Here is a 144,179-nt window from a genome sequence, read left to right as displayed (position 1 = left end):
ACATGAAAAGATGCTCACTATCACTCATTATTAGAGAATGAAAATCAAAACCACAATGAGGTATCAACTCACACCAGTCAGAATGTCTGTCATCAAAAAGTCTACAAACAATAAATGTTGGAAAGGGTGTGGAGAAAAGGAACCTTCTTACACTGTTGGTGGGAATGAAAACTGGTACAGTCACTATGGAGAATAGTGCAGAGTTTCCTCAAAAAACTGGGAATAGAACTGCCAGACAATGCAGCAATTCTATTACTGGGGATATACCCTGAGGAAAACAGAACTGAAAAAGACACATGTACCCCAATGTTCACTGCAGCACTATTTAAAATAACTTGGACATGGAAGCAACCTAGATGTCCATCAGTAGATAAATGGATAAGAAAGTTGTGGCACATATACATAATGGAATATTACTCAGCTATAAAAAGGAACACATTTGAGCCAGTTCTGAAGAAGTGGTTGAACCTAGAACCTATTACACACAATGAAGTTAAGTCAGAAAGAGAAAAACAAATACTGTATATCAACATATATGTATGGAATCTAGAAAGATGATGTTGACAAGCCTATGTACAGGGCAACAAAGGAGACACAGAAGTAAAGAACAGACTTTTGGACTCAGTGGGAGGAGAGGGTGGGGTGATTTGCGAGAATAGCATTGAAACATACATATTACCATATGTAAAACAATAACCAGTGAGAGTTTGATGCATGAAGCAGGGCAAACAAAGCTGGTGCTCTGTGACAACCTAGAAGAATAGGGTGGGGTGGGAAGTGAGGGTGTTCAAAATGGAGGGGACACATGTATATCTAAGAATGATTCATGTTGATATACGGGAAAACAATCACAAAATTGCAAAATAATTATCCTCCAATTAAAACAAATAAATTAAAAACAAGAAACAAATATGTGAGTTCGGAGGGGAAGGAATATATTATTCCATAAAGTGAAGTGAAAGTGAAGTTGCTCAGTTGTGTCTGACTGTTTGCTACCCCATGGACTGCAGCCCACCAGGCTCCTCTGTCCATGGGATTTTCCAGGGCAGAATACTGGAGTGGGTTGCCATTTCCTTCTCTAGGGGATTTTCCCAACCCAGAGTTCAAACCCAGCTCTCTCGCATTGCAGGCAGATGCTTTAACCTCTGAGCCACCAGGGAACCCGCTCCAGTATTCCTGGGCTTCCCTGTGGCTCCGCTGGTTAAGAATCTGCCAGCAATGCAGGAGACCTGGGTTTGATCCCTGGGTTGGGAAGATCCCCTGGAGAAGGGAAAGGCTGGCTACCCACTCCAGTATTCTGGCCTAGAGAATTATTCCATAAGTCACATCTAAATGATTGCTTTTCAAATTGTTAAAAAAATTAGCACACCCATTATTTCATATATTACATCAAAACAATCTTCAAATAAATTGAAAGTGAAACTCACTCAGTCATGTCTGAGTCTTTGCAACCCCATGGACTATAGAGTCCACGGAATCCTCCAGGTCAGAATACTGGAGTGGGTAGCCTTTCCCTTCTCCAGGGGATTTTCCCAACCCAAGGACTGAACCCAGGTCTCCCATATGGCACACAGATTCTTTACCAGCTGTGCCACAAGGGAAGACCAAGAATACTGGAGTTGGTAGCCTATACCTTCTGCAGATCTTCCCAAACCAGGAATCAAACCAGGGTCTCCTGCATTGCAGGTGGATTTTTTTTTTAATTATTTATTTTTTTATTGAAGGATAATTGCTTTACAAAATTTTGTTGTTTTCTGTCAAACCTCAACATGAATTAGCAATAGGTATATATATATCCCCTTCCTTTTTAAAAACTTCCTCCCATCTCCCTCCCCAACCCAGCCCTCTAGTTTGATACAGAGCCCCTGTTTGAGTTTCCTGAGCCATACAGCAAATCCCCGTTGGCTATGTATTTTACGTATGGTAATATAAGTTTCCATGTTACTCTTTTGATATATCTCACCCTCTCCTCCCATCTCCCCATGTCCATAAGTCTATTCTCTATGTCTGTTTCTTCACTGCTGCTCTGCAAATAATTTCTTCAGAAAACTTTTTCTAGATTTCCTTATATATGCATTCAGTTCAGTTCAGTCACTCAGTCGTGTCTGACTCTTTGCGACCCCATGAATCGCAGCATGCCAGGCCTCCCTGTCCATCATCAACTCCCGGAGTTTACTCAAACTCATGTTCATCGAATTGGTGATGCCATCCATCCATCTCATCCTCTGTCGTCCCTTTCTCCTCCTGCCCCCAATCCCTCCCAGCATCAGAGTCTTTTCCAATGAGTCAACTCTTCGCATGAGGTGGCCAAAGTATTTAGACTACAATATTTATCTTTCTCTTTCAGACTCACTTCACTCTGTCTAATATGTTCTAGGTTCATCCACCTCATTAGAACAGACTCAAATGCATTCCTTTTCATGGCTGAGCAATGCTCTTTTGTGTATATGTACCACAACTTCTTTATCTATTTATCTGTCAGTGGTCATCTAGGTTGATTCCATGTTTCAGTTATTGTAAACAGTGTTGCAATGAACAGTGGGATACATGTGTCTCTTTCAATTTTGGTTTCCTCAGGGTAAATGCCTAGGAGTGGGATTGCTGGGTCATATGGTGGTTTTATTCCTAGTTTTTTTTTTTTTTTAATGAATCTCCATACCATCTTCCATAGTGACTGTATCAATTTACATTCCCACCTAAAGTGCAAGAGTGTTCCCTTTTCTCCACACCTTCTCCATCATTTATTGTTTGTAGACGTTATGATGATGGCCATACTGACCAGTGTAAATTGATACCTCATTGTGGTTTTGATTTGCATTTCTCTAATAATGAGTGATGGTGAGCATCTTTTCATGTGTTTGTTAGTCATCTGTATGCCTTCTTTGGAGAAAGGTCTGTTTAGGTCTTTTTCCCACTTTTTAATTTGGTTGTTTGTTTTTCTGGCATTGAGTTGTATAAGCTGCTTGTATATTTTGGAAATTAATCCTTTGTCAGTTTTTAATTTGCTATAATTTTCTCCCATTCTGAGGGTTGTCTTTTTCATCTTGCTTATAGCTTCCTTTGCTGTGCAAAAGCTTTTAAGTTTAACTAGGCCCCACTTGTTTACTTTTGCTTTTATTTCCATTACTCTAGGAGGTGGCACATAGAAGATCTTGCTTTGATTAATTAATGTCATCGATTGTTCTGCCTATGTTTTCCTCTAAGAGTTTTACAGTTTTTGGTCTTACGTTTAGGTATTTAATCCATTTTGAGTTTATCTTTGTGTATGATGTTAGGAAGGGTTCTAATCTCATTCTTTTACATGTAGCTGTCCAATTTTCCCAGCACCATTTATTCAAGAGGCTGTCATTGCCCCATTGTATATTCTTGCCTCCTTTGTCAGAAATAAAGTACTCCTAGGTGCATAGATTTATTTGGGGGCTTTTAATCTTGTTCCATTAATCTATATTTCTGTTTTTGTGCCAGTACCATATTGTCTTGATGACTGTAGCTTTGTAGTATATTCTGAAGTCAGGAAGGTTGATTCCTCAAGTTCCATTCTTCGTTCTCAAGACTGCTTTGGCTATTCGGGGTCTTTTGTGTTTCCATATGAATTGTGAAGTTTTTTTTCTAGTTCTGTGGAAAATGCTATTGGTAATTTGATAGGGATCTCATTGAATCTGTAGATTGTATTTGGTAGTATAGTCATTTTCACAATATCAATTCTTCCTACTCAGGAACATGGACTACCTCTCCATCTGTGTTTATGCCCACTTTGATTTCTTTCATCAGTGTCTTATAATTTTCTGTGTACAGTTCTTTTGGGTTAGTTTATTCTTAGATACATAATCCTTTTTGTTGATTGATTGGTGAATGGGATTGATTCCTTAATTTTTCTTTCTGATTTTTCATTGTTAGTATATAGAAATGCAAGTGTATTAATTTTGTATTCTGCAACTTTGCTAAATTCACTGATTAGCTCTAGTAATTTTCTGATACTATCTTTAGGGTTTTCTATATACAGTATTATGTCATCTGCAAATGGTGAGAGCATTACTTCTTCTTATCCAATCTGGATTCTTTTTACTTCCTTTTCTTCTCTGATTGCTGAAACTAGGACTTCCAGAACTATGTTGAATAATAGTTGTGAGAGTGGACACCCTTGTCTTGTTCCTGATCTTAGGGGGAATGCTTTCAGTGTTTAACTACTAAGAATAATGTTTGCTGTAGGCTTATCATATATGGTCTTTACTATGTTTTTATCTTTCAATTTGTTAATATGGTGAATCACATTGATTGATTTGCATATATTATAGAATCTTTGCATCCCTGGAATAAACCCAACTTGATCATGGTGTATGAGGTTTTTGATGTGTTGTTGAATTCTGTTAGCTAAAATTTTGTTGAAGGTTTTTGCATCTATGTTCATCAGTGATATTGACCTGTAGTTTTCTATTTTGGTGCTGTTTTTGTCTGGTTTTGGATTCAGGGTGATAGTGGCTTCATAGAATGAGTTTGGAAGTGTTCCTTCCTCTGCAATTTCTTGAAAGAATTTTAGAAGGACAGGCATTAGGCCTTCTCTAAATGTTTGATAGAATTCTCCTGTGAAGCCATCTGGTCCTGGGTTTTGCTTTCTGGGAGGTTTTTGATCACAGCTTCAATATCAGTGCTTGTAATTGAGTTGTTCATAATTTCAATTTCTTCCTGGTTCAGTCTTGGAAGACTGAACTCTTCTAAGAATCTGTCCATTTCTTCCAGGTTATCCATTTTATGCCATATAGTTGTTCATAATAGTCTCTTACAATCCGTTGTATTTCTACAATGTCTGTTGTACCCTCTCCTTTTTCATTTCTAATTTTGTTGATTTTATTCTCTTTTTTTCTTGATGTATCTGGCTAAATGTTTGTCAATTTTATTTATCTTTTCAAAGAACCAACTTTTAGTTTTATTAATCTTTACTATTGTTTCTTTCACTTCTTTTTCATTTTTTTCTGCTCGGATCTTTATAATTTTTTTCCTTCTACTAATTTGCGGAGGTTTCGTTCTTCTTTTCCCAGTTGTTTTAGGTGTAAAGTTAGGTTGTATATTCAGTGTTTTTCCTGTTTCTTGAGGTAGAGTTGTATTGCTATAAACTTCCCTCTTAGAACTGCTTTTGCTGCATTCTGTAGGTTTTGAGTTGCCGTGTTCTCATCTTCATTTGTTTCTAGAAATTTTTTGATTTCCCTTGTGATTTCTTAAGTAATCTGTTGGTTATTTAGAAACATGTTTAATCTCCATGTGTTTGTGTTTCTTACAGTTTTTTTTTTTCTTGTAATTGATATCTAGTCTCATAGCATTGTGGTCGGAAAAGATGCTTGATATGATTTCAATTTTCTTAAATTTACTGAGGTTTGATTTGTGACCCAAGAAGTGGTCTATCCTGGAGAATGTTCAATGCACACTTGAGAAAAATGTGTATTCTTCTGCATTTGAATGAAATGTCCTGAAGGTTATCAATGAGATGCATCTCATCTAATGTATTATTTAAGACTTGTGTTTCCTTATTAATTTTCTGTTTTGATGATCTGTTCATTGGTGTGAGTGGGGTGTTAAAGTCTCCTACTATTATTGTGTTACTGTCAATTTCTCCTTTTAGGTCTGTTAGTGTTTGTCTTCGGAGAAGGAAATGGCACCCCACTCCAGTACTCCTGCCTGGAAAATCCCATGGATGGAGGAGCCTGGAAGGCTGCAGTCCATGGGGTCGCTGAGGGTCGGACACGACTGAGAGACTTCCTTTTCACTTTTCACTTTCATGCATTGGAGAAGGAAATGGCAACCCACTCCAGTGTTCTTGCCTGGAGAATCCCAAGGAAGGGGGATCCTGGTGGGCTGTCGTCTCTGGGGTCACACAGAGTCAGACAGGACTGAAATGACTTAGCAGCAGCAGCAGCAGCAGTGTTTGTCTTATGTATTGAGGTGCGCCTATGTTGGGTACATAGCTATTTACAACTGTTACATCTTCCTCTTGGATTGATCCCTAGATCATTATGTAGTGTCCTTCCTTATCACTTGTAATCTTCTTTATTTTAAGGTCCATTTTGTCTCATGAGGATTGCTACTCCAGCTTTCTTTTGCTTTCCATTTGCATGAAATGTTTTTCCATCCTCTCACTTTCAGTCTATATGTGTCTTTAGGTTTGAAGTGGGTTTCTTGTAGACAGTATATATATATATATATATATATATATATATATATATATATATATATATATATATATATATGTCTTGTTTTTGTATCCATTCCGCCAGTTTGTGTCTTTTGGTTGGAGCATTTAATCCATTTACATTTAAAGTAATTATTGATATATATGTTCCTATTGTCATTTTATTAATTATTTGGGGTTGATTTTGTCGATTTTTTTTCTTCTGTTGTATTTCTTGACTATTAAAGTCCCTTTAAAATTTGCTGTAAAACTGGTTTGGTGGTACTGAACTCTCTTAACTTTTGCTTGTCTGAAAAGCTTTTTATCAGTTTTGAATGAGATCCTTGCCAGGTACAGTGATCTTGGTTTTAGATTTTTCTTTCAGTACTTTAAAACTATAAATATATCCTTCTATTCCCTTCTGGCCTGCAGAGTTTTTGCTGTAAGATCAGCTGTTAAGCCTATGGAGTTTCCCTTATATGTTACTTGTTGCTTTTCTCTTGCTGCTTTTAATATTATTTCTTTGTGTTTAGTCTTTGTTAGTTTGATTAGTATGTGTCTTGGCATGTTTCTCCTTGGGTTTATCCCGTATGGGACTCTTAGCGACTCTTAGACTTGATTGACTATTTCCTTTTCCATGTTGGGAAACTTTTCACCCATAATCTCTTCAAAAATTTTCTCATACACTTTCTTTTTCTCTTCTTCTTCTGGGACACCTACAATTTGAATGTTGGTGTATTTGATATTGTCCCAGAGGTCTCTGAGACTATCCTCAGTTCTTTTCATTCTTTTGTCTTTATATTGCTCTTCAGATGTTATTTCCACTATTGTATCTTCCAGCTCACTGACTCATTCTTCTGCTTCAGATATTTTGCTATTGGTTCCTTCTAAAATATTTTAAATTTCACTAATTGTGTTTCCTGTCTCCATATGTTTATTCTTTAATTCTTCTAGTTCTTCACTGATTCATTATTGCATTTTCTCCATTGTGTTTTCAAGGCTTTTGATCATCTTTGCTATCATTATTCTGAATTCTTTTTCAGAGAGTTTGCCTATTTCCTCTTCATCTTTTTGGACTTCTCAGTTTCTAGTTTATTCTTTCACTTGTCTAGTGTTTCTCTGCCTTTTCATTTTTTTTTTAACTTATTTTGTTTGAGGTCTCCTTTTCCCAGGCTTCAGAGTTAAATTATTTCTTCTTTTTGGTTTCTGCCCTCCTAAGGTTGGTCCAGTGGTTTGTGTAAGCTTCATATAAGGTGAGATTTGTGCCAAGTTTTTGTTTGTTTTTCCTCTGATGGGCAAGGCTGAGTTAGGTAGCAATCCTGTCTGCTGATGATTGAGTTTGTATTTTTATTTTGTTTGTTGTGTAGATATAGTAATCAGGGTGCTATTGGTCTTTGGGTGGTTGTATTCAAGTGGTTTCCTTTGTGTGAGTTCTCACTATTTGATACTTCCTAGGGTTAGTTCTCTGGTAGTCTAGGGTCTTGGAGTCAGTTCTCCCACTGCAAAGGCTCAGGGTTTGATCTCTGATCAGGAATGAAGGCTCCACAAGTGGTTTGTTTTGGCATTAAGTGATAGTAAAACAAATATTCAAAAATGAGAAACCAAAGATGAACCATGGCAGTTACAAAATTAGGCAAATAATAATTAAAATAATAGAATATACTCAAATACTGCTACAATCATGAGGAAAGTCAAAACAGTCCAACAAAAATAAAGTACAATAGATTGACCTGGCAAACAAAGGAAATCAAATATTATATTTACCAATTAAAAACAAAACTAACTAAAGCACAAAGTGGAAAACAAAACTAAAACAAGATGCCAAATGGGGAATAAAACAATGAAAATAAAACAAATATGTTGAGAGGAAATGAAGGAAAGAAAGTATAGACATGTAAAGTTAAATATAAGTAGATCAAGAAGATTTATATATATTAAAGATTAACTGCAAGGGTAAAAGAACAGTAGGAAAAGCAAAGGAATAAATGTAGAAAGATAATAATGTTTAAAAAATTAAAAATTAAAATTAGAAAAAGAGGGAAAAAAACAGAAGAAGAAAGAAAAGAGGGAAAAAAAGGGAAAACTCTGCAGAACTGCAACAGTCTAATGTAGAGGCAGAGATTTATAACAATATAGAGTGTAGCTGAATATACACATATACTTATACATCCATAAGCAAAATCAAAGCGGTCCAACAAAAATAAAGCACAATAGGTTGATCCAGCAAACAAAGGAAACCAAAAATCATGTCTACCAGAACAAAACTAACTAAAGCACAAACTGGAAAAGAAAACTAAAGCAAGGTGCCAAGTGGAGAATAAAGCCATGAAAATTAAACTAACAAATATGTTGAAAGGAAAGGAAAAAAAAAAGAAAGAATAGATATGCAAAGTTAAATAGAAGGCGATAAGGAAGATTTATATACATTAAAGATTAACTGCAAGGGGAAAAGAACAGTAGGAAAAGCAAAGAAATAAATTTAGATAAAATAATAATAAGTTAAAAAATTAAAATTAAAAGAGAAAAAAAACAAAGGAGGGGGGGAACTCCCCAGAACTGCAAAAGCCCAACGTGGAGGCAGAGGTTTATAGCAACAATAAAATATGTGAGTGTTGGAAAAAAAAAAAAAGAGAAAGAAAGAAAAAATGTTACAAAGCTTAATTAGATTTCATAGTGAAAATAAAATCTACAACTAAAACAGCATGGGGGTGGGTGAAAAAATCCAAGAGAATCTACAGAACAGGTCAAAACATAAGAATAATAAATGCTTTTCTTCAGTCACTGCTGTCAGAGTCCTTTCCCTTTCTGGGAGTCACAGACAACCTCACCTCCCTAGGATGCCCTCCAACGCTGTGCTGATCTCTGGACCTGTTGTGGAGGCAGCTCAGATTCTAATCTTGTCCTACTTCTGTGCATTCTTGCCTCCAATGTCCACAGCTCTCAGAACTAGAGCATTTTCTTTTGTGAGAGCTCTCAATGACCTTTTATATATTCCATAGACACAGAGTCTGCCTAGTTGATTGTGTGGATTTAACCTGCAGCTTGTACAGCTGGTGGGGAGGTTTAGGGTCTTCTTTAGTCACACTGCCCCTGGGTCTCAATTGTGGTTTTATTTCCATCTCTGCATGTACGTTGTCCACTGAAGTTTGCTCCTGAGGCTGCCTTGAAAGACTTGGGTTTGCCCTCTGTAAGGGCCAGGTATGGAGGTGGAGCAGCTGTTTGTGTTGCAGGGGTTCTGGCAGCACCAGGTACTCAGGGGTGTTGGCAGCTAGGGCAGCAGGAAATATAGTGCTCTAAAAGAGTATGGCAACCAGTATTGGCCAATACACTCCAGTATTCTCGCCTGGAGAACTCCCCATCCTCACAGAGAGGCCTGGTAGGCCACAGTCTACAGGGTCGCAAAGAGTCAGACACAACTGAAGTGGCTTTGCATGCATAGACACAAGACTTTTTTGCCTGTGGCAGCTCTGCCCCAGTGAGAGTGGAGCATGAAGGTGGTGCAGCTCCTTGGCTTGCAGGGACCCTCGCGGCACCAAGTGTGCAGGGACACCGACTACCTCTTCCACAAAAGTTATGGCCCTATCATAGTCTTTTTTCGAGCCTCTTATAGCTGGCAATCAGAAAGCATCTTTGCAATTTTTTAAGGAATCTCCACACTGTTCTCCATAGTGGCTGTACTAGTTTGCATTCCCACCAACAGTGTAGGAGGGTTCCCATAGAACTACCTTATGACCCAGCAATCCCACTGCTGGGCATACACACCGAGGAAACCAGAACTGAAAGAGACACATGTACCCCAATGTTCATCGCAGCACTGTTTATAATAGCCAGGACATGGAAACAACCTAGATGTCCATCAGCAGATGAATGGATAAGAAAGCTGTGGTACATATACACAATGGAGTATTACTCAGCGGTTAAAAAGAATTCATTTGAATCAGTTCTGATGAGATGGATGAAACTGGAGCCGATTATACAGAGTGAAGTAAGCCAGAAAGAAAAACACCAATACAGTATACTAACACATATATATGGAATTTAGGAAGATGGCAATGACGACCCTGTATGCAAGACAGAAAAAAAGACACAGAGGTGTATAATGGACTTTTGGACTCAGAGGGAGAGGGAGAGGGTGGGATGATTTGGGAGAATGGCATTGAAACATGTATACTATCATGTAAGAATCAAATCGCCAGTCTATGTCCGACGCAGGATACAGCATGCTTGGGCTGGTGCATGGTGATGACCCAGAGACATGTTATGGGGAGGGAGGTGGGAGGGGGGTTCATGTTTGGGAATGCATGTACACCCGTGGTGGATTCATGTCAATGTATGGCAAAACCAATACAGTATTGTAAAGTAAAATAAAGTAAAAATAAAAATTAAAAAAAAAATCATCTTTGGCCAATCTTTCTCTGTAGCTCCATCTGTTCAGGCACTTAGCGGACTCCCTTGCTTGAGGTCCTTACCTGTTGTTCAGTGCATCAGGCAAGTAGAGGGGCCACCCTGACTGGGGTCCTTCTCTGTAAATTGGCACATTAGGCACTTAAGGGGCACCCTGGGTGGGGTCCTACTCTGTAGTTCAGTTCATCAGGCCTTTGATCAGCCAGCCTCTCTGTTGTTCAGCTTCCAATGCCAGCATTTGGGTGGAGAGAGGTTTTGGTTCCATCCCCTAAGTGTTACTCAGCAGTGTTGCCTTGCTTCCATGGCTGCCTGGCTTTCCTCCACAGGCATTTCCCACCACCATCTCCTCCCTCACATCCCCTGGATCTGTCTCTCCACAGTCAACAGTAGTCCTTGCCCTGGGATTGCTGCACAATCCTAAACTCCAGCTCCCAGCCATTGCACCTTCCAGGAGATCTATGTCCCTGACCGGGGTATGTATGGCTACAGCAAGGACTGTCTGATTCTCATTCCAGTTAGGCTGCCACAGATCAGCTGTTTCACTCCCAGCCTTAAATGTTTCTCCTCTGACTTAGACAATTGCCCCGATGTGGGGATTGGACCCCATGCTGCAGTTCTCCCACCCACCGAGGGCAGGTCCAGTCCAACTAACACCTCTGTTTTTTCCCTAGTTGCTTCATCCTACCGAGTTTTGCAACGGTCTATATATTCTTTCCCTCTGGTCAGGTACTCCTGTCTGCTCTCAGCTGGTGTTCTGCATGCACTGCTGTGTCTGAAGGTGTATTCCCGTTCTATCCATTGAGAGAGATGTACTCCACATCTACCTACTCTTCCACCATCTTTTTCTTTCCATTGCAGGTGGATTTTTTACCAACTGAGCTATCAGGGAAGCCTATTCAAGTACACTGAATATTTATATATTTATAAAAACAGAAGAAAATTAAATGAATATCTTTTAATCTGGGTGCGTTTGATGGGAAGCAATTTTCTAAATTTAGAAACAATGAGGTAAAATGCAAAAAAAAGTTGACAAATATAAGCACATTCTATGTTTTTAATATGAAGAAAAATTAGTATGTTTTAAAGCCATTTGCTGCAATATAAAGTAGATAATTAAAAATTAAATCATAACTTTATGTGCAACACTAAAACTTCAAAATGTAAACGGTAAAAAATGTCAATAGTCATCATAAATAATATCTAACTTAAAAAATCTAATACTTATTAGGAAGTAAAGAAATGCCAATTTAACCATGAATGAAACATCCATTTCAATTTCAGTTCAGTTCAGTTCAGTTGCTCAGTCGTGTTCAACTCTTTGCGACCCCATGAATCACAGCACACCAGGCCTCCCTGTCCATCACCAACTCCTGGAGTTCACTCAGACTCACATCCATCGAGTCAGTGATGCCATCCAGCCATCTTATCCTCTGTCGTCCCCTTCTCCTCCTGCCCCCAATTCCTCCCAGCATCAGAGTCTTTTCCATTGAGTCAACTCTTCGCATGAGGTGGCCAGAGTACTGGAGTTTCAGCTTTAGCATCATTCCTTCCAAAGAAATCCCAGGGCTGATCTCCTTCAGAATGGACTGGTTGGATCTCCTTGCAGTCCAAGGGACTCTCAAGAGTCTTCTCCAACACCACAGTTCAAAAGCATCAATTCTTCGGCACTCAGCCTTCTTCACAGTCCAACTCTCACATCCATACATGACCATTGGAAAAACTATAGCCTTGACTAGACGGACCTTAGTCAGCAAAGTAATGTCTCTGCTTTTGAATATGCTATCTAGTTTGGTCATAACTTTTCTTCCAAGGAGAAAGCGTCTTTTAATTTCATGGCTGCAGTCACCATCTGCAATGATTTTGGAGCCCCCAAAAATAAAGTCTGACTCTGTTTCCACTGTTTCCCCATCTATTTCCCATGAAGTGATGGGACCGGAAGCCATGATCTTCGTTTTCTGAATGTTGAGCTTTAGGCCAACTTTTCCCCTCTCCTCTTTCACTTTCATCAAGAGGTTTTTTAGTTCCTCTTCACTTTCTGCCATAAAGGTGGTGTCATCTGCATATCTGAGGTTATTGGTATTTCTCCCGGCAATCTTGATTCCAGCTTGTGTTTCTTCCAGCTCAGGGTTTCTCATGATGTATTCTGCATATGAGTTAAATAAGCAGGGTGACAATATCCAGCCTTGACGTACTCCTTTTCCTATTTGGAACCAGTCTGTTGTTCCATGTCCAGTTCTATCTGTTGCTTCCTGACCTGTATACACAATTCTCAAGAGGCAGGTCAGGTGGTCTGGTATTCCCATCTCTTTCAGAATTGTCCACAGTTTATTGTGATCCACACAGACAAAGGCTTTGGCATAGTCAATAAAGCAGAAATAGATGTTTTTCTGGAACTCTCTTGCTGTTTCCATGATTAAGAAACACTTTGGAGAAGGCAATGGCACCCCACTCCACACTTGCCTGGAAAGTCTCATGGACGGAGGAGCCTGGTAGGCTGCAGTCCATGGGGTCGCTAAGAGTGGGACACTACTGAGCGGAGTGGGACACTACTGAGCGACTTCACTTTCACTTTTCACTTTCATGCATTGGAAAAGGAAATGGCAACCTACTCCCGTGTTCTTGCCTGGAGAATCCCAAGGATGGGGGAGCCTGGTGGGCTGCCGTCTATGGGGTCACACAGAGTCGGACATGACTGAAGCAACTTAGCAGCAGCAGTAGCAATAGCAGCAGCAGCAGCAGCAAGAAACACTTTATGTTAGTAAAAGAGAAGTAAATGTGCATATTTTAACTTCACTTGTAGAAGTGCAATTTATATAACTAATTTTAAAAGTAATTTTGTAATATATGCTAAACAACATAAGCAAATTCCATTTCTTTAATTCTAACATAAGGAAATTACATGAGGGTGGTAGAAGGGTGGAGAGGTGGAAAGTACTAAGCAAAATTTATTTAGTGAGGCATTATTCATGATATTTAATTTTAGAAATGACTTTAATATCATATAATTGGGAATGTTTGTAAACAGTGTAATATTTATTCAATACAATTCAGCTATTAAAATTATATGTTTAAAGAACAATAGGATCATCTACATTTTCATTTCCCTTTATAATTTGAAGAAATCTAGTTCAATGCAACGGAGAAGGCAATGGCACCCCGCTCCCGTACTCTTGCCTGGAAAATCCTATGGATGGAGGAGCCTGGTAGGCTGCAGTCCATAGGGTCGCTAAGAGTCGGATACGACTGAGCGACTTCCCTTTCACTTTTCACTTTCATGCATTAGAAGGAAATGGCAACCCACTCCAGTGGTCTTGCCTGATGAATCCCAGGGACGGGGTCACTCTGGGGTCACTCAGAGTCGGACACGACTGAAGTGACTTAGCAGCAGCAGCAGTTCAATGCAAAATAAGATTGGTTCACTAAGATTTTTCTAGGAAAATGAATTGCCCTGTTATTCAAAGAAATTGAGAGAAAATTTTAAGAAATCATAATTTTAGTTGTTTAAACGCTGATATGTAGTCCCACTTACCCATGTGGGTAAATTATTTTAGCATAACTCAAAATCTCTTGGATTGTGCTGCTACTTGCAAGTGTAGGAATTCAGTTTCCACAGCTCACCCTGGCACACAATCCATTGCCAAGATTTCAAGAACTCTGGAGAGTTTTCTGGCTTCTACGCGTGCTTATGACAAATCCTACTTTCTTTGGGGCAACAGCTTCTTCTCTGCTAGAGCCATTTTCTGTTTCTAAGAGTTGGTATTTGTGTATATTGCACAGATTACCAGGACTAGCCATCTCTAGTGGGATCAACATGATTTTTACCATTGTGTTAGATTTAGCTGCTCCACCCCCCCCCCCCCCCCCCCCCCCCCCCACCCCCCCTCCTCGCCCCGGAGCACACTTCTACTCCACTGAACGTTGCAGTTTCTACTGCTCTTTTATGTGTCCTCAAAGTTGCCATGATTAAGCCTGCTTCATCCTGCTTTCCATGGCGTTCACATCCCCTTGGAAATCCCTGATGCACTGCCAAAAATTTAACTTCTATATCAAACAACTCAAAGTTTTTCACCAGTTACAGGGATGTTTACACCGTTTTCCCAAGTATATCCTTCTGTGTTCCATGCCCCTGATTCTGTCTCTCACTTGTTCCAGCCACCAAACATTAATGGTTCCAAAATAGTATGACAACTATATCAAAAGGGATATAACAAGGAAGAAATCTTTTTTTCCCCATAATACCACTTCCCACTAGAGGGTCTCAAGGCAGTGCTGCTTGAGATCCAAGCTTTACAAAGTGAGATTACCATTTTCTCCCCTTCACATTCATTTTCATTTCAAAGACCTAAATTCAAGTGACAGACACCCAGCTGTATTCATAATAGCTAGTCTTTTTTTTTTTTTGATGATTAAAATCTTTTTTACTAGATTAGATTCTCACATCTGGCTTTATGCCTTCCACATCTTCCTAGTAATCCAGCTGTCCACTTCCCATCTTCCTTACCAAGCTACTTTTTTGAACAGAATCTCCCCTTTCCTGTACATCCCAATGGGAAGCATACACACACGCTCTCCCTGGGGAAACTCTTGAGTTCAGGCTAAATCTGAGGCGGCAACAACATCTCCTGTAGGTCATCATGAGAATACTCACTCAGTTCCATTGCTCACATTTTAGATTTTGCATCCAGGATTCAGGTGAAAGATTTGAGAATTAGACAAATGGCTCTCAGAACTCACTTTGGGAATATAAGTTTTTATCTCTCCTCATAGTTCTATCTACTGTATTAGGGTCTCAGCAGAACCTCTCTTTTAATACAAAGTTACATATTCTGAGTGTTTGTCAACACAATCACAACCCTAAAATTCAATCAAATGACCAGTCTTATGCATGCAAAAGTAATAACCAATTTGGTGAGCTTTATTTTTGTTTGTATTTTAACAGAGCAGATTATATTATTGGGGCTGTATCTACATGGTATCTAAATAATCAATATATGTTTTCCCTTTGACACTTTCACAGCTGGCCCCTGATACACTGCCAAACACACATGTTGATTTAGGACAAGCTGTAGATTAGACAATTGAACTTCAAAGTTTCATAAAAATGTTGCTTGCAAGACACAAAGTTACTAGATTTCTCAAAAAGAAAAATAAAAAAATTATCACAGTATTGAAAGTAAGCTCAAATTCAGGACGGTTCAGATTATTTTTCCTTGAATATAATTTTTATACTTCCCTTGGATTTGTAATTAGGGTCCTTCTTAAATAATAATAAGAAATGCTAATATTACATAAAGAATGTTTCTGTTGGCAACCTATTATATAAAAGTCATTATGAAAAGACTTCCCTGGTGGCTCAGATGGCTAAAGCATCTGCCTGCAATACGGGAGACCCAGGTTCGACCCCTGGGTTGGGAAGATCTCCTGGAGAAGAAAATGGCAACCCCCTCCAGTATTCCTGCTTGGAAAATCCCAGGGATGGAGGAGCCTGGTAGGCTATAGTCCATGGGGTGGCAAAGAGTCGGGCACGACTGAGCCACTTCACTTCATGAAAAGTCTTAATCAAAGTGATACCGAGGTACTGCTGAACTTCTGAAAATAGCTATAAAATAAATCAAATCTCCATCAAATCTCCAATTAAATCCCCCTTGAAAATAAGCATATTGATTTGTCTTTCACATAATATAATTTTAGATGTCTAAAACAAGATGCTTGAAGAACAATTTCATGTTTCATCCCTAATAATTTTAAAGGCGATGGGCTATGAATTTCCATGCTTCCCTGGTGGCTCAGATGGTAAAGAGTCTATCTACAATGCAAGGGACCCAGGTTCAAATCCCTGGGTGGGGAGGATCATCTGGAGAAATAAATGGCAACCCACCCTCATATTCTTGCTTGGAAAATCCCATGGAAAGAGGAGCCTGGCAGGCTACAGTCCATGGGGTTGCAGAGTCAGACACAACTGAGCAAGTAAAACTTTCATGTCCATGAATTTCTATTTAATCTTCATATATATCTATCTATATATATATAGATATACATATATATGTGTGTGTATATAAAATCACAGATATATGGAACACATGTATACATAGAATATGCATATGTTTATGTCCATATAGAATATATATTTTATATATGGAATACTAAATGCATATATAAATGAACATGTATATAAATATAAATACAAGAAAACACATAACAAAATTATATTAAATGTTTAACCATCCCTAAATTTCTGTCTATTGGATTCTTACCTAATTATTCTTTAGTTTCATACCTGCATTCCTTAAAATGGTAAGTAAATTTCTGTTGCTATGGTTTAGAACTTTGAACAGAAGACTGACAATTATATGATTCAAAGTAGATGACAGTTTGCCTTTTGGAGGTAGTATTTATAGTCTAAAATAATAATTATCTGTAAGATTGTCAAGGGGTTACAAAGTTATTACAATTATTAAACACTTTTATTCATCATAGTAATTTGGAATGCAGCTTTAAATGGTTAGTATCTACCTTTGTAGTAGAAATTATAGATTTTTATATAGTGAGTGAAGAAAAAGATTGAAAAGAGAAAATCTAGGTAAGTTAGACATTGATAACTAGTCATAATAATAGATTCTTTAGTGTAAAAGACTTGCCATACTAATCAGGCCAATGGTCCATCCTTCTCATGATTCAATTTCTTGGAAAAATTTCCCAGAACACTTTATATAATAGTAAAGTCAAGATGTTACCATAAATATACTCAATGATCTGTTTTTGGCTATCCAATAGGAATTTAATTTAACCCTTTATTCTGAGTAATATTTGATGGTGAGGAAATCTATATGTTCTCCGATCTACGGGTAAAAGAATCTTTCAAAAGACTTATTTTTAAATGACCTCTTTCATAATTTATAAGAAAAATAGTTGTTAGAGATTTCTGCTATTTATAAATAATAATGTCAATATCCTTTGCAATTCTATAAACTTAACCCATCTATTAATTCTACCTTCATTTTTTAAAAATAAAAATATTCTATGCTATGTCTTGGAGAAGGCAATGGCACCCCACTCCAGCACTCTTGCCTGGAAAATCCCATGGATGGAGGAGCCTGGTGGGCCGCAGTCCATGGAGTTGCTAAGAGCCGGACATGACTGAGCAACTTACACTTTTCACTTTCATGCATTGGAGAAGGAAATGGCACCCCACTCCAGTGTTCTTGCCTGGAGAATCCCAGGGACGGGGGAGCCTCATGGGCTGCCGTCTATGGGGTCGCACAGAGTCAGACACGACTGAAGCGACTTAGCAGCAGCAGCAGCAGCAGCATGTTATGTCTAATAGCAGAATTTAATCTGTTCCCTTGATTTTCTTGGTCTTATAAATTCCTTTCCTTTCTCTGCTTTTCTTTTTAACTTGTGTTTTAATAACTGGTAATCGAAAAGTGTATTTAAATATTCCTATTTGAAGGGTGCAGTATGGGAAAAGCCTCAGTCAGTGTGGTATAGTGAAAAAAAAAAAAACTGTTCAGGAGTGTTTAAGTTCATGATCAAAATCTCAGCTCCCCTAATTACAAGGCATCAGTTCAGTTTAGTCACTCTGTTGTGTCCGACTCTTTGCGACCCCATGAACTGCAGCACCCCAAGCCTCCCTGTCCATCACCAACTCCTGGAGTTCACACAAACTCAAGTCCATTGAGTCGGTAATGCCATCCAACAATCTCATCCTCTGTCATCCCCTTCTCCTCCTGCCCCTAATCCCTCCCAGCATCGGAGTCTTTTCAAATGAGTCAGTTATTTGCATCAGGTGGCCAAAGCTTCAACATCAGTCCTTCCAGTGAACACTCAAGACTGCTCTCCTTTAGAATGGACTGGTTGGATCTCCTTGGAGTCCAAGGGACTCTCAAGAATCTTCTCCAACACCACAGCTCAAAGGCATCAATTCTTCAGCACTCGGCTTTCCTTATAGTCCAGCTCTCACATCCATACATGACTACTGGAAAAACCATAGCTTTGACAAGATGGACCTTTGTTGGCAAGAAATGTCTCTGCTTTTTAATATGCTCCCTAGGTTGGTGAAGAAAGCTGAGTGCCGAAGAATTGATGCTTTTGAACTGTAGTGTTGGAGAAGACTCTTGAAAGTCCCTTGGATTGCAAGAAGATCCAACCAGTTCATCCTAAAGGAGATCAGTCCTGGGTGTTCATTGGAAGGACTGATGTTGAAGCTGAAACTCTAATACTTTGGCCATCTCATGCAAAGAATTGGCTCATTGGAAAAGACCCTAATTCTGGGAAGGGTTGGGGGCAGGAGGAAAAAAGGACAACAGAGGATGAGATAGCTAGATGGCGTCACCGATTTGATGGACATGGGTTTGGATAGACTCCGGGAGTTGGTGATGGACAAGGAGGCCTGGCCTGCTGCGATTCATGGGGTCTCAAAGAGTTAGACACAACTGAGCAACTGAACTGAATTGAACTGAGGTTGGTCATTACTTTTCTTCCAAAGAGCAAGCGTCTTTTAATTTCATGGCTTCAGTCACCATCTGCAGGGATTTAGGAGCCCAACAAAATAGTCTGTCACGGTTTCCACTGTTTCCATCTATTTCCCATGAAGTGTTGGGACCAGATGCCACGGTCTTAATTTTCTGAATGTTGAGTTTCAAGCCAACCTTTTCACTCTCCTCTTTCACTTTCATCAAGAGGCTCTTTAGTTCTTCTTGGCTTTCTGTCATAAGGGTGCTGTCATCTGCATGCCTGTGGTTATTGATATTTCTCCCGACAATCTTGATTCCAGCTTGTGCTTCTTCCAGCCCAGAGTTTCTCATGATGTACTCTGCATAGAAGTTAAATAAGCAGGGTGACAATATCCAGCCTTGACGTACTCCTTTTCCTATTTGAAACCAGTCTGTTTTTCCATGTTCAGTTCTAACTGTTGCTTCCTGACCTGCATATAGATTTCTCAAGAGGCAGATCAGGTGATCTGGTATCCCCAAGTCTTTCAGAATTTTCCACAGTCTGTTGTGATCCATTTAGTCAAAGGCTTTGGCATAGTCAATAAAGCAGAAATAGATGTTTCTCTGGAACTCTCTTGCTTTTCTGATGATCCAATGATGTTGTCAATTTGATCTCTTGTTCCTTTGCCTTTTCTAAATCTAGCTTGAGCATCTGAAAGTTCACAATTCATGTATTGTTGAAGCCTGGCTTAGAAAATTTTTAGCATTCCTTTACTAGCATGTGAGGTGAGTGCAATTGTGTGGTAGTTTGAGCATTCTTTGACATTGGCTTTCTTTGGAATTGGAATGAAAACTGACCTTGTCCAGTCCTGTGGCCACTGCTGAGTTTTCCAAATTTGCTGGCATATTGAGTGCAGCACTTTCACAGCATCATCCATCTCAACTGGAATTCCATCACCTCCACTAGCTTTGTTCATAGTTATGCTTTATAAGGCCCACTCAACTTCACATTCTAGGATGTCTGGCTCTAGGTGAGTGATCACACCATCATGATTATCTGGGTTGTGAAGATATTTTTGTACAGCTCTTCTGTGTATTCTTGCCACCTCTTCTTAATATCTTCAGGACCAGACCATTTTTATCCTGTATTGAGCCCATCTTTACATGAAATATTCCCTTGGTATCTCTTATTTTCTTGAAGATATCTCTAGTCTTTACCATTCTATTGTTTTCCTCTATTTCTTGGTTCTGATCAGTTGATGAAGGCTTACATTTCTCTCCTCGCTATTTTTCAGAACTATGCATTCAAATGGGTATACCTTTCTTTTTCTCCTTTGCCTTTCCTTTCTCTTCTTTTCAGAGTTATTTGTAAGCACACCTCAGACGACCATTTTGCATTTTTGCATTTTTTTTTCCCTTGGTGATGTTCTATATCCCTCTCTCCTGTACAATGTCAGGAACCTCTGCCCATAGTCCATCAGGCACTCTGTCTATAAGATCTAATCTCTTGAATGTATTTCTCACTTCCCCTGTGTAATCGTAAGGCATTTGATTTAGGTCATATCTGAATGGTCTAGTGTTTTTCCTATTTTCTTCAATTTAAGTCTGAATTTGTCGATAAGGAGTTCATGATCTGAGCCACAGTCAGCTCCCAGTCTTGTTTTTGCTGACTCTATACAGCTTCTCCATCTTTGGCTGCAAAGAATATAATCAATCTGATTTTGGTATTCACCATCTGATGTTGTCCATGTGTAGAGTCTTCTCTTGTGTTGTTGGAAGAGGGTGTTTTCTATGACCAGTGTGTTCTCTTGGAAAAACTCTACTAGTCTTTGCCCTGCTTCATTCTGTATTCCAAGGCCAAATTTGCTTGTTACTCCACGTATTTCTTGACTCCTTACTTTTGCATTCCAGCCCCCTATAATGAAAATGACATATTTTGAGGGTGTTAGTTCTAGAAGATCTTGTAAGTCTTCATAGAATCATTCAGCTTCAGCTTCTTCTGCATTACTGGTGGGGGCATAGACTTGGATTACACTGATATTGAATGGTTTCCCTTGGAAACGAACAGAGATCATTCTGTCATTTTTGAGATTGCATCCAAGCACTGCATTTTGGAATCTTCTGTTGACTATGATGGCTCCTACATTTCTTCTAAGGGATTCTTGCCCACAGTAGTAGATATAATGGTCATCTGAGTTAAATTCACCCAATTCAGTCCATTACAGTTCACTGATTCCTAAAATGTTGACATTCATTCTTGCCATTTCCTGTTTGATCACTTCCAATTTGCCTTGATTCATAGATCTAACATCCAGATTCCTATGAAATATAGGTCTTTACAGCATCCAACTTTGCTTCTATAATCAGTCACAACCTCAACTGGGCATTTTTGTTTGTTTGTTTGTTTGTTTTTTGCTTTGGCTCTGTCTCTTCTTCCTTTCTGGAGTTATTTCTTCACTGATCTCCAGTAGCATATTGGGTACCTACTGACCCGGGGAGTTCATCTTTCAGTGTCCTATCTTTTGCTTTTTCATACTGTTCATGGGGCTCTCAAGGCAAGAATACTGAAGTGGTCTGCCATTCCATTCTCTAGTGGACCACGTTTTGTCAGAACTCTCCACCATGACCTGTCCATCTTAGGTGGCCCTACATGGCATGGCTCATAGTTTCATTGAGTTAGACAAGGATGTGGGCCATGTGACCAGATTGGCTAGTTTTCTGTGATGGTGGTTTTCAGTCTGTCTATCCTCTAATGGAGAATGGTAAGAGGCTTAGGGAAATTTCCTGATGGGAGAGACCAACTGAGGGGTAAACTGGGTCTGCTTCTGATGGGTGGAGCCATGCTCAGTAAATCTTTAATCTAATTTTCTGTTGATGGGTGGAGCTGTGTTCCTCTCTGATTCTTACCTGGGGCCAAACTATGGCGGTTTGCCTTAGAAACGAACAGAGATCATTCTGTCGTTTTTGAGATTGCATCCAAGTACTGCATTTCAGACTCTTTTGTTGACCATGATGGCTACTCCATTTCTTCTAAGGGATTCCTGCCCACAGTAGTAGATATAATGATCATCTGAGTTAAATTCACCCATTCCAGTTCATCTTAGTTTGCTGATTCCTAGAATGTTGACGTTCACTCTTGCCATCTGCTGTTTGCCTACTTCCAATTTGCCTTGATCATGGACCTAACATTCCAGGTTCCTATGCAATATTGCTCTTTACAGCATTGGACCTTGCTTCTATCACCAGTAACATCCACAACTGGGTCTTGTTTTTGCTTTGGCTCCATCTCTTCATTCTTTCTGGAGTTATTTCTCCACTGATCTCCAGTAGCATATTCGGCACCTACCGACCTAGGGAATTCCTCTTTCAGTATCCTATATTTTGCCTCTTCATACTGTGCATGGGGTTCTCAAGGCAAGAATACTGAAGTGGTTTCCCATTCCCTTCTCCAGTGGACCACATTCTGTCAGACCTCTCCACCATGCCCTGCCCGTCTTGGGTGGCCCCACACGGCACGGCTTAGTTTCATTGAGTTAGGCAAGGCTGTGGTCCATGTGACAAGATTGACTAGTTTTCTGTGATTATGGTTTGTGTGTCTGCCCTTTGAGGCCTCTTGCAACACCTACTGTCTTTCTGGGGTTTTTCTTACCTTGGACGTGGGATATCTCTTCACGGCTGCTCCAGCAAAGTGCAGCCACTGCTCCTTACCTTGAACGATGGGTATCTCCTCATAGACACCCCTTCTGACCTTGAATGTGGAGTAGCTCCTCTCGGCACTCCTGTGCCCATGCAGCCACCACTCATTGGACATACCATTCAATATCACAGTAATCCAGGTCTATGCCCCAACTAGTAACACTGAAGAAGCTGAAGTTGGATGGTTCTATGAAGACTTCAAGACCTTTCAGAACTAACACCCAAAAAGTATGTCCTTTTCATTACAGGGGACTGGAATGCAAAAGTAGGAAGTTAAGAAACACCTGGGGTAACAGGTAAATTTAGCCTTGGAATATGGAATGAAGCAGGGCAAAGGCTAATACAGTTTTACCAAGAGAATGCACTGGTCATAGCAAACACCCTCTTCCAACAACACAAGAGAAGACTCTACACATGGACAGCATCAGATGGTCAATACCAAAATCAGATTGATTATTTTCTTTGCAGCCAAAAATGGAGATGCTCTATACAGTCAGCAAAAACAAGATTGGGAGCTGACTGTGGCTCAGATCATGAACTCCTTATTGCCAAATTCAGACTTAAATTGAAGAAAGTAGGGACAACCAGTAAACCATTTAGGTATGACCTCAATCAAATTCCTTATTTTAATACAGTGGAAGTGAGAAATAGATTTAAGGGCCTAGATCTGATAGATAGAGTGCCTGATGAACTACGGACGGAGGTTTGTGATATTCTACAGGAGACAGGGATCAAGACCATCCCCATGGAAAAGAAATGCAAAAAAGCAAAATGGCTGTCTGAGGAGGCCTTACAAATAGCTGTGGAAAGAAGAGAAGCAAAAAGCAAAGGAGAAAAGAAAAGATATAAGCATCTGAATGCAGAGTTCCAAAGACTACTAGGAGAGATAAGAAACCCTTCCTCAGCGATCAATGCAAAGAAATAGAAGAAAACAACAGAATGGGAAAGACTAGAGATCTCTTCAAGAAAATTAGAGATACCAAGGGAACATTCCATGCAAAGATGGGCTCAATAAAGGACAAAAATAGTATGGACCTAACAGAAGCAGAAGATATTAAGAAGAGGTGGCAAGAATACACAAAAGAACTGTACAAATAAAGGTCTTCACGACCCAGATAATCATGATGATGTGATCACTCACCTAGAGCCAGACATCCTAGAATGTGAAGTTAAGTGGGCTTTAGAAAGCATCACTACGAACAAAGCTAGTGGAAGTGATGGAATTCCAGTGGAGCTATTTCAAATCCTGAAAGAAGATGCTGTGAAAGTGCTCCACTCAATATGCCAGCATATTTGGAAAACTCAGCAGTGGTCACAGGACTGGAAAAGGTCAGTTTTCATTCCAATTCCAAAGAAAGGCAATGCCAAAGAATGATCAAACTACCGCACAATTGCACTCACCTCACATGCTAGTAAAGTAATGCTCAAAATTCTCCAAGCCAGGCTTCAGCAATATGTGAACCATGAACTTCCAGATGTTCAAGCTGGTTTTAGAAAAGGCAGAGGAACCAGAGATCAAATTGCCAACATCCACTGGATCATCTAAAAAGCAAGAGAGTTCCAGAAAAATATCTATATCTCTTTTATTGACTATACCAAAGCCTTTGACTGTGTGGATCACAATAAACTGTGGAATATTCTTAAAGAGATAGGAATACAGACCACCTGACCTGCCTCTTGAGAAACCTATATGCAGGTCAGGAAGCTCTGGTATTGTCACCCTGCTTATTTAACTTCTATGCAGAGTACATCATGAGAAATGCTGGGCTGGAAGAAGCACAAGCTGGAATCAAGATTGCCGGGAGAAATATCAATAACCTCAGATATGCAGATGACACCACCCTTATGGCAGAAAGTGAAGAGGAGCTCAAAAGCCTCTTGATGAAAGTGAAAGAGGAGTGCGAAAAAGTTGGTTTAAAGCTCAACATTCAGAAAACGAAGATCATGGCATCTGGTCCCATCACTTCATGGGAAATAGATGGGGAAATAGTGCAAACAGCATCAGACTTAATTTTGGGGGGCTCCAAAATCATTGCAGATGGTGATTGCAGCCATGAAATTAAAAGATGCTTACTCCTTGGAAGGAAAGTTATGACCAACCTAGATAGCATATTCAAAGAGACATTACTTTGCCAACCAAGGTCCATCTAGTCAATGCTATGGTTTTTCCATTGGTCATGTATGGATGTAAGAGTTGGACTGTGAAGAAAGCTGAGTGCCGAAGAATTAATGCTTTTGAACTGTGGTGTTGGAGAAGACTCTTAAGAGTTCCTTGGACTGCAAGGAGATCCAGCCAGTCCATTCTGAAGGAGATCAGCCCTGGGTATTCATTGGAAGGACTGATGCTATAGCTGAAACTCCAATATTGTGTCCACTTCATGCAAAAAGTTGACTCATTGGAAAAGACTCTGATGCTGGGAGGGATTGGAGTCAGGAGCAGAAGGGGACTACAGAAGAGGATGTGACTGGATGGCATCACTGGAGCGATAGACATGAGTTTGGGTGAACTCTAAGCGTTGGTGATGGACAGGGAGGACTGGCGTGCTGCAGTTCATGGGGTCACAAAGAGTCAGACATGACTGAGTGACTGAAGCAAACTGAGCTGAAACTATGGTGCTAGTAATGAAGATCATGGTGACTTCCTTGAAAAGGTCCCATGCTTATACTGCTACACACAGTAGCAATCCTGCAGCAGGCCACCACTGCCTTATGCCTCTGCCAGAGACTCCTGAACGCTTATGGGCAAATCTGGGTCAATCTCTTGTGAGGTTACTGCTCCTTTCTCTTGAGTCCTGGTATGCACAAGTTTCTGTTTGTGCCCTCCAAGAGTCTATTTTTCCAGTCCTGTGTAAGTTCTGGTAGCTCCCTGTTGGGGTTAATGGCAACCTCCTCCAAGAGGGCTTATGCCATTATCAAGTCTGCTCTACCCAGAGCCCTTGCCTCTGCAGCAGTTCATTGTTGGCCTGTACTTCCACAGAAAACACCCAAACACTGTTCTGTCTCAGTCTATGGGATCTCTGGGTCCTGGTGCACACAAGATTTGTTTGAGCCTTCTGAGCGTGTCTGCTGTGCATGGGGTTTGATTCTAAATGCAATTTCACCCCTCTTATCATCTTTCTGGGGTTTCTCCTTTGCCCTTGGACATGGGATGGCACCTCAAAGTCTCTCCAGTGCTGCACAGCCACCACTCCAGCAACTACGATCTTGCTCGGGCTTCTTTGCCCTTGGGCAAGGGGTATCTCTTCACAATCACTCCAGCACCATGCAGCCACCACTGTAGTGCCACAGTACAGCTGCTGCACCCTACTGGGGCTTAGAGAAACTTAAGTTCCTTGCCCAAGCAGTGGCAGGTATCCGAAACTTGAGAGAACAGAAAAGTTTAAAGTCAGAATAACTGGATGAAGCCTCAGTCTCTTTTTGGTTGTGGAACCCAGACACACCTGCCATGCTAAGAAATACCTGATGACAGCAGCTGAGAGGGCATCTAGCTACTTGAAAAGAAATCAGCATGTCCCAGGGTCACAGGGAAGAATGTTGTCACTCCACTCAGTCCCTGGGCTGTTGCAATGTTGTCAGGGATACATCCATCACGGGGACCACACCTCCTTCCCAGGGTCCTGCCCTCAGCTGACTGAAAGCCGACGTGCACCTGCCATGATCCATGAACTGTCAGACCCATTACCAGGCATGACCTCATGAAATTAATTTTGGCTCTGACTCTTTCTTTTGCTACTTATGGAATATAATAAAACTTCCTCATTGAATTTTTATGACATATAAATAAGATAGTGTCTTATTTAGATCAGTGTCTGTCATGGCATGTTGCATAGAAATTCAGTGAACAACAACCTTTATTATTAGACTCGATAAAGCATAGATGCCCAACTCTCTGACTCCAGGAGTGTACAATATTCCCTGTTGACCTTTCTGGCCATCTTTGTTCTTAAGTAGAAATGCTGATACAGATAATTCAAGAGCCAGCACCATAATCCTAGATGTGTTCATTATTTCTGGAAACCCATTTCTTAGGATGTTCATATTTCTTCCACTCGTGAATCTTGGGTAACTAACTGCTCATTTGGAAGATAACTACTGGACCAACATTTCACTAATTCTTAGGGAAAGCTTCTTCTGTTCTTACACATGAGGATATGCTTTTCTTTGGACTGACTTTCTCTTACTACCCAAATTTTAGAATAGATGTAGACTAGGAAAAAGTGGAAATGGGGTTTTTGTTTTTAACCTAGACAAAAGAATGTCTAATCAATCTAGCTTAACAAAAGATCACATTGTACTTTGGTGGCCAAGTGTAATAGTCAAAAAAATATATATAGATTTGGTCTTGGGTGCTGCATACATATTTCTTTGAAGAGCCTTAAAATGACTTGATTATAATAGAACAAGATTGCATTTTTACATGACATTAAAAATCCATGGTCAAATATTTAATAGAGTCCATATGATATAGAATTGGTTCAGTTAGTTCAGTCGATCAGTCTTGTCTGACTCTTTGTGACCCCATGAAGCATGCCAGGCCTCCCTGTCCATCACCAACTCCCAGAGTTCACCCAAACCCATGTCCATTGAGTCGGTGATGCCATCCAACCATCTCATCCTCTGTCGTCCCCTTCTCATCCTGCCCTCAATCTTTCCTAGCATCAGAGCCTTTTCAAATGAGTCATCTCTTCACATCAGGTGGCAAAATTATTGGAGTTTCAGATTCAGCATCATTCCTTCCAAAGAAATCCCAGGGCTGATCTCCTTCAGAATGTACTGGTTGGATCTCCTTGCAGTCCAAGGGACTCTCAAGAGTCTTTTCCAACACCACAGTTCAAAAGCATCAACTCTTTGGCACTCAGCTTTGTTTATAGTCCAACTCTCACAACCATACATGACCACTGGAATAATTGTTATTTTTTCCTTTATGACTCTGACCTAGGTTGACCAATTCTCAGATAGCATGTTTGATCAGTGGTTAGTAAAAATACATGTAGATTTATTTCTAGCATTTACTCTCACTTTTTCCTTCTTTCCATTATCATCTTCTCTAAGTTGCATTTGTTTCAGTGACTGGATTTGTATTCCTTTGCTTTGATCTTTGATACACACCCTAGAGTATAACTTTCATTTAGTTTTATAAACAAACAAAAGTTACAGTATGATTAAAAGTTTGACCTTCTGGGTAACCACTGTCAGATCTCTGGTCTATGACTACCTTGGTAAATGGTCCAGATGGACATAGAGTGGACCCCCTCAAGGAAATATCTAAATTCGATTGCATTTTAAAACCCATCTTATTGTTAAAGTATAACATGCATATATAAAAGTATTCAAATAAAAATTTGAGCTTTTATCATAAAATGAACACATTGATTGACTTAGAGGAAGATACAGAATATAGATATCACCTTTGAAGTTTCCTTTCTGTCCTCTCCCAGCCCCTCTCATCTGTTCTTCCAAAGATAACCAATATCTTGGCTTTTATGATAATCCTTTATATGATATTCTTGAGGTTATTGTTACGTAATTATGTGATGTTAAATATTAGAGTCAAGCCCCCCAGTCTTTTAAATTTTAAACGAAACAAAAAATATGTAAGTTTTAAAAACTGAGTTTCTTTTACTAAATATTTTGTAAGTCATGTATTCTTATTGTGTAGAGTTTGTTGATTATTCATACAATGTGTGAATATTTCACGTTTTAAGTATTCATTATAGTTTGTTGGGCATTTAAGTTGTTTGTTAGTATTTACTAATATGAAACTCACTGCTCTAAGCATTTCTATTCCTCTGTACTTTCACACATATAATTACACAGTTTTTCTGGATATAATTCTAGACGTGAGTTTGCTGGATCATAGGGTAAAAGTATGTTCAACTTTATTGCTGCTGCTAAGTCGCTTCAGTCTTGTTCGACTCTGTGAGACCCCATAGATGGCAGCCCACCAGGCTCCCCGTCCCTGGGATTCTCCAGGTAAGAACTTTACTAGATTGTGTTAAAACATATTCCAAAGGATTATACTAATTTGCATTCCAACCAGCAATGTCTGAGATTTCCCTTAACTCTACATCTTCTTCAATTCTTGTAATTTACTGACCATTTAATGTTAGCCATTTTGGTGTATATAAAAAAAAACTAACTTTAGTTTTAATTCACATTTCCCTGATAATTAACAACATTGTAAATCTTTTCAAATATTTATTGGCCATGTGAAACTGTCCTATTTTGTGAAATGCTTTTTCAAGTGTTTTGTCCATATCTTCCCTATTGGATTCTTTCTGTTTTTCTAATATTAGGAGTTCGTACATACTTTGGATATGAAGATTTTCTCAGTTACATACATATATGTGTATATATATATGTATGCCAAGTATCTCCTCCCTGTATGTGATCTGTGTTTTCACTTTCTTAGACATCGTTTCAATGAATACAAAGTTCTTAATCTTAACTATATAGCTATGTATTTGTATAATGGTTGTTCTTTTTAAAACTTTGTTACATAACTTGAGTAAATGTAAAAACTGTATGCATTCTATTACACACAGTCAAGAGAGTTAAGTTATATGCCCAGTAGAGAATGTTTTTTAAGTAATGGTTGAACAATGACAACTGAATATTGTATCATGATGTCTCATCATGAAAACATTTCACTATTGAGAATTTTCAGCCTTATTATAAGTTGTGAATGCTTTCCTTGTCTTTTACACTAAAGAATAAGAGTGGCTTTAATATAGCATTCAATATTCATTTTTTAAAACTCCTATTATTGTTTATTCAAGCTCTGAATCAATGAAAGAAATAGTATCCTCAAACTATGTGGTAAGTTGTTTAAAAACAGAAACTTACTACTGGTAATTATTTACCTATGTAAGTGAAATTTTTCTCTGTATTTTGCAAAACAAAAACAAAAACAAAAACAAAATAACTGATCAAATGATAGACAAAAAAGCTAGAAAATGAATTAAAGTTTATCTTCAGATTAAAAGGTAGATATTTAAAAATAAAATACTTGGAGTATCAAAAGCTTTGATTATAGAATTTTGGTCTCATCAAAGCATTCTCATGGATTAACTTAATTATAAAGAAATACAAACATTTTAACTTAAACATATATCAATAAAATATTTTTATCATAATTTATGGATATAATTTATATTTAACCATTGAATCAAGCAAGCACAGAATGCCATTGTAACAAAATATGAAAGTGAATGATTCAAAAAAATCAAACAAACAAAAGCCGTATTAGTTCATGGGGCTAATCTAAGCTTTTTTAGATTGATGCTAAAAATGCTACTTTCTCTGTAAGATACAAAGTTTATGAATATGGAATATCTTTTAAAACCAGGCCTGTTAGTTTCTGGATCATGGAATCTGAAGGAATCCTCAGAATGGCTTCATATTGTTTCTGGGTTCCCTGAAAATTTCTGCATAATCTTCTATCTGTATTTTGAGGGATGGAAGAAGAGTATCCAAAGCTTTAATTTCATTTCCACTCTAGGTATCCTAAATGACAGTATACTGAAGAATCAAAGAAACTATTCACCCCCAGCCTCAAGCAAAAGAGAACAAGAGAAACTATGACTTTTTTAACTTTATAGGGTCTGTGTGGGTTACAGTGATACTTCATATTTGTTCAAGCGTTCTTTATTTTTTTTTTTTTTAATTTTGATCCCTTTAGTGTCATTGAATGAGTCTGATTTGTCAATCCATTTCTCCTGGTTTTGATGATTCATTCATATTCAGAAAGTTACTGATACTATCAATTTATTAGTAACTTTTAGTATCTCATGCCAAATACTTTGAGGAAATATTCCTAAATAGCCAGAAGCTGTTTATCAAATCAACAAATTAACTAACTAAAACCTAACATTTTCCCTAATTTAAAAAGCATCTTTTAATTGGCAGATTTTATCTGTGTTAATCATTCAGTTGGGATGATTAGAATAAGTGAAATCAGAATTATAACTATTTTAGAGAAGAATAACCAAACTTAAAGGATGTGCATCTTAAGTCGTTTAACAAATTGAAAAATTTAGCAATGGATATTACCACTTCTCTGTGTCTATTTAGTATACTGCGATAAATCTTAAAAACTGGATTTGTAAGATTCTATGTTGTGTTGAGAAATGAGCCATGTTTATACTTAATGTACATCATTGTTGAAATTCCAACATTGAAATTTACAACTGTGATCTAGCTTGCAATCTAATTTTAACAATAAAACCTTACACATATTTTGCTAAAAGAAGAAAAAAAAATAACACTTCCTATTAATTCTATCTCTCTTAAAGTAGTTTGCTGTTTTTAACATTTCTCTTTAATCTTGGGATGGAAGTGAAGGGTTTTTGTCCCTTCATTTCAATTTGTCTTCTATTCTTTTTATGAAATATTCTCAAGGCATTAGTGAAATTGAATAACTCAGAAACAAAATTACTAAAAGTCATTTTGTAAGATGAACAACAAACAACATACCACAGCACTGATATCTCACGAAGACTTTCAAAAATATTCTCACTAAATCACTATTTCTTCTAATCATCAGAGCATATAATAGTTAAATTATTTAAAAATTAAGGACATTTTCAAAAACTGTACTTATAATGTTTTTAAGGAGTAGAAATTTTTAAGAAGTAGAAATTTTTTAAGGAGTAGATCCCAGAGAAATTAAGCAGATAAAACTTCACAAGAACATTCTTTTTGTTGTTAAAGGCAACTATCAGTGATAATGTTGGCAGCTAATTGCATAACAGTGAAGATTTGACATAGACCTCTGACAGCACATTTTAGCTTCCATTTATTATGGAGACATTCACCAACAAAAATAGGAAGGGATAGTTGCCCTTCCCATCCCTACTTTGGTGTGTTACAGCAAAAGAAAATTGATTTAAGTGACAAAGTCTCAAATATCACTGTTCTTTTCACACACTATTTAATGGATTCTAAATCTGTGCAGAGAATCATATTCAGACAGTGCCTAATTCTAAATAGCATCCTAACCATAAAAATGGGACTCCCCTGTCAGCACAACGCAGATCTCCTATGGAAGATTTTAAAAGAGCCATGCACAGAGCTGCAAATATTTCATTTTAACTTCCATACCATCTCATGCTGTGATGTTTTCCTTGTTCCTTATGTGCAGGTCAGTCTGCATATTTCCCACAGAATTCCCGCAGAGGACCTTTGACACTTACATGAAGTTATAAAAACATTTGGTTGAGCCAGGCTGAGAAATATGGAGACATATTCCAAAATTTTACCCACTATAATCCTATAAAAATAACTTACAAAGGAAAAGCTAATTAACCTGAGTGAGAAGTTGCCTTTATTCGATATCTTTACTGTAAATTTTAAGATGTTGTTTCCACAGATATCAGTGGAAACTACAGTCAGTAACTAAAATTGAAATAGACATATTTAAACATATTTTCTTTGCCTGCTTTGGTGGCATGAAGATGATAACAAAGGAAAGACAATGCTACTTTTTTTGTTTGTTTGTTTGTTTTGGGAGATCTTTGATGTCAAGAATAGTACTATATCATCTAAATACACTCTATGGCTATTTGGTTTATAATATTGAAACCATCATCTTGTGAAGATACAAAAGGTAAGCCAATACCACAGTTATAATACATGTATATGCAAGGACACATAAAATATGGTACAACTGGAAGTTGTTTAACAAAACAGATCCTTGATTGAAAATAATATATTTGGATTACAACTGATTCTGTTAATCTTCAGTTTCATCTCTTAAACAAAATATTATTTGTAGACCATGTTAGTGATATATTTCATCTATTTTTATGTTGAATATAAATATTAAAAAAATAATTTTTGCTTTTCAAAAGGTTTAACTTTACAAAAATTTAAAAAGATATTTCTCATATACCCAACACCCACTTTCTGCTGCATTTTACATCTTACATTAGTATGGTACATGCATTACTATTAACTAACCAATATTGATGCAGTATTTTAAATTAAAAATCCATACTTTATTCAGATACAAAAGCTATTTTTAGTGGAGAAAAATTGGAGGACTTATGGAAAATGAAGAAATCTGTAGTTTTACAGACCTGAGCTTTGATTCACTTCTGTTATTAATATGTTTGATGTCCTTACTCACTTTCTAGCTTCATGTTCTTCATCTGTAAAGTTGTAAGATTGAATATTGTAAACTCTGCTTCTTCACTCTGAATTATCTGATTATATTAGTCATAAGAAAATTATGCAATAGACATTTAATAATATATTACTTAAACTATAAGTACAATAGATAAAGCTTTCCTTATTTAGTCTTTTATAAAATGCTTATTTATAAAAATCTGATAAAATTAAGAGGAAGAGATACTATATGTGATAAATGTTTATATTTTTAATTAAAAAGAGCAAATGTATATGTATATATTAAATTTTATTTTTTTTCCTAGTGAAGGAAATCTAGTTGAATAATATGACTCCCAGATTGAATAAGACATTTTATCTTTCCACCAATAATGACCTACATTTGCCTCTCCCTGAAACTTAAACATGGTAGACATAAATGAAACTATTCCAAAAATGTTTATCCCAAAAAGCACTGAAAAAACTGCAATTGTTCTGATAATCAGAGTCCCAGTATTCAAGATTTAATAAATATCCTTGATTTTTTGAAGCTCTATCAAATGTAAATAGTGATTATGAACCAGTAGTTGTTTATTAAATACTACCAGTACTCCTTCTCCTTCAGTAATATATTTTTCTGGCCATATATATATACATTTTTTTTCCAGGTAACCTAAATCATGTAGTCAAACAAATATTGACAACTTCTTTGAATGTTGAAATTCCCAGGTGGCGCTAGTGGCTCAGGAGATGTAAACAAATCCCTGGGTTCGATCCCTGGGTTGGGAAGATCCCTTGGAGGAGGGGATGGCAAACCACTCCAGTATTCTTGCCTGGAGAATCTCATGGACAGAGGAGCCTGACAAGCTATGGTCCAAGTAAGTCCAAGCTATGGTCCATCATATCACTTGCTTATAAGATAATTGGTTTGCAAAATGAGATAGCATGAGAGCCAGACCCAGAAGAATGTTTCAGAACCCAACAGGGGGAGACCAATGGAAAGGGAAATGTTATAAACAAAGGTAAAGCCGTGGAAACATTTGTTCAGCAACAAGACAACCCTTGGTAGGAGAGATGTTGAATGCAGAGCTAAATCAATAGACTTGAGAATTAGAAGAACTGGAATTTCAAAATTATGTATTTCTACATAGTTCAGTACAGTAAGCAATGAGGAATAATAAAATAATTCTTGTGAATTTGAAAGTGAGCTCCCTTTTAAAAAATACTATACAATGACCTTAGATACTGTTTTAAACTTAGAAATAGGGGATTTATATCACAGGGGTTAATGTGAGTAAAAATATCTCATCTTTCATATGAGAGAATCAATAGATACTATCTTGAGCAGATGAATCAAGAGAAAATACCAAAATATTTAGAATTATGGAGGTAATTACCAGAACAAAAAATAGAAACATAAAGAGGTCATCCCATGGAAATAAGACTAGAGAGGAAGGTGTGGGATTGGATTCTCTCACTTCACGCTTCACCATTTCTTATCTAGAGGAGGGTAATAAGGATATAAATGACTCTCACATATCACTAGCACAAACATTTCCACTGAGGTACAGACTCACATATCACTTGCTTATAAGAATATTAGCTTAAATGTCTCTCAATCTCAATTGAAATCCATTTTAATGGAAAAAGTGCAGTTATTTGGGTGATGATGACAAAGCACAAAGTCAAAGCTAACTAAATACGTTAGACCTCTTAGGTAGTATAATATTCTTGGCTCACTTGAAATATGAAATCTTTTCAATAAGTGCCTGAAAAATCGTGGGAGTTTTTAACATAAGGGCAAACTAGCAGAATGCTACACAGTAGATATTTTAGGTACATTTTGGGTGTCACTTAAATCTTATCAGTGAAGTAATTTTCTGTTTCCATATAAACTAGGCCTTCCCATGATGTCAAAACTGTGTAGTGGAAGAGTGAACATGAAAAGTATTAACTAGATAATTCATACATCAAAATAAAGATTGGTTTTGGAACATAAATTTCAACCTATCATTTTCATGAATATTATTTTTTTTATAAATTAACAGTAATATTTTAATACACTGCTTGCTTATATCAACTGTCACTGTTAAAAACTCAAACAAAATATTTACCTGTATAGGTGATGCCTGAAACATGTGTGACTAGGGTTGGGGTGAGGAAGGAAATGGGGTGTGAACATTTACTATTCAGACTTGATTACCTAAAAGCTTGAATCCACACTTCAATTCTCAGGAAGCAAAATATTAAAAATATTTGTTTAGTCCAAATCAGGTTATATTCTCTCTTTAGATTAATTTTCTCCCATCAATTTATATCATCCCTGCTGATATTTTAATAAGTATTTTGACTGCAAAGAAGCTTAAGAATAGCTGGTTAACAATTCTTAAAATCTCCACTTGTATACTTCAAGGCAGTTATGAACTCACTCTTCACATCTCTTTTATAATCAAACATTTCAAAGAATGCTATTACTTCTTTAAAATTCCAAATTTCTAATCACATAATCTTACTTTTATATTTTGGGCCATATATAAATTCCCCAGATTTCAGTTGTCCAAAATTTGATACACTGAGTTTTAAACTAATGAATGTAAAATGTAGATGAACTTTTATCTTCAGAATTTTTCATCAGAATAACTTTCTTATAGCATATTTCAGTATTATGTGTTGAAGCCTCTAGAATAATTCTGTTGAGCTGAATTATGTTCAATTCATGTCCCCTGTGATCTCTAGGTTCTTTTCTGCTACAATAATGCCTAATTAGTCATTCCCTGTCTTATACTTATCATGTTTCTCCTTACAATAGTTCCTGCTTTATACCTGACCTCAGGATTTTCATTATTTCCAACTACTGTTCAAACTGGTCAAAATCAATTTGAGTTATAATCTTCTCCTTGAAAGGGCTAGCCAACCCACTCTTTTATTCTTCTAAGTCACTGATAAAATTTAAAAAACGGTATACAATTCATAACCTATGGAATACACCTTAATACTTCAATACAGTAGGTATTAATAGTGCAGTGTTAATTAGAAACATGTCTCTGTAGTACCTGACTAGGTGAAGAATGCCAAGGTTGTAACTGATCTTATACCAAAGCATTGGCTTTCCTATATTTCATAATCATAGACCCTACTTCTGACCTTTCCCACAAGTGATATACAGATTCCCCATGAACATATAAAGGTTCAACATTCAAAAGATAAACTGAATGTCAAGAACATTAAATATCATAATGCTACTTAAAAGATATAGCCTATTATAAGAAGTTGATACACCTACCAGTATCAATATACTGACTAAAAATGAAGGCAAAGGTAGACTATCAAGATCAGTAACTAAACTAATAGGCCACCCAATCCTAAGTAAGAGAAATTACAGTAAGAAACATAGGTTGAATAATTAAAAGGAAGAGATGATGTGATAATTTATTCATTTCTTCAGCCTTATGACTGTCACCGTATATAGTGATCTCAATGAAGCTATGTTGAAGTTTTATCTTGACTCCTTTAATGAAATGAATTTATGAACCAAGTGATTTTGAAAATACAAGTAATACATATTATAAGAAGCAGCTTTTCTCCTTGCTATAATTCTAGATAACATTTTGTATGCATAGAGTATAAATCCAAACTCTAACTAGAAATTTTTATACAAAGATTATTCATACATATGTTGAGTTGCCATTTTCCTTGACATATAAAAATTGCTTGTAAAAGAATAAACTTTTCTTTCAGATCAACACAGCCTGTGGATCTTTTTTACTTTCTATTAATCTTAATTTTCATGAACTTATGCTTATCTCATGTATTTATGTCATATATGTAAAACGCACCACACAGAGGAGTTAAAGTAAAATTTCCTTTAACTCCTCTCTAACCACAACTCTTACTGTTCATTATTTTCTCCTGTTCTTTTAAAAAAATAAAATATTGGAGTACAGTTGATTTATAGTGTTGTGTTAGTTTGTTGTGCAGCAAAGTGAATCAGTTATACATATATATAAAAAATCCACTCATTTATTTACTTATTATTTTTGGCTGTGCTATGTTTTTGCTACTGTGTGGGCTTTTATCTAGTTGCTGTGAGCAGGGGCTACTCTCTAGTTGCAGTGTGAGAGTTTCTCATTGCAGTGGCTTCTCTTGTTGTGCCTCATGGGCCCTAGGGTGTGTAGGCCTCTGTAGTTGTGGCTCCCAGGCTCTTGAGCACAGGCTCAGTAGTTATGGTTCATGGGCTTAGTTGCTCTGCAGCATGTGAGATCTTCCTGGACCAGGGATTGAACTCATGTCTCCTGCATTAGCAGGAGGGTTTTCTACCACTGAGCCACCAGATAAGCCAAGATTTTTTCCCCATATAGGTCATTTCGGAGTACTGAGTAGAGTTCCCAGCCTACTATTCATTGTATCCCACGCCATTCACAATGGCTTCCTTACAATTTTTCAAATACTCAGTCATACATGTACCTTAGGACATTTATACTGGTTTTTCTCTTGATCCAGGACTCTGTACTCTAGACAAGAACATGCTCACTGTCCCTTTTTAAATAATTTATTCCAATGTCATGTGAATAGAGACATCTTTCCTAATTACCTAATTTAAAATTCCAAGTTTCTCTATCATTTCTCAGTCAGAACCCCCTATATCTCTTACCTATTTTATTTAAATGACATTAATAGTTGAAATAATACATATTTTTTATAAATAATTTTGACTTCCTTTACTTGACCAAACTGTTGATTGTTTTAATCAGTTTTGTTTGGTTTTAGATTTCTAATGCTTAGAGTGGTACCTGACATATAATCGCTTTCAATAAATATGACTACAAAACAGGTATTAGGATTATGTATCAGTATATGAAAAATGTAAAGTGGTTAAAATATATGCTCTTAAATCAAACAGCATAATGCTAGAGTCTACCTTCATCATTTTCTATTGTAATTGTGTAACTTGGAGCAAGTTATTAATACCACAGGGCTTTGGTTTCCTTGTCTTTAAATTGAATAATAACAATTGCTACGTGTATTACTAATAGTTTCCCGTATTAGCTGTAACAAATCACCACACATTGGGTGGCTTAAAACAAATCTTTTACATTCTCACATTGTAGGTGCTCAAAGTCTCATGTCTGCAGGACTATGCTCCTTCTCCAGACTCTGGGGGAGAATTTTCCAAGCCTTCCTCCTAAATCTTGGTGCCTGCCATCAATCCCATTTTAATCTTTGTCTCCACTGCCAGATGCCCTCCTCCCCTGTGCCTCTCTGTTTCCAATATTTATAAGTCTGTTAGCCATTGGCTTTAGGACCTGCTCACCCTAATCCAGTATGATATCATTTTAACTAGACTGTACTGCCAGAGACATTTCCAAATAAGGTCATATCCAGGTTACTGCAATATAAATGATAATGATGAGAAAAATAGTGTTAAAATAGTTATCTCATACTACATATGAGACATGCTATGTGCTATTCTATAATTTGCATGAGTTAAGTTTTTCAATTAAAAAAAAAAAGTGTCAGACTTTATTTTTTTGGGCTCCAAAATCACTGCAGATGGTGACTGCAGCCATGAAATTAAAAGACACTTACTCCTTGGGAGAAAAGTTATGACCAACCTAGACAGCATATTCAAAAGCAGAGACATTATTTTGCCAACAAAGGTCCATCTAGTCAAGGCCATGGTTTTTCCATTGGTCATGTATAGACGTGAGAGTTAGACTGTGAAGAGGGCTGAGCACCAAAGAATTGATGCTTTTGAACTATGGTGTTGGAGAAGACTCTTGAGAGTCCCTTGGACTGCAAGGAGATCCAACCAGTCCATTCTGAAGGAGATCAGCCCTGGGCTTTCTTTGGAAGGAATGATGCTGAAGCTGAAACTCCAGTACTTTGGCCACCTCATGTGAAGAGTTGACTCATTGGAAAAGACTCTGATGCTGGGAGGGATTGGGGGCAAGAGGAGAAGGGGACAGCAGAGGATGAGATGGCTGGATGGCATCACTGACTCGATGGACGTGAGTCTGAGTGAACTCTGGGAGTTGGTGATGGACAGGGAGGCCTGGCGTGCTGCGATTCATGGGGTCACAGAGAATCGGACACGACTGAGTGACTGAACTGAACTGAAGTTCTTCAAATCAAAACTCAGTTGGTTAGTGTGATTACTTTCTCTTGATTACTGGCTGAAAATGGAGACACAGATTAAATGAATTGTGTGGTCACACAGTTAATTAGTCATAGAGTTGAGATAGAGTACAGCATATCTGGAGCTCGAGGTTTGGTTTTTATTCATGATCTTCCACTCCATCTTAGTAATATAATCCCCTTTCATTTTCTACATTTCTCTCTAAACTGTCAAAGCAAGTGTCTGTTCTCTTGTTTACCACTATGTACCACAATCTGGCACACTTCCTGCATTAAATAGGTGCTTTAAATTGTTACTAAATGACTGGCCTGTGGGTCAGGTATAAGTTTATACACTTTATGATTATAAATAAATACTGAGCAGAAACTTTGATCCTAATTTCTCTCTAAATTAGAAAAGAATAAGCTTGAAAACAGTAGTCCTTGTCTGAATATTGTAGATGAATCATTAATTGGTCAACTCTGAAAACCATGTAAGTCATAATCAACAATCCATTTAGTAATAGGTGTGAAAACATTTCTCAAATAATGATTTCAGAAGAATTGCCATCACAAATGTAATATTCCTATTTGATCATATCTCCTCTCCTAAGATATCTCATTTTCCTTAATTTTAGTATTCCTTTATAGCAGGAATAATTATGTTTCTAATCACTGGTTAGTTTAAATTGTTCAAATCTTTTAGGAGATTTTCAAATAAAAAATGCAGAGTATTCACTTGCTATGCACTGTAAGCAAAACTCTCATTCATTTTGCCATAGTGTATCTTCTTTGATTTTACATCTAAGAGAGTAAATATATGCAGAATATCTTCAGATTAAAGATCTCTCAAATTATTAGAGCATTACCTCTAAATACGAACTAAGTTGTTTGTTAAGAATATTAGGTTGATAATTTATAATATTATAGTATTACAAGTAGTAAAGTATTACACATGTATATGCAGATAAGTTTATATACAAATATACTCTATGTCAACAAAATAACAAGTGAAAATATTCAAGATTTAATAGAAGCCAGTACATACATATGGGAAGAGGAAAATATATATGTCAATATTTGTAGAATGCATGAGTATAAAAGTGTAAAAATACAGACAAATTGGACAAAATAAAGAGCTGAGAAACAAACCCTCATATATATGGAAAATAGAATGACAGAGATAGAAAAATCTCAGAGGAGAAAAGATAGATTCTTCAGCAACTGTCCTTCAACAAGATTTGACTATGAGAAAATAGAACCACTGTCATATATTAAAATTTATTACATATAAATGAAATAATTAAATATAACAATTAAAATAATGAAAAATCTTAGCTGTTAAATGTGGATATAAAATATTAGACTTTAAAACAAAGCAGTGACAGATTTTTGAAACAGGATATGAAAACACAAACTATTAGAACTAAGTTTCATTTAACTGCATTAAAATAAAAAACTGCATATAACAGAATGTACCATACACAAAATTATAAATCATGCTAAGGAGTGCCTAGGAGCATTTATAACACATGTGTTTACAATGCAAGTAATAGCAAAAGAATAGCACCTTGACACACAAGTAAGTCTTTACTTCATTTATTTTTTTAAAACTTAAGTAGTACCTGTTTTATGTCAAGCACAGTTGTAAGCTCTGGAGATATAGTGATGAACAACAGAAAAAGAGATATCAATCTTTTGAGAGTTTACATTTCAGTTAAGAGAGATTAGAGATAATAAATAAGTGTCATATGGGGGGAGGAAACAAACTATTAATGAGAATTGGTAGTATGGAGACTGGAAGATGAATTGCAATTTTAGGTCTAATGGTCAGGGTAAGAAGCCTTTTTGAAATCCTTCTGAGTGAAGACTTAAATTTGAAGTTAGCTTTTCACATATCCACTGTTGAGACATACAGAAGAAATGTTGCAAAAGCTCCAATGCTGGAGATATGAATGGTGTTTTAAAGGAATACAGTTTCAAAATAATAAAGATATTACAAATGACACGATTGTAAAGTGAGAAAAGGACATAAATGGGCAATTAAAAATAGAAAAGCAGGTCATTTTATACACATATGAAATATGCTCAAACTCACTGGCATACATATTAAAAAATATTCTATAGTCATACAAATGATAAAATTTTGAAGTCTGATCATACCATATGTTGGTGATAATGGGTTTTCTTGTACACTTATTATGGGAGTACAAATTAGTACACATATTTTGGGAAATCAATGTGAAACCAAGTAGTCTTTCATCTTCTTAGTCTTTCATTTCCTCGACTAAGTTCATCCTTAAGTATTTTATTCTTTTATTAATGCTGTCATAAATAGAATTGTTTTCTTGATTTCCTTTTTAGATGAATTGTTGTTGACATAAAGAAATACAGCTAATAAAGACTTTGCATCCTGCAACTTTACTGAATTCATTCATTAATTCTAACAGTTTTAGTGGTGTCTTTAGGATTGTCTACACACAGGATCATGCCATCTATAAACAGGTATAATTTTACTTCCTTTCTGATTTGGAGTCTTTTTATTTCTTTTTCTTGCCTGATTGCTCTTTCTAATCATTCTAGTACTGTGTTGAATAAAAGTGGTAGTAGTGGGATTCTTGCCTTGTACCATATCTTAAAGGAAAAACTTTCTGTTTTCCCTATTAATTATGATGTTCAGTTCAGTTCAGTTCAGTCACTGTGTCGTGTCCAACTCTTTGCGATCCCATGAATCACAGTACACCAGGCCTCCCTGTCCATCACCAACTCCTGGAGTTCACTCAGACTCGGGTCCATCGAGTCAGTAATGCCATCCAGCCATCTCATCCTCTGCCGTCCCCTTCTCCTCCTGCCCCCAATCCCTCCCAGCATCAGAGTCTTTTCCAATGAGTCAACTCTTCACATGAGGTGGCCAAAGTACTGGAGTTTCAGCTTTAGCATCATTCCTTCCAAAGAAATCCCAGGGCTGATCTCCTTCAGAATGGACTGGTTGGATCTCCTTGCAGTCCAAGGGACTCTCAAGAGTATTCTCCACCACCACAGCTGAAAAGCATCAATTCTTCAGCACTCAGCTTATCTTAGCTGTGGGGTTTTCATAAATTGCCTTTATTTTTTTGAGAAGATTTTCTTTTGTAGGCGTTTCTATCTATTTTGTTGAGAGAGTTTATCATGAATAAATGGTAAGTTTTGCTAAATGCCTTTTCTGCATCTATTGAGATGATCATGTAGGTTTTATCTTTCTTTCTGGTAATGTAGTATATCACACTGATTGATTTGTATATGTTAAATTCACTTTGGAATGTAGTTTCTTAATGTGTTATTCAATTTTGTAAGTATTTTATTAAGTTTTGTGCATCTATATTCAAGAGGGATTTGACCTTGGTTTTCTTTTCCTGTAGTATTTTTGTATGTCTTGTGTATCAGGGGGATGCTGGTCTCATGAGTTTGGTATTAAACTCTCTATTTCCATTTTTTGAAAGAATTCAAGAAAAATCAGTATTAATTCCTCTCTGAATGTTTGGTAGAACTCAGCCTTGAAGTCATCTGGTCCTGGCCTTTTCATCCTTGGGAAATTCTGATGACTACTTTAATCTCCTTATTTATTACTGTTCAATTGAGATTTTCTAATTCTTCTTGATTCAGTCTTGATAGGTTGTATGTTTCTACCGATTTATCAACTTCTAAATTACCCACTTTATTTGCATATTATTGTTTGTAATTGCTCCTTATTATCATTTTTATTTCTGAGAAATGTGCTTAATATCTCCTTTCCTATATCTGATTTTATTTGAGTTTCCTTTTTTCACTTAGTATTTTGTTGATTTTATTTCCTCAAAAAAAAAAAAGCTAACTTAGCTTTTCTAGTTTTTTTAAAATTGTTTTTCTATTCTGTATTTATTTCTGCTCTACCTATATTGTTTCTTTGCCTTTATTAACTTTGGTTTAATTTCTTCTTCTTTGTCTATGTCCTTGAAGTGTAAAGTCAGATTGTTTATTGGAGATCTTTATTGTTAACATAAACATTTATTACTATAAAGCTGGTTCTTAATGCTGCATTCCATAAGTATAGTAAGTTGTGCTTTCATTTTCATATTTTGAGATATTTAAAAAATATTCTTTTGATTTCTTCTGCAATCCAGTGGTTTAAGAGTGTGTTCAGTTCAGTTCAGTCGCTCAGTCATGTCCGACTCTTTGCGACCCCATGAATCGCAGCTTACCAGGCCTCCCTGTCCATCACCAACTCCCGGACTTCACTCAAACTCCTGTCCATTGAGTCAGTGATGCCATGCAGCCATCTCATCCTCTGTTGTCCCCTTCTCTTCCTGCCCCTAGTCCCTCCCAACATCAGAGTCTTTTCCAATGAGTCAGCTTTTTGCATGAGATGGCCAAAGTATTGGAGTTTCAGCTTCAGCATCAGTCCTTCCAATGAACACCCAGAACTGATCTCCTTTAGAATGGACTGGTTGGATCTTCTTGCAGTCCAGGGGACTCTCAAGAGTCTTCTCCAACACCATAGTTCAAAAGCATCAATTCTTAGGTGCTCAGCTTTCTTCACAGTCTAACTAACTCTTATATCCGTACATGACCACTGGATAAACCATAGAACTTTGTTGACAAAGTAATGTCTCTGCTTTTGAATATGCTATCTAGGTTGGTCATAACTTTCTTTCCAAGGAGTAAATGTCTTTTAATTTCATTGCTGCAATCACCATCTGCAGTGATTTTGGAGCCCCCAAAATAAAAGTCAGCCACTGTTTCTGCTGTTTCCTTGTCTATTTCCCATGAAGTGATGGGATCAGATGCCATGTTCTTCATTTTCTGAATGGTGATCTTTAAGCCAACTTTTTCACTCTCCTCTTTCACTTTCATCAAGAGGCTCTTTAGTTCCTCTTCACCTTCATATCATATGGTGTCCTCTGCGTATCTGAGGTTATTGATATTTCTCCTGGCAATCTTGATTTCAGCTTGTGCTTCTTCTAGCCCAGTGTTTCTCATGATGTACTGTGCATATAAGTTAAATAAGTAGGGTGATAATATACAGCCTGGATGTACTCTTCTTCCTATTTGGAACCAGTCTGTTGTTCCATGTCCAGTTCTAACTGTTGCTTCCTGACCTGCATATAGGTTCCTCAAGAGGGAGGTGAGGTATGTTAGTTTCCTATTATTTGTGAATTTTCCTGTTTTCTTGATTGTATCAATTACTGGTTTCATTATATTGTGCTTACAGAAGATCTCTGGCATAATCTTGGTCTTTTTAAGCTTATCGAGACTTGTTTTGTGATCTAACATTTGTTCTATAATGGGTTATGATCTGTGTACATTTCAGAGTAGTATGTATATTCTACTATTTGGTGTATGTTTTAAACAGCATATGGCAGGACTTTTTTGCTCCATGGTATTTAAAATATGCTTTCCCCCCTGTATCTTAATATACATGTTGTAACAAATGTCCTTTTACTCTATATGTTAAAATAAATATTAACTAGAGGGCTTCCCTGATAGCTCAGTTGATAAAGAATCCACCTACAATGCAGAAGACCCCAATTTGATTATTGCATTGGGCAGATCCCATGGAGCAGGGAACGGCTACCCATTCCAGTATTCTGGCCTAGAGAATTCCATGGGCTGTATATTACATGGGGTCGCAAAGAGTTGGACATGACTGAGCAACTTTCACTTCACTTCATGATTTCAGGACACTTCCAATTCTTTCTCTTTATGAAAATACTATATCAAATATAAAAAATTAAAGAACACTGAAATACAGAAGGAAAAATGAAGTACTTATAAGCTTATAAGACAGTGATGATAGCTATCATCTTTTTTTGTATCAATTTGTGATAATTTATACCAATATTTTCCTTGTTTCTATAACCTTCAACAACATGTGGCATTTGAATTTGGATTTTATAAGTAAAATCTGACTGAAATCTTTACTAATAAAGTCTTACAAAATCCTTTAACACATATTTTTAGATATTCAGTTAAGGTCTGTTCATATCTCAGTTCTTATACATATCGCAAATTGTTCTTTGAAAAGTATTCATTTATTCCCACTTCAAATATATGAAAGGGCTCATTTAAAGCCCTCATTTTCCAACACTGAATCTTATATTTCATTCTCTTACCAACTTATGGATCATAAAAATAGCATTTCATTGATTTCATCTGAATATACGTAAAAATTAAACTATCTTTGAATATGCTTCATGAGCATTTCAACTTTCTTTTTACAGTTTCTTTTAGTTTATTTTATCCAATTTGTCTCTGCATTATTGTAACTAAAATAGTCTTCAATAAAATAATCAGTGCAACTCATTTTATTTTCAATTGATTTTATGCCTACTTACTTCATTATTTCACTTTCAGTCTTATCCCCAATTAGACTAGGATATTGCCACCTTTCTTTCTTCCGCTCTTTGACAAAAAAGATATATAAACTTCCCTTGTACCCCTAGCTGCTAATTATATTCTTTATTAACATAGATTCTTCATTAATTCATTTAATCTTCATGAAAGAAACATATGGATTCTGGCATAAAAAGTGAGGACTAGAGTACACTTTCATTTCCTACATTTTGTTTCTACTTAGAAATATCATGACATGGAGTTGTTACTTCTAAATTTTGTAATACAGTTTTGATGCTGATCTTATCTCCTTCTAATTGACTTTTCAGATATTTTTAATACATCTGTCATCCTAATATATGAGGATCTCCACTATTTTTTTATATAAAAACTCTCAATAAATTAGCTTCTTTTTTTTCTTATATCCTTTCTCCTCCACCTTAATATCCTAATTTAATTACTTCAACATTCTTGCAACACACAGATTTTACTGACCCTCTCCCTTTGTTGCCTCAACAAATTTAACCCTAGATGAACTCAATTATCAGTTTTGTTTCAATATTCATTTTGGCTTGTATCAAGGGAAGTCAAATCTATTGAATAAAGTCACACAAAAAGGATGCATACACTAGAACCATACAAAGTCTCTGATCACTCTCAGCTCATCACTAGGAATTGCTATGATTCATATATTTACCATCAACCATAAACACTTCAAACCAACTCGAATTCCCTCAAACATCTGAACAACTGCCAGCATTTCCTTTCATCTTGCCTTATACTTCTCAATAACAGTAGTAGCCATCAGATCTATCAACATGAAAACTTACCCACATCTATCTACACCCATCCTGTTCTTCTTTCCTACTAAAATGAAGGAACTCTCTCTTCCCATATTGAGGATCAATTTCTCATTTGGAATTTACCCTTCTACTGCTTACTCTCAAACAGATCTTTGTCACTGACTTTTAAACTAGTTCAACCTTTTTCACTAGAAAAACCTCTCATCCCTCTTTTTATAGATATTACCTGGTTTCTTTACCTTGCATAAAACCTGTCTTTATTTCCCTACTGCTCATTGTGTCTTCACTTCCTCGAATTTATTAACTCCAAGGTCACCAATAATCTCTTTGTTGCTAAGCACACTGGTGTGTGAATACATGCTCAGTCATGTCTGACTCTTTGCGACCCAATGGGCTGTAGCCCACCAGTCTCCACCATCCATGGAATTTTTCTGGCAAGAATACTGGAGTAGTTGCTGTTTTCTCCTCCTAGGGATCTTCCTGACCCAGGCATAGAACCTGATCTCCTGTGTCTCCTGCACTGGCAAGCAGATTCTTTACCACTGTGCCACCCGAGACAGTTATTTATTGTTATACTGAAATCTTCTCTTCATCTGCTCATAATTTTTAGCTACTTCTGGCCAAAGTATCCCTATTTATGGTAAAGATTTTGGCAACAGGGTTTACTTGGATTGATGTTATCCTCAAAATCCTAATTATCAGTGGGCTTACCAAATCAGAATACTTTTTCAGTGTTGCTTAACTATTGGGAAAAGAACAAGCACAGGATTAAGGCAAAGTTAATCATAAAAATGTGAAATGCTAGGCTGGATGAAGTACAAACTGGATTTAAGATTGCTGGGAGAAATATAAATGACCTCAGATATGCAGATGACACCACCCTTATGGGAGAAAGCAAAGAAGAGCTAAAGAGCTCCTTGATGAAAGTGAAAGAGGAGAATCATAAAAGTTGACTTAAAATTCAACATTAAAAAACTAAGATCATGGCATCTGGTCCCATTACTTCATGGCAAATAAATGGGGAAACAATGGAAATAGTGACAGACTATTTTTGGGGGCTCCAAAATCACTTCATATGGTGACTGCAGCCATGGAATTAAAAGATGCTTGCTCCTTGGAAGAAAAACTATGACCAACCTAGATAGCATATTAAAAAACAGAGACATTACTTTGCCAATAAAGGTCTGTCTAGTCAAAGCTACGGTTTTTCCAGTGGTCACGTATGGATGTGAGATTTGGACAATAAAGAAAGCTAAGAGTCAAAGAATTGATGCTTTTGAGCTGTGATGTTGGAGAAGATTTTTCTCCTAAGCCTCCCTTAGGCTGCAAGGAGATAAAACCAGTCAATCCTAAAGGAAATCAGTCCTGAATATTCATTGGAAGGACTGATGCTGAAGCTGAAACTCCAATGTTTTCGTCACCTGATGCGAAGAACTGACTCTTAGGAAAAGCTCCTGATGCTGGGAAAGATTGAAGGCAGGAGGAGATGGAGATGACAGAAGATGAGATGGTTGGTTGGCATCACCAACTTTATGGACATGAGTTTCAGCAAGCTCTAGGAGTTAGTGATGGACAGGGAAGCCTGCGTGCTGCAGTCCCTGGGGTCGCAGAGTCAGACATGACTGAGTGGCTGAACTGAACTGAATCATAAAAAATATGCCAAACACATTTGAGAGATTATTTCCCTCATCACTTCTTAGGAAAATTATACAAGCAATATTACCAAGTATATTAATAGCTTTTGCTCCTGAACTTGGTTGTTGAACAGTTTTACTCCTCTCTTTCATGGAAAGAATTAGATATATAATCTACATATTCTTTACATTGACATAGCTTTCATTTTTTTCTTTTTGTCACACTGTTTTATAAACTTTACGTTAGCCATAACTTTATGGGTTCACTTTTTCTCTATTTATTGGGTATAATAAAGTTAATCCTTGGTTCTAGTAATATGATTATCTATTAGACTTTATTCCATTTAATTGAGACTCTTACTTTTGTTTATCTTTATATGTTTTTGAACAGGAGCAGACCTCAGACTTTGTTAGCTATCTGCCATTTCAGCTTATTTTTCTCTATGATTTTTTTATCATTGCTACTAAAAGTTACTATTACTATTATTATCCTGAATTGACTCCCAAACATGAGTCAAATCTCACATGCTAGTAAAGTAAGGCGCAAAATTCTCCAAGCCAGGCTTCAGCAATATGTGAACCGTGAACTTCCAGATGTTCAAGCTGGTTTTAGGAAAGGCAGAGGGACCAGAGGTCATATTGTCAACATCCACTCAATCATTGAAAAAGCAAGAGAGTTCCATATAACATCTATTTCTGCTTTATTGACTATGCCAAAGCCTTTGACTGTGCGGATCACAATAAACTGTGGACAATTCTGAAAGAGATGGCAATACGAGACCACCTGATCTGCCTCTTGGAAACCTATATGTAGGTCAGGAAGCAACAGTTAGAACTAGACATGGAACAACAGACTGGTTCCAAATAGGAAAAGGAGTATGTCAAGGCTGTATATTGTCACGCTGCTTGTTTTACTTATATGCAGAGAACATCATGACAAACACTGGGCTGGAAGAAGCACAAACTGGAATCAAGATTGTTGAGAGAAAAATCAATAACCTCAGACATGCAGATGACACCACCCTTATGGCAGAAAAGGAAGAGGAACTAAAGAGCCTCTTGATGAGAGTGAAAAGGTTGGCTTAAAGCTCAACATTCAGAAAACAAAGATCATGGCATCTGGTCCCATCACTTCATGGTAAATAGATGGAGATACAGTGGAAACAGTGTCAGATTTTATTTTGAGGGGCTCCAAAATCACCGCAGATGGTGACTGCAACCATGAAATTAAAAGACGTTTACTCCTTGGAAGGAAAGTTATGACCAAACTAGATAGCATGTTGAAAAGCAGAGACATTACTTTGCCAACAAAGGTCCATCTAGTCAAGGCTATGGTTTTCCCAGTGATCATGTATGGATGTGAGAGTTGGACTGTGAAGAAAGCTGAGAGCCGAAGAATTGATGCTTTTGAATTGTGGTGTTGGAGAAGACTCTTGAGGGTCCCTTGGACTGCAAGGAGATCCAACCAGTCCATTCTGAAGGAGATCAGCCCTGGGATTTCTTTGGAGGGAATGATGCTAAAGCAGAAACTCCAGTACTTTCTTGCGAAGAGTTGACTCATTGGAAAAGACTCTGATGCTGGGAGGGATTGGGGGCACGAGGAGAAGGGGACGACAGAGGATGTAATGGCTGGAAGGCATCACTGACTCCATGAACGTGAGTCTGAGTGAACTCCGGGAGTTGGTGATGGACAGGGAGGCCTGGTGTGCTGCGATTCATGTGGTCACAGCGAGTTGGACAGGACTGAGGGACTGAACTGAACTGAAGCACTTTATATGTACTCTTTATTTCATTCTTCTATTAATCCTTTTAGGTTATAATTATGTCCATTTTACTAATAAAGAAACTCACTTTCAGCTATGTTACTTGAATGATAATGAGCACAGAGCTGTTTAGGAATGAAAAGGGATTTGAAGTCAGAGTCTCTTATCTAATATTTTTGTAAAGCACTTTAACACATATACTTGGTGTATGTATGTCTTTTTAGAACTTAATTTTTGACAAATCACTTCATATTATTATTTATAGATAACAGCATGAAAAATAAACAAATCACTAGAGGTAAGTCCATAGTACAAAAGAGTAATATGGTACCTACATTTTGTTGATAAATTTAAAAATTGCCATTTTGCTTCATTTAAATAGGTTTTATTTTACATTTTATTTATTATATTTATTTGTTTTCTACTCACTTTCCATAACAGAAATACAAAAATTGTCTCTATTAGTTTTAAATAATTGCAGTAGTTATTTGCATATTAATGTATTTTCTCTCACAGTTAAATTTATTAATATCAATTAATTTTTATCTGGGCATTTTTGATTTTTCATGAAGTAAGTTTTTTTAATATACCATATTTTAATCCCAGAAATAACAACTGGAACTTAGTTAATTTCCTGGGAGATAGATTCATGTTGCATTAGTAGTGAATGAATAAGATATTTGATTACAAAGTGACAAGTGACATTTTGGAAACAGTAGTTAATATTAACCTGATGTGGTTACTAAGGCAAACGGAGGAGGAGAAATTTAGTGTAAAGATCTTCTTTTTATAATGATCAAATATATACAGGCATTGTTAGGAGTAATATATTTTAATTCCAGAACTGAAATTACTTACATATAAAAATCAATCAAATTCATTTAAAATAAGTGTTATATGTTCCTTTTTATTGTATAAGTTGTTAAATTAATTGTCCACCCAAATAAAAACACAGTAAGAGGTAATGGCTTTTCACAAAATTTGTTTATATTAGAAAGAACCAGAGAGATGAGATCTATAGCACCTGGAATTTAAATACAAGCTTGTATTCCTTCAATTAATTGAATCTTGGGATAAGTGGAGAATTAGTTGAAAAAAACTTTGGGATACATATTTGAAAATAATACCTCATTCAGTTCTCTTTAATGTATATATAATTTGATGTTTATTTATTTGCTTATTTTTAAAAAGATTTCAGGTAGAAAAATTGCTAACTAAAAATAGAGGGAAAAAGTGATATCTTGAAGACAAGTGTCTTTCCCAGGTATGTAAAGCCAATTATAATAGCTTCACTTAAATTTAGAAGGAAAGAAAATAAAAACATAAAAAATGAGGCTGGTGGGAATTATGTTAGGCAATCATTAAAAGAAGCTCAAAATGCGGGTGGAGATTTGAATAGGGAGTCATACCATCATTCTTATTTTATAATCTAATCTCTGGGAATTTGCAAAGAGAATGTTTAATTGCTTTTCTGTATCAAAACTATGTGAAATATAGACATAATTATATAATATCTTATATCTTAGTAAAATAAAAAAGAACAAAGGCATGGTTTCAATGGTCAGTGTTAACTCCAGGTTAACTGCCTTTTTAAAAATTTCAGATCATAAAGTAAATTTTAGGTCAAAGAGATTGAAGTTAGATATTAGTACTTGAAAATCAATATAAAACCTAAAGTACCTACATGGATTTGACTAATATGTTTGTTAACTTGTATATATCAAGTTTAATCATGCCATTTAGGATAAGTGAAGTCTGGGTAAAATTTAGTTTGAACTAGATAGATGCAATTATCCCTGAACTTTTGCTGCCAGGAAGATGTTTAATGATGTGGTACCGGAAGTATCAAGTCACTTCCCAATATAGTGTCAACTTTCTTGGAAATGAGATGAGAAATTGCTTTCCCCAACAAAGGAAGCAGACAATGCACCCCTGCCTGTCACTGAAATATAGGAAATAATGTTGACTACAATTCAGGGCAAAGATTCCCTGAAGAGTCCTTCAATAGAGAAGAGGTGCTATTTGCAAAAACAAAATGAGACAAAACAAAATAAGACAGATCTTCACAAAGCATAAATGAAGAAGAGCTTTATTAAATTAAGATGTTAAAATGTTCTTTAAAGTTAACTCTGAAATCCATTATAAATGTATTAGCAGCACCAATGATACAAAATAGCCACTAACACAAGGTAAAAACTGTGGAGCAAGGAACTTTGTCAGAGACTGACAGAACAACAGCAAAACTTGGGGAGTAAAGAAAAACAATGGCACCCCACTCCAGTACTCTTGCCTGGAAAATCCCATGGACAGAGGAGCCTGGAAGGCTGCAATCCATGGGGTCGCTGAGGGTCTGACACGACTGAGCGACTTCACTTTCACTTTTCACTTTCATGCATTGGAGAAGGAAATGGCAACGCACTCCAGTGTTCTTGCCTGGAGAATCCCAGGGATGGGGGATCCTGGTGGGCTGCTGTCTATGGGGTCACACAGAGTCGGACACGACTGAAGCGACTTAGCAAAGAAAAACAGGTCAACTAGACCACAAAGAGGAAAACTCAATCACTGGAAATTGCTGGTTCTCATTATAACAATAAACAAAGTTGTATACTTTTCATGGTAAAATATTGGCTTAAGTTTTTTCCAGAAATCATATTTTTTTCTTTAAATATCTCGCTATTTATCCCAAGTATTAATACCCATAGATCATTCGACAGGGGGAATGAAGATTAAATAGTAAAAGGAAAATTCCAGATGTTGGTGATTATGTGAAGAAACTGGCACTCTCATTGCTAGAAATAACATGACTACATGTAGAAAACATTTAAGTTTTTAGATTCAAGGACAGAACAATTTCTCTCCTGGAATTGATCCTAGGGAATAATAAGTAAGAATAAATATTCCTATATTAAAATATTCATTTTAATTTTCAATTAAAAATGGGTATGATGGTTAATTTTATATCAACTTGATTAGACCATAGGGTGCCAGATATTTTGCTGAACATTATTTAGGGTGTGTCCATGAGGGTATTTAATAAATTTAAGTCAGTGGATGTGAGTAAATCATATTGTTCTCCCTATTGAGGGTGGGCTTCATATAGTTAGCTGAAGGTCTGCACAGAATAGAAGTCTGAGTAAGGACAATTCACTCTCCCTGCCTGTCTTTGAACTGGGCTAGTAGTGAGCCCCTCCCTGCCTTTGGACACAGACTCAGACAGGTACTACACCATCAGTTCTCCTGGGTCTCCAACTTGGTGACTGCAGATCTTGGTATTTCTCAGCCTCCATGATTGTTTGAGCTAATTCTTTATAAATACTCTCCTCATTTATTTTCTATAATTATACATACATGCCTATTGGTTCTATTTCTCTGGAGAACCCTTAGTAGTACAAGGGGTAATCTAATTCTTCAAAAACAGATAATGGGTTAAAAATTTACACTGATGAGTACAAACACAGAAAACCTGGAATTAAACAGACTCTCAAATGCTCTATACTATTTTCAGAATCTTACTGTTAAAATAGAGTTTTATGCACAATCCTCTGCATATTAAATCAAGTAAGCTTTTACTTTCCTCTCTAAGGTATTGCCTGGATTGGTTGCTTGATGCATTCCTTACCAACTATAGCGGATTAAAGATGGCCAAAGTGTTGTCACTCCCTCCTGAGAAGTGCACTGTAATTCATCATCTCACTGACTCTAGACTTCACATGTATCTTCTGTGACCAACAGAATATTATGGAAATCATAATGTGCCAGTTCTGGGTATTCTTTAAGGAACTTTTATTTTCTGTCTTTTGTAATATAGTCAACATGCATTCACATGGAAAGGTTCTCATGGCAGACTACTGCAGTCTCCTTTTAAGCAAACCTCCTAATCTCTAAGATAAAACTAGAATCAAGTTTCTAGCCAAAAGAGCAAGTCATCTTCAAGCTGACCCACCAGTTTCAGTTGAGCCCCCTGAGCTGAGGTTACATAGAACAAGGGTGAACTATCTCCTGAGATCTGTGTAAGTTTGTTGTTGTTTAGTTGGTAGGTTGTGTTTGACTTTTTTACAATCCCATGGACTGTAGCTCACTAGGCTCTTCTGTCCCTGGTATTTCCCAGAGAAGAACACTAGAATGGTGCACCATTTCCATTTCCAGGAGACTCTTCCTGACCCAGGAATCAAAGCCATGTCTTCTGCATTTCAGGCAAATTCTTTACCACTGAGCCAAATCATAAGCATATTAGTGACAGTTATTTCAATATAAACCTGTGGTTTCCAAACAGATATCAGGGTGCTGTAGTGAACCCCCAAAGGTTCCACAGACATTTCAAATTTTCAGGAAAAAACACAATATATGAAAACCATCAGATATTGTATGATTCATTACTTTCATGTAGTTGTTAGTTTCAAAATTAGAATGGATCACAATTTTTCAAAGCCAACATATCTTCACAAAGCTGGGTTTTTGGCAGTCCCAGGTACAAAATAAAATACTATGTGAAAATTATTTCAAAATACAGTTTCCAAGGCTTGAGGAGTTAAGCAGTGCCCAACAGGTACAGACATCTCATTTGTAAGTAGTTATAGTTATTTAACCGAGAGGAGCTAAACCACCCCTGAGGTCAGGGGTAGCGGCCGAGAGGAGCTACCCCATGTCCAAGGAGCAGCGGCTGCATGGGCGCAGGAGGGCTGAGAGGAGCTACTCCATGTTCAAGGTCAAGAGGGGTGACCTCAGCCAAGGTAAGGAGCAGCGGCTGCGCTTTGCTGGAGCAGCTGTGAAGAGATACCCCACGTGCAAGGTAAGAGAAACCCAAGTAAGATGGTAGGTGTTGCAAGACAGCATCAGAGGGCAGACACACTGAAACCATAATCACAGAAAACTAGCCAATCTGATAACATGGACCACAGCCTTGTCTAATTCAATGAAACTAAGCCATGTTGTGTGGCCCATGTCACCCAAAACAGACGGGTCATGGTGGAGAGATCTGAAAGAACGTGGTCCACTGGAGAAAGGAATGGCAAACCACTTCAGTATTCTTGCCTTGAGAACCCCATGAACAGTAAGAAAAGGCAAAATGATAGGATACTGAAAGAGGAACTCCCCAGGTCAGTAGGTGCCCAATATGCTACAGGAGATCAGTGGAGAAATAACTCCAGAAAGAATGAAGGGATGGAGCCAAAGAAAAAACAATACCCAGTTGTGGATGTGACTGGTGATTGAAGCAAGATCCAATGCTGTAAAGAGCAATATTGCATAAGAACCTGGAATGTTAGGTCCATGATCAAGGCAAATTGGAAGTAGGCAAACAGCAGATGGCAAGAGTGAATGTCAACATTCTAGGAATCAGTGAACTAAGATGAACTGGAATGGGTGAATTTAACTCAGATGACCCTTATATCTACTACTGTGGGCAGGAATCCCTTAGAAGAAATGGAGGAGCCATCATGGTCAACAAAAGAGTTCAAAATGCAGAACTTGGATGCAATCTCAAAAACAACAGAATGATCTCTATTAGTTTCCAAGGCAAAGCATGTAATATCACAGTGATCCAAGCCTATGCCCCAATCAGTAATGCTGAAGAAGCTGAAGTTGAACAGTTCTATGAAGATCTACAAGACCTTTTAGAACTAACACCCAAAAAAGATGTCTTTTTCATTATAGGGGACTGGAATGCAAAAGTAGGAAGTCAAGAGACACCTGAGGTAATAGGCAAATTTGGCCTTGGAATACGGAATGAAGCAGGGCAAAGGGTAATAGCGAGTTTTGCCAAGAGAACACACTGGTCATAGCAAACACCCTCTTCCAAAAACACAAGAGAAGACTCTACACATGGACAGCATCAGATGGTCAGTGCCGAAATCAGATTGATTATATTCTTTGCAGCCAAAGATGGAGAAGCTCTATAGAGTCAGCAAAAACAAGATTGGGAGCTGACTGCAGCTCAGATCATGAACTCCTTATTGCCAAATTCAGACTTAAATTGAAGAAAGTAGGGAAAACCACTAGACCATTCAGGTATGACCTAAATCAAATCCCTTATGATGATACAGTGAAAGTGAGAAATAGATATAAGGGCCTAGATCTGATAGACAGAGTGCCTAATGAACTATGGATGGAGGTTCGTGACATTGTAGAGGAGACAGGGATCAAGACTATCCCCATGGAAAAGAAATGCAGAAAAGCAAAATGGCTGTCTGCAAAGGCCTTAAAAATAGCTATGAAAAGAAGATAAGTGAAAAACAAAGGAGAAAAGGACAGATATTCCCATTGGAATGCAGAGTTCCAAAGAATAGCAGGGAGAGATAAGAAAGCCTTCCTCAGCTATCAATGCAAAGGAATAGAGGAAAACAACAGAATGGGAAAGACTAGAGATCTCCTCAAGAATATTAGAGATACCAAGGGAATATTTCATGCAAAGATGGGATTGATAAAGGACAGAAATAGTATGGACCTAACAGAAGCAGAAAATATTAAGAAGAGGTGGCAAGAATACATAGAAGAATTGTACAAAAAAGATCTTCATGATCCAGATAATCATGATGGTGTGATCACTCACCTAGAGCCAGACATCCTGGAATGTGAAGTCAAGTGGGCCTTAGAAAGCATCATTAAGAACAAAGTTAGTGGAGATGATGGAATTCCAATTGAGCTATTTCAAATTCTGAAAGATGATGCTGTGAAAGTGCTCCACTCAATATGCCAACAAATTTGGAAAACTCAGCAGTGGCCACAGGACTGGAAAAGGTCAGTTTTCATTCCAATCCCAAAGAAAGGCAATGCCAAAGAATCCTCAAACTACTGCACAATTGCACTCATCTCACACACTAGTACAGTAATGCTCAAAATTATCCAAGCCAGGCCTCAGCAATATGTGAACCGTGAACTTCCAGATGTTCAAGCTGGTTTTAGAAAAGGCAGAGGAACAAGAGATCTAATTGCCACCATCTGCTGGATAATCAACAAAGCAAGAGAGTTCAAGAAAAACATCTATTTCTGGTTTATTGACTATGCCAAAACCTTTGACTGTGTGGATCACAATAAACTGTGGAAAATGAAAAAGATGGGAATACCAGACCACCTACCTGCCTCTCGAGAAAACCATATGCAGGTCAGGAAGCACATGTTAGAACTGGACATGGAAAAACAGACTGGTTCCAAGTAGGAAAAGGAGTATGTCAAGGCTGTATATTGTCACCCTGCTTATTTAACTTCTATGCAGAGTACACCATGGGAAACGTTGAACTGGAAGAAACACAAGCTGGAATCAAGATTGCTGGGAGAAATATCAATAACCTCAGATATGCAGATGACACCACCCTTGTGGCAGAAAATTCAGAAGAACTAAAGAGTCTCTTGATGAAAGTGAAAGAGGAGAGTGAAAAAGTTGGCTTAAAGCTCGACATTCAGAAAACAAAGATCATGGCATCTGGTCCCATCATTTCATGGTAAATAGATGGGGAAACAGTGGAAACAGTGTCAGAGTTTATTTTTTGGGGTTCCAAAATCACTGCAGATGGTGATTGCAGCCATGAAATTAAAGGAAGTTATGACCAACCTAGATAGCATATTAAAAAGCAGAGACATCACTTTGTCAACAAAGGTCCGTCTAATCAAGGCTATAGTTTTTCCAGTGGTCATGGATCGATGTTAGAGTTGGATTGTGAAGAAAGCTGAGCATCGAAGAATTGATGCTTTTGAACTGTGGTCCTGGCTGGCGAGTCCCTTGGACAGCAAGGAGATCCAACCAGTCCATCCTAAAAGAGACCAGTCCTGGGTGTTCATTGGAAGGACTGATGCTTAGGCTGAAACTCCAATACTTTGTCCTCCTTATGCAAAGAGTTGACCCTTTGGAAAAGACCTTGATTCTGGTAGGGATTGGGGACAGGAGGAGAAGGGGATGACAGAGGATGAGATGGCTGGATGGCATCACTTACTCAATGCACATGAGTTTGGTTGAACTCCGGGAATTGGTGATGGACAGGGAGGCTTGGGGTGCTGCAGTTCATGAGGTTGCAAAGAGTCAGACATGACTAAGCTACTGAACTGAACTGAATTGAAGTGATAGCTATTTAGGAATTAACTGTTTTCCTCTATTTTATGTGCATTTATTTTTCAAATGGTATTAGGCTATTGCTCTATCAACACTTATTAAGCTGTTTATCCCACTTCTTAACAAATAAAACATTTTTTGTTAGAAGTACTGTGAAAGAAATATTGAGACACAGAGAGCCCCATAAACAGAGAATCTGGGGAATTCTGCTACAAATCCTTACAGAATGATATTTGTTCCATAAAATAAACATTCAATTCATTATAAAAATGTTTATAATAAAATGACTATGTTAAAATAATATGCAAAATAATTTATATAACATACAGTATTTTAGTATGGTCTGAATTCTCTAAGAACTTAATGTAGATATACTTTTTTTTAGATAAAGGATTAAAATATATATTTATTTCTGGCTAATGAATTATGCAATGTAAAAAACAAAGCCTCAGGCTCTAAGGACAGCCTCTTCCTCTAAATTTGATAATTTACTACTGGTGCATGGATGTGTGCTCAGTTGCTGCAGTCATGTCCTACTCTGCCACCCTACGGACTGTAGCCTGCCAGGCTCCTCTGTCCATGGGATTCTTCAGGCAAGAATACTGGAGTGGGTTGCCATGCCCTTCTCCAGGGGAATCTTCCCTATCCAGGGATCAAACGTGTGTTTCCTTTGTCTCCTACACTGCAGGTAGATTCTTTACCCATTGAACCACCTGGGAAGCCCAAAATTGATATAACTATAGAACCAAATTCATGGTGTTCTTATGGAAATTAGTTGTTAAAATTGTTAATAATAAGTAGCATACAATTCAATACATGTTTGCAATGATTATTAGTATGCTTTGTTGTTGTTTAGTTTCTAAGTGTGTCCAACTCTTTTGACACCATGGACTGTAGCCCGCCACCTCTTCTGTCCATGGGATTTCCCAAGCAAGAATACTGGAATGTGTTGACATTTCCTTCTCCAATTAGGGTGCTTACTTATTTCTAATTCTTTCTTTACTCTTCATGAAATGAACTACTTTGTAATGCTAAATATTATTAGAAATGTTATTAATATTAAGGCAGAGTCATTCATGTTACTCCTCTATGGCCCGTATTTAAATGCTTTTTCCAGTTTCCTCCCTTTCTCTTTTTCTTCCCCGTTCTCCTGAATTCTGATCTTGCTTAAGGAATGTGATGGAAATACAGCAATGGGTATCATACACTGGACCCTACTGAAACTGCATATTCTAAAAGGAACACTGGAAGAAGAGTGCCTTATATTTTAGCAAGGGGTTTTCTATGATAATAAAAGAAGAAATAAATTGAATAAAGATCTGAAATTGAGCCTTGAATTTAGCTAGGAACAGTTCCAACTGTAGATGGGAAGATTTAGGTGGAGAGGTTCAAAGTAAGAAAAGATGTGGTGCTACAAATGAGTCTTGACAAGTGGTGAGGAGTGAGAGTGACTGGAGAGTAGGCTCCGATGTCCGGTTCACATTTGTGCCATTTCTGTTTAGGAATGTATGTATGTTGGGGAAGCCCCCTGGTGGCTCAGCAGTAAAGAATCTGCCTGCCAGTGAAGGAGACTCAGATTCGAATCTTGGGTTTGGAAGATCCCTGGAGAAGGAAATGGAAATCCACTCCAGTTTTCTTGCCTGAGAAATTTCATGGAGAGAGGAGCCTGGTGAGCTATGGTCCATGGGGTTGACAAGAGTTGAACTTGACTTAGCGACTAAACATGCACACACACACACATATGTATGTGTATATATATGTACGTACATAAGTGTGGGTTTGTGTGTATGTGTGTGTGGTGTAGGGAACACCTAGTTTAAATACAGTTGGGAAACTCTTCCTTTTAATGCTTGTCATTATCATATGGGATTATTGTACCTGTAAATAAGTGTAAATGTAACTCACGATTATAAGGTTAATGGGTTTGAGGAAACATGTTTTAATATTGATCAGGGAAAACAAAATGTCCTCCTGCCTTATTGGAGCCTAAGTGTAAAGATTTCCAAAGTATGGCCTGTGAGTTTACTTCACATTCTAAATATTGAACAAGTCTATTCTAAAATTCATGATATATAAAGATATTAGAAAAATATAAAATATTTGCTTACTGCAAAATGATACTGAAATGTCATCTATAATAATGATGTAAATTTTATTTTATTATTTATTTAAGCAAAAATATGACTTACAACTATATGGAATGCTTAAATGTGACATGAATCATGAAGCTGATATATGGCTAAAGTTTGTGAAACACTGCATTAAAAAAATGGATTTGACAAATTAGAGGAACAAGAGCATGAAAGTGATGAATAATACTGTGTCCTGAATATTTTGATGGAGGGATTAAATAGCTTTGTTCTCCCTGTAACTTCACTTTCCTAGTTTACTGAAAATACCTACAGTTCCTTGCCTTTGATGTGTGATATTGTTCATGTGTCACAGCAAAGGCCAGTGTTTGACTGGTGATTTTTTCCAGATGACTAGCAAGGGCATTAGGGGTTCCACCCCAGCTTGCATCAGTCACCCAAGAGGGCACACCTTCCTGCCACTCATCTCATCTGATTAATACTCCACAGGCTGATAAATATGCTCCCTTTCATAGAATTCTTAATTTTCATAAGAAGGGCATATCTCAATGCACATAATATCTGTCATTATAGAGCAAGACTTACACAGTAAAAAATTTGAGTTCTTCCCAATTCTAGTCAATTTCAGTAAGTACTTGTTCTATCATTCTTGACAAAGATAAAACATATTTTTGAAGCAGGAAATTAGTTAATGCATAACTAAAAGCCCTGAGTTTTATACAAGTAAAGGAAATAGTGAAACTTAGAGATGTTAATATAAATATTGTGGATATGCTTGAAAACTGGAAATATTTCCTAAAACAGGTTGTGACATTCTAATGTCACAATATTAAACATTTCTAATTTTTCTAATATTTATTGCCACTTCAAATTCCATTACTTCTCAAGCAGCATTAACATCTGACTGGGTGGGAGGGGGATTCAATAGGAGGGGACGTATGTATAGTTATGGCTGATTCACATTGTAGTATGGCAGAAGTCAACACAATACTGTAAAGCAATTACATCCAATTAAAAACAAGTTTTTAAAAAAAGCAAATTTCAAGATAATTGGAAAACTGTATCTTATACATTTTTAAAATAAATATGAAACTTTAAGGAAATGCAAAGCTATAACTCATAAGTTCTAAGTCTATTCTGGTCAATATAGCGTAAAATATGCCATGCTTCTTTAGACGTCTCTTAATAACATGTTAATTTCCACAAGGGGAATGACTCTAGTAAATGTTGTCCATGATGTACACTTATCTTCTCTTAATCTTCTATATAAAGTCTTTATGTTAATAAGAGGGAAAATGTATTCCAATAGTAACCATCCATTATCATCTTTCCCTCTCTTCTACCCAATAAGAGTAAGAAGCTTGTTAAGAAGAACAGATAAACATTATGGCAGTGAACACAACTTCTCCTCCTTATTATTTTATGATAATTATAAAATATTTTATGTTATCTGTGAAGGCTTAAAGATATAAAAATAAAATTATGTATTTATTAATAATTTCCCTAATAATTGTTTTAGCAATTCCCAATAATTGTTTTCTTTTTGGAAAACATTTATACTAACATAAATACTTTTAAGTTAACTCAAAAGTGTAATTATTTTTTGTTGTCTCATCAATAAAATGGACACTGTCTACAATAACAATTTTGCATAAGCTCAGTTAATATATTTAAATTGCTTTACCAAGCAATTTTGAAGTATCAGGAAATCATATATGTTCTTAAAAAAATGTACTTCTGTATCAGAAATACTCATAGTAGAATTAGGAGAAATTTAGTAAAGACTAAAGCAGAATTAGCATTCCCCTGTGTGACAGAAAAATTATTTTAAATATAGAGACACTGTTATCAGTTTGTACAATTTTAAGCTCCACCTCCCACTCTACCCAGTGCTACTGGTTTCTTCAAAGGAATGAAATGCTTTATCTTTTTGACAGAACAAATTGACTGGAAAATTACATACACCCTTCAGCAGATGTTCTTTCCACTTTGTTTGGAAATATGTACTGCTGTACAGTGTTTCCAAGACCCATGTGGAGATAGGTTTGGAGGATGCAATCAACGTAGACTGCATCCACTTCAATGTAGGCAAAGGTTACTCCTAGTTATTCTTTGGTTGGACACTCAAAGACAATTTGAGGTACAAAATAATACTATTTCTTACTTTTAAAAAATTATTAAACATCCAAAGAATTTAAGCTGTTCAAATTAACCCTAAAAACTTAAGCATTTCCCTACTCATGTGAAATGTCAAGGTCCGAATTACTAGAAATGCATTTGCCATAATGAATGAGTTGAAGTTAAGATTGTCAGAAAGTGAAGAATAGGAAAAAGAAACCAATTGTGACTTGCAATCAACTGCATCATGTCTTTATTGATGTGGCATACTGATCAGTGGAAATCAGATGGCATCTTAAGTATTACAGTGCATACCATTGAGTTAAGCATCTGTATAACAGTCTGAGGAGAAGGGAATGGCAACTCACTCTAGTACTCTTGCCTGGAAAATCCCATGGATGGAGGAGCCTGGTGGGCTGCAGTTCATGGAGTCTCAAAGAGTTGGACACGACTGAGCACCTTCACTTTCACTTTTCACTTTCATGCATTCAGTTCAGTTCAATCACTCAGTCGTGTCTGACTCTTTGCGACCCCACGGATCACAGCACGCCAGGCCTCCTGTCCATCACCATCTCCCAGAGTTTACACAAACTCACGTTCATCAAGTCGGTGAGGACATCCAGCCATCTCATCCTCTGTCGTCCCCTTTTCCTCCTGCCCCCAATCCCTCCCAGCATCAGAGTCTTTTCCAATGAGTCAACTTTTCGCATGTGGTGGCCAAAGTATTGGAGTTTCATGCATTAGAGAAGGAAATGGCAACCCATTCCAGTATTCTTGCCTGGAGAATCCCAGGGACAGAGGAGCCTGGTGGGCTGCCGTTTATGGGATCGCACAGAATCAGCCAGGACTGAAGCGACTTAGCAGCAGCAGCATAAAAGTCTGAATTGTCATCCAGCTCTCTGTACACTGAAACTTAGTGTCATTAAGTTCAGTTCGGTCACCCAGTAGTGTCTGACTCTTTGTGATCTCATGAACTGCAGCAGGCCAGGCCTCCCTGTCCATCACCAACTCCTGGAGCCCACCCAAACCCATGTCCATTGAGTCGGTGATGCCATCCAATCATCACATCCTCTGTCGTCCCATCTCCTCCTGCCCTCAATCTTTCCCAGCATCAGGGTCTTTTCCAATGAGTCATCTCTTTGCATCAAATGGACAAAGTATTGGAGTTTCAGCTTCAACATCAGTCCTTCCAACGAATACTTAGGACTGATCTCCTTTAGGATGGACTGGTTGGATCTCCTTGCAGTCCAAGGGACTCTCAAGAGTCTCTCCAACACCACAGTTCAAAAGCATCAGTTCTTCGGTGCTCAGCTTTCTCTATAGTCCACCTCTCACATCCATACATGACCACTGGAAGGAAAGTCACTTAATGCTAAATGGCATTCATCTACATAGTCTGCTTCTCTGTCTAGCATGGTAAACTTGTAATTGTATTTCATTTTGCTATTTTTAAGGCTTTGCAAAAGTGTATTTTGCCATGCAGTTAAAACCAAGAAAAAGTAACATAACCAGCTCTCAGTAAAATGCTATCAATCTATATAAAGAAATTCCATATAAAAAAATCTCAAAGGAGGTGTTCATATCCCCAACACATTGCAAATTCTTAGCAACTCTATGGAATGCATTGGTATTTTCAGATAAAGAGATCATTTTTAGAAAAGGGGAGTGAGACACCCTAGAAGTAGAATAAATGTTTTAATGGTAGTTCCAATAGTTATAGTAAGTCAGAAAAATATCAAAATAATATTGGTGTAAACTAAAATAATGATTGCCACAGTAACATGATTCATAGACAGGCCCTGTTCTATACATGAGCTTTAATTATGTAAGCTGGGTTTCTACTGAGCTGTTGATTATGAATCATAAAATTAACAGTTCTTGGAAATTATCACCTTCTAAAAGGAAATACTCAGAATGATAGTTCAATCTGAATAGACTTTCTAATAAATAATTAAGAGTTTATTTGTGTGATTTCTTCCTTTTGCTTTATCTTAAGCCCAGGAATAAAAGAGCAATTTTTTTCACCATTTTTTCTTGAGTCAGGGTTTTGTACTGATAAAGAGCTAGACTTGCCTCCAAAATACTTAAGGTCTACTTCATGCTTTTCCAGTAATTAAAAGTGATTCATTATTCAAGTCATTCTTTGCATGCTATGCTTCCCAACTGTAAAATTATGGAGTTCCTAGATTCTCCCTAAGATCCACTAGGCACAATGCAACAGAAGTTCAGAGACACCAGCAGAAGGGAATCTTTGGGAAGGCTATCAAGTAATATGGATTTCATTCTCTAGGTGAGGGGCCTCTTAACACGTTTCAACCACAGAGGCAACATCAATTATCAGTTCCTCAAAGCTACAGGTTTGAAGAAAGCTCAACAAAGTAAAACTGACTTATGAAAGTTATGACTACTAAGTAATAATTGATAGAAAAAACATTTTGTATGATGTTATTAAATAGGTAGAATGAAAAGAAAAATCAGCTGGGAAAAATATGTAGAAAGTGAATTTTTTCCCTTTGATTTCTGCTTCATTTCCCATGATGGTAAAGATTTTCTTGAAATATCCTATATATTTTTTTCCTTAAGGAGCAAATAGGTTCTTTTGAGATGTGATTTGGTTTTATCTGCTTTCATATGCCACAATTTAAAAAAGCCTTTTGTTTTTTTGTATAATTATCTGTGTATCATCATTTAAATATATATTAAATTGTTCTTTTTCTTATATAAAAAAGAAACAGTTGAATCTGGTGAATTTATGAGAGTATTCTGTTATAATTATATCAGTACTAAATTAAGTATTCTCAGTTTAGTAAAGCCTCTGAGACTCACTACAAAATTAGAATGTCTTTCTCTAGATCAGTGGCTAAACTATGCTAATAGCCTAATCCTCTTCTTTTTTTAAGCACACCGTTTTTAAAAGCTTTAAAAAAAAGCTTTAAATGTTTTAAAAAACCTTTTTTTTAAGCTCACCCTTGTGTCTCAGCTGGTAGAGAAACTGCCTGCCATCTGGGAGACCTAGGTTCGATCCTTGGGTTGGGAAGATCCCCTGGAGAAGGGAAAGGCTACCCACTCCAGTATTCTGGCCTGGAGAATTCCATGGACTGTATAATCCATGGGGTTACAAAGAGTCGGACACGACAGAGTGACTTTCACACTACCAGCAAAATAAATATAGAATATAACTTTTGAGTAATAAGGACATCTGGTAGGACTATCTTTATTATTTTTCCTTTGAATACTCTGAAAACTTAGGCAGTGTAAACAGAAAGCTCTAACTAATGTTAAACGTACTAAAATCTGCATTATTATTTATCACTACAAGTGCTTCACACGTTACACTTTAAACCACACACGGTTGTGATGAGATTTCAAACTTATCATTGTTCTGGAAAATATGTGGACAAAGCAAATACAAGTGAAAAAACAATGGCCCTCAAAGCAATAACAGCATTGTTTCAAAATGATAATACCACACCACAAAAGACTTTTTACCATATCTAAAAAACTTTCATGAATTATAATTTATCTTGAATAGGTAAATACTACATGCTTTTCTTTTAAAATACTATCTTTGTTTCTACTACTAATAAACATGAATCAACCTAAAGAATTTTATAATCTGGCGTATCAGAATTATCACCATTTTTATGGGATAATCACCTTGCTTAGGTTTTTGTTTTCTTTTACATATACATAGTAATTCTTAAACTTGCAATTATTTAAAAAATAATAATGTGGGTGGCAATACTTTTATCTCAGAGGCAAAAACTCTTTACTATTTAATAAAAGTTCCAGGTAAAGTACAAAAACCTCACCATAAAAAGGGATGTTCAACCATGATAGAATGAAAAAAAAAAAAAATTTCCTGACTCTATAGTGAGATAAAAATTCATGTTTCTATAGTCCCATGGCTCTTTAAAGCTGAAGTTTACTGGATGAATTTCAACAAAAGAAATTCAGTTTATATAGTTTATTCAGGGCTTCATCCACTCATATGCTGTATCTCTGATTTAGATTGCTTTATACAACTCTTTGACTTGAAATACATTATCCATCAAATCTTGTCATATCATCTGACTGGAATGAATATTATCTATTTTGCTATGTGCTCTTTCTGTTTTAATCCACCTCTATTTCCAAACACCAGCATATATGTTTGTTCAGCAAGCCTTGATTTTGTCTGATCATCAGTCCAATTATTTACACATCATTTAAATTTTAATAACTTAAATCATATGAATTTAAAGAATAATGGGGCTCAGTAGAAGTTAGTAAATATTCTCTTGCTAGAGATCTTCACACATCATATGAATTAACACTACATTGACCAAAGTGTGTACGATTACCCTGTACTTGCTAAAATTCTGGAGATGCCTGCTTCCTGCCTACAGCTGACAGGCATCAGGACACTTGAAACTGGAAGGTGGGCAGAATTTCTCAGGGAATTCTATATCCAAAGTGTAAACAGGGGCTCACTCAACTTTCTGTAATAAACAAAATGAATACATCAAAATATTTGATATATGTAAATGAGAAATAAAAGCTTTAACCACTTAAAATCAAGCCAGTATTATTTTCTCCTTATATTTTCTCCTCAACCAAGTTCATAAAATCAAGCCAGTATTATTTTCTCCTCAACCAAGTTCATTTAGTTTATAAAACATGAAAAACCCTAAGAATTCACTATGTCAGATTTTTTTTTTCCCATTCTCTAATGTATTTAATGCTCTCAGTTTCAAATTTTCAGTCTTAGGAATATCCTTGAGATTTCTTCAAGGTCAAAGGTACTGCATAAACCATGGCAGAGACTCCCTTTACTACTAGGGTTACTGCCAACATTCTCAGTGTAAATTATTTTCCACAAAGATAAGGGTCTGTGAGAACTAATAGGATTTAGAGTTTAGAAGTGCATTACAGAAAAAATGTGATCTTAGTATTGTTCTCCTTTAAACAGTAATCTACAAGTGCAGTGTTCAAAAATCTCCAAGCTAGGCTTCAATAGTATGTGAATCAAGAACTTCCAGATGTACAAGCTGGATTTAGAAAAGGTAGAGGAAAAAAAAAAGGTAGAGATCAAATTGTCAACATCAGCAGGATCATAGAAAAAGCAAGAGAATTCCAGAAAAACATATACTTTTGTTCCACTCACTATGCTCAAACCTTTGACTGTGTGGATCAAAATAAACTGTGGAAAACTGTTAAAGAGATGGAAATACCAGACTATTTTACCTGCCCCTAAGAAATCTGTATGCAGGTTCAAGAAGCAACAGAATCAGACATGGATCAACAGGAAGGTTCAAAATTGGGAAGGGAGTGTGTCAATACTGCATATTTCCACCTGTTTATTTAACTTATATGCAGAGTGCATCATGTGAAATTTTGGGCTGGATGAAGCACAAGCTGGAATCAAGACTGCTGTGAGAAATATCATTAACCTCAGACATGCAGATGAAACCACTCATGGCAGAAATTGAAGAGGAGCTAAAGAGCCTCTTGATGAAGGCAAAAGAGGAGAGTGAAAAAGATGGCTTAAAACTCAACATTCAGAATAATGAAGATCATGGTATCTGATCCCATCACTTCATGGCAAATAGACAAGGAAAATGGGAACAGTGACAGACTTTATTTTGGGGGGGCTCCAAAATCACTGCATATGGTGACTGCAGAGTCAGACACAACTGAGCAACTGCATAACAACAAGGAGAGCAAATAAGCCAATTGAAAATTTATGTTACTCTCAGTTGTGTTAGGTAATCATCACCATATTTTATTTAAAAAGGAAGATAAATGAATAGAGCACATTTAGAACACACCAAGCTAGTATTCTAAGTGGGTGTTCAGATGTACTACAGCCATTTATAATAATAAAAACTTAATTTGACATAAAAATAATAGTCAAGGAAACTCAGTTGCTTTATCTTTGATTATACAGAAGTACTTTGAAAAAAAATAATTTTTAAGCAATTCATGTAATAGAAAAATAGGTGGTATTTATTTGAAATTGATAAATATTTCCAATTGACTATTGAATTGGCATAGAAAAAACACAAAAGGGTCTGTGTGTGTGTGTTTTTATGTGTTAGGGACAATGAATTATAGTGACTCAATATATAGCATAAAGATGGCAAAGGTAAAATAACAAAAGGAAAATAAATATGTTCTTCTGCTAAAGATGTGTCAAATAACTGTTAAGAAAAAAATAGTCAAAGATACTATAGAGGGATTTCTGTGGGTCATGCTTTTATCTATACTCTATCTCCCTTTTAAGTGAACATTTAATAGTTACACTGAAAATTATTCCCCGGTGCAAAATATAAGCTCACAGATGTATAAATAAATGGACAATAAATGCTATTCTACAAATAAATACACATTGGTGGTTTTATTCTCTGGGGAAATTTTTCCCTTCCTGAATATTACTATTGTAAAAACTCATTAATTTGAAAAATGGAATATTTGAAAAAAATAATTTAATTTATCTAAAATTAACATCTTGTGCTAACTAAAATAAACAGTTATCTTTTATTCATTAAAGGAAATCATATCATTTGCAATTTTCAGCCTGACTAGATCAGAGTATAAAATGGAATACTGTTATTTTAAATATATAATTATATTTATTAATAATATCAGTTTCAGGTAAGCATTATTTCATTAAAGTAGTTACAATGAACTATTTTGGAAAAGAATCTGATGCTGGGAGGGACTGGGGGCAGGAGGAGAAGGGGATGATAGAAGATGAGATGGTTGGATTGCATCACTGACTCGATGGACATGAGTCTGAGTGAACTCTGGAAGTTGGTGATGGACAGGGAGGCCTGGCGTGCTGCAATTATGGGGTTGCAAAGAGTCAGACATGACTGAGCGGCTGAACTGAACTGAACTGAATGAACTATGCAATATTCAGAGATATTCATTTCAGTTCAGTTCAATTCAGTTGCTCAGTCCTGCCCGACTCTGTGACCCCATAATTGCAGCACGCCAGGCCTCCCTGTTCATCACCAATCCCCGGGGTCCATCCAAACCCATGTCCATCGAGTCAATGATGCCATCCAGCCATCTCATCCTCTGTCGTCCCTTTCTCCTCCTGCCCTCAATCTTTCCCAGCATCAGGGTCTTTTCCAAGGAGTTACCTCTTCACATCAGGTGGCCAAAGTATTAGAGTTTCAGCCTCAACATCAGTCCTTCCAATGAACACCCAGGACCGATCTCCTTTAGGATGGACTGGTTAGATTTCCTTGACGTCCAAGGGACTCTCAAGAGTCTTCTCCAATGCCACAGTTCAAAAGCATCAATTCTTCGGTGCTCAGCTTTCTTCATAGTCCAACTCTCACATCCATACATGACTACTGGAAAAACCATAGTCTTGATTAGACGTAACTTTGTTGGCAAAGTGACGTCTCTGCTTTTTAATATGCTATCTAGATTGGTCATAACTTCCCTTCCAAGGAGTAAGCATCTTTTACTTTCATTTCTGCAATCTCCATCTGCAGTGATTTTGGAGCCCAGAAAAATAAAGTCTGACACTGTTTGCACTGTTTCCCCATCTATCTGACATGAAGTGATGGGACCGGATGCCATGATCTTAGTTTCCTGAATACTGAGTTTTAAGCCAACTTTTTCACTCTCATCAAGAGGCTCTTTAGTTCTTCTTCACTTTCTGCCATAAGGGTGGTGTCATCTGCATATCGGAGGTTATTGATATTTCTCCCGGCAATCTTGATTCCAGCTTGTGGTTATTCCAGCCCAGTGTTTCTCATGATGTACTCTGCATATAAGTTAAATAAGCAGGGTAAGAATATACAGCCTTGACGTACTCCTTTTTCTACTTGGAACCAGTCTGTTGTTCCATGTCCAGTTCTAACTGTTGCTTCCTGACCTGCATATAGGTTGCTCAAGAGGCAGGTCAGGTGGTTTGGTATTCCCATCTCTTTCAGAATATTCCACAGTTTATTGTGAGCCACACAGTCAAAGGCTTTGGCATAGTCAATAAAGCAGAAATGTTTTTCTGAACTCTCTTGGCTTTTTGATGATCCAGCAGATGTTGGCAATTTGATATCTGGTTCCTCTGCCTTTTCTAAGACCAGATTGAACATTGGAAGTTCACAGTTCATGTATTGCTCACGCCTGGCTTGGAGAACTTTGAGCATTGCTTTACTAGTGTGTGAGTGCAATTGTTTGGTAGTTTGAGCATTCTTTGGCATTGCCTTCTTTGAGGTTGGAATGAAAACTGACAGAGATATTAGAGATGCTTATTTATGTCTTTTTAATATTTATTTTTAATAACAATTTATTCTTCTGAATATAGTTTATCCATTCTGTAAAGAAATGTAATGTTTACACAGGAGTAGCTGGTTGCCTATTAGGACCAAGAGAAATCTCTTTTTTCCTACTTCTGTAAATCTGAATTCATAAATACATACAGGTACACACACATACACACATATTTAAATTTTGAAGAGCATTTTAACCTAGGTAAATTGGTTGTGAAAGTTAGAAAATAATACCAGATATCAAATGTGAAATATTAGGTCACAAATAATTTTTCTGCTTTGTGTATTTTCTGGCAATAAGTTTCTCCATGAAAAAGAGTCCTTAGTCAGTATAAATTCACATCTTTTTGCTATTAAGCACAGATTTCCAATAAAATTCTTCTAAATTTGTTAGACATGACACTAGCTATTCAAAGGTACACTGCAGACAAAAATAAAAATTATCATTGAAATTATATTAACTATTCAATATTATCAATATTGAATAATGGCATATATTCAATGCCATTATTTGAAAAGTTAAGCAATAATTTTAAAACATCAGTTTCTCGTAATATAGAAACATGAAGTATTTTGGATTTTATTTTAAAAACTGGATGTTTTAGTTGACCATTAAAAAGAATACATTTGAATCAGTTCTATGAGGTGGATGAAACTGGAGCCTATTATACAGAGTGAAATCATCCAGAAAGAAAAGCACGAATACAGTATACTAATGCATATATATATGGAATTTAGAAAGATGGTAACGATAACCCTGTATGCGAGACAGCAAAAGAGACACAGATGTATAGAACAGTCTTTTGGACTCTATGGGACAGGGCAAGAGTGGGATGATTTGGGAGAATAGCATTGAAACATGTATAACATCAGATAAGAAACGAATCACCAGTCCAGGTTTGATGCATGATACAGAATGCTTGGGGCTGGTGCACTGGGATGACCCAGAGGGATGGTACAGGGAGGGAGGTGGGAGGGGGATTCAGGATGGGGAACACATGTACACACGTGGCAGATTCATGTTGATGTATGGCAAAACCAGTACAATATTGTAAAGTAAAAAAATAAAATTAAATTTAAAAACTGGATGTTTATTCAATATTTCCAATCTTCTAAATGTATCTGGTAAATACGCATCTGTAGGCACAATCTCTAAAGTTACTTCCAGAAGAACAAAGTTACTAATGTTATTCCAGAAAAGAAACTGTGCCCTTTTATGCTTCTTTCTTTGAACCAGAAAATGGAAGGTATTCTAAACTAGATAGGAGAAGACTTAAATATCTCTACTACAGGAAATACACACACACACACACACACACACACACACACACACACACACACACACATATAAGTCCATGGGATTGTGAAGAGTCAGACACTACTGAGCGACTTCACTTTCACTTTTCACTTTCATGCATTGAAGGAAATGGCAACCCACTCCAGTGTTCTTGCTTGGAGAATCCCATGGACAGGGGAGCCTGGTGGACTGCCATCTATGGGGTCGCACAGAGTCGGACACGACTGAAGCGACTTAGCAGTAGCAGCAGCACATACTTTGAGTAGGACTAAATGAAGGGAAAACATGGTGATACATGCATGATTATGAAATACAGCCTTGAGGTTTCACTTAAAACTATAGAAGCTAGTAAGAGTTCAACATTTTCTTGAATGTACCAGTTCCTCAAACTCTTCTGAGTCTTTCTTTGATTGCTGCTGCTGCTGCTAAGTCACTTCAGTCGTGTCCGACTCTGTGCGACCCCGTAGACGGCAGCCCACCAGGCTCCCCTGTCCCTAGGATTCTCCAGGCAAGAATACTGGAGTGGGTTGCCAATTCCTTCTCCAATGCATGAAAGTGGAAAGTGAAAGGGAAGTCGTTCAGTTGTGTCCGACCCTTAGTATGGACTGCAGCCTACCAGGCTTCTCCATCCATGGGATTTTCCAGGCAAGAGTACTGGAGTGGGGTGCCACTGCCTTCTCCTTTCTTTGATTACCACAACTATAATGACAAATTTTACTAAAAGACCTTGATGATGAAGATTATTATTTACCATGTGTGTTTCATAACACTGGTCCTTAAAATATTTTAGGAGAAGAGGAGCTTTGTATTAAAGTTTTATGAAATTCTGTGTAGGATATCTTAAACTTGGTGACTTCTAATGGACATTTCCTTTTGACACTGCATCATGAGCATGTTTCAAGTATATTCATTAGTTTTTTAACACATTTGGAATAGCTACATAGTCAACATATATATATATAATATATATTCCATAATTCATCCATTTTCTACTGTTACCATAAAGGTTTTCCAAAGCTTGCTTTTATTAACAGTACTGTTCGTAAAGTTTCATACATACTTCTGATGGTTTTCATGGAATAAAACACTAACTTTGGAAAAAATAAAGGGTAATAGTATTAGAGTACTGCAACATTCCTAGTAAGTATTTCTAATTTGCCTTCCAGAAAGTCAAACTAACATGTGACTATATTATCGTATATATATTCTTAGTGTCATAAGAGCTTTTACAAATCAATATAAAAATCCCAAAGAACAATAACCAAATCAAATGATTATTAATAAAAAGGTAATTTTCAACTCTTGCATAATTAAAATAATGCAAATTAAATCAATAGCTAGGTATGTTTAACCAGTTAGATTAACCAAAGTAACTTAAAAATTAAAAGGATATTTAGATGTTCTTATATGGTGCTACAGAGAAGGCAATGACACCCCACTCCAGTACTCTTGCCTGGAAGATCCCATGGATGGAGGAGCCTGGTAGGCTGCAGTCCATGGGGTTCGCTAAGAGTAGGACACGACTGAGCGACTTCACTTTCACTTTTCACTTTTATGCATTGGAGAAGGACATGGCAACCCACTCTAGTATTCTTGCCTGGAGAATCCCAGGGATGGGGGAGCACGGTGGGCTGCCGTCTATGGGGTCGCATAGAGTCGGACACGACTGAAGCGACTTAGCAGCAGCAGCAGCATACGGTGCTCATGTGATGTCAAATTGACCCAAAATTGAGGGAAGATAGTTTAGCAATATTTATTATGATTTCTAAAATAATTTATTTCCTTTATGCTTTTATAATTAGAAAATTATGTCTACAAATATTTTAAGTGTTATAAACACAGCATTATTAAAGCAGCTATTTTTTTTCTAAAATGGCCAAGAGTAGATGAATATTATTCAAGAATAGAATAGATGTTGATATTATAATTATTGTCTTATGATTCATTCTCTCCTACTTATTTTGTTAAAGTAACCCTCAAATGTTAATATATGACCATCTAGAAAAAATAATTCTAAGCCTTCCTTTCCACTAGGGTATTAACGTGACTGAATTCATGCCAATTGGATATAAGCACAAAGTAAAAAAGTGCAACATTTGTGGATTTACAGTGGAAGGTAGTTTTCTACTCCTCCTCTCTCCTTACTATAATGCGGACTTGACAGAATGAGCTGAAACAACCTTCTTCATCCGTGAGATGGACGTATGGATAGGAGAGGAACAAATTTTATGAATATTGGATCTCTGATCATTTTAGTGCTGCAGGCAATTTGCAGACCACCTATCTTTGAGACTTTTGTATGAAAGATAAATAAAAGTCTGTCTTATTTAAACCACTGATGTTTTGGCTTCTTTTGTTACAGAAGATGAAACTACCCCTTAAGCATATGATGGGCTTCCCTGGGGGTTCAGAGAGTAAAGAATCCGCCTGCAATGCGGGAGACATGGATTCGATTCCTGGGTTGGGAAGATCCCCTAGAGGAAGGCGTGGCAACCCACTCCAGTATTCTTGCCTGGAGAATCCCCATGGACAGAAGAGCCTGGCAGCTCATGGGGTCACAGAGTCAGATACGAATGAGCAATTAAGCACACACATGCACACATGTACACACACACACACGAATATATGACACATCCTTGTAGGAATTTAATGCAGCAACTGAAAGTTTCCTAATGGCATGAGAAAAACCAATAAAATAACATTTCAGAAAGAGAGCAAAGTATAGTAATGCTAATTTTTCACATTATATCATTCCAAAATAGAAAGGAAAATAATCTCCAAAATGTTAGTGGGAGTAAAGTTTTGATGGTATAATTAGGGATGATTTTTAAGATGTGCTTATTTCAGTCTAATTTTGAGAAACATATCAGATGAATTCCAGTTGAGGGGCATTTTACAAAAGATCTGACCTATAATTTCCAATACCATCAAGGTCATCTGAAACAAAGTCTGAGAAACTGTTATAGCCATGAAGAGCTTAAGGAAACAGGATAACTAAATGTAACATGGTATCCTGAATGAGACCTTGAAATGGAAAAAAAATAGTGAAAAAGTTAGAAAATCTTGAAATGAGCTTTAGCTAATAATATATTAATACTAGTTTATTAATTGTGACAAATTTAATATAGTAACATAAGATGTCAACAATAGAGAAAACTTAAAACTGGGTGTGAGCTCCATGGGACCTGTTATACAGAAACTGTTGAGCAAAACACAGGGCATTGCAACGAATGCAAGGAAAGGACACTAATTACATGGAGGATAGCAAAGATAGAAAAAAGAGAAGAGGGTAGCAAAGGATTAGTTGGTTAGATAGCATCGTTGGCTCAATGGATACGAATTTAAGCAAACTCTGGAGCCACTGGAGGACAGGGAAGCCTGGCATGCTGCAGTTCATGGGGTTTCAGAGTTAGACACAACATAGGGACTGAATAACAGCAACAAGCAAAGAGCATCACAAGGCCAGATACCAGGAATGGAAGTCCAAACAAGTCTGCCCATGGTTTCTTGGTATCTGAGTCACCAAATAAAGCAGCACACAGCCAAGCACTCGATGGGATGAGGCTCATATGGTCGTCATCATTGTGAAGTTGCTCAGTCGTGTCTGACTCTTCGTGATCCCATGGACTTTAGCCCACCAGAGACAGAGCAAAATCAATTCCAGTAGTGTGCGACAGTCCCTCATGTCCAGGGGGGTGCCTCTGGCAGCAAATACTAAGCATCTGGTCTATATGTATGCCTCTAGTACTGCCCCAGAAGAATTCTGACCCCTCCATTGTCAAATACTAAAACCTGAAGACATGCTTGAAGGCCACTGGCATACACTCCTAAGCAGATCAACAGAATCCACACTGAACTTGAAACAGATCTTGGGCTCTTTCAGTCAGTTCAGTTCAGTTCAGTCATTCAGTCGTGTCCGACCCTTTGTGACCCCATGAACCACAGGACTCCATGCTTCCCTGTACATCACCAATTCCCAGAGTCCACCTAAATTCATGTGCATTGAGTCAGTGATGCCATCCAGCCATCTCATCCTCTGTCGTCCCCCTCTCCTCCTGCCCCCATTCCCTCTCGACATCAGGGTTTTTTCCAAAGAGTCAACTCTTCGCATGAGGTGGCCAAAGTATTGGAGTTTCAGCTTCATCATCAGTCCTTCCAATGAACACCCAGGACTGATCTCCTTTAGGATGGACTGGTTGGATCTCGTTGCAGTCCAAGGGACTCTCAAGAGTCTTCTCCAACACCACAGTTCAAAAGCATCCATTCTTTGGTGCTCAGCTTTCATCACAGTCCAACTCTCACATCCGTACATGACCACTGGAGAAACCATAGCCTTCATTAGACTGACCTTCTCTGACAAAGTAATATCTCTGCTTTTTAATATGCTCTCTAGGTTGGTCATAGCTTTCCTTCTATGGAGTAAGCATCTTTTAATTTCATGGCTGCAATCACCATCTGCAGTGATTTTGGAGCCCCCCAAAATAAAGTCTGACACTGTTTCCACTGTTTCCCCATCTATTTCTAATGAAGTGATGGGACCAGATGCCGTGATCTTCATTTTCTGAATGTTGATCTTTAAGCCAAATTTTTCACTCTCCTCTTTCACTTTCATCAAGAGGCTTTTTAGTTCCTCTTCACTTTCTGCCATAGGGTGGTGTCATCTGCCAAAGCAAAAATAATACCTAGTTGTGGATGTGACTGGTGATTGAAGCAAGGTCCAATGCTGTAAAGAGCAATATTGAATAGGTACCTGGAATGTTAGGTACATGGATGAAGGCAAATTGTAAGTGGTCAAACAGGAGATGGCAAGAGTGAACGCTGACATTCTATGAAAAAGTGAGCTAAAATGGACTAAATGGATGAATTGAACTCAAATGACCATTATATCTACTACTGTGGGCAGGAATCCCTTAGAAGAAATGGAGTAGCCATCATGGTCAACAAAAGAGTCCGAAATGCAGTACTTGGATGCAATCTCAAAAACGACAGAATGATCTCTGTTCATCTCTAAGGCAAAAAAAGTCAGTATCACAGTGATCCAAGCCTATGCCCCGACCAGTAATGCCAAAAGCTGAAGTTGAATGGTTCTATGAAGACCTACAAGACCTTCTAGAACTAACACCAAAAAAATATATCCTTTTCATTATAGGGGACTGGAATGCAAAAAGTAGGAAGTCAAGACACACCTGGAGTAACAGGCAAATTTGGCCTTGTAGTACAGAATTAAAGAGGGCAAAGGCTAATAGAGTTTTGCCGAAAGAACAAACTGGTCATAGCAAACACCCCCTTCCAATAACACAAGAGAAGACGCTACACATGGACATCACCAGATGGTCAACACTGAATCAGACTGATTATATTCTTTGCAGCCAAAGATGGAGAAGCTCTATACAATCAGCAAAAACAAGGCCAGGAGCTGACTGTGGCTCAGATCATGAAGTCCTTATTGCCAAATTCAGCCTTAAATTGAAGAAAGTAGGGAAAACCACTAGACCACTCAGGTATGACCTAAATCAAATGATTATACAGTGGAAGTGAGAAATAGATTTAAGGGACTAGATCTGATAGATTGCCTGATGAACTATGGACGGAGGTTTGTGACATTGTACAGGAGACAGGGATCAAAACCATCCCCATGGAAAAGAAATGCAAAAAAGCAAAATGGCTGTCTGAGGAGGCCTTACAAATAGCTGTGAAAAGAAAAGAAGCAAAAAGCAAGGGAGAAAAAGAAAGATAATTCCATTTGAATGCAGAATTCCAAAGAATAGCAAGAAGTGATAAGAAAGCCTTCTTCAGCGATCAATGCAAAGAAATAGAGGAAAACAACAGAATGGGAAAGACTAGAGATCTCTTCAAGAAAATTAGAGACAACCAAGGGAACATTCCACACAAAGATGGGCTCAATAAAGGACAGAAATAGTATGGACCTAACAGAAACAGAAGATATTAAGAAGAGGTGGCAAGAATACACAAAAGAGCTGTACAGAAAAGATCTTCATGACCCAGATAATCATGATGGTGTGATCACTCACCTAGAGCCAGACATCCTAGAATGTGAAGTCAAGTGGGCCTTAGAAAGCATCACTACACACAAAGCTAGTGGAGGTGATGGAATTCCAGTTGAGCTCTTTCAAATCCTGAAAGATGATGCTGTGAAAAAGTGCTCCACTCAATATGCCAGCAAATTCGGAAAACTCAGCAGTGGCCACAGGACTGGAAAAGGTCAGTGTTCGTTCCAATCCCAAAGAAAGGCAATGCCAAAGAATGCTCAAACTACCGCACATCTCTCTCACTAGTAATGTAATGCTCAAAATTCTCCAAGCCAGGCTTCAGCAATATGTGAACTGTGAACTTCCAGATGTTCAAGCTGGTTTTAGAAAAGGCAGAGGAACCAGATATCAAATTGCCAACATCCGCTGGATCATCGGAAAAGCAAGAGAGTTCGAGAAAAACATCTATTTCTGCTTTATTGACTATGCCAAAGTCTTTGACTGTGTGGATCACAATAAACTGTGGAAGATTCTGAAAGAGATGGGAATACCAGACCACCTGACCTGCCTCTTGAGAAACCTATATGCAGATCAGGAAGCAGCAGTTAGAACTGGACATGGAACAACAGACTGGTTCCAAATAGGAAAAGGAGAACGTCAAGGCTGTATATTGTCACCCTGCTTACTTAACTTCTATGCAGAGTACATCATGAGAAATGCTGGATTGGAAGAAGCACAAGCTAGAATCAAGATTGCTGGGAGAAATATCAATAACTTCAGATCCTGGGCTCTTGGTCTTTTAAAGAAGACCAAGGCTAAAGGACTATCTCAATGTGGCTAAGTAAGTTCAGACTGTGCACACAAGATCACATTTCTAAACAGCAAGTCTTGTAATATTTTCATAGGTGAAGGTGAAGTCACTCAGTCGTGTCTGACTTTTTGCGACCCCCTGGACTGTAGCCTACCAGGCTCCTCCATCCATGGGATTCTCCAGGCAAGAATACTGGAGTGGGTTGCCATTTCCTTCTCCAGGGGATCTTCCTGACCCAGGGATTGAACCCAGGTCTCCTTCATTGGAGGCAGACGCTTTAACCTCTGAGCCACCAACATTTCTGTAAAAATAAATCTACCTCAGATTGAAAAAAAAAAAAAACACTTTATCAAAAAAGCCTTCCAGACACTATTGCAGGTTACAGAATTTGTTACCAATATGCTAGCTAACTTTGTCTGTGTGGGCAGAAGCTTGGTCTGTGATATCTCTAGCTTTTGCCAGATTTCCCCTTCACCTCCTGGGACTTCTGAGCTAAACCTAGCTCCATGATGAAGGGCAACAGCTTCTCCTGCAAGTGACTTGCATCACTGAAGTTGGAGGTTTAGAGGCAGTGATGAAATCAGTCTAAATCCCAGTCCTTTTACTGGATTCCAGTATTCCTTTACTCTACTCTACTTTATGTCCTTATTAATTGTTCAGCTTCTTGTCCTGTGGACCTGAGATCTACCATCAAGGATGAATCAACAGATAAACATAAACTGTGTAACCAGCTCCGAAACAATAGAAGGTAAAATCTATATGATAAGTCACGTATATCTTTTCTAATTATTATTTTTTTCTGATCAAATCTTGCTCTCTATAGCTATATAATCTATTAAGAACTTCTATTAAAAACCTTGCATATTGAATACCAATTTTCTTATATATTCAAGGGCTAAGGGTCATACAGTTAATCAACCTCTGGAAGGCTGAAGATTAAAAGGTAATATGTCCTTGGATTCTAATACAGTATCTTAGATTCTCCTGAAATGCTGCCACCTTCCCAAATAAATAAAGACAAACAACCATTTTGTTGAGCTCTCCATGGAGGATTTAATGACATTAATGAAATCTACTATCTAATTACTATATATTCTAGTTCTTTTCTACTTTCAAATTCATTATATATGTAATGAAAATAAAAGATATTTTTAGTGGTCAAAAGACACAAAATGATTAATCACATATCTACTAATGACATTTTAAAAGTACCTCAGCCCAGAAATGTGACACTATAATCATTAAAAATCAGATTCAATTTTCAAAGATACTAATCTTAAACTTCATATTGCTTGCAGTAACATAAAATTATATCCAGTAAGCTCAGATGCTCTGGGTGATGGAAAAGCTCAGTTCTGTGGTGCTGCCAGAAAATAATATGCTTTTAGAATTTCTGCAAGTTGAGTAGGGAGATAGCTGATCAGAATATGACAAAGTGATGTTACAAATTGTTCTGAACAGAAAAATTCCAGATCCAAAGAGATACTTTTTTTTGAGACACTGATTGAGGTCCAAGAGCAGCATAATGATACCAAATGGATAAAAACAACAATAAAGTCATTTCTCATGCATAATGCATAGGCATTCTCTATTGGAACTGATGTCACCATCTGGTGTCTAATTATTCCCGCCTTATACCACACGATGGCATGCACCTAATGAAATGACTGTACAATATAATAACTCAGTACACAGACTCTTTGCTGCTAATTATAAGGTGCTAGTTTTTGTTGTTTTATGTATCATGGAAATCCCAAGGAATTTGGTGTTCATTGCTTAAAATAAATATTTTGTACAGTGTCACTAGGAAAAGAAAACACTAGCTAAACTACTCTTCTGAAAGATCTATTGTTCCTTTATGTTTTGTTCTAACATGCTTCTTCTAACATCTGTACTACCGAAATTAATTAAGGTTCTGATTCTTTATTTTCATCTTACGATCTGCTTTCAAAGTAGTACATACTACCGCACAATTGCACTCATCTCACACGCTAGGGCTTCCCTGGTGGCTCAGATGGTAAACGTCTGTCTGCAATGAGTGAGACACGGGTTTGATCCCTGGGTCAGGAAGATCCCCTGGAGAAGGAAATGACAACCCACTCCAGTATTCTTGCCTGGAAAATTCCATGGATGAAGGAGCCTGGTGGGATACAGTCCATGGGGTCAAAGGAGTGGGACACAACTGAGCAACTTCACTTTCACTTTCCACGCTAGCAAAGTAATGCTCAAAATTCTCCAAGCTAGGCTTCAACAGTACATGAACTGTTAACTTCCAGATGTTCAAGCTGGATTTAGAAAAGGCAAAGGAAACAGAGATCAAGTTGCCAACATCTGCTGGATCATCAAAAAAGCAAGAGAGTTCCAGAAAAACATCTGTTTCTGCTTTATTGACTACACCAAAGCCTTTGACTATGCAGATCACGACAGACAGTGGAAAATTCTTAAAGAGATAGGAACACCAGACCACCTGACCAGCCTCCTGAGAAATCTGTATGCAGGTCAAGAAGCAACAGTTAGAACTGGACATGGAACAACAGACTGGTTCCAAATCAGAAAAGAAGTACATCAAGGCTGTATATTGTCACCCAGTTTATTTAACTTATATGTAGAGTACATCATGAGAAATGTCAGGCTGGAAGAAATACAAGCTGGAATCAAGATTCCTGGGAGAAATATCAATAACCTATATGCAGATAACACCACCATTATGGCAGAAAGCAAAGAAGAACTAAAGAGCCTCTTGATGAAAGTGAAAGAAGAGTGTGAAAATGTTGGTTAAAACTCAGCATTCAGGAAACTAAGATCATGGTATCCAGTCCCATTAATTCATGGCAAATAGATGAGGAAACAACAGAAACAGTGACAAACTTTATTTTGAGGGACTCCAAAATCACTGCAGATGGTGACTGAAGCCATGAAATTAAAAGGTGCTTGCCTCTTGGAAAAAAGTTATGACCAATCTAGACAGCATATTAAAAAGAGAGACATTACTTTGCTAACAAAGGTCCGTCTAGTCAAAGCTATGGTTTTTCCAATAGTCACGTATGAATGTGAGTTGGACTATAAAGAAAGCTGAACACCAAAGAATTGATGCTTTTGAACCGTGGTGTTAGAGAGGACTCTGGAGAGTCTCTTGGACTGCAAGGAGATCCAACCAGTCCATCCTAAAGGAAGTCAGTCCTGAGTATTCATTAGGACTGATGCTTAAGCTGAAACTCCAATACTTTGGCTGCCTGATGTGAAGAAACTGACTCATCGGAAAAGACCCTGATGCAGGGAAAGATTGAAGGCAGGAGGAGATGGGGTCAACAGAGGATGAAATTGTTGGATGGCATCACCAACTCAATGGATATGAGATTGAGTAAGCTCAGGTAGTTGGTGATGGACAGGGAAGCCTGATGTGCTGCAGTCCATGGGGTCACAAAGAGTCAGGCACGACTGAGTGACTGAACTGAACATTTATTTCATCTTATAAATAAATATCTTAGAGTTATAGAAATCAAGGTTAACAGTTGTTTGTTCTCTCTTAAATAAAAGAAAAAACAACAACCTCTGAAACTAGTCATTTATTCATTCATCAATATTTATTCTTCAATAAATGTTCATTGCTGAATTACTAGGCATTAGAAACTTTCTTTAAGGTTTGGAGAAATAATTAATCTTTGAGAAAGACTCAGGTCAATTTATAAAAAAATAAATATAGATAAGTGAATATAATAAAAATTTGTAATTGCTACAATTAGAGGTATTTGCAGGTTCTTAATGAATTAGAGAGGTTCTCCATGATATCTTTTAAAACGAAAGATATTGTTAATTTTTTGGGTTGCAGTTTTAGGTATTTATTGCCACACTATAAACTTCTCCCAAATGTAGTGTCTAAAAACAATTATTTATTTGTTGATGATTTTGTAATTGATTAATTCTTTAGAAGCAACAGTTCTTGTTTGCTCACCATGGCATCTTTAGAAAACCTTTACTAGAGGAACTTGGAGGGTCAACTGGAAGAAAGCTCAGTCCGAAGGATTAAAAGTTGGTCTGGCCTTGACAGATAGTTTGGTGGAATAGTCAGTTAGGAACGTCAGTTATTTGCCACATGGCCTCTCTATGTGACTGGTTGGGCTTCTTCACAAAATGGCAGGTAAGTTGCAAATGAGAAGAAGTAGAAACTGCCAGTCTTTTTAAAGTTAAGGCCTGGAACTGGCAGGGTATAACTTTCACCATATTTTGTGTAAGAAGACACAGATCTGGTCCAGATTCAATTAGTTGAAGAATTAGACTGTACTTCTCAGAGCTCTACTTTTAGCTATTTGAAATCACTCATTGCTATAAAATTTATCAAGCAAGTATAATCTTAGAAAGTAGTTTAGGTAGTAATGTAAAGGCTTACTTCTCTTAAAATCTGGTGTTATATGTAAAACTCCATTTAAATACTGTGTCTCTAAAAAGGATACACTATATTCCATGGAATATCTGAAATCTGAGTGCAATTTTAGGTCTGAAACAGTTTGTGGTAAGCAATAGAAATTTATCTCTATCACAAATACATGGTAGATAAATTTGAATTTCAAATTACATTCTATATGTAAAACAATTTTTTTAAACATTATGTACCATATATGGTAAATGTTTTAAAGACTTCATTCAATCACCACAACAGAACTCTCAGGTAAAATTATTATCCTTATAAGACAACTGAGGCCTAGATAAATAGGTAGTTTATCTGAGGTTGTGCAGCTAACATATAGAAATTCTTGGGTTTATGCTCAGGCTGCCTTTTGTCAAAGTCTTAGTACTGCACACTACTGCCTAGGCATAGACAAATGGAATATTAAGTTTCATAAAGTGTAATTTCATCCATTTTTTCCTTCTGGCATATTCAGTGTCCAGTTACAAAGAAAATTTATTATTATTTAATTTAAGGAGGTTTGAAAGTCTGGCTTATATTTTCTCTGGCCTGATCAATGAATCATTCAATGAAGTTTTCTTTATACAAAAATTTGAACTTATAAAACAGTTCACAATTAAGATATGTATTACCAAATATGTGTGTTTATCACAAATTAATATTTAGATAAAACTGTGAGAGTTGGACCATAGAGAAGGTTGGGTGCTGAAGAATTGATGCTTTCAAACTATTGTGCTGGAGAAGACTCTTGAGAGTCCCTTGGACAGCAAGGAGATAAAACCAGTCAATCCTAAAGGAAATAAACCCTGAAGATTCATTGGAAGGACTGATGCTGAAGCTAATGTTCCAGTGCTTTGGCCACCTGATCAGAAGAGCCATCTCATTGGAAAAGACCTTGATGCTGGGAAAGATTGAAGGCAAAAGGAGCAGAGGACAATAGAGGATGAGATGGTGGATGGCATCAATGACTCAACAGATGAGTTTGAGCAAACTCTGGCAGATGGTGAAGGACAAGGAGCCTGGCATGCTATAGTCCATGGAGTCCGGAAGAGTTGGACATGACTTAGTGACTGAACAACAACAAGGTAAGACTGGGAGGTGAAATTACATATGTTTACAGATTAGATTTTGATATAAAATTCTGTGTTTAACTAAAAAATTGCTTAAATATGTACCTTCTCTATGCCTCCTTTTTTTATTTAAAAAACTCCATGGTTGACAGTAATAGACCTCTTATTTTATACACAGGCTGACAGCCTAGTAGATATAGAATGAAGGGAATAGGTTGTAAAAATTCAGTTTCCAAATTTATAAAACAATTAATTGGGTGAAAAGTCAATCAGAAAACCCAAATCCAGAATACTAGGTCAACTGTAATCATACTGGAAAATTTCCTTGTTGAGTTTTCTGTTCTTCACTTTTTTGCTATGGTAAAAGGAAATTAGCTGAAAGTAGATTATAGTCATACTTGAGACAATTATTTCAAGACCATTTGAGACCATAGAAGAAGTACCAAAGAGCTTTATGAAAAATTAAAGTTGTATTTTTAAAAAATTTTCTCCATTAACGTTAATTATGTTCTCCTTAGAATCATGAGCTTAGAAGCTTTTTCAAAAGACAGATTCATTCATCAATAGGTGAGTGGTTTAAGTTTTCAATTCATTACCATTAGACCTGAAACATTTTGGTACAGGGAGGGAAGAAGGAGGGGGTTTAAGGATGGGGAACACGTGTATACCTGTGGCGGATTCACGTTGATGTATGGCAAAACCAATACAATATTGTAAAGTAATTAACCTCCAATTAAAATGAATAAATTTATATTTAAAAAATAAATAAGTAAAAGCAAAAAAGAATTAAAATCTAACCTAAAAAAAAAGAATTGATTTTTTAAAGCAGTTTTATTGAGATATAATTTACATGTCATAGAGTTTACTCAATTAAAGTTACCTTTCATTGTTTTTTGGTTTCTACTGGGTTTGTGTATGTGTGTGTGTGTGTGTGTGTGTGTGTGTGTGTGTGTGTGTGTGTGTGTATGGATCATCACCATATCCTTAGAAGATCTCATCACTCTTAAAAAGAAACCTTTTTACCAAACCACAATCACTCACTATCCTCTCATCTTCCCACCCCTGGTCCTAGGGATGCTAATCTATTTTCAATTGTCTCTCATTTCAATTAGAGAACTTGGATAAATATTCTCAGATTATGGATAATACATTCTATAACTCCCCCTTCATTGATCACAGCCTTATCGTGGGGGGCTTGTGTATCTCAATTAAGTTATGAGTCATGCCATGTAGGGCCACCCAAGACAGACAAATCATAGCGGAGAGTTTTGACAAAACGTGATCCACTGAAGGAGGGAATGGCAAGCCACTACAGTATACTTGCTATAAGAACTCTATGAACAGTATGATAAGACAAAAAGATATGATACTGGAAGATGAGTTCCACAGGTGTGAAGGTGCCCAGTATACTACCAGGGAAGAACAGAGGGCAATTACTGATAGCTCCAAAAGGAATGAAGTGGCTGGGACAAAGCAGAAATGATGCTCTGTTGTGGATGTGTCTGGTCGTGAAAGTCAACACCTATGCTATAACGAAAAATATTGCATAGCAACCTAGAATGTTAGGTCCATGAATCAAGGTAAATTGGATATGGTCAGACAGGCGATGGCAAGAGTGGACATCGATATCTTAGGAATCAATGAACTAAAATGGACAGGAATGGGCAAATTTAATTCAGATGACCATTTTATCTACTGTGGTAAAGAATCCCTTAAAAGAAATGGAACAGCCCTCAACAAAAGAGGATGAAACGCAGTGCTAGGGTGCAATCTCAAAAGAGACAGAAGGATCTCAGTTCATTTCCAAGGCAAACCATTCAACACCAGAGTAATCCAAGTCTATGTCCCAACCACTGATGCTGAAGAAAGTGAAGTTAAACAGTTCAATGAAGGCCTTCAAGACCTTCTAGAACTAACACCAAAAACTATGTCCATTTCATCATATGGGATTGGAATGTAAAAGTAGGAAATCAAGAAATACATGGAGTAACAGTCAAGTTTGGCTTTGGAGTACAAAATGAATCAGGGCAAAGACTAATAGAGTTTCATCAAGAGAACACACTGGTCATAGCAAATACCATTTTCTAACAACTCAAGAGATGTCTCTACACATGGACATCTCCAAATGTCAATAATTAAAGCAGACTAATTATATTCTTTGCAGCCAAAGATGGAGAAGCTCTATACAGTCAGCAAAATAAGACCTAGAATTGGCTGTAAGCTCAGATTATGAGCTCCTTATTGTAAAATCAGGATTAAATTCAAGAAAGTAGGGAGAACGAGTAGGTCATTCAGGTATAACCAAAATCGAATCCCTTATGTTTATACAGTGGGAGTGACAAATAGATTCAAGGGATTAGATCTGGTACACAGACTGCCTGAAGAACTGGACAGAGATTCGTAACATTGTACAGGAGGTGGTGACCAAAACCATTCTCAAGAAAAAGAAATGAAAGAAGGCAAAGTAGTTGTCTGAGGAGGCTTTACACATAGCCGACAAAAGAACAGAAGCAAAAAGCAAGGGAGAAAAGGAAAGATATATCAAACTGAATGCAGAGCTCCAAAGAATAGCAAGCAGAGATGAAAAGGCTTTCTTGCAGGAAGAGTGAAAAAAGAAAAAATTAGAGGGGAAAAAAATGGTACAGATTAGAGATCTCTTTAAGAAAATTGGAGATACCAAGGGAACAACAGACTGTTTCCAAACTGGAAAAGGAGTATGTCAAGGCTGTATATTGCCACCCTGCTTACTTAACTTCTATGCAGAGTACATCATGTGAAATACTGGGTTGGATAAGAACAAGCTGGAGTCAAGATTGCCAGGAGAAATGTCAATAACCTCAGATATGCAGATAACACCACCTTCATGGCAGAAAGTGAAGAATAACTAAAGAGCCTCTTGATCAAAGTGAAAGAGGAGAGTGAAAAAGTTGGTTTAAAACTCAACATTCAAAAACTAAGATCATGACATCCAATCCCATCTGATCTCATAACTTGGCAAATAGATGGGGAAACATTGGAAACAGTGACAGACTTTATTTTTTGGGCTCCAAAATCACTGCAGATGGTGACTGCAGCCATGAATTTAAAATATGCTAGCTCCTTGAAAGAAAAGCTATGACCAACCTAGATAGCATATTAAAAAGCAGAGATATTTCTTTGTCAACAAAGGTTCATATAGACAAAGATATGGTTCTTCCAGTAGTCATGTATGGATGTAAAAGTTGGACTATAAAGAAAGCTGAGCACTGAAAAACTGATGCTTTTGAACTGTGGTGTTGGAGAAGACTTTTGGAGTGCCTTGGACTGCAAGGAGATCCAACCAGTCCATCCTAAAGGAAATCAGTCCTGAATATTCATCGGAAGGATGGATGCTGAAGCTGAAACTCCAGTACTTTGGTCACGTGATGTGAAGAACTGACTCACTGGAAAAAATCCTGATGCTGGGAAAGATTGAAGCCAGGAGGAGACAGGGATGACAGAGGATGAGATGGTTGGATAGCATGACCTACTCTCCTCAATAGACATGAGTTTGAGTAAGCTCTGGGAGTTGGTGATGGACACAAAAGCCTGGTGTGCTGCAGTCCATGGGGCTGCAAAGAGCCAGACATGACTGAGTGACAACTGAACTGAGGGAACATTTCATGGAATGATGGGCATGATGAGGGACAGAAATGGCAAGGATCTGACAGAAGCAGAAGAGATTAAAAAGAGGTGGCAAGAATAAACAGAACTATACAAAGGGTATTAATGACCCAAATAACTGCAATGGTGTGTTCACTCACCTAGAGCCTGACATCATAGAGTCGGAAGTCAGGTGTGCCTTAGGAAGCATTTCTGCAAACAAGGTTAGCAGAGGTGATGGGATTCTAGCTGAGAGCTTTAAAATCCTGAAAGATAATATTGTTAAAGTGCTACACTCAATGCGTCAGCAAATTTGGAAAACTCATCAATGGCCACAGAACTGGCAATGGGTCAGTTTTCATTCCAATCCCAAAGAATGTACAATTATCATATAATTGTACTCATTTCACACACTAGTAAGGTTATCCTCAAAATCCTTCAAGTTAGACTTCAGCAATACATGAACTGAGAACTTTCAGATGTAGAAGCTGGATTTAGAAAAGGTAGAGCAATCAGATATTGAATTGCCCACATTCATTTGATCATAGAGAAAGCAAGAGAATTCCAGAAAAAAAAAAAAACAAACCACCCATTATACTAAATCCTTTGACTGTGTGGATCACAAAAACTGTGGAAGATACTTAGAGAGATGAGAATTACCTGTCTCCTGAGAAATGTGTATGCTAGTCTAGAAGCAACAGTTAGAATCTTACATGGAACAATGGACTGGTTCAAAATTGGGAAAGGAGTACAAGGCGGTATGTTGTCACCTTGTTTTTTTAACTTATGTGCAGAGTGTGTGTGTGTGCACGCTTGTTCAGTTGCTCAGTCATGTCCAGCTCTTTGTGACACTATGAACTGTAGCCTGCCAGGCTCCTAGGTCCCTGCGATTCTCCAGGCAAGAATACTAGAATGGGTTGCCATGCCCTCTTCCAGAGGATATTCCCCACCCAGGATCGAACCGACGTCTCCTGCATTGCAGGCAGATTCTTTACCACCATGGAAGACCATATGCAGAGTACATCATGTGAAATGCTGGGCTGGATGAATCACATGCTGCAATCAAGACTGCCCAGAGAAATATCAACAACCTCAGATATGCAGATGATATTTCTCTATTGGCAGAAAGAGAAACTGAAGAGTCTCTTGATGAAGGTGAAAGAGGAGAGTGAAAAAGCTGGCTTAAAGCTCAGTAATCAAAAAATAAAGATCATGACATCCAATTCCATTACTTCATGGCAAATAGATGGGGAAAAAGTGGAAGCAGTGACAGATTTTATTTTCTCGGGATTCAAAATCACTGCAGACAGTAACTGAAGACATGAAATTAAAAGACACCTGGTTCTTGGAAGGACACCTATGACAAACCTAGACAGCATATTAAAAGCAGAGACATTACCTTGCTGAGAACGATCCATCAAGTCAATGCTATAGTTTTTTCAGTAGTCATGTATGGATGTGAGAGTTGGGCCATTAAGAAGGCTGATCACCAAAGAATTGATGCCTTCAATTTGTGGTGCTAGAGAAGCCTCTTGAGAGTCCCTTAGACAGCAAGGAGATCAAACCAGTCAATCATCTTAAAAGAAATCAACCCTGAATACTCATTGGAAGGTCTGATGCTGAATCTGAATACTCTGATACTTTGGCCAAATAATGCAAAGAGTCAACTCATTGGATCAGACCCTGATAAGACCCTTCAATTGGAATGATTGAAGGCAAAAGGAGAAGAGGGTGACAGAGGATGAGACAGTTGGGTGACATCACCAACTCAATTGGACATGACTGTGAACAATCTCTTGGAGATAATTAAGGACAGGGAAGCCTGGTGTGCTGCAGTCCATGGGGCTACAAAGAGTCAGACACAACTTAGTCATTGAACAACATTATCTAGATCACCATACATCCATCTCATATCAATACTATGTTAAAGACCAAGCATATAGCTTTAAGTTCATCCTGTGAAACAATCTAAGTCCTTTTAGTGAAATGTAGGAGTATAGCAATGGGAACTTGGTTAACTTTCAGCCTCAGAATCCTGAATTACAGTCAGTTTTGGAAATGCCATTGGGGATATCAGGTAAGAGTATCACATACTTCTCCAGTTAGTATAGGCTTTCTTCACACTTATTTTGTTCCCCCACTTTTCATGTTGTCGATTCCTAAGGTATGTGTATGTAATGCATCCATACCTACTCCCAGAAGTCTTTTCTTTTTTTATTTTTTTAACTTTTCCCATGATGTCCATGAGAGTCATCATTATAATTTTATTTACCTAGGATTCCTGTGGGTCTCCTCTTCCAAATCCTGCCCCACGAAAAACATACACTTTGAAGTTTTGTTTTTATTTTTTCTTGTTTTTGCTTCTTCCACAAGTATTCTTTCTTCAGACTTCTGATCTGTTTCACTGTCTCTTTTTAATTTGTCACCTTGAATAATTTCTTATCTTTATTTTCTTTCCTTATTCTTCCCAGAAATATCTCATTCACTCAACTGAACCCTCCAGTGGGTCCCTGTTTTTTTAGTGCAGTCTATTAAACATGTCATGCTTAACTCAATGTAAATTATGCCCCTCACATTTACATTAGATTAGCAATGGGTTGTGCTTCTAGTACCAGCTTTCCTGTTGTTGAAATAAGTGATGCATATTTGTTTTTTTTATAACTTTTCAATGTAATTGTGTAGCACAATATAGTATAATTTCCCGGGTGGCCCTGAGGATAAAGCATCTGCCTACAATGCGAGATATCTGGGTTCAATCCCTGGGTTGGGAAGATCCCCTGGAGAAGGAAATGGCAACCCACTCCAGTACTCTTGCCTGAAAAATCCCATGGACAGGGAAGCCTGATAGGGGTCCACGGGGTCGCAAAGAGTCAGACATGACTGAGCAACTTCACTCACTACGTAGATTTGAGGTCTTATGATAGATATAAATTCCCAGTTCTGACTCTAACTTCTAAGTGATTTGAATGATTCAAACTACAATTTCCTCATCTATTAAATGGAAATAATAATACTGCCCTCATAGAGTAGTAAAGAGAAAATAATGATGTATTTAATTACTTAACACAATGCCAAAAATGATAACAATTATTAACAATCACATGATTATTATCATTATATTATAACACATTAAATTTCACTAGACTTTTGAAGTCAATATGTGTAAAATTCATTTAAAATATGATTCTTTATGGGACAGTAAATTTTAAATAACAAACTGACTTAAATCTTAAATTTATATTTCTGTGTGTAAAATAGATAGCTAGTGGGAAGTTGCTACATAGCACAGGAAGCCCAGCCTGGGGCTCTGTGATGACATAGCAGAGTGAGATGGGGTGTCTGTGTGGGAGGGAGGCTTAAAAGGGAGGAGATATATATGTATACTAATGTCTTATTTACACTGTTGTACAGCAGAAATCAACAAAATATTGTAAAGCAATTATCTTCCAATTAAAAACATAAAATAATATTTCCATAATGCATAGTACTTGAGACTTGCTAAAGACTTACTATGTAAAAACAGCATAAAGATGATTTAGTTGATACCCTGTCCCTTGAGAAATATATAGATATTCAACTGCTTTTTTAATTTCTCCAAAGAATTAAGATGTAACTTAACCTCTTCTGACAAACTAAATGGATCTAAAATTTTTTTCCAAGACACATGTTTGCCATGAAAACTTGTTAGGTATAAAGGAAAAAGAAAAACGAGGCAAGAAGTACAATCTTATCATGCCATTATGGAAATATTTTTTTTATAAATCTGATAGTATGCTTTTCTCTCTTCACTGTAAATTTAATCAAAGTTTTTTTTTTTTCTAGAAAACATGTGTTTACTGTCAACCTGATAATTAAGATATAAGAAAAAAATCATAAAGGCAAGATCTGGAATCCATTTCTTACTTAAGAGGATTAACTGTTGTTTTCATCCCTTTGACAGGATCCCTAACGATTTGTTGTAATCTCTCTATACATCTGTCTTCATAAGTGAAAAAAAAAAAATTCTTTTTTTTTTCTTTTACCACACCTTTTTTTATTACAGAGTAAATGAATAGGATGGGAGTAAAGAAAGAAAAATAATATGTAGAGTGTATGTGTGCATGCTAAGTTGCTTCAGTCCTGTCCAAATTTTTGTGACCCTATGAACTATAGTCCACCAGCCTCTTCTGCCCATGGGATTCTCCAAGAAGACTGCAGTGAGTTGCCATGCCCTCCCCCAGGGGATCTTTAAACCCAGGGATCAAACCTGCGTCTCCTGTGGCTCCTACATTGCAGGCAGATTCTTTACCACTGAGCCATGAGGGAAGCCCATGCAAAATGTATATATATAGGTAAAGGTTTATCAGTTCAATTCAGTTCAGTCATGTCTGACTCTTTGCAACCCCATGAACTGCAGCACTCCAGGCTTCCCTGTCCATCACCAACTCCTGGAGCCTACCCAAACACCTGCCCATCGAGTCAGTAATACCATTCAGCCATCTCATCCTCTGTCATCCCCTTCTCCTCCTGTCCCTAATCCTTCCCAGCATCAGAGTCTTTTCCAGTGAGTCAACTCTTCGCATGAGGTGGCCAAAGTACTGGAGTTTCAACTTCAACATCAGTCCTTCCAATAAACAGCTGGAACTGATCTCCTTTAGGATGGACTGGTTGGATCTCCTTGTAGTCCAAGGGACTCTCAAGAGTCTTCTCCAACACCACAGTTCAAAAGCATAAATTCATCAGTGCTCAGCTTTCTTCACAGTCCAGCTCTCACATCCATACACGACCAATGGAAAAACCATAGCATTGACTAGATGGACCTTTGTTGGTAAAGTAATGTCTCTGCTTTTCAATATGTTAACTAGGTTGGTCATAAATTCCTTCCAAGTAGTAAGCGTCTTTTAATTTCATGGCTGTAGTCACCATCTGCTGTGATTTTGGAGTCCCAAAAAATAAAGTCTGACATGTTTCCACTGTTTCCTCACCTATTTCCCATGAAGTGATGGGACCAGATGCTATGATCTTCATCTTCTGAATGTTGAGCTTTAAGCCAACTTTTTCACTCTCCACTTTCACTTTCATCAAGAGGCTTTTTAGTTCCTATTCACTTTTTGCCATAAGGGTGGTGGTGTCTTCTGCATAACTGAGGTTATTGATATTTCTCCCAGCAATATTGATTCCAGCTTGTGCTTCATCCAGTCCAGATTTTCTCATGATGTACTCTGCATAGAAGTTAAATAAGCAGGGTGACAATATCCAGCCTTGACGTACTCCTTTTCCTATTTGGAACCAGTCTGTTGTTCCATGTCCAGTTCTAACTGTTGCTTCCTGACCTGCATATAGGTTTCTCAAAAGGCAGGTCAGGTGGTCTGGTATTCCCATTTCTTTCAGAATTCTCCACAGTTTATTGTGATCCACAGAGTCAAAGGCTTGGGAAAGTCAATAAACCAGAAATAGGTTTTTTTCTGGAATTCTCTTGCTTTTTTATCTATATTATATGCATATATAAAACCACATATACAAATATATAGATATTTATATACATCAATGGCAACACACTCCAGTCCTCTTGCCTGGCAAATCCCATGGACGGAGGAGCCTGGTAGGCTGCAGTTCATGGGGTCACTAAGGACTGAGTGACTTCACTTTTGCTTTTCACTTTCATGCATTGGAGAAGGAAATGGCACCCACTCCAGTATTCTTGCCTGGAGAATCCCAGGGATGGAGGACCCTGGTGGGCTGCCGTCTATGGGGTCGCACAGAGTCGGATATGACTGAAGTGACTTAGCAGTAGCAGCAGCACGATACAAAAATATCAAAGAAAAGAAGAAATGCTCATAACTATTATAGTCATCATTTCTGCAACAGGTCATGTTATTGTTGCCATTATTTATTCTTCCCCAAAATAAATTCTTGTTTGAAGTCAATTTTTCCTCTCAATTTTTAAGGTTCCTGAGAGCAGGCACTTTTTCTCTCTTATTCATAACTGAATCTCTATAAATTGTGGTTGAATGAATGAATAAAAAGTGAAATCAGAAAAATATTTTAGAGCCTTTCATCTGGAAATAATGCTCTGTTCTAAACTGGTTCCTTTAGGAAGGAAAAACAAATCACAAAATCTTTTATTTTGTATGTACATATGTATGATACTTTTGTATGTACATATGTATGTACTTTGTATGTATATATGTATGATGTATATATACTTTCCATGACCATGTTAAATGCAGTCACTCACAGAATATATCATCAAGGTAAGGTAGAGCCTTTTGATAATGAAGATTTCTTTTTTTGATTTCTTGAGGGAATCTAACTGGCTAAGTAACAACTACTACAAATACTTCCTAAATAAGGCTTAATGTGTCTTGCTATTCTGGAAAAGCATCATTTCTGTGATTCAATTCAGAATTAAAAGGATTAAAAAAAAAAAACCCTGAGTATTCACTGATAATTTGGGGTAAACAGAATATACCAGGAACTGTGGTTATTGTGGTTAATATGATTAAAAGTTTTAATTACAGATGTTGAAAGGAAACTTTCTAGTATAATAATACAGGTATAAAATCAATAAGAAACATCTCTAAAATTGGGAAACTAAAGAACTCTGTTTTTCTGTTGGTTGGACTAAGACAAATTGAACAGAAAGAATTTCCCAATTGTTAAAATGAAAAGAATTGATAAAATTGCCTCAATTTTAAGATTTTCTCATATTAGCTTGTCTTGTCTTAACCTTTGGCACCTTCTAGAAGTAAGAGCAGATGGCAAAAAAGGGAGAATGGCATTGAAACATGTATACTATCAGGTAAGAAACGAATCGCCAGTCTACGTTCAATACAGGATACAGGATGCTTGGGGCTGGTGCACAGGAATGATCCAGAGAGATGATATGGGGAGGGAGGTGGGAGGGGTTTCAGGATTGGGAACTCATGTACACCTGTGGCTGATTCATGTCAATGTATGGCAAAGCCAATACAGTATTGTAAAACAAAATAAAGTAAAAATTAAAAAAAAAAAAAAAGAATGAACATCCAGGAAGGGAGACCAATAGAACTTGGAAATAAATTGATCATGGTAAACTGATAGCAATTCCCTTTCTATTCAGATATTGACTTAGATTGCATCCAAATTATCATCAGTTCAGCTGAGTCACTTAGTCATGTCCAGCTCTTTATGACCCCATGGACTGCAGCATGCCAGGTTCCCCTGTCCATCACCAACTCTCAGAGCCTACTCAAATTCATGTCCATCACATCAGTGATGCCATCCAACCATTTCATCCTCTGTCATCCCCTTCTCCTCCTGCCTTCAGTCATTCCCTGCATCAGTATCCTTTCCAATGAGTCAGTTCTTCGCATCAGGTGGCCAAAGTATTGTAGTTTCAACTTCAACATCAGTCCTGCCAATGAATATTCAGGACTGATTTCTTTTAGGATGGACTGGTTGGGACTCCTTGCATTCCAAGGGACTCTCAAGCGTCTTCTCTAACACCACAGTTCAAAAGAGTCATTTCTTCGACACTTAGCTGTCTTTACAGTCCAATTCTCACATCCATACATGTCTACTGGAAAAACGACAGTTTTGACTAGACAGGCATTTGTTGGTAAGGTAATGTCTCTACTTTTTAATATGCTGCTTAGATTGGTCATGGCTTTTCTTCCACGGAACAAGAATCTTTTAGTTTCATGGATGCAGTCACCATCTGCAGTGATTTTGGAGCCCCCAGAAATAGTCTCTCACTGTTTCCATTGTTTCCTTAGCTAATTGCCATGAAGTGGTGGGACCAGATGCCATGATCTTAGTTTTCTGAATGTTGAACTTTAAGCCAATTTTTTCACTCTCCTCTTTCACTTTCATCAGAAGGCTCTTTAGTTCTTCTTCGCTTTCTGACATAAGGGTGGTGCCATCTGCATATCTGAGGTTATTGATATTTCTCCCAGGAATCTTGATTTCAGCTTGTGCTTCATCCAGCCTCGCATTTCACATGATGTACTCTGCATAGAAGTTAAATAAGCAGGATGACAATATATAGCCTTGACGTACTACCTTCCCGATTTGGAACCAGTCTGTTGTTCCATGTCCAGTTCTGACGGTTGCTTCTTGTCATAGTGATGTTTATTTTCTGAGTTGTGCTTTGCTTAGTCACTCAATTGTGTCTGACTCTTTGCTTCCCCATGGACTGTAGCCCCCTGGGCTGTTCATGTGTTGCCATACCCTCCTCCAGGGGTTCTTCCCAAACCAGGCAATCGAACCTCAAATCACCTGCATTGTAGGTGGATTCTTTACTCTGTGAGCAACCATGGAAGTTTTATTTTACACTGGCAGAATTAATTTTAAATTTATATATGAAGTGTTATGTCAATATTTTATGGTGTAATACAAGAAAATTTTAAAAAAGGACAAGCTAACATTCATAATTCATTATCCAGTGTACTACCTGGATCTGTCTTAGATTCACTGGGGTTATAAGGTGAAATCACATCTGTACTAATCCCAGCCAAGCGTCTTGGAATCAGTGCCAATAAACAGGGACAACATTTCATCTTGGTGCCTCCCTTCACCACTACATAGCATTGCTCATAGTCATTTCAATTTTCATGAATAAACAAAGCACCACCTCTGTGCCCTGGGAAGTATCTACATAACCTGTAAAGTGATAAAGTGTGTGTGTGTGTGTGTGTGCATGAGCATGTGTGCATGTGTGTGACAGAGAGGGAAGAGAGAGAGAAAGACAAGAGGGGTGTGTTGAATAGAAATCTGGTAATTTTATTGTCATCCTTTCCTAGAAAATACATAAAAATCGATTTTTTTTGTCAATTTTTTCAGCAAGCAATTTTAATAGAAGAGTGTAATTTTTAAAAGAGAGCCTCTATTTCTTTATCAGTAATTTTATAATTTGGGTGTTTGTAGCAACTGGCAAGAAACCGAAAGGAGATTTATCTATAGTTACCAGCTGATGCCTAAGCAAGGCTTCACAGGATCCTGTTCTGCTGGTGGCCATGATGGTTTAGGGACTGAATGATTGCTTTTAAGTTCAGAAACATGATTTGGTTGCTGCAGCCAAATGTAATGAGTTACTCAGGACCTAACATTCTTATTAAATCATAAATAATTCTCTGGAAAAACTCAAATATTTGTAGTTTCTGCTAACTCAGGCATTCATTCCTTCTCACAAACTGGACTACCACCTCTTAAGTGTTCTCCTGACAAACTTTAATCCTTCCAGCCTCAGCTCAAATACTAGCTTAAAGGAAAATGATTCCTTGACTTTGGAGTTTCTCCTATGTGCCAAACTGCCATCTAGACAAAATTCTCTTACAATGATCAACTCAGGTAATTGTTTATTTGTTTGTCTGTCTACCTCTTCTATAATGTAAGCTTGCTCATGCACACGGGCAATATATCTGTGACCTTTGATATCTGACAAAATTCCTGGAGAGTCAATAGCCAAAAAATATTTTAAAGGAATTATATACAAAATTCTTTCTGTAGAGTGTGGAATCAGCATTGTCTGTGAACTCAGTAGGACACAGAGAGAGCAACATATTTGTCTTGTGGGTGGAGAAAGGAGGGTCAAGTCTTCCCTAGGTTTTAACCTCTTTACCTTCCCTTCTATTTATCCTTTTATTTCCTACTTATCTTTTTAGTCACAGTAACACTGTTGTTTAAGATACATATTGATTATATTTGCAGAGTTTCCTTTCATAGTTTTAAACCTAGATTGGGATTCAATTTTATTGTAGGTTTAATGATATAATATTTTAAAATAGTACAATGTCTGCCCCCTAACAAACACTACATGCTGCTAATAGATAAAATGTAGTCATATCAACTTTCAGCTGATTTATTGATCTAATATATTATCTATGTAGCCTGTTAATTTTTATAGGGTCATTGAGTCATTATTAGTGATCAATATCTCTTTATCTTATTGTAAGCTGATGTTATTGGAAATGTAATATTTACAAGAGCAAATATCAATGTGTTCAGAATTAATCTTTTGTAGAGAATTGGACTGTGAAGAAAGCTGAGCACCAAAGAATTGATGCTTTTGAACTGTGGTGTTGGAGAAGACTCTTGAGAGTCCCTCGGACTGCAAAGAGATCCAACCAGTCCATTCTAAAGGAGATCAGTCCTGAGTGTTCTTTGGAAGGAATGATGCTAAAGCTGAAACTCCAGTACTTTGGCCACCTCATATAAAGAGTTGACTCATTGGAAAAGACCCTGATGCTGGGAGGGATTGGGGGCAGGAGGAGAAGGGGACAACAGAGGATGAAATGGCTGGATGGCATCACCAACTCAATGGACATGACTTTGAGTGAACTCCAGGAGTTGGTGATGGACAGGGAGACCTGGCATGCTGCAGTTCATGGGGTTGCAAAGAGTCGGACATGACAGAGCGACTGAACTGAACTGAATTGAACTGAATGTATTTTAGCCCACTTCATTGTTTCTTGTTTGATGAACCTACAAATTCAAAGAGCAGTATTGATGTTGGGTATTCAATAAAATTTGGAATAAGTTCTATAAATATACTATGATGCAATAGCATTCAATTCAGTGAATTCCTTCATTTTATATCTATTTCTAATTATTCAGTATTTCAGAAATTACTGTGAGATAAAAATTATATTCAAGTGTGTGTGTGAAGAATGACACACTACTTTCAGCTTTGCGATTAAGAAAATCTGTGACGCTGGCCAGCAAAGATAATCTCTGAATTTGTTCTCTCTTCTGTGGAACAAGTGAATTTAATGAATTAATCTCTGAATTTTCTCCCAGATATAAGAATCTATTGTTTTATTGTGTGACACCATGTTATCAGTGATACATGAGACTTCAGAGTTACCATAAAATATCTATAACAAAACAGCAAAAATTTTTCAGGATAATTTCCCCTTTGATAGATACTCTCTACTATGGCAACATTCATTATTTAAATTGACACCTGCAAACTCAAAGCTCAATTAAAAGTGATTAGAAGCACATTAGACAAAAATATAAGGCTATATGCAGATATATTTAAAAAAATAATCTTTTAAGACTGGATTAAGTCTGCATTGCAAATGTCTGTGTACTTTTCTATATATCTCATAGGAACTAAAATATTTTGAGGCAGGGGAACACATATTATTAATTTTTGTTTCTTCAGCATCTCATAAATAGCATGAACATAATACCTGTTCAGTGAATAATAAATAGAAAGTTTATATACTTCACACATATACTTCTTCTTGCTATCACTTGGTAATGTATAGGCAGATTCTATTATCATAATATTCCATATATGAGTACCAAAGTATAAATGACTCTGGGAACATTTGTAAAGTAGGCCAAAACAGCATTTAGTATATCTGGGACCCTTTTTATCCTGAATTGCTTGTCTACATTCCCAGATATCATTGCTATATTTATGTCATAGCTTCTCTATCCCATTTATGGTTAACATCACTCAAAACTTTGTGTGTGTGTATGAGCCTGCACTTGCAGTGTGTTGAGTATGATGGATGGATAGGGACACGGTCCAGTTAAGAATGCATCAATTTGTCTTATTCAATTAAATATGTACTTTTGAGTATTTCAAACTATACATAATAATATGTTAAGTACTATAAGAATTAGTGACCCACTCTCCCTCAGACTGGGACTGTATGTTTTAATAGGAGAGCTCATATAATTGTGAACATACTGGCATGTGGGTGACAATGTTAAATCCTGCCACCTCAGTGGCTGTCTACTCAGCTGTTATCTATTACTGAGTCTCACTTGTTTGTCCAATTTCCCCCTACTTAGGTGAATTAGGGCTTCCCGGTGACTTAGTGGTAAAGAACCTCTATCAGTACAGGAGTAGCAGGAGATACAGGTTCCAAACCCACTCCAGTATTCATGCCTGGAGAATCCTATGGACAGAGGAGCCTGGTGGGCTACAGCCCATAGGGTCACAGAGTCTGAAAGGTCTGAAGTGACTTAGCATGCATGCTAGTGAATGCAGGTTGCCTCACTGCATTTCTTTTTTTTTTTTTAATTAAATTATTTAAATTGGAGGTTAATTACAATATTGTACTGGCATAGCAAAATCAACACAAGACTACTAGTTTTGCTGCTTCTGTCAATTCTTGCAGATACCGGAAAGATTTCAGCCAGTAAAATGGCCGTTGCTATCAAGATGTTTGAGTTGTAACTGTAAGACAAATGCTAATTTCTTCGGAAAATCATTTATTCTCTTTTCAACTGTAGATTTATTTTAAATTAGACAAAAGTAGTAGATATTTGCAAATCTTATCAAACCAGTGAAATAATCTATATACCATTTTGGAGGTTTTTAATATAATAGTGTTATAAAACTATCCTTATGAGTCAATTTGTTTCAGATTCTGAAAAATAATAGAGGTCCATTAAAGAAAAAACGTAGACTGTGTTCATAATTTCAATTTCAAAAGAGCTGCTGAGTTTCTCATACTAGAACAAGCCACTATTATTTTAATATGGTATTGTCCTACTAGTCAACTGCACATTTCTAAAAGCAAAATAGGGACCAACCCTGCTCCTACACACAATCTTCTTTATTTTTCTGTTCTCCCCCCGTCCCCAGCCAAAGAAGTATTCATTAGTAGTGACTGTCTTGAAAATTGGACCTACTATTATATGCAGAATCTAATTTAGGAATGAAATAAAAACCTTATAGCCTCCAGCAACTGCTTTTGATGGTTGCTCTCTAACTCTTCCTTTGCCAATCTGGAAGGACCTATAGTTCACAATTTTTGTTTTCTTTCTTTTGCTGAGACTACCTATAACCCTTGTAAGGCAGAGGTCAGGCCAAGGGAACATCTGTAAAAATGCAGATTAGGTTTGCTGTGTTCAAAGAAATGAGCTGCTTTAAAATAAGAATTTTCTCATCAGTATTCTGTACCATCATCTTTCCCTTTCCATGAAGGATAAAAATACAATAGTGAACTGAAGAAGAAGAGATGATGAAAGATGATTCAGGGTATGTGTGTGTGGGGGGCAGAGGGTTGCTTCTTAACTGAGGTTAAAAGTAAGAAAAGAGAAGAAAATAGTTCCAAAGCCTTCTCTTGGTGAGATATCTTTGGATCTTTTTGAAATGTATGTATTTGTATGACATCCAGTTTTAGTGCACCAGATAGAAACTGTAAGACGTAGATAGGAGGCTTATGAGTATTGTGGACAAGGAGCTGGGCACCAATTGAAGGGCAAACTTGTCAAAGCTACTCAGAGAAACAGAGCTAGGACCACTTTGTGATAATCAAATTCACCCAAAGGAACACTGTATACTCCAGAAATACTGAAGTTATTTTCTGCTTTGTGTGCATATAGATATAATTTTAAAGCTAGAAATCACTGCACTTGTTTGTTTTGGCAAGAATTTTTTCTTTACGAACTATCTCTCAGATTCTAACATATACACAAACCCTAACTTAGTAATTTCACTAAACCAACTTGTACTTAAATGGCAGTGATACTTTTCTAACATGTCCTCTCTTCAGTTGAAATCAAACAATGCTATGAAGATGATGTCTTTCTCATTTAGTTTTCTGTATGTCATTTGCTAATTTAAAAAACTTTCAAAAGTTTTCTGTGGAATATTCTAATCATGACAGGGAGTGCTGTTATGTTATAAGCACCTAATAATTCTTAATTCCCTTCCTTTTGAGAAAGATTGAACTTGAGGAAATGATTTTAATTTTTTCCCAGAGCTGATTACTGTTGTGATTGATGCTGATTGGAGAATCAGAAAGGCGACTAAACCACCTAGCAAGAGATTGCCCATTAATCATCCAGAACCCTTAACCCCATGATATTTTTCTCCTCTCACTTTGTGTAATATGGACAACCCACTTTCCAAAGAGCTTTGAACAGAGAGAGGCTGGGAGGCTAGAGACTTCATGATGGGTGAACACAATGAAGGGAAGACTTATATGCAAAGTGGCACTGGATAAAACCAGTTGGATATTTTCTTACAAGCTGGGGAATCCTTAGACACATCACTACTGCTAGATATGAGTAAAGCTTAACTTAGGATGTTTGTTATAAGATGTATTATATATTACACTTCTTAACACACCCAACTTGGGGTGGTTTCTTTCTTGCCTCTCTAATAAATTATAAGGAAAACTCCACATTTTTCTTCACACCTTTTAAACTTAGTGACACTTGTGACCCACACTTGTGATCCATGATGTGAACACCATGACAGAAACTAGTCTCCAGATAAGGCCTGAATGATAGGAGAGTTTACCCAAGAAGATCCAGTAATATTTCTGTGAAATTTCAAAATCTAGCATCAAGACTTCTGAATCTCAGGTGCACTGTTCAGCTGCTCCTCTGATTAAATCATCATCCAGAAATGCCATCAGTGCAAATCACTATCGTGGCCAAGTTGTTAGACTTTCAATGCAAGCAGTTGGAGAATGGTCTAATGGAGGTTTCATGGTGCATAGTATACAATTTAAAAGTCAGAGGTAAATTACTTCAACAGCTCTTGAGATGAAAACTAGGGAGATATGTCATTCTAAATGGAATCTATAGTGAGAAGCTGGGTATATATCACATTACATATTTTCAATAAGTTGAGAAACTTTAAGAAACACCATATTAAGTTCTTAAGGCAGTGAGATCTTTCCTCAATAGAGAAAGAGATATGAAAATATTTTGATGCATATGAGATACATGCCAGGATTCCCAATCAGGAACTGGTCTTCAGAGGTCTGAGCTCAAGCAAATGGACACCAGATTTAGTCCACTCCCAGAAGAGACAGGAAGTTGTGAGTGTGCAAAACTTGTGATAGAAAATAAATACCTGAGTTTTAGGTAGAAATTCTGCTGAAATGTTACTGGAGTTAATAAGGAGTAAGGAGTCAAGGTTAAAGAAAGCCTTGAGGGTAGAGAAATAATGGAGATTAATTAAATAACAATATAGAAATCTAATGCCTATATTTCTCTGCTAGAAGCTCTTAGTTGTTCTCGATTCTAGCTATATATTTTTATATGTAGCTATATATTATTATATATTATAAACTCTTGTGTGATCTTTAAATTTAAAAAAATCAATGTCCACCCTATTCTAATTTAATTAAATCTTAATCAAGGGGGATACTGTCTAGGTACCTTCATCAGCTTTTGAAAGTTCCCCTGGTCTTCTTAATGTGCAGCCAGGGCTGAAAATCATTTTTGATAACTTCTCATGAATATCCCTACTATCAAGAATTGCCATGTTCTAATTCAGGAAGTCATCACTCATAGCTCACATTTTGGGGTAGCCAGCTAAACTCCACCTCTTTGAGGGCAGAGGATCTGCATACATTATTTGGAATTTCTCTGTGTAAGAGAGTATGTAATAGCACGGAGTTGCTTTGAAGTATGAGGCTGACTGGTCCCCATTTAGAGTTCTCCAATTTATTAGCAAAACATGTCTTTGAAATATTGTAGTACATACTGCCTTTTTATTATTATAAAATATGTGACCTCACACTATTATTTTTAAAAGCTATCATCCCAATAATTATATTTACTTATTATATTATTCATAAATTTTCTGGGGTTTACAGTTGATTATTTGGAGTTAGTGATTGCCTTTTGATATTTCAGAAGTACTTGGGTACATGTCATAAGCCTTTCAATTCTCACTCATTTCTACATTTTGAGTAAAGTGTTTCCATGGAGCTGAAAAATGTAATTACTTTATAATCAAGAAATGTATTTTAATGCTGTTACAGATCTCTAGAGCAATGAAAACTTCTAATCTAAGATATTCCCCAGATAAACTATGTTATGAAGTGTCATCTGCATATAAGTTATTAATTTTCTTTTCATAATCTTTGACCTCATTTACCTATACTAAATTATATTTATCACTTATTTGAATAATTATGGTAGAATATATTCAAACTAGTGTATTAGGATGAAATATAGATAACTTATAATGTATTTACATATAAACAATAATTAGAGGATATTCACTTAATATTATAAAAATCTATATTTTGTCATATAATAATTTTTTAATTTAAAAATCTTTTATTTTCAAATTAATATTTTTAAATTCAAATCTGAAAAATATAAAATGTTTGCAAATCAACATTTTATTGCCTAGTTTATGCTATAAGAAGGGGCAATATTTTCAATATTTCTTTAAAATATAACTAATTCAAATAAAAGGTATATTAGAAATTAGGAGAATTCCTGGACAGAGGAGCTTGGAGAACTACAATCCATACAGTCTAGTAGAGTCAGACACAACTGAAGTGATTTAGCACTTTCTCACTGTTATTATAGATATAATTTGATAATTTCGTATTTTTATTTCTCTTTTTGGAAATAACTTTATCAGTACTTCTATGGAAGCATCTATCAGTATATATTATGGAAATAATATGTTTATTGTCAAAATAAGAAAATAAAAAAGAAAAATAACCTTTTTTTAAAGCCATATTATCTATATTTGCTATCATGAGAAACTGTCCTTGTGAAAAATATCATATATATATATATATATATACATACATATGTATACCCATATAATTGCAGCATTTTGCAAGGGCTTCCCAGTTGGCGCTAGTTGTAAATAACCACCTACCAATACAGGAAACATATTCTTATCTGGAGAATCTCATGGAGAGAGGAGATTGGAGGTCTATAGCCCATAAGGTTGCAAAGAGTCAGACATGACTGAAAAATGACTTAGTATGCACACATGCCACATGCGTTATGTAAATACATATTGTATCAGATTGGCCAAAATGTTCAATCAGGTTTTTCCATAACATCCTACAGAAAAACTCAAATGAAATTTTTTGGCAATTCAATAATAAAGTTTATATGTGTGTGTATGTATAGAGAGATATAGATATAGTAATAAATTAAGCAAAGTTTCTAAAAAGACAACACAGGATGGAAGTACAGTAAGTGATCCCAGAGTGGAGGGAACTGTCTTAGACCCCCTGGGTCATGTCAGGTCAAACCCAGGCACTGGCCTCTTGAGTACTCCACAGAAGCATGTCAATCAAAGTTTTTGCTGCATATGGCCCCTCACTCCTGGAAGTTCAGACACTCAGAGGCGTGAGGAGATTAGGTGAAAACAGCTGGTGGGTTATGGTCTTTTAATTTAACAAAAAGCCAAAGTCCAGAGGGTAAATGAGCCAAGAAAATCTGGGAAGCCAGGCAGACTGCATACAGCATATGATAAACTTTAACATTTAGGAAAATGATCTCATAATGAAAGTCTGAAGTGTAGGAATGAATATTGAGTATCTAAATATAGACACACTGTATAAAATATATGATAATATTTCTAATATATGATAAAGGAGACCGAACTCTATTACCACGAAATAGCTTCAAAATATATAAGACAAATATTGACAAACATGAAGAAAATTTAAAAATCTGTCATCATAAATGGAACAAACTTCTGTCAGAAAGAGATCAAGTAGACAAATATTTCAGGAAAGATATGTAAGATTTAAATATCACAAAACCACATGCTTGATCTGAAAAACATATACCTCCACAGAGGGTAGGTTTCATACCAGAAGCCCTTCCCTTACCCCTGCCACATAGCCACATGTCTACTTCCATTGGCAGTCAAACTCTGTATACCCTATTATATCAGATGTCTCTCCTTTGAACCTAAAGTAATTCTCCAGCTCTATACTATACCATGTTCCTTTCCATCCCATTCTCAATAATGTAAGGGAATTCTTTAAAAGCCAAAACTGGGCTTTTTATAAATAGAGTAGAAAACATAAATAGATTGTGTGTACTTTCATGTTAACTTTTTATATCCACTTCTCATGTTCCTTTTAGAGATTTTCTGAAAAAGTACTCACTCTGAAACTAAATTTCCCTCCTCAAATAGTGAATAAACACGATTGAGCAAATGTCTCTTCTGAAATTTCATTCCAGTCTGTTACACACTAGCAAAAATTTATCTAAAAAGGGTACTTCACATGTTCTCAAAAGAGCTGTAGAAAAATAAGCAGATATAGGCAAGTCAGCTTTAAATTACTCACTTTTCATTTCAATACAATTGTATTTAGAAAAAGTAAATACATACCCCTGAGATGGGAAGCTTTTCAGCCACCAGAGCTCTGTAGGGGCTCAGTTCAGTTCAGTTGTTCAGTCGTGTCCAGCTCTTTGTGACCCCATGGACTGCAGCATGCCAGGCTTCCCTGTCCATTACCAACTCCCAGAGCTTACTCAAACTCATGTCCATAGAGTCGGTGATGGCATCCAAACGTCTCATCCTCTATTGTCCCCTTCTCGTCCTGCCTTCAATCCTTCCCAGCATCAGGGCCTTTTCCAATGAGTCAGTTCTTTGCATCAGGTGGCCAAAATATTGGAGTTTCAGCATCAGTCCTTCCAATGAACACCCAAGACTGATCTCCTTTAGGATAGGCTGGTTGGATCTCCTTGCAGTCCAAAGAGTCTTCTCCAACACCACAGTTCAAAAGCATCAATTCTTCGACACTCAGCTTTCTTTATAGTCCAACTTTTAAATTCATACATGACTACTGGAAAAAACCATAACTTTGACTAGACGGACCTTTGTTGCTAAAGTAATGTCTCTGCTTTTAAAATGCTGTCTAGATTGGTCATAGCCTTCCTTCCAAGGAGCAAGTTTGTTTTTTGTTTTTTTTGTTTTTTTTTTGTTTTTTTAATTTCATGGCTTCAGTCATCATCTGCAGTGGTTGGAACCAAAAAAAATAAAGTCTCTCACTGTTTCCATTGTTTCCCCACCTATTTGCCATGAAATGGTGGGACTAGATGCTATGATCTTAGTTTTCTGAATGTTGAGTTTTAAGCCAACTTTTTCACTCTCCACTTTCATCAGAAGGCTCTTTAGTTCTTTGCTTTCTGCCATAAGGGTGGTGTCATCTGCATATCTGAGGTTACTGATATTTCTCCCAGCAACCTTGATTCCAGCTTGTGCTTCATCACACTCTGACTCTCCGTGAGGAGAGGATCAAACACGATGGAGAGGACAAAATTAACCCTGAGGTGTGGGACCAGGGCGGGGCTTCCCAGGGGTCTACTTCTATTGGCAGTCAAATTCTGTGGTAAATAACCCATCTACCAATGCAGGAGACATTTGATCCGTTGGTCGTGAATATCCCCTGGAGGAGGCCATGACACCCCACTCCAGTATTCTTGCCTGGAGAATCCCATGGACAGAGGAAACTGCTGGTCTACAGTCAAATGGCCTCAGAGTTGGACATGACTGAAATGACTTAGCATGCAAATACATATGCTGTATTTTTTTCTCACCTTCAGGTGACTCTTCTATTTACTCTCAGATGTGATAGGAAATTTTCTATTATTATATGTATTCAAATGAAGTCATGGACACATCAGAAGTCACCTCTATTTGGCTTAAAATCATAGATGAATTAATTAATTAAATTTTTATTAGATACAGTGTTTCAGGCAGTTTGATGTCTGAGAATAGAAATTTAGATGAGAGACAATACAGATCAGTTAAATATTGTGTGAGTATTTGATTCTTAATGTTTAAAAGATACGAATGCTGTTTTCTCATACATAAAAAGTCCAGAGAAAGGCAATGTGGCACTGCTATAGTAGCTGTACAAAAGTTCTCATGTTCCTTGGTTCTTTTTGTTTCTCCTCCCTGCCCCATATGATTTTCATTCTCAAGATTTACTACATGGATCAACATGGCTACTGGAGCTTCAACTATTATCTTTGGTCCCAGGAAGCAGGAAGGCAGGAGAAAAAAACTTTAAAAAGTACCCATTATTTTAACATGTTTTTTCCAACTACTCCACACAACACTTCTCAGAACTTAGTCACGTGGCATAGCAGTTTTAAAGGGGTTTGTACTCGCATGCTTCCTGAATGAATCATTATTTCAATAAGTAAAATCAGGATTCTATTAATGACTGTGAGTGAGTAAAGTCGCTCAGTCGTGTCCGACTCTGAGACCCCATGAACTGTAGCCTATCAGGCTTGTCCATCCATGGGATTTTCCAGGCAGAGTGCTGGAGTGGATTGCCATTTCCTCCTCCAGGGGATCTTTCCGACCCAGGAAACGAACCGGGTCTCCCTCATTACAGGCTGACGCTTTACCGTCTGAGCCACCAGGGAAGCCCCTGTTAATGACTAGAAAAGGAAAAATGTGTTTTGGTAGGCAGTTTTCTGTATTTGCCTTACAATTTCTTCCTGGCTTCAAGGAATATAGGATATAATAGAGGAGATTAATAGGTGCATTAAAAAATAGTGGTCAATTTAGAAGTTATGATAAAGGTCTTCTTTGTTGGTACTGAGGGTCATAAAGGGTGCATGGTTAAGTCCAGTTTGGAAGGTCATGAGACATTTGCATATATTTGTTTATTAATAGCATTGGATTCAAAGTGTTTCTATTGCAAACTTTTTCCAGAGGATAGAGAAATTGGAATAATATTTGGTGTCAGATATTTTACTTGCACTCTCATTTAATGCTCAAATAACCCTGTGAAGTAAGTATTATTTTCAGTTCTTGATACAGTCATGGCTTTTTAAGTGGTAACAAAAACTTACACAGGACTACACTGCAGGTAATGAATGGGAGTAGTATTGAAATCCAGATCCTTCTCTCAGACTCTATTTTCTTTTAAAATACATCTACCAAAAGCATTCCAACTCAAGACAGAATTGAAAAACAAGTTTCTCAGCCTTTTAATGAAGTGTACAGTTACAATTTATTTTAAGGTATCCTTCTAGTTAATTGTATATTCTAATATTACTCTAAACTAATATTCCAAGAGCTTAGATTTCAAATATTTATCTTAAAGTCATCCTTCTCTAATTCCTTTCTGACTCCATATCTTTCTAGCCCCATATGAGACTTCTTAGCACCTTTTGAACAACCTTGTTATGTTTCGCTTGCTGAAATGTTTCACCTTTCCAAGGAAGAAACCAAGAAAAGCAAGTTCTCACTTTTTTTTGCATTTCAACAGGTGATTCAGGATTTGAGCATTATACTTGCTCAAGTGAAACTTTCTTTGGCAGCAATCCTCTTGAGTAGTAAGTACACCTTATATAGAATTCATTTAATTGACACTGGATTTTCCAGAGTCATAATGCTTACAATTTTGACTTCTGGTCCTAGAACTGATGTTAGTGCTGGCATAGTTTTGGTTGCATGCAAGTTGTGCTCTTGACAGATGAATGTCCTAGAGGCAGCAATGGCACAAGCTGCTTTTCCTTGGAGAAGTCTGGGCCATCACTTGGAGTATTTCGGGCCACTATTCTTGAAACTTGAATACTGACACACCTTTCTCACAGTTCCGTGAACTTCTCAATATAATTTTGATAAAGTTTTCATTTTAAAACCAAAATTTACTTCTGCTGTTTTCAGCTAAGCATTTTGAGTAATACAGTTCCTACATTAAATATTATACTTAAAGAAAAGCAAAATTTTTTTAGGCCAAAAGGTAATGTTTCTGGAGAAACACTGGAGTAGCATACTAGGTTTCTCAATTACTAGTTTTATGACTAGAAAGGCATTTAACTTCTCAAAAGTTTTGTTTTCTTAATATGTGAATGAATATATTAAGATTCCACATAGAGATGTTTTCTAGAAATGTTTTGTTTTGCCTGCTTTGATGAAGAGATACAGTGAGATAAAGTAATGACCATAAAACCACTTAAAATTCCAGAGTGCCACAAAATTGGGGTTCAATTCTAGCTTCTCCATTCTGGCTATATGACCTTGTGACAATCACCTCAATTCTTTCTGTCCCAGTCTCCTCATCTGAAAATCACATACTTATAGTTATCTAAATGATGGGATTGTTTGAAATATTAATGAGTTAATATGTTTAAAAGGCTTATATAGTATTTGACACATAGCAAGCTTTGTAAGTCATTATGTGTTAGTTATGATTGTTGCTGTTGTCATTGTATTTGTGATGGTACCTATAGCACTTTATTAAAATATAGATTGTAGGGCTTCAACTGAATTTCCAAGCTTAACTATTTATATTAGAATAATTATAAATAGTGATTGATTTTGGAGCACAGCTAAAATTGAGAAGCACTGAGCCACAAATGATGTGTGATGTGTGTGTGCTCAGTCATGTCCCACTCTTTGAGAACCTTTGGACATTTTTAATGCTAGCCAAGTGATAGAAGGTTTCTATTTTCATACCTCAGTAAAAGCAAGGAAAAACACATTAAGTTGAATAGGCAAAAAAAATATTGTAAAGATACAGAAACAGCATGATGTAATGAAAAGTCCTATCAAGAAAGCCTGGAGTCATGTCCTAGCATCTGGCTCTCAGACCATCTTACTCATTGACCTTGGGCCCCTTGGGGAATCTTATTGCCTTTCAATTTCTAGAACCAAAGCTAAAAGTGTTGATTGGATGACCCAGAATGGTTTCAAGTTGAGACTTATTGATTGAAATATCTTGGAAGAAGTGTGTGTGTGTGTGTGTGTGTGTGTGTGTGTGTGTGTGTGTGTGTGTGTGTATGCTAATTGCTAAGTCTTTTCAGTCGTGTCTGACTCTGTGCGACCCCATTGACGGCAGCCCACAAGGCTCCCCGATCCCCGGGATTCTCCAGGCAAGAACACTGGAGTGGGTTGCCATTTCCTTCTCCAGTGCATGAAAGTGAAAAGTGAAAGTGAAGTCGCTTAGTCATGTCCGACCCTTAGCGACTGCATGGACTGCAGCCCATCAGGCTCCTTCGTCCATGGGACTCTCCAGGCAAGAGTACCAGAGTGGGGTGCCATATGAAATGCATTATGTGGGATAGCTAGGATTCACGAATCAGAAAAACTTGCTAATTTATTTCTTAGTGTATGACATTGAACAAGCATCTTAATCCACTTAGTATAAAATATAAAATTTTTAAAATAGGGTTATGTGGGACATATGCAAGAATGCAATCAAAATAAATACAAAATTATTTAAAAACTAAATAAACATTAATACCCTTTGAATTCTATAATTTATAATCATCAAATTAAATAGGACCCCATGCTGTACTTAATCACTATTATCTAGCTGGGTATATAGCCCTGGATGCAAATTCAAAAAGAATGCATGACAATAATAGAAACTCAAAAATGTTATGATAGGAATTATTAGAAAGCACTTTAAAATATATTTAAAACCTTGATCTAATGAAAGCTTAAACAAAAATATAATGTAGCTGATGATTTGCACGTTTGCCCTTTCTGTTCTATGCTGGATGTTACTGAATGTTTTCATCCTTTCCCCGATATCTGAGTTTATTTTATGCCACTTTGGAAGTGATTGTTTTTTATAGAATTGGATGATGTGTTGGCTAACCACAAGAAAACACTAAAAGGTCAAAAGCAGTAAAATATGTTTTTTTTCCCAAACGGAAGCAAAAATGGCTTTACCCTTCTGCAGTGTTTCATTTTTGTGCTTTTTATATTGCCTTGGTCAGGAAATACATCTCATTCACATTGATCATTATAGCACATGCCATCCAGATAGACATAGCAGAGTGTTTAAAAATAAATCAGCTAGACAACAATGAACATCAAGTAGTAATACTCTTTGAGTTTTCTACATTCGCTAACACATACATTTATGCCAACTTGTAGGAAAATAGATAGGCAATAAGTCAACAATAACACAATGATATTTGAGAAAAGAGCATGATAAGTATAGTTATTATAAGAAATTTAGATGTTGAGTTTTAAATTATATCATTTTTCCCTTTTTTAAGTTTTGTGATGTGGACCATTTTTAAAGTCTTTATTGGATTTCTTACACTATCTTTTCTGTCTTATGTATTGTTTTTGTTTTTGGCCACGAGACCTGTGGTATCTTAGCTCTGTGACCAGGGACTGAACTTGCACCCCCTGCATTGGAAGGCTAAGTCTTGACCACTGTACCACCAGGAAAGTTCCCCATTTTTTCATTTAATAATTATTAAGTTTATATACTCTAATTCCTCTATAATTCTCATTTTCCTCTTTATATATATAAATATTCTTTTTGCCTTTTCATACTGTTCATTGGGTTCTCAAGGCAAGAATACTGGTTTGCCATTCCTTCTCCAGTGGACCACATTTTGTCAGAACTCTCCACCATAACCCATCTGTCTCGGGTGGCCTTACACTGCATGGCTCATAGTTTCACTGAGTTAGACAAGGTTGTGGTCCATGTGATCAGTTTGATTAGTTTTCTGTGATTGTGGTTTTCATTCTTTCTGCCCTCTGACAGATAAGGATAAGAGGCTTATGGAAGTTTCTTAATAGCAGATACTGAAAGTGGCAGAAACAGGGTCTTGTTCTGATGGTCCAAAATCACTACAGCATATTAAAAAGTAGTGACATCACTTTGCCAACAAAGGTCCATCTAGTCAAAACTATGGTTTTTCCAATACTCATGTATGGGTGTAAGATTTGGACTATAAAGAAAGCTGAATGCAGGAGAATTGATGCTTTAAAACTGTGGTATTGGAGAAGACACTTGAGAGTCCCTTGGACTGCAAGATCAAACCAGTCCATCTTAAAGGAAACCAGTCTTGAATATTCATTAGAAGGACTGATGTTGAAGCTGAAACTCCAATGCTTTGGCCACCTGATGGGAGGAAATGACTCATTGGAAAAGACCCTAATGCTGGGAAGGATTGAAGGTAGGAGGAGAAGGGGACAACAGAGGATGAGATGGTTGGATGGCATCACCGACTCAGCGGACATGGGTTTGAGCAAGCTCCAGGAGTTGGTGATGGACAGGGAAGCCTGGTGTGCTGAAGTCCATGGGGTCGCAAAGGGTTGGACATGACTAAGTGACTGAACTGACTGACTGACTGATGTTAAAATTCTTACCTATGGCATTTACTTTTTAATGTTATTCAGAATATAATTCTGAACATTATTATCAAAATATCTTTAATTGTGTTAGCCTGAGTCCTAATATTTTTTCCACTAGTTATTCTTGACTCGAGTCTTTTTACTGTTTTAAAAATATTCTGTTCCCTATTGTTCATTTGTTTTTAATTTTTTCAACTTTTTTATTATAATTTGTTACTCTTGAAGCTCAAACATATAAGAAATAAAATAGTTATTTAGGAATCAAGTCTTACTTGTTAAAATTATCTCTAGATATCTATTCTTCCTGCCTGCCTTTCTAAAGCATCAACAATGTGACACTAGTCAGCAATCACTTGTATCATTTGTTTTCTGGCATGTCTTTATAAACATGAAAAATCACTATTTGATAACAACAACAAAAAAGTGTCCACTATCAACTCACAGAATGAATTAGAAAAATATGTCATTAAAAACTGTAAATTCCCACACAAATAAGTTACTCTTGTTTTCATGACTCTTTTAGCTTATGATATTCAGGGGTATATGTTTCCACATAAGTTTTCAATGAAACACATCTCCATTTTGCTAGACCTATTGAAAAGCATAGTGGGAGGGGGAAAGTTATCTTCTTTTCAAGTTTGAGAAATATGTCCAGAAGAAACTAAATTATAGAGAAAGCAAAAGTATTCAAATCATATTTAGTTCCTCATTTTTTTCAAGAACATTTATTTTTCAATTGGAAAAATGATTATATAAAGCATCCAAACTGAACAAGTAAGTCAAGATAAAATTCACCTGGCCTTTAGAGAGTATAAATAAATTTATGCTTAGTTACTGCTTAGACTTTGGAGAGAATTTGTATTTTTAGAATGTCTTCCCCCTACTACTAACCTCTGTTCCCACGCATGCTACCCCTTTAGGATTCAGCTTATGTGTTACGTCTTCTGCACAGAGTTCCCTTTCCTTTCATTCTGCACTCCCTCACCTGCTCTCTGTACTGGTACAATCTGTAGGACTTGACCCTGGAGAAGAAAATGGCAACCAACTCCAGTATTCTTGCTTGAAACATCCCATGGACAGAAGAGCCTTGCAGGCTACAGTTCATGGGGTTGCAAAGACTTGGACGCAACTAAGTGACTAAGCAACAACAACATGGAACTTGAAGGGATTTCCAGGTGGCTCAGTGGTAAAGAGCCGGTCAGTGCAGGAGATGCTGGAGATGCAGGTTGGATCCCTGGGCCAGGAAGAGCCCCTGGAGGAGAAAATGGAAACCTGCTCTAGTATTCTTGCCTGGAAAATCCCATGGACAGAGGAGCCCGGCAGGGTAGAGTTCATGGCATCACAGAGAGTCAGAAATGTCTGAGGACCCAGTACCTGAAACACTCTATTTCTGTATTCCAACATAGAACTTAAAAAAAACAGTAAACTGAACTAATCTCTAGGTTATAAGTTAAGGGTATCATTAACATTAGTATCATGCACATTGGTAAGGTATTGATAAGTGTTTAATTAATTGTAAAATCAATTTTACAAACATTTAAGAAATGATATAAGATGGAAAAGGCATTGTAATATTTTTATCAGTGAGTTTCAAATGATTCCTTATAGGTAGCCCCTACCAGTTCCTTAGAGGTTACTTGGAGTGGAGTGTAAGCAGAGGGAGGAGAGGTCACCTGCTTATGCTATAAAATCCAGGCTTTCTCTCTCTTGTCACTTTGACCAAGGCAGCTTCACTCATTTTTGACTTACCTATTAAGGTTCTACATAACATTTCATATTAATAAATAACTTTGCTACCAAAAATTAAGATCTTAAATTACAATTTTAGATGATCAAAAGATTGTTTTGAAAAATGGAAATTTATGCTGTAGAACTTCACTGTCCAATAAATATGGTAACCCATGGACACATGAATCTACTTAAATTTAATTATAGTTAAATGAAGGTTAAATTCAATTATTTAGTGACACCACCACTGTTTTAAGAGCACATTACCCAATGTATACTGGGTATCATTTTGAATACCATACAGCATAATATTTCTATCATCATACAAAGCTCTGTTGGACAGCTTTCCCCAGCCAAAATTAAGATTATTGAGTCTAATATCACTTATTGTAAAATTCAAGAATAATTCAAGAAATGATAGCGAGAGAAATTATTTTAAAAGTTCCTGAAATATTTAATTGATTTGTATTAATAGATGGGATCCATATTTATTCTCCAATATTTTCTAACATATTATTGGAGAGAGGACTAGTGGGCTAATTGAAAGTGGGAAGCCTGGAGTGAGAGTCTTTAGCTTAGTCAAACACCATTGAAGTTTCAATCATGTTACTTAACAATTCTAAATATCAGTATACCTTCTGAAAAATGGGTAATGATAGTAGTTTGCTCAGAAGGATGTTCCAATGATGAAATTAGACAAAGAATGTACAGTATAGTACAGCCCCTGATACATAATAATAACCAAACTTATGCTATTACCCAACCAATGTTAGTCTACTACTGTGTTGATTAGATTCTCCTAGCATAAATGGTGATGTCTAAGGGTATTCTGATAGCTTAAAATGTTCTGCAGCACAACAAATTGGATTACTTGAAGACCGCTAATGTAGCAGTAGAGAAGATAATACAAAATTTATTTAATAGTAAAATCCAAAGTGAGGGCAGCTGGAATCTACCAAGTCTTAAGATTCCAGATGGTCAGGACTTAGTATTCCCAAATACAGGTTCTTCTATTACATAATCATGTTGTCAGTAAACAGAATCTGAGGGATCATAAAGTCTGGATAGGCATAATTCTATTTCTATCCATAATGTATGCAACCAAATAAAGTATATTAAACACAGATATACTCAAACACAGATATACAGATACCAAAACTTATACAGTATTTTAAATATTAATAGCAGAGCCTCAAAAGTTACTGAGTGCCTTTATTATCTCATTTAGATGTATTTAAAATAATCTAACTGTATCAGTCTCATAAATATTAATTGATACTGAATAAAAGATAGTGATTGATAATGAGAGGTTAATATGTTAATGATATAGGTTATTTTTAAGGGTCATTTTTCTCTCTCTAATATCTAGATTCACCATACAGCTTCTTTCTAAATATGTCACAACTTCCCATATCCACAGGAAGTAAAGAGTTGGGCTCCAAATGACAGGGACTGAATCCTGACTCCACAAAAATGACTGAGTCTTTCTGTGTCAACAATAAGATCTTTGTCCCTCCCAGATCTGCCAATCTTAATTAACTGTATTTCCACTGGTTTTTGTTATTATACAGAATCAAACATTTTCTCTATTACTGAATAAGTTATTTCCAAGACATGTAGAAGTTTTGGCAAAAAGTAATAACTCCTGGTTTTAGTATTTCCTAGATGAGTGTCCAAATTTTATTCTTGACTGAATAATTATCAACTTTTGGAACCATTATCTCTACTATTAGTAGCAGATTCCAACTGTGAAAAACAAATAATCCTACGTTTTCCTGTGTCCCCTTTAGTGTTCCTCTATTGTGTATTTATGATGATTTCCGAGAGTTTTACTCTCAAGTCATTTAATTTTTCTTACATATGCCTTTGAAATAAAGAAAGATATGAGATACCTATAAAGATAAGTCTAACCTGATATCATTTCCATTTTCCAAGAATTGTATACAAAGTAACAACTATTGGCACAAATCTAGGATTTTAATTTCCATATGGCCTTTCCCTAACAAGTCTTCCATAATATATTTGAATAAAATCCAGAGACATACATGCTCAATTTAAGGAAGGGCTTTTAGTCGGTTAAGCAAAGATGCTAAAACAGTGCCAATTAATCAGTTCAGTAGAATAGTTTTTAGTGTAACAGGAGGTGATACTTACAAGACTCTTCCCCAAACTCCCAGTAGTATAATATCACATAAATAGATTAGGTATCAGCAAGGTTCAAGGTGTATTCTGTTACCTACGGTCATGAGTTTTTAACCTTCACTGAATGTTTTTAAGGAACACATAAATAGCTTTCTTATTAAATCTATAGGTGCACAAAAAGAAATGTAAAAGAAGAGCTAATGCATGACAGACTGGGGTTTAAAAACATGAATATCTAATATGTACAACCCACAGCATAAAAGTTAAGACATGCATTTATGTTCATAAAATTAATTGCCCAAGTATAATGGAAAAAAACAAAAGAGGGGCCCTGGTTATATAGCTGGATTTGTAAAAATGTACATCAAGAGTTTTAGTTATTATGAAATGTGACAAAATATTAATGTATTAACTCATTAGTAGTGATAATCTAGTTGAAACAGGAAACATTCTACACATTCTATAATGATGAAGTGCATTGCGTTTAGTTGTTCAGTTATCATTTTTGAGGGGAACATTGAAAATATATGCAAATACTCTACAGAGGAAGTCCAGAAGTAGTAAAGTGTGCAAATAATATCATCAAAAGATGATTTAACAAAATGAGAAATTTTAGTCCAGAAATGAAACGCATACCATGGTTTCACAATACCTGTTTTACACAATTGAAGGATTACCTTGGATGGTTTCGTTTGTTAGTTTCTACCCCTAACACAGTCTTACAGGGAAAAACTAGATCAAGTGTAAGGGAGTTACATGGAAATATATAAGCCTAACTATAAGGATGTGCTTTCTTACATTCATAAATGGTTAACATTGTGAGTAATATCTCTCTATTCTCCATTCATGAATATAGTCAAGGTAAACATGCATGTTGGAGGAAATAATCTTCACTGGGTGAAATGTATCACTAAATGCTAAATGAGGGTATAGAACAATTCAGAAAAATGTATAATACCTTGAGACCACATGCAACATCATGTCTGTTATTTGGCAACTGAGTTAAACTTTAAAACCATAATTAAAACTACCACTGTAAGAAAACATAGATGACTATGATACAGACCACCAGAAAGTATAAAATATTGTGGGATAACATACAAACACTGACACTTGCTGACTATTAGTTCCAAGTACAGGTGCCAGGCATTTAAATACATCAACACATTAGAGCTGATGTGACAAATTCAAATAATCAAGGACAAAAACTCTCAACCCATTGTGCTATTTACTTAGAGAAGACATACACTGTAGACCAACAGGGAGAGTAACAATCAAAATGGTCTCTAAAAACTTTTATAAAATATCAGGCAAAGAAAAATTTAACTTCTAAAATCTAAAACAATGCCTCTGATGTATTCAGTGATTTTAGAATAACATTTTTTGATGACTACCACATCACAGTGGTATTCAGTTCTCCTGTGTTAGGAGTCACACAGCTCTAAGTCATCTGTTCTTTCTGATGTGATCAAGTGGTCTATGAGAAGAGCATTAAATTTATGTGTTTATAGTTACTAACTTTTTCCTACCAGTATGCTACTAACCAGCAAGTGCCTCTAACTAGCTGTGCTTTTTTGGCATATAACTTATTCTCCCATATTCGGTTTCTTATTTATAAAATTATAGGGTTAGGTTGGCTGGCTTTTAAGCAGGTCTGCCTTCTGAAATTATTTGATTCTCTTCCAGCAAAGCCCAAACAGATCCTATTTTCTCAGGGGAATTTTGATGACAGATGGCCTCTACCTTTTATCTACTCGGCAACACCAGAGAGGCTTATACTAGTCTCTCTTCATCCTGGTATGTATAGGAATCATAGCTTTTCGTAGGTACTTACCAGAAAGCCTTTAGACAGGGATTCTTCTGTTTTGCTTTCCAAGAATTCAAGGAATCTGAAATCCACAGACAAAAATGGCCTTTTTGAATTCAGTTTTGCTTTTTAGTTTTTGCTGGCACCAAATAAGTAAAACTCAAAGGCTAGTGTGGCAGTCTGGGTTCTGCCCTGTTTGATGGCAGTTTTGCCTTATCAGAAAGCACCCAGAATGAGTTTTCTGCAAGATTGCTTTGCACTTTCAATTCCCCACCTGCTTCTTAGGACATGTGTAAAATGTATTTTGCTTCTGCTATCTCCAGTTTTAACACTTTCCCATTTCCCATTTTTAAGCTCATAGAATTTTAAAGTAGTGAATCCTTTTCCTTAATGAATATTTTAAAATAATTTGAATATTCAGAATATAGCAAAATAGTTGAAAGAAAAGTTTTTACATAAAAACAAGAACATGTTTTACAGACTTCACACTTGTTCCTTTTTTTACTTGCTTTAGTCTAAAATGACTTTTGGGTATAGACATAAACCTAGCTACCAGCTGTCTGGATTTCTTTCACTAAATTATCTGAATTGAATTATTGTTTGATGTCATGTGGCTAACTTCTGATAATATTTAGTATTCTGCAACAGTGATTCTCTAAATAATTTCTGAGGCGATTAGAAATTAATATAGCATTGAAAACTTCTAATATGTACCAAGAAGTAATTTATATAGCATATCAAGTCCAATTAAGAGACATAAATAACACAATAATATCAACAAAGAAATTTTAATATAAAGGATACTAAACTATGCTGGATATGCAGAAAAAAGTTAACAGGCTTGAGATTATCATCCTCAGAAAGACCTTCTTGCAAGTCTGGCCTTCAATAGGCGGATCAGAAGTGAGTTTTAGAGAGATTTTCACCATTCCTAATACGACTGGCTCCCTGTGCTTAAACTGGTGATACAAATAATATATTTTATGCTAAACATTAGCTTTCCTTCTGGGAATCAGTAGTTTTGGTGCTTACAAGGCAGAGGGTGCCTCCTAGGCAGAGGGTGCCTACATGACCAGTCTCTATATGACCAGCCTATGAGACCATCCTTGGCCACTGAGTCTCTAATGAACTCCTTGGTAGAATATACTGCACTTCTATCACCATTCAAAGTTGCCAGTTGATGTAAATCAAGCCAAACCACACATTATGTCTATTCCTTGCAAATAAATACAAAATAAAACATATTAACATTTTTTTCTTTGGTCTAGGTGCTTTCACTGTCTGTGCCAGCCAGTTATCAGGTTATTGCCTCTCAGACGCAAATTCATCTTTAGTATCTGATTTGAAATAATAAACTAGACTGTTTCAGCCTATCACCTTTACAATGATCATGATGTTTTTGTTGTTCAGTCACTCAGTCGTGTCCGACTCTTTGTGACCCCATAGACTGCAGCATGCCAGGCTTTCTTGTCGTTCACCATCTCCCAGAGCTTGCTCAAACTTATGTCCATTGAGTCAGTGTTGCCATCCAACCATCTCATCCTCTGTCGTCCCCTTCTCCTCCCTTCAATCTTTCCCAGCATCAGAGTCTTTTCTGAGACAGTGCTTAACATCGGGTGGCCAAGTATTGGAGCTTCAAATTCAGCATCAGCCCTTTCAATAAATATTCAGAATTGATTTCCTTTAAGATTGACTGGTTTGATCTCCAGTAACATTTGCATTTTTTTCTTTGGTCTAGGTTTAATCTCAATACACACTATTCCTGAAATCCTCATCATTTTTCCAAACTGTATGCCTTTGACTTGGTTATATATTTTTTAAATGGAAAATAAAACTGAAAGTAATAAATATACAAGTAATTTAAATCTTAAAATTGTCTGGAAGTCACTAGTCTCTCCTTGCTTCATTACTATTGTAATGTAGTACTCAGTGTTCAAGCTGGTTTTAGAAAAGGCAGAGGAACCAGAGATCAAATTGCCAACATCTGCTGGATCATCAAAAAGCCAAGAGAGTTCAGAAAATCATTTCTGCTTTATTGACTATGCCAAAGCCTTTGACTGTGTAGCTCACAATAAACTGTGGAATATTCTGAAAGAGATGGGAATACCAAACCACCTGACCTGCCTCTTGAGCAACCTATATTCAGGTCAGGAAGCAACAGTTAGAACTGGACATGGAACAACAGACTGGTTCCAAGTAGAAAAAGGAGTACGTCAAGGCTGTATATTCTCACCCTGCTTATTTAACTTCTACGCAGAGTACATCATGAGAAACACTGGACTAGAAGAAGCACAAGCTGGAATCAAGATTGCTGGGAGAAATATCAATAACCTCAGATATGCAGATGACACCACCCTTATGGCAGAAAGTGAAGAAGAACTAAAGAGTCTCTTGAGGAAAGTGAAAGAGGAGAGCGAAAAAGTTGGCTTAAAGCTCAACATTCAGAAAATGAAGATCATGGCATCTGGTCCCATCACTTCATGGGAAATAGATGGGGAAACATTGGAAACAGTGTCAAACTTTATTTTTTGGGGCTCCAAAATCATTGCAGATGGTGACTACAGCAATGAAATTAAAAGACGCTTACTCCTTGGAAGAAAATTTATGACCAACCTAGACAGCATATTGAAAAGCAGACATTACTTTGCTGACTAAGTTCTGTCTAGTCAAGGCTATGGTTTTCCCAGTGGTCATGTATGGATGTGAGAGTTTGATTATGAAGAAAGCTGAGCACCGAAGAATTGATGCTTTTGAACTGTGGTGTTGGAGAAGCCTCTTGAGAGTTCCTTGGACTGCAAGGAGATGCAACCAGTCCATTCTGAAGAAAATCAGTCCGGAGTGTTCATTGGAAGGACTAATGCTAAAGCTGAAACTCCAGTACTTTGGCCACCTCATGCGAAGAGCTACCTCATTGGAAAAGACTCTGATGCTGGGAGGGTTGGGGGCGGAGGAGAAGGAGATGACAGAGGATGAGATGACTGGATGGCATCAGCAACTCGATGGACATGAGTTTGAGTGAACTCTGGGAGTTGGTGATGGACAGGGAGGTCTGGTGTGCTGCAATTCATGGGGTTGCAAAGAGTTGGACACGACTGAACAACTGAACTGAACTGAGTATTTAGTGACTGAACAATAATAAAACCAATTTGAGGTAAAAAGAAAAAAAAAGTGTTACTTAATTTTTAGTCTGCATTCTGCTTGTTTTCTATTACATTTTACTCAATTGGAGCAACACAATTAGATTTCAGTATTTTTTTCTCCATTTTGTTCTCCTAGGCTACACTGAATATTTAAATTAGAAAAAAACTTTATTGATTTTTTCTTTTATCATGAAAATATTCCTCTCTTATTAGGTTGGTGAGCTTATTTCTTAACCAAACTTAAATTTCCAACCTGAATTAATTTGTAGTACAACCTAATGTCCCATGCAATAATGTTATACCTGTATTTGTGTCAAATCTAATTATGAAGTCTTGATTTGTGTAATGTGCAAGAAATCATTTCCACTTTCTCTACCATGCAAACAGATCAATTTTCTCATTAGCCATTTCCATCAGTCTTGATTGCTTTAAACTTATGCTTTTCATATTCCTTTGTTTCCTAGCCAAATTTGGTCTTACTTCATGAATAGACAGATTTATCACATTTGAAGAAATTTATTCATGTGGATAGATTAACTATATAAATCAGTAATAGTGTGATATTTTTCACTATTTTAATTATTAATTATTTACTTTGTCCCATCATAGTCTTTCTACAATCTTGAATTGATTTATTTTTGTCTTTTACTTTATTTCAGAATTTAAGAACAAATAAGGAAATGAGCCACAAAGTAGGTGACAATAAAAGATGAAGAGGAAGAGGGGCATAAAACTCATGTTAGGAGCATAGCTTCGGATAAAAGACTCTATGGAGAATTCTTTGGATACTGTGCTCTGACGAAAGGAGTTATGTGGTGGTGAATAATTTTCCCACAGATCGTTCGTTCCTTGATGTGTTTGATGCACAAATAAAAATATGGGTTGAAAGTTTGCATAATGTAGTTTGTGTGAGAGGGCTGTAAAGTGAATGTGCTGATGTGTGTGAAATCAGACATGCTGTAGATAATGGGCACTATTAGGAAGATATGTTCAGGAAAAGGTGAATGCTTCTGTGAATGACAAGTTGTATTTATTGTCTGCGTGTAACAACAATTCACCAAGTGCATATTCAAAGTGTTTTTTAATAAATGCTTTCTTACAAGAAGGTTGATTCTGTCTCATCAGTGGAAAAATTACAGTAGTATCTCAGTTCAGTTTAGTCGCTCAGTCATGTCTGACTCTGCGACCTCGTGGACTGCAGCACGTCAGGCCTCCCTGTCTACTGTCAACTCCTGGAGTTTACTCATATGTCCATTGAGTCAGTGATGCCATCCAACCATCTCATCCTCTGTCATCCCCTTCTCCTCCTGCCTTCAATCTTGCCCAGCATCAGGGTCTTTTCTAATGAGTCAATTCTTTGCATCAGGTGGCCAAAGTACTGGAGTTTCAGCTTCAACATCAGTCCTTCCAATGAATATTCAGAACCGGTTTCCTTTAGGATGGACTGGTTGGATCTCCTTGCAGTCCAAGGGACTCTCAAGAGTCTTCTCCAACACCACAGTTCAAAAGCACCAATTCTTCAGTGCTCAGCTTTCTTTATAGTCCAACTCTCACATCCATACATGACTACTGGAAAAACCATAGCTTTGACTAGATAGACCTTTGTTGGTAAAGTAATGTCTCCGCTTTTGACTGTGCTATCTAGGTTGGTCACAGTTTTTCTTCCAAGGAGCAAGTGTTTTTAAATTTCATGGCTGCAGTCAGCACCTGCAGTGATTTTGCATTCCCCCAAAATAAAGTCTGCCACTGTTTCCCCATCTATTTGCTATCAAGTGATGGGACCAGATGCCATGATCTTAGTTTTCTGAATGTTGAGTTTTAAGCCAACTTTTTCACTCTCCTCTTTCACTTTCATCAAGAGGCAGTAGTATTTACATGATGAAAAACAGGAATGCAAGTTTGATGATTCCCTCCTTTACAGTTCCAAATCTTCAAAACCCTGGTACTCAAATAAGGTGTTAAAAAACTGTCTTAATCTTTTTGTAGTTTCAGTAGAAACAGTTGTGTAGTTACTACCAAATTTTCTTTCCTAGTCTTTTCATGTTTTGGTATGGAATTTATATAACTAAACCTCAAAAAATAAAATAAAATAAGGGGTAAAACCAAGATGTTTCCTGTTTAAAGTCCCAAAGTGCATGATTTGTAGAACTGTACTTTTCAATCTATTCTTCCTCCAACAAAACCCATTAATTTTCTTGTGAGGAATCAGGATCATGATTAGGTCAAAAACTCTGTTGACACTGCTATATTTGAGAACCAGCACAGGACAGAGTATAGCAACATTTAATAAATAAATGTTCCTTGCATGAAAAGTAAGTGAAAAAGGAAATAACCCTACTGTCTGCATCATAATGCAGACACTGTGGTTTTCAAATGTTAATATTGTGGTTTTCCTATCAAAAACAAATCTAAATTTAAGGCAAACTTTTTTCTATTTACTTAGTCACTGCTGCCAAATAACACTCTGAATCTGGATTTATGTCTATTAAGTCTTATATATGGCTAGGGCAAGACAGCTTTTCTGCTCCATGGGAAAAAAATTAGAAATCAATCTTGGATTTCTGACAAATGTATATGATGGAGCAAAAGACTATCAGGTTTATTGGAGCTAGATTGTCTCTTGGACCAAAAATATTCCATCTTTATCTAAGTTCCATTCAGTTCAGTTCAGTTCAGTCCCTCAGTTGTGTCCGACTCTTTGCAATCCCATGGATCTCAGCACATCAGGCTTCCCTGTCCATCACCTACCACCAAGGGCTTGCTCAAACTTACATCCATTGAGTTGGTGATGCCATTCAACCTTCTCGTCCTCTGTCATCCCCTTCTCCTCCTGCCTTCAATCTTGCCCAGCATCAGGGTATTTTTTAATGAGTCAGTTCTTCGCATCAAGTGGCCAAAGTATTGGAGTTTCAGCTTCAACATCAGTCCTTCAAATCAATTTTCAAAACTGATTTCCTTTAGGATTGACTGGTTGGATTGCCTTGCAGTCCAAGGGACTCTTAAGAATCTTCTTCAACACTACAGTTCAAAAGTATCAATTCTTTTGGGCTCAGCTTTCTTTATGGCCCAAATCTCATATCCACACATGACTACTGGAAAAACCATAGCTCTGAAGTAGTGGCCAAACTTGCACCCTTGGACCCCAAATGTTGTCTAGTGCTTTGAGACATTTTTTAACCTCATCACAGTTATAGGCATGCATTATATTTGATGGTCAGTTGAAAATGACCATATCATTTGCCATTTAAACCAAGACCCTGCTGAGAGTGGAAGAGGTGCTGTTAATAATACTTGGAAACAGTAGAGGATGGTGGCAATAGAGGAGTATATCTCATTCCCTTTCTATGACCCCTCCCTTTGTTTTTCTCCACAGTACTACAACACATTGTTTCATGGTGGTATTAACCTTTATTGAAAATGTAGAGCAAACTAAAGTAAATCAAGGTGGATATTTAGACATATAAATTTTATTCACTACCCCTTATCTACATAACTTCCTAGTGAAGTGAAGTGAAGTTACTCAGTCGTGTCTGACACTTTGTGAACCCATGGACTGCAGCCTTCCAGGATTCTCCATCCATGGGATTTTCCAGGCAAGAGTATTGGAGTGAGTTGCCATTGCCTTCTCCAGGGGATCTTCTCAGCTCAGAGATTGAACCCGGGTCTCCTGCATTGCAGGCGGACACTTTACCTGCTAAGCCATCAGGGAAACTTCCTGGTAGAAAGAGTCAATTGCCACTTGATAAGGCTCAGGTAGATTTTTAGATCAGGACTTCCGTAGGCTTCATTTCCCTGAGATCTGTGTGTTCTGGGACAACCGGAAATATGAAAGGCAGAGATTACTGTATACAAAGCAAAGAGGATGGAAAAGAGAAAAAATATGTCCTCATCTGAGAGTTGATGGTAAAGTACAGTATTAAAGCATAGTGCTGTTGTTGTTTAGTCTTTAAGTCATGTCCAACTCTTTGCCAGCCCATGGACTATAGCCCACCAGGCTCCTTCATGCAAAGTATTTTCCAGGCAAGACCACTGATGTGAGTTGCCATTTCTTTCTCCAGTTAGAGCATACAACCCAATACAAATACCACTCCCCACCAAACAGAAACACATCAAATTTGTATGCTTCTATTTCTGTTTGGAGAGGTGTTAGTTAAATACCAACAAATCAAAATAATAAAGTGAAGTATTTTTTATTTTTCCTTGTTGATAAAATTTGGTGAGAAGGATTATTACCAAGCTATACGATTATTAAAACACCAGATAAAGCACTACACTAACAGTGAATCCAGATCAAACATGGGCACACATTCAACACTGACCACTTTAGCTAAATGCATTTTTAAACCAGAAAGCAGATAGTCTGAGGCTAGAAGACACTTAGATATTCTGTTCAGTTCAGTTTAGTCACTCAGGTGTGTCTGACTCTTTGCGACACCATGAATCGCAGCACGCCAGGCCTCCCGTTCCATCACCAACTCCCAGAGTTCACTCAGATTCACGTCCATTGAGTCAGTGATGCCATCCAGCCATCTCATCCTCTGTCATCCCCTTCTATCCTGTCCCCAATCCCTCCCAGCATCAATGTCTTTTCCAATGAGGCAGCTCTTCGCATGAGGTGGCCAGAGTACTGGAGTTTCAGCTTTAGCATCATTCCTTCCAAAGAAATCCCAGGGCTGATCTCCTTCAGAATGGACTGGTTGGATCTCCTTGCAGTCCAAGGGACTCTCAAGAGTCTTCTTCAATACCACAGTTCAAAAGCATCAATTCTTTGGCACTCAGCCTTCTTCACAGTTCAACTCTCACATCCATACATGACCACTGGAAAACCATAGCCTTGACTAAACGGACCTTAGTTGGCAAAGTAATGTCAGCTTTTGAATATGCTATCTAGGTTGGTCATAACTTTCCTTCCAAGGAGTAAGTGTCTTTTAATTTCAGGGCTGCAGTCACCATCTGCAGTGATTTTGGAGCCCCCCAAAATAAAGTCTGACACTGTTTCCATGGTTTTCCCATCTATTTCCCATGAAGTGATGGGACCGGATGCCATGATCTTCATTTTCTGAATGTTGAGCTTTAAGCCATCTTTTTCACTCTCCTCTTTCACTTTCATCACGAGACTCTTTAGTTCCTCTTCCCTTTCTGCCATAAGGGTGGTGTCATCTACATATCTGAGGTTATGGATATTTCTCCCGGCAATCTTGATTCCAGCTTGTGTTTCTTCCAGTCCAGCGTTTCTCATGATGTATGAAGCATAGAAGTTAAATAAACAGGGTGACAATATACAGCCTTGACGTACTCCTTTTTCTACTTGGAACCAGTCTGTTGTTCCATGTCCAGTTCTAACTGTTGCTTCCTAACCTGCATACAGATTTCTCAAGAGGCAGGTCAGGTGGTCTGGTATTCCCATCTCTTTCAGCATTTTCCACAGTTTATTGTGATCCACACAGTCGAAGGCTTTGGCATAGTCAATAAAGCAGAAATAGATGTTTTTCTGGAACTCTTCGCAGGGTGGCTTCTCCTGGCCGCCGCCCCTGGCCTTGGGTGCAGGGTGGCTCCTCTCGCCCCTTCTTGCGCTGTCGCAGCCTGGCACTCTAGGTCGCTGCCCCTGACCTCATTCGTGGGATAACTCCTCTTGGCCGCCGCCCTTTGGGCATGGGATCCTCCCGGCTTCTGCCCCTGACCTTGGATGTGGAGTAGCTCTTCTCGGCGGTGCTTACTGCGCCAGTTGCAGCTGCCTGCGACTTAAATATTACAAGATGTAAATTTTCCAAATTACTATAATGTGATTATTCTAAAAATGAGAAATATAATTACTAATTCATTTTGAAGTAGGAGGGAAGGGGGCAGGGCCAAAACTTTGAAAGAGTGACATAGCCTGAGGACACAAACTGATTTGAACCAAGTAAGAGCAAGATGATGCTGTAAAAGTGCTGCACTCAATATGCCAGCAAACTTGGAAAACTCAGCAGTAGCCACAGGACTGCAAAAGGTCAGTTTCATTCCAATTCCAAAGAAAGGCAATTCCAAAGAATGCTCAAACTACCACACAATTACACTCATCTCACATGCTAGTAAAGTAATGCTCAAAATTCTCCAAGCCAGGCTTCAGCAATACGTGAACTGTGAACTTCCTGATGCTCAAGCAGGTTTTAGAAAAGGCAGAGGAACCAGAGATCAAATTGCCAACATCTGCTGGATCATGGAAAAAGCAAGAGAGTTCCAGAAAAACATCTATTTCTGTTTTATTGATTATGCCAAAGCCTTTGACTGTGTGGATCACAATAAACTGTGGAAAATTCTGAAAGAGATGGGAATACAGACCACCTGACCTGCCTCTTGAGAAATCTGTATGCAGGTCAGGAAGCAACAGTTAGAACTGGACATGGAACAACAGACTGGTTCCAAATACGAAAAGGAGTACGTCAAGGCTGTATATTGTCACCCTGTTTATTTAACTTCTATGCTTCGTACATCATGAGAAACGCTGGGCTGGAGGACACAAGCTGGAATCAAGATTGCCGGGAGAAATATCCATAACCTCAGATATGTAGATGACATCACCCTTATGGCAGAAAGGGAAGAGAAACTAAAAAGCCTCTTGAAGAAAGTGAAAGAGGAGAGGGAAAAAGTTGGCTTAAAGCTCAACATTCAGAAAACGAAGATCATGGCATCCAGTCCCATCACTTCATGGGAAATAGATGGGGAAACAGTGGAAGCAGTGTCAGACTTTATTTTTGGGGGCTCCAAAATCACTGCAGATGGTGATTGCAGCCATGACATTAAAAGACGCTTACTCCTTGGAAGAAAAGTTATGATCAACCTAGATAGCATATTCAAAAACAGAGACATTACTTTGCTAACTAAGGTCCATCTAGTCAAGGCTATGGTTTTTCCAGTAGTCATGTATGGTTGTGAGAGTTGGACTGTGAAGAAGGCTGAGTGCCAAAGAATTGATGCTTTTGAACTATGGTGTTGAAGAAGACTCTTGAGAGTCCCTTGGACTGCAAAGAGATCCAACCAGTCCATTCTGAAGGAGATCAGCCCTAGGATTTCTTTGGAAGGAATGATGCTAAAGCTGAAACTCCAGTACTTTGGCCACCTCATGGGAAGAGCTGGCTCATTGGAAAAGACTCTGATGCTGGGAGGAATTGGGGGCAGGAGGAGAAGGGGATGACAGAGGATGAGATGGCTGGATGGCATCACTGACTCAATGGATGCAAGTTCGAGTGAACTCTGGGAGTTGTTAATGGACAGGGAGGCCTGGAGTACTGGGATTCATGGGGTCACAAAGAGTCAGACACGACTCAGTGAATGAACTGAAATGAACTGATCTGAAGAGCAAGATGGTAGATTATCATCTTGCACCAGACCTTGCGCCCTAGTACATGTTCACTGTAACATATTAGCAAGCTAAATAACATACCCATTGGCAGCATGACAGTTCCATGGCGAAGCATAAAGACCAAAATATGAGTAGTGGACCGACTCCTGGCAAGCTCCATCCCTTCTCAAAAATAGTTGAACTAATTCTCCCACTCGTTAACCCATGAAATCACCTAGCCACACCTTATTTTGGAGCCACTCTCATCTTCTGAAATGGCCCACACTCTGTCTGTGGAATGTGTTTCTCTCTAAATAAACCCACTTCTTACCTATAATTTCATCTCGCACAGAACTCTTTCTGCAATGAGACATCAAGAACTTGAGCTTCAAGTGTTGAAATCAGATGTTTTATTTCTGTTCGAATACTCTCTGGTTTGGCATGTGTTCGAGTCCCATACTGATTTTTGGCCAGATTTAAATCTTGGCTGAATGGATTCAAGTCCCAATCTGAATTACACAGTTTCAAATTTGAATTTGAATATTTTTGTTGCGATACTCATTTTGGACAGAATGTATTTAGACAGTGACACATACATCATCATTTTCTATAGTTTTCTGAAATTTGTGTAAAATATGATCTCAATTTTAGTGGTAGTAAGTATCATACCTGGCTCTTGATTAATGTGGAGTCAGTGGTTGGCAGTAAAGTTGGAGAACAGCTTTTGTTTCATGGTAAGATTTCCCAGGGTCTAGTGGAGACAGCTGGAGGCAAGTATGGAGATTTAATCCATGGTAATAGGAGGGTGGACAACTGTTGACTAAAAAAGAATGGTTTTGAGCAATGAGGAACTTTAGTAATTCTTATCAGAGTGTGAAATTTAACAATGACACTTTAGGGCTTCCTAGCACTTGAGTCTTTTTTTTTTTTTTTTCTTCAGCAGGACTCTAACTTCAATGAGGTCTTTATTCAGAATATTCTTCATTTTAACTGAGAACAAATATCCATTTACCAACAGAAACGGAAGATCATGACAAATGACTATGTAAATCTTTACCTGAACTCCTTATGGAGGGACACATTTATTTGATTTTTCTGGTGTTTTCGTGGAGAGACCACCATCTGAGTAATTCTACTGGCCTTTCTTTGCTTCCTCTTTCCTTACCCTTAGCAAACCATCAGTTCAGTTCAGTTCAGTTCAGTCGCTGAGTTGTGTCCGACTCTTTGCGACCCCATGAATCCCAGCATGCCAGGCTTCCCTGTCCATCACCAACTCCCGGAGTTTAGTGATGCCATCCAGACATCTCATCCTCTGTCATCCCCTTCTCCTGCCCGCAATTCCTCCCAGCATCAAAGTCTTTTCCAATGAGTCAACTCTTCACATGAGGTGGCCAAAGTACTGGAGCTTCAGCTTTAGCATCATTCCTTCCAAAGTACAGCAGGGCTGATCTCCTTCAGAATGGACTGGTTGGATCTCCTTGCAGTCCAAGGTACTCTCAAGAGTCTTCTCCAACACCACAGTTCAAAACCATCAATTCTTTGGCACTCAGCCTTCTTCACAGTCCAATTCTCACATCCATACATGACTACTGGAAAAACCATAGCCTTGACTAGACAGATCTTTGTTGGCAAAGTAATGTCTCTTCTTTAGACAGTTTTAAAAAAGGAATTAAGCTTGATTAATTCAGATGTTTGATATCTTGTTGTTGTCTTAGAAATATGTATATTTGGGAGAAACATACATTCCCTTTGGCTTATTGTAGTGAGTTTTATAAAAACAGTGTTCGTAGGGAAGGCCAATGATTGTCCAGTCATACCTTTACCTGACAAGATAAGAAAGCCTTCCTCCGAGACCAATACAAACAAATAGAGGAAAACAAAAGAATGGGAAATACTAGATCTCTTCAAGAAAATTAGAGATACCAAGGGAACATTTCACGCAAAGATGGGCTCGATAAAGGACAGAAATGGTATGGACCTAAGAGAAGCAGAAGATATTAAGAAGAGGTGACAAGAATACACAGAAGAACTGTACAAAAAAGATCTTCAAGACCAAGATAATCACGAAGGTGTGATCACTCACCTAGTGCCAGACATCCTGGAATGTAAAGTCAAGAGGGCCTTAGAAAGCATCACTACAAAGAGAGCTAGTGGAGGTGATGGAATTCCAGTGGAGCTATTTCAAATCTTGAAAGATGATGCTGTGAAAGTGTTCCACTCAATGTGCCAGCAAATTTGGAAAACTCAGCAGTGGCCACAGACTGGAAAATGTCAGTTTTGATTCCAATCCCAAAGAAAGGCAATGCCAAAGAATGCTCAAACTACGACACAATTGCACTCATCTCACATGCTAGTAAAGTAATGCTCAAAATTCTCCAAGCCAGGCTTCAGCAGTATGTGAACTGTGACCATCCAGATGTTCAAGCTGGTTTTAGAAAAGGCAGAGGAACCAGAGATCAAATTGTCAACATCCGCTGGATCATCAAAAAAGCAAGAGAGTTTGAGAAAAACATCTATTGCTGCTTTATTGACTATACCAAAGCGTTTGACTGTGTGGATCACAATAAACTGTGGAAAACTCTGAGAGAGATGGGAATACCAGACCACTTGAACTGCCTCTTGAGAAACCTATATGCAGGTCAGGAAGCAACAGTTAGAACTAGACATGGAACAACAGACTGGTTCCAAATAGGAAAAGGAGTACATCAAGGCTGGATATTGTCACTCTGCTTATTTAACTTCTATGCTTCGTACATCATGAGAAACGCTGGGCTGGAATAACCACAAGCTGGAATCAAGATTGCTGGGAGAAATATCAATAACCTCAGATATGCATATGACATCACCCTTATGGCAGAAAGTGAAGGGTAACAAAAAAACCTTTTGATGAAAGTGAAAGAGAAGAGTGAAAAAGTTGGCTTAAAGCTCAACATTCAGAAAACGAAGATCATGGCATCTGGTCCCATCACTTCATGGGAAATCGATGGGGAAATAGTGGAAACAGTGTCAGAGTTTATTTTTTGAGGCTCCAAAATCGCTGCAGATGGTGATTACAGCCATGAAATTAAAAGACGCTTACTCCTTGAAAGGAAAGTTATGACCAAACTAGATAGCATATTCAAAAGCAGAGACATTACTTTGCCAACAAAGGTCTGTCTACTCAAGGCTATGGTTTTTCCAGTAGTCATGTATGGGTGTGAGAGTTGGACTGTGAAGAAGGCTGAGCGCCGAAGAATTGATGCTTTTGAACTGTGGTGTTAGAGAAGACTCTTGAGCGTCCCTTGGACTGCAAGAAGATCCAACCAATCCGTTCTAAAGGAGATCAGCCCTGGGATTTCTTTGGAAGGAATGATGCTAAAGCTGAAACTCCAGTACTCTGGCCACCTCATGTGAAGAGTTGACTCATTGGAAAAGACTCTGATTTGGGGACGGATTGGGGGCAGGAGGAGAAAGGAACGACAGAGGATGAGATATCTGGATGGCATCACTGACTCGATGGACGTCTGTCTGTGTGAACTCCGGGAGTTCGTGATGGACAGCGAGGCCTGGTGTGTTGAGATTCATGGGGTCACAAAGAGTCGGACACGACTGAGTGACTGAATTGACTGACTGACCTTTACCTGGATGGGAATAATCCTTCAGGCCTACCTACACTTTGGGCAAGCTCATTTACTTAACAAATTAAGTCATGCCATATGATCTATTCTTTATTGCTATAAAGGTGCTGAGCTGATATTCTTGGCTGATACTCTTAATCTTTGAAAGGCTTCTAATCAGTTGAAGAAGTTTGGATGACAATGAAGATTATATACATGTGATTCCATGAATTGCTAACACTTACTTTTAGTAAAAGCCTGGTGTGCTACAGTTCATGGGGGTCATGAAGAGTCCAACATGATTTAGTGACTGAACTACAACAGATTATGAAGCTTGCCCATTTTCCATAATCCTTAAAACTCTTTTAAAAATTGTAATATGATTTATATTATCTAATATATTAAGGAAATTTCATGTGAACTAATGTGATATTCTTTACTATAGAAGAATAAGTTGAAAACTAATGTATTTTTCTATGCACATTAGTCATAGTTTAATAATTAGTCACAGCAAACACAGTATGTATATTTTGTGTTAAATATAGGGTGCTGTTAAGTCTTGTCTGATAAAAGTCTTAATATCTTTTTTTTTATGTTTGAAATCATCAACAATGTGTGTTAACTAAAAAAAAAAAAAAATGTGACCACTTTACTGAAAGGTTCAGGTTGACATTTTAAAATTTACTTGAGCTAAACCACCAAGATACACTTAAGAGAAAAAAATGAAAGCTGAGTAAGAGCTTATACAAGACAGAATAAATCCTTTAGGATGATTAGCTCAGTGAAACATGAAGAATATTTCATGTGCATGTCAGGTCTCTTGCTGGCCTCAAACTAATAATTTAGATTCACTTCATTATAGCCACTGAAGTACCTTAGCAGAGACTTTGAAGATAAGTGAAGGGCCAGGGAGAAAGAGCAAAAACACTTACAGAATGAAGTTGCTCTCATAATTCAGCTTCAGATAACTCAAACAAGCACCTTGCAAGTGACAATGCAGGGCTGAGTTTCACTCAATATGAATGAAAATGCCTAAGACACAGGCACCCTCTAGGAGTTCTCTCAATGGGCCTCAAAAAAGAATATTCCAAAGATGTAGCTCATTTTTCTCTGTTTCAAGAGCTGATTCTTCCATTTTAAATCAAGGATACTTTACAAACCAATGATATCTGACACTTCAACTGACTTGTAGTGTAATAAAAGTTGTCCTATTTTGCTAAAAACATATGGATTTTGACACACTAGCAACCTGGTTAATGGTAAGTTCATGTATATTTTATCCTATTTACCTATTTAGTTTAATCTTCCAATGGCAGTATCATAGCATATGGTATTTTCTGAATGACCAGATTATGTATTCATGTGGCTCATTTAAAGGAAAACTTGATGTTCAAAGTAATAATTCAGTGATAATAAATATGTTTGAATTATTTGTAAGCAAAAAAAAAAAGAAGAGGGCTTGGTTGTGGGCTTTGAATTTAGACAGACATAGAAGTAAATTCTAGCACCCAGTCTTACTAATTGCATGACTGGGGCAAATACGTTAACCTCAGTATGCTTTCATTTTCTAATCCAATCTTTAACATGGGAATGATATTATTCATATGCCTCATACATTTGTGTGAATATAAATATAAATAACAATAACCCACTACTGAGTGTTATTTGATTGTATGTCAAACACTAGGCCAAATGTGTTTGTGATTTAAGCTTCACAGTAACTATTTGAAAGTATATTAATTTCCCTACCTAGACTACATTTTCATACATGGTAGCTGCCTTGCCCATGAGTAATACACTCAAATTCTGACTTCTAATTCAAAACATTCTTATGGGCTACAGATTTATATATACATACAACTCTTTTCTGCATTGTTCCATCTGGCTATCTGCTAAGCACCTTGATAACTACATAACCCCAGCTGTACTCATCATCTTTAATCCTGTCTCATTCTTTGGTTTATCCTGTTTTCCTTGGTACATGGTACCACCAGAACTCACACCAGAAATCTTAAATTTTTTCAGTCTTCAAAATATAGTGATTTATTTCAAATAGATCTATTCACTCCCTGCAACAGTCTTCATCATCTTGAGGTATGAATTACTAGGCAGTCAGTGTATAACTCTGAGACTTTGGTCTTGTTTTCAGTAAACATTCTGCTCCATTGTCCTGAATTCCTGGAATGTATCTTCAGTCTGATAAATTATCAGCACTCAGACTGAGGGAAGGGCAGTAATTAATTCTGTTTCATATGCTTGAGGGAAAAACAACTGGTGATCATAAATCTTAAACCATACATTTGGTCCATGGCAAAATGGCCAGAGGGCATGAAAGAAGGATGGTGACTTAATCCAAAGATCAAGAGAAGCCATCAGTTCAGTTCAGTTGCTCAGTCGTGTCCAACTCTTTGCAACCCCATGAATCGCAGCACACCAGGCCTCCCTGTCCATCACCAACTCCAGGAGTTCACACAGACTCACGTCCATCGAGTCAGTGATGCCATCCAGCCATCTCATCCTCGGTCGTCCCCTTCTCCTCCTGCCCCCAATTCCTCCCAGCATCAAAGTCTTTTCCAATGAGTCAACTCTTCTCATGAGGTGGCCAAAGTACTGGAGTTTCAGCGTTAGCATCATTCCTTCCAAAGACATCCCAGGGTTGATCTCCTTCAGAATGGACTGGTTGGATCTCCTTGCAGTCCAAGGGACTCTCAAGAGTCTTCTCCAACACCACAGTTCAAAAGCATCAATTCTTTGGCGCTCAGACTTCTTCACAGTCCAACTCTAGATCTCTTCAAGAAAATTAGAGATACCAAGGGAACATTTCATGCAAAGATGGGCTCAATAAAGGACAGAAATGGTATGGACCTAACAGAAGCAGAAGATATTAATAAGAGGTGGCAAGAATATACAGAAACTCTGTACAAAAAAGATCTTCACGACTCAAATAGTCATGATGATGTGATTACTAATCTAGAACCAGACATCTTGGAATGTGAAGTCAAGTGGGCCTTAGAAAACAGCACTACGAACAAAGCTAGTGGAGGTGATGGAATTCCAATTGAGCTGTTTCAAATCCTAAAAGATGATGCTGTCAAAGTGCTTCACTCAATATGCCAGCAAATGTGGAAAACTCAGCAGTGGCCACAGGACTGGAAAATGTCCGTTTTCATTCCAATCCCAAAAAAGGCAATGCCAAAGAATGCTCAAACTACCACACAATTGCACTCATCTCACATGCTAGTAAAGTGATGCTCAAAGTCCTCCAGGCCAGGCTTCAGCAATATGTGAACTGTGAACTCCCTGATGTTCAAGCTGGTTTTAGAAAAGGCAGAGGAACCAGAGATCAAATTGCCAACATCCGCTGGATCATCGAAAAAGCAAGAGAGTTCCAGAAAAACATCTATTTCTGGTTTATTGACTATGCCAAAGCGTTTGACTGTGTGGATTACAATAAACTGTGGAAAAATCTGAAAGATATAGGAATACCAGACCACCTGACCTGCCTCTTGAGAAATGTGCATGCAGGTCAGGAAGCAACAGTTAGAACCGGACATGGAACAACAGACTGGTTCCAAACAGGAAAAGGAGTACGTCAAGGCTGTATATTCTCACCCTGCTTATTTAACTTCTATGCAGAGTACATCATGAGAAATGCGGACTGGAAGAAACACAAGCTGGAATCAAGATTGCTGGGAGAAATATCAATAACCTCAGATATGCAGATGACACCACCCTTATGGCAGAAAGTGAAGAGGAACTAAAAAGCCTCTTGATGAAAGTGAAAGAGGAGAGCAAAAAGTTGGCCTAAAGCTCAACATTCATAAAACGGAGATCATGGCATCCAGTCCCACCACTTCATGGGAAATAGATGGGGAAACCATGGAAACAGTGTCAGACTTTATTTTTGGGGTCTCCAGAATCATTGCAGATGGTGACTGCAGCCATGAAATTAAAAGACGCTTACTCCTTGGAAGAAAAGTTATGACCAACCTAGATAGCATATTCAAAAGCAGAGACATTAGTTTGCCTACTAAGGTCCATCTAGTCAAGGCTATAGTTTTTCCTGTGGTCAAGAGAAGCCATAAAGATGTTAAGTATCTTGACTTTTAGATTGATTGGTTAGAAAAAATGTGATTTAAGGAAAGATATAAAAACTACTGTAAGTCCTACCTTGTGGCGGGGGTGGGGTGGGGGGACTCTTTACCTCTCTCAGTGTCTATCCTAAGAGCTTTGTAGTTTCCTCCCCTTTAATAAATCCTATTCTCTTGCTATCACAAGTGATTGTGTGTTCAATGATTCCATTCTTTGGCTCCACAGATAAGAACTCAGATTCCAATCTCAGTCTGACACCTTACTATCTTTACATCCTCATGACTGACCTTCCTCTAACCATGTCCCTCCTTCAGTCCCATAATCCATTAGCCATGTTTCAGACAAAGGTATATTTTAAAAACTATTATGTGATAGTATTGCCCTATTGCACAATACCTTTCAGTTCAGTTCAGTTCAGTTGCTCAATCATTTCTGACTCTTTGCGACCCCATGAACCACAGCACACCAGGCCTCCCTGTCCAGTACCAACTCCTGGAAGTTACTCAAACTCATATCTTTTGAGTCGGCGATCCCATCCAACTATCTTATCCTCTGTCACCCCCTTCTCCTGTCTTCAATCTTTACTTAACATGAATCAACAAGTATATGAAAAAGCAGCTATCTCTGCTGAACCAAGGCCTTGCTGACTTCTGCAACCTTACTGTACTTTATTTGGGACTCACTGCCTATGCTTCCATATCAGTGTTCATATTTCATTTTCTCAAAGAGATCTTCTGCTATATTATCTCTAGACCTTCACTCATATCTTCCCACAGCCTGTAAAACTTTTTCTTCCTAACATAGCAGGGCTGGTTGAGAGTCACAGTCAACTCTCAGATCAATGATAGGTTATTCCTCCCCCTACACACCCACAGGACTTTGTACTTCTTTGAGCTCTCATCACATTTGAAAATGCTATAAATGTCCATATCATCTGCTAGATTATAAACTCCATGATGATAGAGAATACGTCTGTTTTCTCACTGTACATGGAGCATGGTGAATTGCTCACTGATCCTTGGTGGTGCTCAATTATTCTCTGTTGGATCAAATGACAGTCTAAATAAATAGGCATTTATAATTTGCTTCCTGACCTCCTAGGGGCTATGAATTGGTTTGGAACTAGAGAGATAAAAATCTAAATAGAGGTCAAGATACAAATAAAGAGAGAGAGACAAAGAGAGAGGATGAAGAGCATGGGAGATAAGATCATGAAAACTCAGGCATGGACAGCGCTGCTCTGAGATCAAGGTTTAGAAAGAACAGAGGTCCTTCTTCCTTTCCAATCTGCTGCCTCAACTCTGCAGTGTGGAACAGCTTTAACCTAATGATGGCATTGCCACTAGTATTTCTCATTGTACCTCACTGAAGACTTCTTATGGGTTTACACATATTACCACATTTAATCTGAATGTGCCCCTTTGTTGTCTTCATTTTGTAGGTGCTGTGATAGGGACAAAGAGGCTTTAAGTAACCCAACCCAAGGATACCTAGAAGAGCAGAGATCCAAAGTCAGGAACTCTGACTCCAGAGCTTGTGCACATAACTATGTCCTCTCTGATCAGGATGTTTGTCACTAGCACAGGGGAACAGTGAGCACTAAACATTTTTGAGAGAAAATGGCCTGGGTAACCCCTGCAATGAGGACCTATTAAATTAACTGGGAGGGAATTCAAAGCGGGATGGACCATTTAAATGAGTAACATAAGACAGCTCTTCAGAACTTGTTCTGAACCAGGGCTCATTTTTGAAAGAATTATGTGTATATGTTTGTATGTGTGTGTGTGTGCATGTGTGTTAAGATTCATCCAAAATCTGAAAACTAGAATTTAGATGACCTTTCTGGAGTTATTCTTTAACTGCTCATGAAAGACATGGATCCTCGTCAATCAGTTCCTGAAATTCTGTATTAGGAATTAGCAACAGTTCTATATTCTGTGTTAGCAACAGTTTCTATAACGAAACATCACAGGCTAGGGGGCTTGAACAACAGAAATAAATTTTCTTACAGTTTTGGTGAATTGAAGTCCAAGCTCATAGTATAAACATGTTTGATTTCTACTGAGAAGTCTCACCTTGGCTTGCCTCACCTTTGCCTTTTCACTGTGTCTTCACTTGGTCTTTCCTCTGTGCATATGCATATCTTGTCCCCATATCTTCTTATAAAGACACAAGTCATATTTGAATAGAATTCACCCATATGGCCTCATATTATTTCTTTAAAGGCACTATCTTTAAATCTGTAAATACATCATTAGTCTCATTCTAATGTACTAGGGGTTAGGACTTTGATATATGAGGAGTTATTGCTGTTCAGTCACTGAGTCATGTCTGACTCTTTGCAATCCCATGGTTTTGCATGCCAGGTTTCCCTGTCCTTCATTGTACCCTGGAGCTTGCTCAAAATCATGTCCATTGAGCCAATGATGCTATACAACCATGTCATCCTCTGCCACCCTTGTTTCTACCTGCCCTCAGTCTTTCCAGCTTAGGGGTCTTTACCAATGAGTCAGCCCTTCGCATCAGGTGGCTAAAGTATAGGACCTTCAGCTTCAGCATCAGTCCTTCCAATGAATATTCAGGGTTGATTTCCTTTAGAATTGACTGGTTTGATCTCATTGCTGCCCAAAGGACTCTTAAGAGTCTTCTCCAGCATAATTTGAAGGCATCAATTATTTGGTGCTCAGCCTTCTTTATGGGCCAACTCTCAAATCTTTACATGACTACTGAAAAAATCATAGCTTTTGCTATATGGGCCTTTGTCAGTAAAGTGATGTTTCTTGGGGTGGGAAGAAAGTTAGCCCATAATACCATCTTTTCCATGAATGTATGCAACCATATAATAAGAATTATTTGCATGATTAACTGGAACTAGGCAGTCTTAGACTGTGAAATCTTAATAGAATAAAGACAAAATCAAGCAGTGTTCTATTTCTTTGCTTTCATTAGCGACAAAGTTAGAGGCAAGAGCATACATAAAGGCTGTTCTTTGGAACCCCTCTGGGGATCCCATTGCTTGAAACAATTGAGGCAGTCAGTGTAAGATTTCAGATGAATTGGCAGCTTCTTGGGACTGAAGGAATTAGTATTATAGTTTCAAAACTCAAAATATGCAACTGATTTATTACTAACAAAGGCCCATATAGCAAAAGCTATGATTTTTCCAGTATTCATGCACAGATTTGAGAGTTGGCTCATAAAGAAGGCTGAGCACCAAATAATTGATGCCTTCAAATTGTGCTGGAGAAGACTCTTAAGAGTCCTTTGGGCAGCAATGAGATCACACCAGTCAATCCTAAAGGAAATCAACCCTGAATATTCATTGGAAGGACTGATGCTGAAGCTGAAGTTCCTATACTTTAGCCACCTGATGCGAAGAGCTGACTCATTGGTAAAGACCCCTAAGCTGGAAAGACTGAGGGCAGGTAGAAATGAGGGTGGCAGAGGATGACATGGTTGTATTGCATCATTGGCTCAAACACCTGGAGTAACAGGCAAATTTGCCCTTGGAATGCGGAATGAAGCAGGGCAAAGACTAATAGAGCTTTGACAAGAAAATGCACTGGTCATAGCAAACACCCTCTTCCAACAACACAAGAGAAGACTCTACACATGGACATCACCAGATGGTCAACACTGAAATCAGATTGATTATATTCTTTGCAGCAAAAGATGGAGAAGCTCTATACAGTCAAGAAAAACAAGACCAGGAGCTGACTGTGGCTTAGATCATGAACTCCTTATTGCCAAATTCAGACTTAAATTTAAGAAAGTATGGAAAATCGCTAGATCATTCAGGCATGACCGAAATCAAATCCGTTATGATTATACAGTGGAAGTGAGAAATAGACTTAAGGGCCTAGGTCTGATAGATAGAGTGCCTGATGAACTATGGACGGAGGTTTGTGACATTGTACAGGAGACAGGCATCAAGACCATTCCCATGGAAAAGAAATGCAAAAAAGCAAAATGGCTGTCTGGGGAGGCCTTACAAATAGCTGTGAAAAGAAGAGAGGTGAAAAGCAAAGGAGAAAAGGAAAGATATAAGCAACTGAATGCAGAGTTCCAAAAGAATAGCAAGAAGAGATAAGAAAGACTTCTTCAGTGATCAATGAAAAGAAATAGAGGAAAACAACAGAATGGGAAAGACTAGAGCTCTCTTCAAGAAAATTAGAGATACCAAGGGAACATTTCATGCAAAGATAGGCTCGATAAAGGACAGAAATGGTATGGACGTAACAGAAGCAGAAGATATTAAGAGGTGGCAAGAATACATGGAAGAACTGTACAAAAAAAGATCTTCACGACCCAGATAATCATGATGATGTGATCACTAATCTAGAGCCAGACATCTTGGAATGTCAAGTCAAGTGGGCCTTAGAAAGCATCACTACGAACAAAGCTAGTGGAGGTGATGGAATTCCAGTGGAGCTGTTTCAAATCCTGAAAGATCATGCTGTGAAAGTGCTACACTCAATATGCCAGCAAATTTGGAAAACTCAGCAGTGGCCACAGGACTGGAAAAGGTCCGTTTTCATTCCAATCCCAAAGAAAGGCAATGCCAAAGAATGCTCAAACTACTGCACAGTTGCACTCATCTCACACGCTGGTAAAATAATGCTCAAAGTTCTCCAAGCCAGGCTTCAGCAATACATGAACTGTGAACTTCCTGATGTTCAAGCAGGTTTTAGAAAAGGCAGAGGAACCAGAGATCAAATTGCCAACATCAGCTGGATCATCGAAAAAGCAAGAGAGTTCCAGAAAAACATCTATTTCTGTTTTATTGATTATGCCAAAGCGTTTGACTGTGTGGATCACAATAAACTGTGGAAAATTCTGAAAGAGATGGGAATACCAGACCACCTAACCTGACTCTTGAGAAATGTGTATGCAGGTCAGGAAGCAACAGTTAGAACTGGACATGAAACAACAGACTGGTTCCAAGTAGGAAAAGGAGTATGTCAAGGCTGGATATTGTCACCCTGCTTATTTAACTTCTATGCAGAGTACATCATGAGAAACACTCCGCTGGAATAAACACAAGCTGGAATCAAGATTGCCGGGAGAAATATCAATAACCTCAGATATGCAGATGACACCACCCTTATGGCAGAAAGTGAAGAGGAACTAAAAAGCCTCTTGATGAAAGTGAAAGAGGAGAGTGAAAAAGTTGGCCTAAAGCTCAACATTCAAAAATCAAAGATCATGGCATCCAGTCCCATCACTTCATGGGAAATAGATGGAGAAACAGTGGAAACAGTGTCAGACTTTATTTTTGGGGGCTCCAAAATCACTGCAGATGGTGACTACAGCCATGAAATTAAAAGACCCTTACTCCTTGGAAGAAAAGTTATGACCAACCTAGACAGCATATTCAAAAGCAGAGACTTTACTTTGATGACTAAGGTCCTTCTAGTCAAGGCTATGGTTTTTCCAGTGGTCATGTATGGATGTGAGCATTGGACTGTGAAGAAGGCTGAGCGCCGAAGAATTGATGCTTTTGAACTGTGATGTTGGAGAAGACTCTTGAGAGTCCTTTGAACTGCAAGGAGATGCAACCAGTCCATTCTGAAGAAGATCAGCTCTGGGATTTCTTTGGAAGGAATGATGCTAAAGCTGAAGCTCCAGTACTTTGGCCACCTGATGCGAAGTGTTGACTCACTGGAAAAGACTCTGATGCTGGGAACTATTGCCGGTAAGAGGAGAAGGGGACGACCGAGGATGAGATGGCTGGATGGCATCACGGACTCGATGGACGTTAGTCTGAGTGAACTCCGGGAGATGGTGATTAACAGGGAGGCCTGGCATGGTGCGATTCATGTGGTCACAAATAGTCGGACACGACTGAGCGACTGAACTGAACTGAACTGAACTTATGAGAAGAATTACCAGGATTGAATCTCTCATGTGTATAAAGAAGCTTGAATGTGGCAGACTCTTTTTATGGCCAACTTAGTCATTTTCACACTTTTCCACACTTGTTTCTTTCTCTCTCTCTCTCTTTTTTTTTTTTGGTAAAGAACACTAATTCTGTTCAGAAATGGGTTATATGGACAGTCATGAGCTTCGGTGAAGGAAAATCCATTCATAATCCAGGAGTGGGAATATATTTTGTGTATACCAATCATGAAAACTTTTTCCCTCAGGTAATTAATGATTTAGAAAGGGCAACCGTTTCTTATGAATGAGACATGAAGGAATACCTGCTGGGAAGAATTATGACAAATGCACTATTCATTCTGAAAATGAAAAGACAAGTAAAGACAGCTTTTTTTTTTTCTATAACTATGTATCTAGTTGTCTTGAGAAGATGACATCTGCAGCAGCAGCAAATTTGTGCCTGTGAGAGAACAGGCAGAAGACAGTGGCCCTCCTTGAAATTCATGTCCATTCATGACCAGAACCTGTGAATGGGAACTCATTTGGAAGCAAGATCTTTACAGATATGATCACATTCAGGAAGTCATGTTTGATGATGACAAGATTTAATCCAATGACTGGTGACCATATTAGAGAGAAATGAAGACACACAGGGAGAATGTCATGTTATGGATGAAGCAGAGACTGGACTAATTCGGCCTCAAGACAGGGAACTTCAAGTATTTCTGGCGACAAGATAGGTAAAACAAGGAAGGATTCTTCTTGAGAAGAAGGATTTGGACTTGATTTCAACTCTTAAATTTCAAAACAGTTAGAGCATACATTTGCAGCTTCTTAAAGCGATGGAGTCTGTGGTATTTTGCTTCAATAGCCCTAGAAAACTAGTTCACTAAGGTAGCACTCTGATAATGACAAGGTAGGCAATGAAAAGAACCCAGGTCCCTGATGATAGTAAGCCCAGAATAAAACTACACTATCTCTTGTTTTCTTATTATTAAAGAATATTTTTCTTCCTGTTTTAGCCAATTCTAGTTGGTTTTGGTATATTTACTGTTGAGACATGTCAAAGTAATATGCAACATTTGGGATGTTGCAAATATTTGGAGAAAAACACTTGGAATGGCCAGGAATTCCCAACACTAGCCAAACTGGTGGAGGCTCCAAGTGCAGAGATTTGGGGGAATGAATGTAAATGTGACCTCATGTGTTCTTACAGTCTGGTGAAACTTTGCACTTACCATTTACATTCTGTTAGTTACTATCACTTCACTGGTATCCCAGACTGATGTGCCCTGGGGGAAACGCTAGCAAAATTTGCTTGGCGGCCAAGCACCAGGCAAGTAAATTCCATTTGCTTTGTATCAAAATCCTAGCTTGAGTTTTGATTAAAGATAAAGAGATGCAAAAATACCCAAATCACATGCATGAAAACAAAATGTCTGCTTCTTCAGATAGTTCTATTTTTGTGTCTATAATTCTGCTCACCAACTGCATGTGTAACCTTTCTTTAAATTTGCAAAATAATTCAGAAGTTTTCATGCTGCCAATTGCTAATCAAACCTTCTTCATCAACATCCACGCCCTCTTCCCATTTGTCATAGTACTGATACATTGCAAACAGTAGCTCATGCAGCTCCTTTGCCACAGGAAAACAACAGGCTGTGTAACCAAGGGGAAGCTTATTAGCTGCTAAAAGCTCATTTTTAATGCTACCTAATCAGGTTGCTGACACATTTTAAATTATGAACCTTTAGAAAAAAATCCTAATTTAATGGCTCAAATATTAGTGCAGCTTGTCACACAGTGCCTTTAATATTGCTTGCTTCCTGTTGGAGAGTTCAAGTACTAACCCTTTGCCAGAATAAATGGGTAAACCTGTTTCTTTTTCAGTGCATATGGTGAAAAAAACCTATGAGATCTGATTTATATAAATGTAGTTGGCTGCTATTTTATATTTATCCAAATTGTGCTATAAAGAAAAAGTAGGGCTCAGCTCCAAGAATAAGATTTTTTTTTTTTAATATAAGGAGTGGACATGTTAGTGAATATGGCATGTGCAGACTTCATTATGACTCACTGACTAAATCAAGTTTATTCATTCTGCATCATTATTTGTTTTCATTATTAATTTATTCTGTAAATTAATGAAAATGCAGGTGCTTGAAATGTTCATATATTTAAAATATGTTTTTAAAAGTTTCAACACTGTAAAGGTAATTTTATAGTGTTTGGAATTTTTACAACCTGAAATGTGTTTTCATTTATTAAGAAAAGGAAAGAACTGTGGCCACATTTGGGGATCTCTCTGCTTCCCATTGTCACTGTCAAGAAACCAATCTGAGGTTGTATTACCAACTAAAGGACACTATAAATTCCATCATGGATTGGGCATATATGTAGGTCATATAAATTGACCTACAGCTAAATATCACTATGTAGAATCCAGTCCGTAACTTTGCTGACTGTAGAGGAAATGATTTTAGGAGCTAATAGTGGCTATCCCTCAGAGAAG

The sequence above is a fragment of the Ovis aries genome, chromosome 8, assembly GCF_016772045.2.
Source record: "Ovis aries strain OAR_USU_Benz2616 breed Rambouillet chromosome 8, ARS-UI_Ramb_v3.0, whole genome shotgun sequence".
NCBI classification, from domain to species: domain Eukaryota; kingdom Metazoa; phylum Chordata; class Mammalia; order Artiodactyla; family Bovidae; genus Ovis; species Ovis aries.
The sequence above is the reverse complement of the archived record's forward strand: the minus strand, read 5'-3'. Positions refer to the sequence as shown.